This window comes from Pleurodeles waltl, chromosome 9, assembly GCF_031143425.1.
Source record: "Pleurodeles waltl isolate 20211129_DDA chromosome 9, aPleWal1.hap1.20221129, whole genome shotgun sequence".
Classification (NCBI taxonomy): Eukaryota; Metazoa; Chordata; class Amphibia; order Caudata; family Salamandridae; genus Pleurodeles; species Pleurodeles waltl.
This window is the reverse complement of record NC_090448.1, coordinates 547,414,104-547,558,282: the sequence shown is the minus strand read 5'-3', so window position 1 is coordinate 547,558,282 and position 144,179 is coordinate 547,414,104. Positions and strand designations below refer to the sequence as shown.

The following is a 144,179-nucleotide window of genomic DNA, read 5'->3' as shown; positions in this document are numbered from 1 at the left end:
CAATGGGCCACTGGATTCATGCTGGCCTGGCTGATAAAAGGTGATACCAAGAAACTGGTCCCAGGATGTTTGTTTCCAGTCCACGGAAGACCTGGCCTGGTAGTTCGGGCTGTGCTGTTTTGATAGGGAGCAGGGTCAAACTTGATTAGCATATGGATGGGTCCAAACTGGGGTAGTATGGTGAGCAAATAAGTGATGGATTAAACCCATATCTTGGTTCTGTTTTGCTTTTGTCACCGTAACTTTGATGGCGTCATCCCTACTGTGAAAACTGCTCCAACACCCCTTGTGATCTACTGACTCCAGCAGTCATGGTGGAATCCAATCTTAGTAAGTCACAAATTGAAATTAATATTGATTAGGTAATCTGGATTGTGAGCCACTATGACTTGGAACCTATTAATACATAGGTCAGTTCACAAAATGCCTTTCCAAAGGCAAAAAGTCGGTGTGCCATTTGCGACCACTTTTTATGAATGAAAATTTCAAACATCAGGCACTTTGTGGTTTTTATACAGTGCGAAATGCACGAGTCAGGATATACTGTGGGTTATACATGGTTAGTGCTTACTTTTTGCTGGTGCTCAGCATAGGCACTTATTTATAAAGCCAGCCGTTAATTGTGACAGTCCATCATATGGTCGTGCAGTCTGTCTTTTCCTAACAAGAGCAAAGTGCTTCAGTTTCTTATACTTAAAATATCATAGTGAACTAGCCCATCCTTACAGCTTGAGGTGGCCTGGAACAGACAAAAAATTCACACTTGTATGAGTGTGATGGTTAATAGGTAGCACTGGAAGTGTCATTTTGCACTCCTAGAAGTAGCAGTGGGGGGTGTGAGTCCAGTGGCCTACCAAGAAATGATTTGGACCTTGGAACTATTTTAGAAAGTGACCACTCACTCTTTCTTTCCAAGTTAACCATTGTATTCAGGTTTCCCACATGATGGTGGTTGATGGGAGGCATTGTAGCGCTTAATGGCCAAAGCTGTCAACTTTATAAGTAGGGACCAAGATCAAGGACTGTAGAAGTGGGGACCAGGTTTGAGGCCTTGCGTCGGCTCACATCCTGTGATTCTGGGCAAATCTCATTATTTCCTTATGCCTACAAAACATTTTTTAAGTCTGACCTGTTTAAAGAAATCTGGTGCTTATGTAAAGTGCTGTAATGCATTTGGCCAAGCTCACACTGACTGGAGAAATGGACAAAAATGGAGTTGGTTATAAAACCTGAGGGCTGAGCCATACCAGAAATTTGGTGAGGGTGATACCCACCGAAACAAGGTAAAACTGCAGAGGAAAAGACAGTGCTGGCAGACACTGAGGGGCATATTAATACCCCATTTGCGCCAAATTTGCATAATTTCTTTTACGCATGGGTCTAACGTCAAAATATTGGAGTTTGCACCATTTTTTTGGTTTGTGGACCTACCTTGCATTAATGAGATGCAAGGTAGGTTTCCCAGCTAAAAAATGGTGCTCACCCCATAGCCCCATATTTATCCCCCAGTGAAAAAATGACGCACGGGTGGGAGGAGGGGTGTGGAAATGGCCCTTTCTGCAGGGTTATCCAAAACATTTTGCCTTCTTCCTTCTATTTTTTCAGGTCTGGTGCTGCTGGTTTATTGTCTCTGCGCACTTTAGCACTGCTAATCAGTGCTAACGTGCAAGTGCTCCCTATAGAAATTGTACTGTTGATTGGTTTATCCATGATTGGCATATTTGATTTACTGGTAAGTCCCTAGTAAAGTGCACTAGAGGTGCCCATGGCCTGTAAATCCCTGATAGTGCCACCCACAGAAGTAGCCTTTCGGATCTGTCTCAGGCCTGCCACTGCATAGCTTGTGTGCGCAGTTTATTGTCACATCGACTTGGCATTTCAAAATACTTGCCAACGCCTAGACTCCCCTTTTCACTACACATAAATCACTCCCTAAAGTAGGCCCTAGATAGCCCTGTGGGCATGGTGCTGTATATGTAAAAGGTAGGGCAAGTACTTTTATGTTTTGCATACCTTAGTAGTGACAAATATTCTATTTTGTTCTTCACTACTGGGATGGCTGCTCCTCTCATAGGTTGGCATTGGGAATTCCTTTATATATTTTTTAAGTTGTAATTTCTGATCTGAAAGGAGTAGCATTGGCATGTTTAGTATTTTTGGAATGGTAGTGAAAGATCCTGCTTACTGATGTAGTTGGATTTTGCCGTACTATTTTAGAAATGCCACTTTTAAAAGTTGGCATTCCTCTGTGCTTATAACTCTATGTGCTTTTCTGCTTGACTCCAATCCACAACTAGGGCAGAGTGTCAGCTACACTTTGTGCATACTTTCCAGACAGCCACAACACAGAAGAGGCTAGGTGTGACAAGAGAGGCATCTGCATCCATCTGCATGCTAATAACCTTCCTGGGCTCGAAGAGGGAGAGGTCCTTCATACCTTACATGTCAGTAGGTTGTGTTCTGCCCTTACCCAAAGGGCTGATTTACCCCCTACTGATGTCTGGAGCCAGGGCTTGGTTGAAAGGGGGTTTGTGTTACACTTGAAAGGGTTCCTTTGAGGTCACCCCTTACATCAAAGACATTTTAGAGTATAAGTACAGGGGCTCTAACCCTGTGTTGTCAGAACACTTTGGAACTGGGAAGTAACCTTTCGGAAGAGGACAGGCACCCAGTGAGTGTATCTTTTCTGTCCAGCCGGAGTAAGGTGAGTGCATGGGGAGCGCTTCCCCCTTCCTCTCACTAGCGTGAGTCAGAAAGGGCTCTGGGGAAAAGAGCATTGTGTGCGTTCAAGCAGCGCTTCACACTGCCTCAGTGAAAGGGCTTCATCCACTCACCTCTCAGCAGATGTGGCCTGGGCTGCCATAGTGACGGCTGGCCTGTCCCCATTGTTGTTGGCTGAGGATCACTGCACTTCTATAAGGAGAGCCCAGAGTGAGTCACAAAATCGAGGTTCGCCAGCCCGGCTCCATTCTTCAGCTTAGCTCTGTGCGTGCAGACATACAGGATGGCGCTGGCCCCATTTGCGAGGCAGCTGATACTTTCTGGTGCCGTGGACTCCCCAAACTCAGCTCTGTTTTCTTTAATGAAGAGTGTTAGTCCGAGTGGCTCTGTTTGCTGCTGGACCCACCAGAGGTTGGGGAGTATTATTTTCTTGGCAGTCAGGAGATACACCCCTGTGGGAGAGCCCCAGAGGGTCTGCCTCTCTCACTGCCTTGTAGAAAGTATTATGCCTCCCCGTGGACGACATTTGGCACACCGCTTTGGTGCCTCCACCTGGGGAAGGTTCATCTGCCTTTTCGAGGACTACCGTATGGATCCTCAGACGACCGAATATACTCCTAGCACTAGATCTTTTTGGTGCATTTAATGTTGTAACTAGAGATGTATCTCCACTTGTGATCGTTTCTAACTTGCTTTGACCAGAATTACCATATAATACGTAGTGGGTTCACTGGTGTCCCATAGCGCTACATTTCAAGCATAAATACTCTTGTTTCTGTTGAGGTTCCCAAATCTACTGTAATACTGCTGGTAGGAGCGCTGAGGCCTGGGACCTATGTTTTGTGGTTACTTGTGGATTTCATGTGGATGCAACGGAAGAAGACAAGCATTGCCTGCAAAGTATTTATGGTTTATGGTGAAATATGGTGATTGTGTGTTTTCTCCTTCCATAACCTAACTGCTGCATTTCATGCCCTGATGTTTTCTAATGTATGTCGTTTTCATTATTGCATTGTCATGCTAACAAGTACTATCGCATTATTTGCCTTGTAGGCACTGTATGTGTTATTCAAGTTGTTTTGGTCTTGTTTCATGCATCAAATATTTTATTTATTTTTATATAATTCTGTGTGGAGTCTCTTTTGTGGTGTATTCATTGTGTTTCTGTGTGAGTGTATTGCGCAAACGCTTTACTCATTGCCTCTGACGATAAGCCTGACTGATCTGAGCCAAACTACCAGGGGGCGAGCATAGGTTATCTTTGGTGTGTTACTTATTTGCTTTGTCTAGAGTGGTGGATTCTGCCCTGCTTAGGTGCATACCCTAACCAACCAGAAACCCCATTTCGAATAGCATCCTGATGCTGGTTTTTGTTTTACCTCAAAGCCTGCCAGACAGCACAGCTCTCTGGTGGCAAAACATTTTCAGGACATGCTGAAAAATGTCCTAAGAATACATATGTCTATCGCCTACAATTCGGTTTTTATTTTGTCACGCACAGTTGCTTTCTTTCTTTTTGAAGGATGATGGACGGAGTGCTGAAACTTTTTAACCACTCACCCCAGTCACAGATCTGGGTTCAATCAATCATCTGTTGTTTTTGCATTTGTTGCCCCAAGTGGGAAGGGTATGCCCAGACGTGGTACCCGTGCTTGCTATGCCACCAGATTCAAGCTAGCCTGGCTGATGAAGGGTGATACCCTGAAACCGGCCCCAGGATGCTTGTTTCTGATCATAGCCTGGCAGTTCGGGCTGGACTGTTCCCATGAGGAACAGGGTCAAGACTGATTTGCATCTGGCTGGGTCCAAACTGTAATTGCAAGCAAACAAACTGACAGATTAAACCCAGATCTGTGACTTGGGGTGAATGTTTGTTTGTTCTGCATTCTGTCCATCATCTGTTGTTTTTGCAACTCTAAATCAGGCCATAATTTATTTGCACAGAATCACATGATGTTGAGCCAACAACTGGATTAAACCTAGTTCCCCAGTTCCAATGTTAGCACCTTGCACATGAGACCACATCTCCTCCCTACAGTGGAGTTGATCCAAATTGGGTATGAGTTAGATCCACAAGGTTTATTAGCTCCTCCTCCTGCTTACAACGCATTACTATGGAAAGTGCAGGAAATCTGCTATTTGTCATCTTGCTCTTATCAGGGAACTCAGCATCAGGAATGCAAAAAGCACAGATTTCTCACTGCATCAATAATGAACCCTATCAGAAACTGAGTTTCCGCTTTGGTTTCAGGGGCCAAGCAAATGTATGTTTTAAGGTTGCAGACTGTCTTATTCAGGTGACTGGTTGACACCTGTTCGGTATAAGTCAATAAGGATGCTCAATGAAGGACCACACGCCAATTATGAATACAATTTAGCTTTTCTAGAATTTCAGGTAAGTGTATGCATCTAGCACGTCAACAATAGTAGAATAAGAATAGGAATGAAAAGCATCTACAAAGAGCATCTATGCATATAGATATATAAGCAAAGAGTTCATTGACAGATATAAGCTTTGATTAACTGTATACCAAAATGCATCACACTACGATGTTCAGGAAGCAAAATATAAATGAGTTGAATACTTCAGATATGCTTTGATTTACTGTACACCAAAATGCAAGTTTCAATTACTGCAGTAGGCTCACATTACGATGTTCAGAAAGAAAAATATAAACGAGCTGAATACTTCAGATTAGCTTTGATTAACTGCATACCAAAATGCATGTTTCAATTACTGCAGCAGGCTCACACTACGATGTTCAGAAAGCAAAATATAAACGAGATGAATACTTCAGATTAGCTTTGATTAACTGCATACCAAAATGCATGTTTCAATTACTGCAGCAGGCTCACACTACGATATTCAGAAAGCAAAATATAACGAGCTGAATACTTCAGATTATAAACACAGTGCAAGCATAATAATCAATCATAATAATAGAGCAGAGAAACAAAGGCCTTTCCATCCCTGTGTGGAACTTAACTGAGTTCACAAAATGCTGGGAAGCCCTCTACCACCCGCTTGGACCTCTCCCCCACTCAAGCATCACGGTCTCTAAGCAGCAAACAGGGAGGCAGCACTGGGTCTGAAGATGGCAGCTTTCACAACCCCATCTGCGAGCTTCAAATCCCTCACCCGCACTTCAGTGCTTAAATAACTCGAAGCTTGGATTCTATCTCTTTCTGGCATTTTCTAGCTATGTTATCAGCACTTGTCTCTTGGCTGCTCTGCCCTTCCCCAGCCTTTGTTTTCATTCCATCTTCTCCCTGTACTCTCGTTCTCAAGGTTGAGACAGAGGCCCTCATTCAGACCTTGGCGGTCGGCGGAGAGGCGGCGGTCGGACCGCGAACAGACCGGCGGTCAGAAAAATGGCATTCTGACCGCGGCGGTCACCGCCGCGATCGCCCGCCACTTCCCCACTCCGACCGCCACGGCGGTCATGACCGCCGGGCTGGAGTTTGCGCACTCCGGCCCGGCGGTCGTCCCAAGACCGCCAACGGTATCATGACCCTGCCTACCGCCGCGGTTTCTTGCGGTCGGGAACCGCCATGCGAACCATGGCGGTAAGCACTATCGGGGCCAGGGAATTCCTTCCCTGGCACTGATAGGGGTCTCCCCCACCCCCCACTACCCACCCGAGTCCTCCCCCCACACCCTCCACCCCTCTGCCACCCCCCAGAGGTGGTACGAACCCCCTCCCCACCCCCACCCCGACATGCACATACATGCACCCCGACATGCACACACCCCCAACATGCACATATACACACCCCCTACACACACATACACAACGGGGACACATACCCGCACACATACATGCCGACATGCGCACCCGCCGAACTACACACATCGCCCATAGGCACAGCAGCACTCCCCGCCCGCATGCACGCACTCACACACCCCCTCTACACACTCACACGCACCCCCCCATGCACGCACACATCACACAACACCCCCCCACCCCCTCCCCTCACGGACGATCAACTTACCTTGTGCGTTGGTCCTCCGGGAGGCGACGGGAGCCATAGGGACGTGACCGCCAACAGAAGACCGCCACACAGAAATGTGGGTCGTAATTCTGGGGGCGGTGTTCTGCTGGCGTGGCGGTGGAGGTTGACCAGTCTCCACTTTCCCGCCGACCGCCAGTGTGGCTGCTGGCGGTATTCCAGCGGAACGCTCCCAGCGGTCGGAATACGCGCAGCGGCATACCGCCGCGGTCGGCGGTCTTTACCGCGGCGGTAACTCGGCGGTCTTGCGAAAAGACCGCCAAGGTCAGAATGAGGGCCAGAGTCTCCTACACAAACAAGCTTGAAAATAATATCATGAACTTTTCCACGTTGTTCGGGGGTTTCAGCAGGCATCACGCTCATCTACACTGCTCAAGCTAATTAACCCTTCGTGTCACAATGTCTTCCGCACCTTTCCCTATACTGATCACTCCACCCCTTAGATGAGCGCGATGCATGCAAAACAGATATCATTTACTTTTTGATATTCCGCTAGCTAGGGTGCTATGAATACTTGTCAGCGTTATTCTAAGCGCCTGCATCTTAGTATAAAGCTGTTTTGTGCATACATATAGTCTACATAGTATAATCATTAGTGTAACACAAACAATCAACAACCAAATTAGCAGATGTAACACTATATTTAGAGTCTCCATAGCTCCGAGTGGCCAGCCTAAGAAGATGTCACACCAATGATGCACAGTTATTTGCTGGATGCATGAAGCAATGTGCATTACCGGTTTAGCGTTTATGGTCATCTGTATGGCTGTATCCTTGGTGTATTTAGCTGCCATATAAAATTTAGCAAAGGTAACTTGTGCGTAGTGCCTGATTGCCTCTAATCTGGGTAGCTTAAAACAAGCGAGATGTTCCACTCTAACTGCGCTCGCATTTGCGTCTGTAATGTGGTTTTGGTGAACTTAGTCAGTCGGTACAAGATGTGAGTGCTTATGTCAATAATGCTGGTAATATTACACATACACATTACTTGCTCTCCGGTGGTTTGTATAAATCCGTTAATAAGTAAGGGTTGATTAGTGACATAACATATGCTTTCTGTCCCTATCTGATATAAGTCTGTGCCATTAATAGGCTAAGGTAACCATTCACATTCTCCTGGTATTGTGTGGAGACATGGATCTAGCACTCGTCCAGTGTGGGTACATACCCACCCCTTGGACCAATCTGCACATCTAGTGGGATCTACCATGTGATTTGTTTGATCAATCCACTTTTTGTACTTCTTGTGAGTGTGTGGGCCCCTATTGAGAAATTACTTTTATGGCCTCTCCTGTACTATATCCTGTAGAAGATAGCTTATTTCTAATGGCTTCAACATCAAAAGAATTCAGGGCCCCTACCCCGATTCCGGTGGCCCCAGCTATCAAGGACCCTAAAACTCTTCTAATGCGTAACTTTGGCAAGGGCCATAACTGTGGTGACCATGGTGCACATAATGGATCATACTTTGAGACATTCCCCTTGGCAATATTTATCTGTAACACAATACTAATAATTATGCTTGCATGCAGAGCTTGCTTGCATCCTATTCTATATTGAACTATGGAAACGTTGCCTAAGTTGCTGACCATGCGTCTTTCGGTTACATAAAAAATAAAGGCTGGTGGTTTGGAGTATCAAATTCTTTTGGTTCCATTGTTCATTGTAACAACCACCATATGTCCTGGTAAAATAATTTGTTTATCAGAGCAATCATAAGGTTTACACGGGTATGCCTGTGCTGGTGTAAAAGGTACAATGGTATCACAATATTTACATATCATGTTTAGCATATAACTCAAAGCTTGTACTGTTGCTGGCGTCCCCTGCAACTCGTTCAGTCCGTAGGCATGTCGGATTTTCTGTCCAGTTACCTTCCAGGTCACAGCTTTGGCAGCCATCCACTTGCCTCCAGGTACCTTCATGTTGCAAAGTGAAACATTTCCCTGGTCATCAGTTACGTTAGCGGCTTGAGGTGCACAAGTGACATGAAGGTCCGTAACGACATTCTCTGCTACATTCGGTTGGACCCAATGACCGCAAACAGGAACCACGTCATCGACGCAGATGTCATCATTTATGACCGTGTGGTAAGTCTCACTGCAGGTAAAAATACAGGTACATTAGAGTTCTTTAAAAGTACAATATGCGTACTACCCACCCCTTGACTAAATATCTCTCCTGCCTCTGGCTTTTTCCCTGGATGGTTCACCCATACTTTTCTTCCTGTGCTTCCAAATCCTCCCTCACCTCTCTGGGTGTTATCGGGGGGCAGATATTTCTTCAATGTGGGGGGTGTACGCTTGTTCACAAATCAATTGTTCAATTCTGTCATGTGCTGATAACTTTTTTTGCTGTTCTTTCACCAATCCGTTATATCTCCTAATCATACCTGCAGCTTGTGGATAATAACTAAGGTGCACAATCCACCAAATTCCCTGGTCCCTCCCCAGCCCTGCACTGTTTTCCCTGAAAAGTGTGTGCCCCTATCTGTTTGGATCTCATCAGGTGCCCCATAATGTTTTGTCAGGTAGTTTAGCCCTCGCAAAGTGGACTTTTGATCTGCAGACTTACAGGGCATACCCAACACAAGGCCAGAGTAGGTGTCCACCATGGTCAAATCAAATCAAATCAAATCATTAACATTTATAAAGCGCGCTACTCACCCGTGCGGGTCTCAAGGCGCTAGGGGGGAAAGGGGGGGTTATCGCTGCTCGAACAGCCAAGTCTTTAGGAGTCTCCGGAAAGCGGAGTGGTCCTGGGTGGTCCTGAGGCTGGTGGGGAGGGAGTTCCAGGTCTTGGCCGCCAGGAAGGAGAAAGATCTCCCACCCGCCGTGGAGCGGCGGGTGCGAGGGACGGCAGCAAGTGCGAGGCCAGCGGAGCGGAGGGGGCGGGTGGGGACGTAGAAGCTGAGGCGTCTGTTGAGGTATTCCGGTCCCTTGTTGTGGAGGGCTTTGTGTGCGTGGGTGAGAAGACGGAAGGTGATCCTTTTGCTGACTGGGAGCCAATGCAGGTGTCTCAGGTGTGCGGAGATGTGGCTGTTGCGGGGTACGTCGAGGTCAATACACAGCTTTTTCCTCCTTCTTTTGGAAGCGGCCCGATATAGTCCCAATGCCACACCGTAGCAGCTGCAGTTCCTCTTTTGATATGGCCGCTAGGCTTCTTTTGCAGGGGCATTTGTCTAATCTGGTTGCATGTGGGGCACTCCTTTACTGCTTGTTGCATTTGTTCTTTAGTAACTGGAATTTGTCGTTGCTGTGCCCATGCATAAGTGCTATTCTCTCCTAGATGTACGGATGTTGCATGGGCCCTGTTTGCTAAAGCAGCTTCAGCTTCCTCCTTGATGACCACTGTTCGTGTTTTGGCCATTTGATCTGCGGTGTTGTTGAATAGAGATGCAAGTGAGGTATCCGATGGGCAATGGGCATCCACATGTCCCACATAGATTTGACATTTTTGCCCTTTCTCCCACATCTCTTCCCATAGCTGCTCGCCTCCTGAAATGGGGGTGCCTTTAATTTTCCATCCATCCTCGTGCCAAGTCGGGGCCCAACTTACTAGTCCTTGGTAAGTGGCCCAACTGTCAGTGTACACAAATGTTTTCTCTCCGATGGGGGCTTGTTCGATCACTGCTGCTACCCCCTGCAGTTCTACAAGCTGGCTTGATCCATTATCCCCTCGTCGCAGCAACATCGTTTGTGTAGCAGGCTGGAATGTGACTGTTTGCCATTGTCTTTTTCCTTGATAGTACTTGGCGGTACCATCTGTGAACCATGCATTTTGCTGTTCTTCTTCAGTGAGTCGTTCAAACGGCGGGGCTGTCTTAAATGGTGAGGATTCCATTTCAGAGGGCTCTGCCCCTAGCGTATCTTCTTGTAACTTCGACACTCCTGCTGGTCCCGGTTTTGCCCTCTGCTGCAGATACCATTTCCACTTCACAATGGTAAACTCCTGCACTCTGCCTACTTTAGTGCCAACCCCTCCTTCTCTTGCCCAACCTAGTAAGGGGACCCTCTTTTTTCCCTGCCTCTGCCATAGGCTCCACATCACTACATCATCTACATCATCCTGTACTATCATTTCCAGCTCAAACGGGCCTCCTTCTGTGCTGGGACCTAACGTAAAAGTATTCTGTAATGCATCTTTTGCTCCAGTGTCCCACAATCTCACCAACCATTTAAACAAAGGCTCTGCAGGCATCTGCCTAAACATACGGGTTATCTCCAACAACTCACTCTGCGTATAATCTCTCACCAAACGAGAATTCTGTATTTGCCCACCATTCACTCCCTTTGATTTGTTTTGCACGAGTGGGCGAACCTCCATTACACTTCCTCTTCCACCTTCAACTTTACCTACACTTCCTTCTCCAATTTCAACTCCACCTAGTTCTGTTGCACATACTTCCACCTCATCCTCCCAATTCCAGTCATCATTATCTGAGACTGTTCCATCTTCTCCCTGTACTCTCGTTCTCAAGGTTGAGACGGAGTCTCTTACACAAACAAGCTTGAAAATAATATCATGAACTTTTCCACGTTGTTCGGGGGTTTCAGCAGGCATCACGCTCATCTACACTGCTCAAGCTAATTAACCCTTCGCGTCACAATGTCTTCCGCACCTTTCCCTATACTGATCACGGACACACTGTAAGGCAGAGGTTTTTTAAATCTAAGAAGGCCAAATAGGGGCAGCTTCTCTGAAGAGCTCTTGCAGAAAAATACATGGGTGTTGATTCACCAAAATGTCAGAGGTAGCGGAGTTACATCACATGATGATATCTTTGGGTTTAGGGCGCTATATAGGTCTCTTTTTCCTTTCATTCATATATGCTTTGACCTTAGTGACATCACAGGAAGTGACTTCATATGACCCATGACCCTGATTTCGTTTTTCAGGAAGGCATGTCACATGACCCTAAAATCACAACTGACATTGCAGAAATGTCATAATAACTTTATGACAGCATAACACAGATAAATGTCTGTTTCAGATCCCGCTTGTATTATGATGTAGCCTTGATCTTTGTAAGTTCTAGGACATAATACTTGCACTGAATTAAGTGAACAAGTAAAGCGCGTAACCAGACCTCTTTTAGGGGGTTTCACTTCTCTAGGAAGATTTTTAAGAATTAGGTGAAATTGTGCATTTTAAAGCCCAAAATTCATACATGAATTTGTTAAAATGCCATAGGCCCTGAAAAGACACTCATTAAATATTCTCATCCTTCCATGGTGTGTCAAGCTACAGAAACATGACCTTACCCAGGAGTTGAGCTATTTTTTCAAAATGTGTTATGGGTGTCCCCATTTGTCAAAAGTTACCTTGATTGTGCCAGGTCCAACATTTTTTATGGGTGCCCCCAGATTCCTTGCATGCACTCTTATAACAAACATGACAGTGCCAGAATGTATGCTGTCCTTATACTGTGACTCTTATTTGAAAAGTTACCTCAGTAAGTAAGGGCCAACATTTTGCCATGGTTGCCACCCTCCTATATGCCTGGTTGTTCACTTTTATGCCAAAAATTACCTCCCTTCTGCTAGGACCACCATTCTGCAACTAGTGTCCACATGCCTAGAATTTCCTCAATTATGCCAGTGTTCTCCACTGATGCCCTATGAATTACCTCTACTATGTCAGTAACTGTTTTTACCATTGGTGCCCTTTATTACCTGCAGGGCTAGTATTTTGTCACATGTGTCTGTCATGCTAAGAAGTGCTGCAGCGTTTTGCCTTGGGTATCTCTATGAGAAAATAATTACCTTCAGTGTGCCAGACTTGATGACAAACATAAGCATCACATCACATTCTCGCTCACATTCACCTTCACTCACTCACACTCATTCTATCACTCACACTCACTCATTCATTCTCAATCACTCTTAGACCACCTTATACTCTTTCTCATTTATTCTCACTCATTCACTCTTAGACTCACTCATTCTCACTCAGTCATACTTACTGAAACTGAGGCCCAAGTTTACTAACGCTTTGTGCCACAAAAGTCATCCAAACATGGTGCAGGGTGTTCTTGTGGGATTTTCTATTCAAAGCAAATCAGGATTGGCATTGGATAGCATTCTAAAGTAATGCAAAGTTGCACTATAAGCTGCTTTGTGTCATGTTGCATGAAGGAGGCATGCCATGGGTGGGGCATGGGTGTTCCTATGCAACTTCCCATGGGTTTTGACTCAAATCCCTATCTTCAAACACTGGTAGACAGGAATTTGCACTAAATCTTACATGTCCTCGAGGTAGATGTAACGAAGATAAATGTTTTCGTTTCTCCATGTTATTCCAGCTTTCCATGTGTGCTGCATTGTGTTCACACATACAAAGTTAGCAAAACAAAAAGTTGATGGGCAGAATGCTGAACATTGTTAAACATTAATCCGCCTGTCACAGATATGGGTTAAATCCATAATTTGTTTTGCTCACCATGCCACCCCAGTTTGAACACTGCCATATACAAATCAGTCTTGACCCTCCTCTCCATGGGAACAGTCCAGCCCGAACTGCCAGGCCAGGTCCACCCTGGACTTGAAAAAAGCATCCTGGGACTGTACCCGGGATATCACACCATATCAGCCAGGCTCATCATCCCAGGATGCTTGTTTATGGTCCACTAAATATATGGCCGGGCAATTCCGGCAGAACTGCTCCCATGGGGAGCAGGGTCAAGACTGATTTGCATATGGCTGGGTCCAAACTGGGGTGGCATGGTGAGCAAAAAGCAATAAATGTAACCTAGATCTGTGACTGGGGGTGAGTTTTATTAATGTTTCAGCACTCCATCCATCATCGTTTTTTGTTAGTATAGTCACCCTGAGTGGCCAGGATGTGCCCAGACGTGGGTCCCTTGCTTGCTGTGCCACTGGACTTAAGCTAACCTGGCTGATACAATGAAACCAGTACAAGGATGCTTGTTTCTGGTTCAGGGAGAATTTGGCTTAACAGCTTAGGTTGCACTGTTCTCATAGAGAGCAGGATCAAGGCTGATTAGCATATGGCTGGATCTAAAATGAGGTGGGATGGTGAGTAAAAAAAAAAATATGGATTTAACCTTGATATGTGACAAGGGATGTGCCCTGATGTGGGTCCCTTGCTTGCTGTGCCACTGGACTTAAGCTAACCTGGCTGATACAATTAAACCAGTACAAGGATGCTTGTTTCTGGTTCAGAGTAAATTTGGCTTAACAGCTTAGGTTGCACTGTTCCCATGGAGAGCAGGATCAAGGCTGATTAGCACATGGCTGGATCTAAAATGAGGTGGGATGTTGAGTAAAACAAATATGGATTTAACCTTGATATGTGACAAGGGATTAGTGTTTGAAAAGCTTCAGCACTCTGTCCATTTTTGTGTTGTCACATACAAAGCTAAGCATAGTTTGTGCAATAGAAGGGACCTTTTCCAGCACAAAACCTATGCTTCAGAGAACGCATACACTCTCGGACTATGGTACAAGTCTGTGAGCATTGTTGCACGGCTGCCAAAAGTGGCCTGCACACAGAGTGAGAAAAATGCACCATATCTTAGTAAATATGGCACAGTTTTTCAGTCTCCTTTTGACGCAAGGCAGCACAGCTTTTCTGGTGCAGAGTTCCCTTGTGTTACAGAATAGTAACCCTAGGTCTCAATCTCATTTTCTTCCTATTACTGACTCTCACTCACTTTCACACACACATATACACTCTTACACATGCACACACACACATGCTTACACATACATCCACACTTGCTAAAAGATACACACATACTCTCACTTAAACACACTATTACCTACAAGAATGCACACAACATACATTTAAAACCATTTTTTTTTAATACCGTAGCTGCAACCAAAGGTCTATTGCACCATGTTTTATTACCCTAATATTGAATAACAGAATATTATTCACTATTAGCATAATGAAAGACAGACAGAAAATAAAGAATGCTAAGCCGCTGGGCCTAGATTTTGCCACCTCTGACACCAGGGGTTGAAAAGGTAGTGTCAAGGGTCGCAAGCGGAAAGCTGAGACCCTGGGTGACCCCCTAAATTTCATCCATGGAAATATACTTTCGCTTCTTTGTACAAGGAGTAAGGTGCCCTGTGTCTCTTGGCAAGGCACCTGCACGCTACACATGCCTTCCCTTACATGGCAATGCCCCCATTCTAGCTGCTGCGTTCATTAATTTGTGCAGGAGGTTTGTGGTGCATGCACTTAGGTCTCAACAATCGTCTCCAGGTGCCAAAATGTCATTGACAAGCCTCATACGTGCCAACACACTCAATTCAGGTGGGACACTCACACTTTTTGAAGCCAAAAATGCGTTTATTTTTAACTGTCTGCCGCCTGCAACTGCCTCTGCTTCAAACGAAGTCAATGGGGTAAATACTCTACTACACTATTTTTTCTAAATCTTCCACTTCTAAAATATTGGCATATCTGCAGCCTGTAAATCTCCCTGTGCATATGGTGTCGAAAGAAGGGCTGGCTGCACCGGAGGTTAACTCTGTCCCTGAATGGCCATTGCAATCACAGTGCTCCTTCAATATCCAAAAGGTTAAGCAGTGTCAAAGCCAATAGGTCTCGCCTATGAGAGATCTATTAACTTTGTCAATGTCCTTTAGCATTGTTCTACACTAGCGTGGTTGCTGTCCACCCTGGCTGAAATCACAAAATAAAAAAACACTATGACGAGGTAAAACGCTAGCCACGTCATAATTTTTTTCTTTCAAGCATGCTCCACAGCGCACACACTGCTGTACAACATGGCTAAAAAACATTATCAAAAGCACCAGATGTCGCATAGGTGAGACCTATTAACTTTGCCAGTGTTTTCTTCTCTCACACAAACCAACTCGATTAACTCTTTGAGCATTCCTGCTGCAGGAATGCCCACTAGACACCAGGGAATTCGTGTGTGTGTGCGTGTGTGAGCAACTCCTTGGGCAAGGGTCACTCTCCTTTGGGGGGCAATGTATTTTGTGCCATTTCTGTCCCTCTTGGGGCAGATTGGCCTTATTTTTAAGCCGATCTGCCCCCTAGGAGGGCAGAAAGCCACTAGACCCCAGGGATTGTTTTTTGTTGTTAGTTTTTTGTGTTGGGGGCGGCCCCTTGGGCAAGGGTCGCCCCCAAGGGCCCAAAAGCACTATTGGGCAGTTCTGCGCCCCCCCCATGGGGGCAGATCGGCCTATTTTTTTAGCGCCAGGCATCATGTGTGTGTGTGTGCTTTGAGTGAGGGGTTGGCCCCTTGGGCCAGGGTTGCCCCCCCAAAGAGGGCAATGTAATCTATTCCATTTCTGCCCCCCTTGGAGGCAGATTGGCCTAGTTCTTGTAGGCCCTTCAGCCTCTGTGAGGGTGCGGGGGGGCAGAAACCATGAAGACGCCAGAGATTTTTGTTTTCTTTTGTTTTTTTCTTGTGTTCGGGTGGGTGCCCCCTTGGGCAAGGGTCGCCCCCAAGGGGCAAAAAAGTACTATTGGGCAGTTCTGCCCCCCTTGGGGGCAGATCGGCCTATTTTGTTAGGGGGCAGAATCCACTTAGCGCCACGGATCATGTGTGTGCTTTGTGTGGTGGGGTGGCCCCTTGGGCAAGGGTCGCCCCCCCAAAGGGGGCAATGTAATCTAGGCCATTTCTGCTCCCCTTGGGGGCAGATTGGCCTAGTTTTTGTAGGCCCTTCTGCCCCCGGGGGGCAGAAACCATGAACACGCCAGTTTTTTTTTTTCTTTTGGGTTTTTTTTGTGTTGGGGTGGGTGCCCCCTTGGGCAAGGGGCAAAAAGTACTATTGGGCAGCTCTGCCCCCCTTGGGGGCAGATCGGCCTATTTTTTTATTAGGCCTTTCTACCCCCAAGGGGAGCAGAATCCACTTAGCGCCAGGGATCATGTGTGTGTGTGTGTGTGTGTGGGGGGGGGCTGACCCCTTGGGCAAGGGTCGCCCCACAAAAGGGGCAATGTAATCTAGGCCATTTCTGTTCCCCTTGGGAGCAGATTGGCCTAGTTTTTGTAGGCCCTTCTGCCCCCAGGGGGGCAGAAACCTTGAAGATGCCAGAGTTTTTTTTTTTTTGGGCAAGGGTCGTCCCCAAGGGGCAAAAAGCACTATTGGCAGTTCTGCCCCCCTTAGGGGCAGATCGGCCTATTTATTTTTATTTTTTCAGGCCCATCTGCCCTCAAGGGAGGCAGAATCCACTTAGCGCCAGGGATCATGTGTGTGTGTGTGTGTGCGTGCGTGCTTCTTGCGGGGTGTGGCCCCTTGGGCAAGGGTGGCCCCCCAAAGGGGGCAATGTAATCTAGGCCATTTCTGCTCCCCTTGGGGGCAGATTGGCCTAGTTTTTGTAGGCCCTCCTGCCCCCGGGGGGACAGAAACCATGAAGACGCCAGGGATTTTTTTTCTTTTGTTTTTTTTGTGTTGGGGGGGCGCCCCCTTGGGCAAGGGTCACCCCCAAGGGACAAAAAGCACTATTGGGCAGTTCTGGCAGATCGGCCTATTTATTTTTATTTTTTCAGGCCCATCTGCCCTCAAGGGGGGCAGAATCCACTTAGCACCAGGGATCATGTGTGTTTTGTGTGGGGGGTGGCCCCTTGGGAAAGCGTCGCCCTCCATAGGGGGCAATATATTCTATGGCATTTCTGCTCCCCTTGGGGGCAGATTGGCCTATTTTTTTTTAGGCCCCTGTGCCTCAAGCAGAGAACACTAGACACAAAATATTGGTGGCGGGGTGTTTGTGACCTGGCGAAGTATTTGCATTTATGATAATAACAGTTTATTTCTTCTTTTTGTTCTAGTTCAAAACTGTTGCTTCCTTTGATGTGGCTTGTTGCAGTTTTGTCAGTGGTTGTCCTGCGGTATGCATAGTTGCATGTTTTAGGTAAGTAAATAAATTTACTCCAAATGAGTATTGTTGCCATGCATGAATGACATGTACTGAATGCAGGATTGTGTGTGAAATTGTCCTTAGATTTGTGCACAATGGTTATTGTGTTGTCTTATGTCTAATTTGCTTTTTTTTCTCTTTTTAGTGGGATATCCTTGGTGATTGCTTTGGCTGTGCAGAGTTGTTGCTGGTGAGTCAAGCTTTTTCAGGCAAGTGAGTAGTATAGTTTTTGACTTTATAACTCTTAGTGAGAAAGCTACACTTTGTTTGTTACTTATCTTACACAGTGCTGGTTGTTGGTAGTGCATTTGTCCAGTTAATTTTTGTAGGAAGGATTACGGCTAGCCGTAGGATGACTGCTCAGCAGATTGTTGGTGTGCTTTTTGAGTCGTCTTCCGACCATGATTATGAGACTGACTCGGCATCTGAGTCAGAGAAGGAAGTGAATTTTCTGTCAGAGAGGAATCATCTGATGATGAAGCCACTCTCAGTGCTGGTGAAGGGCCTGTTTTAGAGGGCGACACTGATGTGCCAATGGTGCAGGAGCAAGCGGCTGAAAGGCTTCTCATTGGAAGACCTGACACGTGGGTTGCACCAAACATGGAGCAGCCACAGTTGCCTGTGTTTACTGCTTTCCCAGGCTGTCGAGCTAATACGGAAAACTTTTTGTCTGTCAACTTTTTGGTGTTGTTTATAGACAATATATTTTTGGAAGAGATTGTTGAGCAGACTAATTTGTATGCAAAGCAGTATTTGAGGGACAGCGCTGCCAGACTTACGCCACACTCTCTAGCTAGCCGGTGGATTCCCACAAATCTGGAAGAGGTGAAAAGGTTCTTGGGTTTAACTTTTTTGATGGGGCTGATAGGGAAGCCATCACTGTCTTCATATAGGTCTACTAGTCCCTTGATTGCAACTGCTATATTTCCTGCCATCATGAGTCGTAACCAGTTTGATCTTCTTCTTCGGATGTTGCATTTTGTAGATAATGCTTTAGCCTTGCCACGAGATCACCCTGATTCTGACCGTCTTTTTAAGATTAGACCTGTCCTTGATCATTTGGTAGATCGTTTTTCAGAGATCTATGTTCCAGGCAAAGAAATATCTGTAGATGAGTCTTTGGTCCTGTTCGAGGGTTGTTTGGTTTTTAGGCAGTGCATTCCTAGCAAGAGGGCACGGTATGGAATTAAGATGTATATGCTGTCTGAAAGTAGTGCAGGATATGTTTATATTTTCCGGGTCTACACTGGTAGGGATTCCAATATTGACCCCCCTGGTTGTCCACCCACTTTTGGAGTTAGTGAGAAAATTGTGTGGGAACTTGGTAGAAGACTGGTTAACAAAGGTCACCATTTATATGTAGATATTTTCTACACTGGAGTTCAGTTGTTCAAGGAGTTGTTCAGAGTGGACACTGTTGCTTGTGGCACAATCCGCTCTAATCGGAAAGGCTATCCAAGAGAGCTCGTCTGTAAAAAACTTGAGAAGGGACAGTGCAGTGCCTTGTGGAATGATGAGCTGCTAGCTCTGAAATGTGTAGACAGGAGGGATGTGTACATGCTAACTACCATCCATGATGAGAGTACTTCACCTGTGGCTGTTTGGGGTCAAGTTGCTGAAATGCGCAAACCTGTGTGCATTTTAGACTATAATAAGCACATGGGTGGTGTTGATAGAGCAGATCAGAGGTTGGAACCTTACCCTGCTGCTCGTAAGTCTTATGTTTGGTATAAGAAATTAGCGGTTCACCTGTTCCACTTGGCAACTTTTAATGCTTTTGTTGTGTTCAAGGATAGTTCACAAGAGTCAAGGATGACATTTGTGAAATTTCAGGCGTCTATCATACGAGCCTTGTTATGCTGGAACAGGCAAGAGTTCCTTGAGAAGCAGTGGTGGAGGATGTGGCTAGATTGAAAGATCGTCACTTTGCTGAGCACATTCCTCCCATGGCCAAAAAAAACACTTTCCTGCTAAGAGATGTAGTGTTTGTGCTCGAAGAGGTATCAGGTAGGAGACTAGGATGTACTGCCCTGATTGTCCTTCAAAGCCTGGGCTGTGTGTGGGTGGCTGTTTCAGGAGCTACCACACACAGAAGAATTATTTGGAAATTCCGTGAGCGTAACCTGCTGTTTTATATTTTTATATGTTCAGTTTCACGGTTGGCGTTACTGTCATGTTTTCAATTAGAGCTTTTGTGTTTGTAGTTTTGTACTTATTTATAATTAGTGGTTCTTTGTTGTTTAAAAACAAAAAAAAAGTGATGGTGGTGTGCATGGGGTGGTGCTTGGCTGGCAGTGTGAGTGGGGTGGTGCTTGGCTGGCGGTGTGCGTGGGGTGGTGCTTGGCTGGCGGTGTGAGTGGGGTGGTGCTTGGCTGGGGGTGTGCGTGGGTGGCGCTTGGCTGGCGGTGTATGTGGGGTGGCGCTTGGCTGGCAGTATGCGTGGGTTGGCGCTTGGCTGGCGGTGTGAGTGGGGTGGCGCTTGGCTGGCGGTGAGCGTGGGGTGGCGCTTGGCTGCCGGTGCCAGCCAAACACCAGCCCACACACTCATCAGCTGGTGTGATTGCTGTATCAGGCTTTTGGGCGTATGAAAGTGATGGGCCCTTGAGTGGCGCTGTCTGTCGATGCAAGTGTTGTAATGTGCTGGGCCCGTAGCTGGCGGCGTGAATGGTCTTGTGCATGTCATGTATGGAAGGTGTGTGAATGGACTGTAAAGCGGTTGGTGCCTTGTCGTGGCTTTACAGCTCACGAGCTGTGAGTCATTGGTTCAGGTTTTTGGCCTTTCAGTTATTAACAGTGCATTGCATTTTTGTGAAATCTCTTGTTAATAAAATTTGATCCACTGAACCAGCACTCACCCTCGTGCCAAATCCAACCAGTATGTGTGGTAAAAATGAGAAAACCTGCTCCGCTATAATCAGGCGTTGCAGCACACCTGTGACACGCTAGGTGTGTTTCTTTTCACAATTTTTGTGTTTGGAACAACACATAAGTAGGTGGACACATCAAATTGATCAATTGGAAAACTACCTGTGTTTGCGGGGAGCGCCTATGTTTTTGGTCCCGGGTGCGGCCTTCATCTAGGGAAACCTACCACACCCAGACATGTTACAAAAATAGACACACCAAGGAGTCCAAGGAGGTGTGGCTTGCCTGGATCCCCCAACAATTTCTTAACCAGACTCCTCTGCAAACCTCAACATTTGCTTAAAAAAAGCATATTTCCCCAACCAGAGTTCCCCTCAGTCTTCCAAGTAAAAATGATACCTCACTTGTGTGGGTCCCCAAAGCAGAGTCAGCCTAAAAGTTGTATAAAAGAAAAATATGTGCTTATCAAGTCGCTCTGCTATCCCCTCAATCTCTACAGGTTTTTGGCATTTTTCTGTTGCAGGCACCTGGGCCACCCACACAGTGAGGTATCATTTTTATCGGGAGACTTGGGGGAACGCTGGATGGAAGGAAAATCGTGGCTCTTCTCGGATTCCAGAACTTTCTGTCACGAAATGAGAGGAAAAAGTGGTTTTTTTGCCAGATTTTGAGGTTTGCACTAGATTCTGGGTGACAGAACCTGGTCAGAGCCCCACAAGTCACCCCAGCTTGGATTCCCGTAGGTGCCTAGTTTTAAAAAATGTGCAGGTTTGCTAGGTTTCAGCAGGTGCCGGCTGAGCTAGAGGCCAAATTCCACAGCTAGGCACTTTGTAAAAAAACAGCTCTGTTTTCTTTGTGAAAATGTGAAGTGTCCACGTTGTGTTTTGGGGCATTTCCTTTTGTTGGCGCTAGGCCTACCCACACAAGTGAGGTACCATTTTTATCGGGAGACTTGGGGGAACGCTGGGTGGAAGGAAATTTGTGGCTCCTCTCAGATTTCAGAACTTTCTGTCACCGAAATGAGAGGAAAAAGTGTTTTTTTGGCCAAATGTAGAGGTTTGCAAAGGATTCTGGGTAACAGATCAGGTCAGAGCCCCACAAGTCACCCCATCTTGGATTCCCCTAGGTGTCTAGTTTTAAACAATGCACAGGTTTGCTAGGTTTCCCCAAGTGCCGGCTGAGCTAGAGGCCAAAATCCGCAGCTAGGCACTTTGTAAAAAACAGCTCTGTTTTCTTTGTGAAAATGTGATGTGTCCACGTTGTGTTTTGGGGCATTTCCTTTTGTTGGCGCTAGGCCTACCCACACAAGTGAGGTACCATTTTTATCAGGTGACTTGGGGGAACGCTGGATAGAAGGAAATTTGTGGCTCCTCTCAGATTCCAGAACTTTATGTCACCGAAATGAGAGGAAAAAGGGTTTTTTGGCCAAATTGTGAGGATTGCAAAGGATTCTGGGTAACAGAACCTGGTCAGATCCCCACAAGTCACCCCATCTTGGATTCCTCTAGCTGTCTAGTTTTCAAAAATGCGCAGGTTTGCTAGGTTTCCCTGGGTGTCGGCTGAGCTAGAGGCCAAAAGCTACAGCTTGGCACTTTCCAAAAAACATCAGATTTCAATGTAAAAATGTGATATGTCCATTTTGTGTTTCCTGTTGTGAGCAGTAGGCCTAACCATGCAAGTAAGGTACCATTTTTATCGGGAGACTTGGGGAAACACAGAGTAGCAAAACAAGTGTTATTGCCCCTTGTCTTTCTCTACATTTTTTCCTTCCAAATGTAAGTCTGTGTGTAAAAAAGACATCTATTTGAGAAATGCCTTGTAATTCACATGGTAGTATGGGCACCCCAGAATAAAGAGATGTGCAAATAACCACTGCTTCTCAACACCTTATCTTGTGCCCCCATTTTGGAAATACAACGGTTTTCTTGATTTTTCACTTTTTATATTTCAGCAAATTAATTGCTGTGTACCTGGTATAGAATGAAAACCCATTGCAAGGTGCAGCTCATCTATTGGCTCTGGGTACCTAGGGTTCTTGATGAACCTACAAGCCCTATATATCCCCGCAACCAAAAGAGTCCAGCAGACGTAACGGTATATTGCTTTCAAAAATCTGACCGCAGAAAAAAGTTACAGAGTAAAACGTGGAGAAAATTAGCTGTTTTTTTCACACCTCAATTTCAATATTCTTTTATTTCAGCTGATATTTTCTGTAGGAAACACTTGTAGGATCTACACAAATGACTCCTTGCTGAATTCAGAATTGTGTCTACATTTCAGAAATGTTTAGCCTTCTGGGACCCAGCATTGGTTTCTCACCCATTTCTGTCGCTAACTGGAAGAAGGCTGAAAGCACAAAAAATAGTAAAAATGGGGTATGCCCCAGTAAAATGTCTAAATTGTGTTAAAAAATTGGGTTTTCTAATTCAACTCTGCCTGTTCCTGAAAGCTGGGAAGATGGTGATTTTACTGCTGCAAACCCTTTGTTGATGCCACTTTCATGGAAAAAAACACAAGCCTTCTTTTGGCTTGCCCTTTGTCCCCATTTGTTTGAAAAAATACAACATTTTCGCTGTATTTAGGCTAATTTCTCGGTCTCCTTCAGGGCAACATACACCTGGGTACCTCTAGTATCCCTAGGATGTTGGAAAAAAAGGACGCAAATTTGGCATGGGTACCGTGGAGAAAAAGTTATGAGGGCCTAAGCGCGAACTACCCCAAATAGCCAAAAAAGTCTTGGCACACGAAGGGGAAAAGGCCTGGCAGCGAAGGGGTTAACAGCTTTAACATGCTGCCTGTTTTAAAATACCACCCACCCACTGTTTTCGGAAGCTACCATTGCCGTATTTTGGGAGGGGGGCGTTGATGCTATTGCACCAGGTAAATCAATTTTTTCCTGAAAAAACGTCAGAAACGCTATTATTTTAGGGCCTGTCGCCTGATCGACGAACACCCCTACAACCACGAGTTGTGTTGGTTACTTGTCAAACCCTCACTACTCTTCCTTTCGTGTAAGAGGATTCGCAACACTGGTGAGGTCGGAAAGGGCGTGCCTGAATATCCTGCACAGAGCATGCGCGAAAGTGTTTATACGAGCTGCTGTAGCTACTGAAAGTAGAGCGCTTTGTCCCGTCGACCTCTCGTTGGTGCTACTGTCCTGCAGCCATGCCCGTCAAAATACACATTGTCTACTGGTAAGATGGCGCTGCTCTGAGTTGAAAAGAAGCAAGTTGTGGCGTGAATGCAGCAAAATGGGGGTGAGAAGGGCGGTAAGGGTACTACTTCTGTGGAGCATGAAGCCAGCGGATAGTCGCCGTACCAGCTCGAACGCACAGGAGTCTGCGTTTGGCGCATGTAGCAGTTTTGTAGATAATTTAAGAATATTATTCACACAGGTTGCCATAGCTTGTTATTTTCATGAGACAATAGCTAATCTTAACAAGCTTGTTGTTTTGCCCTGTATATCTGAATTGTAATCAGCTGTCGTGGTCCATTGAAAAGTAAGATCACGTTGCTCATCCCTGCAAAGTGATCGGGGTGTCGGTGATCGTGGTGACAGGGGCAAATGTGTGAATAAAAAGAAAAAAAAAATCTGTTACTATTTTGATGGCATTTCATCCTCAGATAACTACATATAAACTTCAACAGGCCCCTTAAATGAACAGTAAGCACAAGTTAATCTAATAAGGGATAAATGCAATATTTTAAGTTATGTGGTCTAATATGATAACTGCAATCCGCGTGTAACCTGAGAGCCGCATAAATTATTACTGGTTGGTCCGGTGGGGGAAGTGTGACTGGTGTATTTTTAGTGTTACAAGGTTCAAGCCTGTGGTAGAAAGCACTCTGAATATGAACGTTTTTATTTTAAACTTGCATTACACAGTACAAGACAGCCTGCCACAAAATGCACAAATAGATGTAGATTTAAGAGTGGTGTAGCTTGGTCAGTGAGCTTGGGGGAGTGTGAGCATCACATTTTCCGACAATCGGGCTTATATATAATGTTCAAATACATTATATGAGAAGCAGTGTGCATGAAAGTGGCTTATGGGGCAGTGCAAGGGGAGAGACATTTGGCTTGGTAGGCGTATTAAGTGACAAAACAGAACAATTGGTAAAATAATCAATATCTTGAGGACTTTCAGAGGGAGAGAGTGTGTGCGCGTGCGTTTTTGTCTTGTGTATGTATAAAAATCGGAGTGAAATCCGCCAGACATCTCACTATTTCCGACCAAAGGACCTGTACCCATTTGTTTTTCAGAAATTGCATTTAATAGAGTGGGTGTAACACCTCAAGCAACCCCCCGAAGCTACACCCTTTAGGTTTAAGATGGAACAAACAAAATGTTTTACATGCGTCCATTCAAAGCACATCAGCTCAGCTGGTGACACCCTTACAGTGACTCAAAAAAATAAATAAATGTCTTTACAAAACTTCATGTGACTCAGTTAAAGCCCATTCTGACTTCTAAGCCTTTACATTTGCCGTGTAAGCAGTTAAACACATTTACACTTATTTCAGGCAGCAGGCACCCTGCCAAGAAGGCTTGTTTCTTGTTCGGCTTCACAGGAAACACCTTTCCTTCCATTTTAGCCGAGGTACCTCATCTGTCTGGAAACTGTTGTCTTTCAAAAAAAGTTGGGTGAACCTTTTTATTGTAATCAAAAATGTGTGGCCACATATTGCTCTACAGACCCCTCCCACTTCAGTCTGTTTTTAATTGGATAACAGGTCTAAGAATCCCAGAATTCCTATAAAATTGTTTTTGATAAGTTGGTCACACATGGCACTTAGAATATTGATAGCTCTGTTTCTCTTACTGTAGAAGAGTAGCAAATATTGTCAGGGATCCGATTTACTGTTCCTTTGTGGCAAGAGACCTTGGAAGAACACTTGGCCCAATGACTATTAAAGGGTAGTGTCTATAAAGTTGGAATTAGTTATAAGGGTGTCTAATGAGCCACCTGTTATGTTACAGGAACAAAACGTGATAAAGCGCACACTCGCTCACAGTCTTGTGGCAGTAGACCAACTTTGTAAGCAGTGTGGAGGGTGTTGAGCATCAATGACTAAAGAAGGTTAGACTGCATAGATTTCCTTACCCTCTTACAAAATTGCGCGGCATTTTGGGATGAACAATAAACAAACCTACGTATTGCATACTTTATTCACTGCTTTACATACCTTACGTAACATAGTGCTAATCATAGGTCATATAGACCTTTTTAAAACAATAGTCCTCCTGAGGTTTTTGTATATTTTTCAGAACTTATAATTTCCACTGCCATGCCCCTGATTCCACGCTTTTGATAATGCTATCACAAGTTTCCTCTGGCAGGGCAGTAGGCATTGTATAGCGTTGCGGTATTGCCAAAGAGGCCCGTATGATGGGGGCTTGGGCATGACAATATAATTTGGCGACCCAGTTACTGTCCATACATGGCTGGTTTATTGGGGGCTGGTCAGTGCCAGCATATAAATTAGAATTTAACATGTTGACCTTTTCTCAAATACTCAACATACTCTCTGGCTCGTTGATTCCGCAGGACCTTGCCCTCAGGACGAGGATGGGGTTCTTGGCCTGGAGAGTGGCCTTAAAAACACAATCAGTGGATGGCTGTACTGACCCAGTAGACTCCACTGTGGAAGGGCACTTGGCTGCAAGAGTCAGCAGCCCTGCAGGGATTTGCAAAATGGGATCAGTTGAGAATCTCACAGCTTGGCGACGTCTGGTGGAGCACGCATACGTGTTCCTTTCAAGAGCTGCAGGCAAGTTACCACCTTTCGCGCACAATTTTATAAGTATCTCCAGCTTCGCCGTGCCCTCCAGGTACATACTACTGAAACTAATCCACTGCCGGGAACATAGCCCACTGGAGGCTAGACTATTGATGGGGGTGATGGGTTAAAGGGGAGTGTGCCAACTATATAAAATGCTGATTAACAAAGCACCAGGGGATCTGGACCACGCTAGAGCGAGATTGGAACGATGGAAGGGCCTGCTGGAGGAAGAAGATTGTCAGGAAGTCTTAATGGCTCCGAGGACTGTCAATATGTCATCCTGTCCAAGACTCATACAATCATATTATTTATATGGGGTATACCTTTCCCACACCAGGCTATACCAAGCCGGGATTCTCCCAAACCCTGCCTGCCCCAATGTGAGACTGCCCGTGCAGACTTAACACATGATTTAGGCATGCCCACCTATACAGTGGTACTGGTTTGCGTTATTTCAGGAACTTACTGAGATTTTTGGCTGGGAGGTCCCATTGTCCCCATTGATGGTGCTTCTGGGAGTCATGGAAGGTATGGGGGGTGTGAGAATTGAGCTCACCTTTCTGGGTACTGCCCTCCTGATGGCCAAGAGAGACCTCGAAGGGGCCCGTTCCTCTTAGATTGGAGGAGGTGAGTGGACTGGTGTGCGCGAAAGGAGAAACCAGTTTACAGAGCAAGGGCTGCCCTTGCAAATATGCCAAGGTGTTGGGGAAATGGTTGGGCAACATATTATAAATGTCAAAAGGGTGAGTGAGACCCAGCTGCCACCACTGTTGAGTGCATATGATTCTGCTAGATGTGACTGTTGGAATCTTACTGTGATATTCCCAAATGTTGATGCTCAAAACCTGTCTTGAGTAAGGAGCCATTGTCACTCTTCTGTGTTCATTGCTCTAAAATCAATAACTGTTGTTGGAAATGGCGCTTTTTGCAAGGGTCACTCTCCAGTCTTTTTGCTTCCTTCCTCCTATTTATTCTGACATGTTTTTGTTGGCTTCAGGACTGTGGGCGTTTTACCACTGCTAACCAGTGCTAAAGTGCAAGTGTTCCAATATAAATTGTACTGTGGATTGGTTTATCCTTAATTGGCATATTTGATTTACTAATAAGTCCCTAGTAACGTGCCCTAGAGGTGCCCAGAGTCTGTGAATCAAAAGCTACTACTGGGCTTGCAGCACTGGTTGAGCCACCAACATTAGTATCCCTTTAAACATGACTCAGACCTGCCATTGCAACCTTCCCTCTGTCTACATGTAAGGCACCCCTAAGTTAGGCCCTAGGTAGCCCCATAGGCAGGGAGCAGTGTATGTTTAAGGGAGGACATATACTAGTGTGTCTTATATGTCCTGTAGGAAGTTGGAGCTGTATTTCAAAGTAAGAAATAGCATGCACAGAGTCCAAGGGTTCCCCTTAGAGGTAAGATAGTGGCAAAAAGAGATAATTCTAATGCTCTATTTTGTGGTAGTGTGGTCGAGCAGTAGGCTTATCAGAGGGCAGTGTTAAGCATTTGTTGTACACACACAGGCAATAAATTAGGAACACACACTCAAAGACAATTCCAGGCCAATAGGTTTTTATATAGAAAAATATATTTTCTTAGTTTATTTTAAGAACCACAGGTTCATGATTTACAATCAATACTTCAAATGAAAGGTACTTCACTTAGGGATCATAGGAACTTTGAATCAGCAAAATAGCATGTACAGTTTTGGCAAAAATGGCAATAAGCTATTTTAAAACTAGACAGTGCAAATTTCAACAGTTCCTGGGGGAGGTAAGTATTTGTTAGCTTTGCAGGTAATTAAACCACCTACAGGGTTCAAAGTTGGGTCCAAAGTAGCCCACCGTTGGGGGTTCAGGGCAACCCCAAAGTGACACACCAGCAGCTCAGGGCTGGTCAGGTGCAGAGGTCAAAGTGGTGCCCAAAACAAATAGACTTCAATGGAGAAGGGGGTGCCCCGGTTCCAGTCCGCCAGCAGGTAAGTACCCGTGACTTCAGAGGGCAGACCAGGGGGGTTTTGTAGGGCACCGGGGGGACACAAGTCAGCACAGAAAGTACACCCTCAGCGGCACGGGGGCGGCCGGGTGCAGAGTGCAAACAGGCGTCGGGTTTGCAATAGGTTTCAATGGGAGACCCAGAGGGCTCTTCAGCAAAGCAGGCAGGCAAGGGGGGGAAGGGAGGGGGCTCCTCGGGGTAGCCACCACCTGGGCAGGGAGAGGGCCACCTTGGTGTCGCTGCTGCACTGGAGGTCAGATCCTTCAGGTCCTGGGGGCTGCGGGTGCAGTGTCATTATCAGGTGTTGGGTTCTTGGAAGCAGGCAGTCGCGGTCAGGGGGAGCCTCTGGATTCCCTCTTCAGGCGTCGCTGTGGGGGCTCAGGTGGGTCAACTCTGGCTACTCACGGGCTCGCAGTCGCCGGGGAGTCCTCCCTGTAGTGTTTCTCCGCCGGTTGAGCCGGGGGCGTCGGGTGCAGAGTGGAAAGTCTCACGCTTCCGGCAGGAAATGTGCAGTCCTTTAAAAGTTGTTTTTGTTGCAAGTTTTGTTTTCTTTGGAACAGGGCCGCTGTCCTCGGGAGTTCTTGGTCCTTTTGGATGCAGGGTAGTCCTCTGAGGCTTCAGAGGTAGCTGGATGCTGGGGAGCGCGTCACTGTTGCAGTTTCTCTCGAAGTGGGGAGACAGGCCGGTAGGGCTGTGGCTAAAGCAGTTGGTGTATCCGTCTTCTCTGCAGGGCTTCAGGTCAGCAGTCCTTCTTCGTCTTAGGTTGCAGGAATCTAGTTTCCTAGGTTCTGGGGTGCCCCTAAATACTGAATTTAGGGGGGTGTTTAGGTCTGGGAGGGCAGTAGCCAATGGCTACTGTCCTTGAGGGTGGCTGCACCCTCTTTGTGTCACCTCCCTGAGGGGAGGGGGGGCACATCCCTATTCCTATTGGGGGAATCCTCCAAAATCAAGATGGAGGATTTCTAAAGGCAGGGGTCACGTCAGCTCAGGACACCTTAGGGGCTGTCCTGACTGGTGGGTGACTCCTCCTTGTTTTTCTCATTATCTCCCCTGGACTTGCCGCCAAAAGTGGGGGCTGTGTCCACGGGGCGGGCATCTCCACTAGCTGGAGTACCCTGGGGCATTGTAACACGAAGCCTGAGCCTTTGAGGCTCACTGCTAGGTGTTACAGTTCCTGCAGGGGGAAGGTGTGAAGCACCTCCACCCAGAGCAGGCTTTTGTTTCTGTCCTCAGAGCACAAAGGCCCTCACCACATGGGGTCAGAAACTCTGCTCTCAGCAGCAGGCTGGCACAGACCAGTCAGTCCTGCACTGAACAACTGGGTAAAATACAGGGGCATCTCTAAGATGCCCTCTGTGTACATTTTTTTTTGTTGAAATAAATCCAACGCTGGCATCAGTGTGGGTTTATTATTCTGAGAAGTTTGATACCAAACTTCCCAGTATTCAGTGTAGCCATTATGGAGCTGTGGAGTTCGTTACTGACAAACTCCCGGACCATACACTTAATATGGCCACAACTGTACTTACAATGTCTAAGAAAAGACTTAGACACTGTAGGGGCATATTGCTTATGCAGCTATGCCCTCACCTGTGGTATAGTGCACCCTGCCTTAGGGCTGTAAGCCTGCTAGAGGGGTGACTTACCTATGCCACAGGCAGTATTTTGTGTTCATGGCATCCTGAGGGGGATGCCATGTCGACTTTGCCTTTTTCTCCCCACCAAAAACACAATCTGCAATGGCAGTGTGCATGTCTTAGGTGAGGGGTCCCTTAGGGTGGCACAACATATGCTGCAGCCCTTAGGGACCTTCCCTGGTCACAGGGCCCTTAGTACCACTGGTACCTTTTACAAGGGACTTATGTGTGTGCCAGGGGAGTGCCAATTGTGGAAACAATGGTACATTTTAGGTGAAAGAACACTGGTGCTGGGGCCCGGTTAGCAGGGTCCCAGCACACTTCTCAGTCAAGTCAGTATCAGGCAAAAAGTGGGGGGTAACTGCAACAGGGATCCATTTCCTTACATGTCCTAACAGTGAAATACTGCCAAATTTGGTTTTCAATGGGCAAGGCCTATCCCTCTCATAGGTTAACACAGGGGCTGCCTTTAAATATCCTTAAAGCGCAGATTCTCTTTGAGAGCAGATAAAATGTGGAGTTTAGGGTCTCTGAGCTCACAATTTAAAAATACATCTTTTAGTGAAGTTGATTTTAGATTGTTAGTTTGAAAATGCCACTTTTAGAAAGTAGGCATTTTCTTGCATAATCCATTCTGTGACTCTGCCTGTTTGTGGATTCCTTGTCTGGGTCAGTTTGACAGTTGGGCTGTTCACACCTTTCCTCTAGACAGTGACACAAATGGGGCTGGGGTGTAGCCTGCATATCTTGATTAGCCATCTGGGCTGGAGGGGAGGAGTGGTCACACACCTGAAAGGACTGTGCCTGCCCTCATACAGTGCCGTCTCCGACCCCCCCTAGTGAGTGTCTGGGGCCTGGTCTGGACAAGGAAGGATCTTGCAAACACGTGAGACTTGGCTTTGAAGTTTGCCAATTTCAAAGGCAGAACTGGGTATAGGAAGAAGACCCAAAATCCCAGACTTTTATGATCTTTCTGGAATCCTGAGGAACCTCTGCAAGGAGAAGAGCTGAAGGAGGAGTACTGTTCCTTTGCTGTACTGCTTTGCTGGACTGGCCTGCAGTTGTTGCTTCTGCCTGAAAAGAGTGCAAAGGGTGAACTTTGCTGTGTGTCCTGCTTGAGTAAATTCTCCAAGGGCTTGGAGTAGAGCTTGCCTCCTGTTGGAAGTCTCGGACACCAGAGACTTCAGTTTCCTCAACCAGCAGCACTGGGAACTGTGTTTTTTGTGCTGTTCAAGAGGAGAAACCACTGTGACGCCGCTGGCCTGCACCGTGACCTACAGACGCCACACTGAGTCGCATTGCCCCGCTTCGCACCACGACCTGCGTCTCCCTGACACCATCATCAGGTGACTTCACAGAGCTGCTGCTCGCACCATGACCTGTGGGCTCTGCACTCTGGCATTGCCTGCTCACACCGCAGCCTGGGCTTCCCTGACGACACCCCTCCTGTGGACACTGCTCGCGAGGGTCACGAAGCACCATCCTGTGCCGCACCGCAGCCCCGGTCCACCGACGTCATTCACGCCGGTGCACCTGACTTCATCAGCCTGGAGTTCGATCCGTAATGCGTGTGACCTCAAGGGCCTGACGACGCCTGGACAGACTCCGGAACCGACATCAGCAACGCCGCTCTCTGGAGCTCACCGCAAGGATCACGACTCCCTGCAAATCCAGGGTACTGTTTGTGGGTCTTCCCGACACCGTAGCTGGCCCGCAATGCCGCGGACGGCCTGAACTGTTGGTTTTGTGGATCACGACGGCGTAATAGCCCCAGGTGGAGCTATCGACTATAAGGAACTGTATTTTTGATTAAATCTTGCAGAATTCATATTTTAATTACTGTATGTTGGATTGTTATGGTATTTGGTCTTGTTTTATATAGATAAATATTGGCTATTTTTCAAAAAATGTTGTGGTGTGCGATTGTAGTGTTTTCACTTATTACTGTGTTATATGCAGATGCTTTACACATTGCTTCTGAGATAAGCCTGGCTGCTCGTGCCAAGCTACCAAGGGTGTGAGCATGGGTTATCTGAGCGGGTATCTCCCTTATCTTGACTAGAGTGAGGGTCCCTACTGGACAGGGTGCAAACTGATTGCCAACTACAGACCCCATTTCTAACAACTATTTATATAAAAAAAAAATTATTGCTAGTCATGGTGTATTACAATAGCTACCACTGGCATGTGCTTTTGCAGTGCTTTAAAGAACTTGTGTTTGTATCCCAGCGTAATGCTACTCCTTCTATCAACCTCAAAGATATGAGAGGCTTTGAGGGGCACCCCTACCTTTTGGCCTGTGATTATCATGATAAGAGCTAAGTTTCTAAGCGACTTATGTTTTGAGTGTGATGTTTATTTCTTAAACCTTCTTCACAGTATGTTTGGATTTTTGATGAGTGGTACATAACTGATTTGCTTTTCTGTATCCGTTATTTACCAGGTTCTTGCTGGTAATTTGAAATAATGATGCCTGCTTAAGAGCAGAGAAACCGAAGACAAAAGGAGTATTTGCCAGTGTTAAGTGGCCCTGTGGCGTGTGGTCCTTCAGCCACACTTTGATGTTTAACCAGCAGCATGTTTCATCCTGGGACTTACAGAGTACACTTTAAAATTGTCAGTGTAGTATAAAACATCTTGGCAAAACACTTTGGTTTAAAAGTGAGGTCTAGGGGAATGTCCTGCTTGTTACGAGCCCCTTACATGCTAATAGCCAACAAGATTTTTACTTAAGGAAAAGCTTGCAAGTAAATCTTGGTATGTGTGCCCAGGCGAGTGATGCAATTGTATTCTACTCTTTTATGGTTGGAATGAATGGCAGTATTTGAATAGTGGAGAGGGAAACCTGCATTAAACTGGCTTGGTGAGTTTCGTCCCCTGCATATTTGTTACCATTTATTGCGGCACACATGTTACAGCACTAAGGAACCATTTTAGGACACATACTGTTACTTGTGCAATCCGCAGAAAAACATTATGTAGGAATTCCATTTGTGTAGTGGTTTCTACCCCTGACTAGAAGTTTAAGTGCTTTACGGTTCATAGCACGCTACTCTGTAGTCCAAAGTTAGTGGTTAATCGAGTGATTATTAATTATTGTTGCAGACTTGTTTGTTACTGGGCTAGTCTTAAGCTCTAAGGAAACTGAAGGATTTCCTCCATTTTTCAGGTGGTGATGTATTATGTTGATGGCCGTTGGGTGTAATTATTAGAGTGAGTTAATGCAAGTGAAAGAGGGGTGAGGAACTAGGGTGAAGGAGATAAAATATTTTGAGATGACACGGAGCGATAAACGGAATGAAACATTTTAATTTATGGTAGCCGGATGAGTAGATAGGTTAGCTAGGTTTTAGTGTTGCAGGAACGGTTATTCCGAAAGTAAGTTTATGGTTTCTAAGGAGGGTTATGGTTATTTTACAGAAATTTAGTAGAGTAATGTAGGATATGAAAATGTGGAGTACACTGGGGCACGAAGGCATGCAGAATATGGAGTGTATGGAGAGTATTGTTATAGGGAGGTAGAAGAGTATAACTGCTCCCTAAAAAATAGTTTATTTTAATGAAGGGTGTGTGTGTGTTGTTTGTTGTTTTTTTTTTTTTTTTAAATGTTGAGGTAGGATGCAGTCTGATGGAAAGAAAATCTGAAACTTGATTACCTGTAGGCAGGTGATACGTTCTCCCACCTTGGGTTTCTCCACCTAACATCCAGTGGCCTTTACACTGTTAACTTTTTCCCGAGTAGAGCAGACTGATTATCTCGATTTTTGGAAGAGTTCTTGTCCTCCACCTTGAATGAGAAGAAGCATTTTGGAAGAGGTTTTCAGGGTGTCTAACAAAGTTAAGCGTTTCTAAGTTGGATTTTATTTGCACTGTGACAGGAAGATTGTTTGTGGGTTTGAGTGGTTCCCTTTTGAATTAAAAATGAAGGTGGGTTGGGATCTTAAGTTGCCATTCTGTGAGCAGTGGACCACAGTGTTTGGTCCTTACCATGTCTTTATGTAGATTATGCTATTGCTTAAGACCCCTGAGTTCCTTATCTCTGCTGCAGCTTCCTGCTAATTTTAGGCAGGGGAGTTAGGGAGTTTGTACATTTTTGGAAGTCTTCAATATGTATTTGTCTTTTTTTCCCCATCTGCACTCCTTTTCTGCAATTCCTGTCATCCTCTTTAACTCTTATAATGTCCTGTTGAAAAAAACAAGCCTGGCAGTCAGTGCTGCTTGCCTAGCCTAGTGGTGATTGATGGGAATGTTTTTTCTTGTGCGTGGTTTGAAGTAAAGGGTGCAAATGGCATCCTGGATGGACTGTGCTGAATTACATAGATTCAGATGTCACAATGTAATAACACTTGTTTCATGTTGTTTAACAAACTGAGATGGTTATATTTAACAGGCATTGCCCCCAGAATATTGGCATAAACCACATTCTTTGGTATGTGGAATAAACCTGTTGTAATGGGTTCTAGATTAAAGACTGAGCACACACTATGCTGTCTTCGACATGTTGTAATCTACTTCTGTGGGCTTTCACCACGCCCATCACTTTCATTTGTTCGTGGCCTGTCTTTAAAAAAAAAATGTCCTTGATTACGTAGGTAAATGCTTTAAATTTGTCCTGCCTTGAGGCTGCTTTGTTACCACCCTGAAGACTGACCCTGTTACATGGATTATTGCACTATTGGCCATATACCATAGTGTGGCACACTACCTTTTTTCGTTTGCCTCTCTGCTTCGCTCTCAGTGGCCGTATGTTCCTTTCTCTTCCTTTTTTTTTTTTTTTTTGGGGCGTGCCGCTGTTTCTTTGTGCTGTCTGTGCCCAAAGGCTGCAAGCTGGAAGGGGTTTCTTATATATTATTATATAATATTATATATAATAATTATTTTTTTGGGGGGGGGAAATTTCATGTAGTCCGAACTCGATCGTAGGAGTGCTTTACAGGAGTACCACTTATGTACATAAAGGTTCATGTAGTGCAAACTCGATCAAAGGAGCACTTCTCATGAGTACTACGTAAAGTTTAGCAGTTGAAAAATATACATACTGGGTGTTTTTAAACAAAAAAAAAACCACAGAAATCCTCAGCACCGCTCTCCTGGCACAGTGAGAGCCGATACAACAATATTCACTGCACTCTGGGAAACTCGCCCCATAATGCATTGTGGACAACATTTGTGGCCCGTAAATCAGCCTGTGGTGGTCCTAGGACAATGAGACCACCACCAAACCATTTAGCATTACACCCACTTTCTGTCTAAGTCTTCTCCTGGTCCCCACATTACTTTAGGAGGACCCCAAAGTAATAACCCCTTCCACCATTCAGTGTCTTTAGATTCTGTCATGGCTGAAACTTTTGTTTTACAGCCGGGAGTAATTTGTGTTAAGGGCCTTGTTTGTAATTTTACTCTAGTAGGCGTGCTAGGCATGAATATGTAATGCATTACGTCTTCTAGGGCCTAAATATATGGTTACACAGCATTAAGTTCTGCCATTCTGTTTTCATGTGGTTATGCTCCTTAAGGGCTGACTATATGGCTACATTCTTCATACAAATGCTATTTTTTTATTGTGGTGCCCTCTAAGGGCTGTTCTGAGCATTACTATCAAGATACTACAATATTTGTTGCACTCTGAAACTTGCCCCATAATGCTTTTTAGGCATTCAATTTTTCAAAACATTTTTGCCCATAACTCACTGTGTGGTGGCCCTAGAATAATGGGACCACAATCAAAACAGTCAGCATAAAGTTCTCTTTCTGCATAGGTCATCTCTGGGTCCCCTCACTAGATTGAAGGGGGGGCAAAATAATAATATAAATAAATATAATGGCAATATTTTCACTTGTTGCTTCAGACAGAGGGTAAAGGTAAATTGGAAGTGCTTTAGTTATATGCAGGGCCACCGAAATTATGTGGCAGAGAGGGCCAAATTATGCAGCAGGGAAAAAAGTCCAGTTATGCATTTACAATGGTAGCTCTAAATCAAGGAAATACAAGACCTATTACATTGCAAATGCTTGTTATTATTTTGGTGTGGTTGTTTTATGTTCTGAGTGGAAACAAAATATATTCTAGGTGACACAGTACGGCAAAAAATGCAAACTACCAATTTGAGAGGCACAGGTTCCCTTCAAGGTTGGCGGTTCTACCAAAGGCAGGTCCCGGAAAATCCACTTGCATTGGCAAATCTTATTTGATAAGGTTGAGCTTTTTTTTTTTTTTTTTTTTTTTTTTTTTTTTTTTTTTAAATACTTGTCCCTTCTGGCCAGTTGACACTGAACAGGTGTTCTGGTCAGTTAAAAAGTGGATGGGCAATAACGGATGCCTTTAAATCTTGTGCTTATGTCACATTTGCTCCGTGCTCACAGACCGAGGTCAAAAGTCAGTTTTTCTTACAATTAATTTTCCTTCTGACTACAGAGTTCCAGGACTTTGTAAGGTGAACTGTGTGACCTGCTGCTTAGAATGTAAAATAAAAGGATATAGGGTGTCAGGTTTTTCCTAACTCATAACATTTAAATGACTAAGTCAACTGTGCAAACATTTCAAAATATATCTCAGTAGTTGTGAAAGTCCTTTTTAGGTCGAGCGTTAGCCTTCAGCCTGCTGTATATTTTTTAAGTATACTATACAGTGAGTTCCAGCGTTTATTTGTTAGTTGCAGTGTCCTTCAAAAATCCTTGCTTGCTAGTGGTCAGTTCTGCCTCTGTCCCGCCTTTTTTCACTTTGGGAGCAGCACAAAGTACTGTGTAAATGACGCTATGGCCTGTTTATCTCTTCTGTAAGGGACTTTTTTTGGGGCATTTGCCTGTTTCACCTCAACAGTGTGGGTGCTTGTTCAGTTATTCCTCCCCACCAGCTACCTCTGTAAACATAAACCAACAGCAGAGGGGGGCTTTTCCAGGTCCAGCTCACCCTCACTCTCTTCCTTTTGTTATTTTCAGTCTGTCTGGCAATAAAAGTCCAGTCAGTAATTTACAACGCTATGAGCTCTAACTCGAGCAAACACAAGACTATTGGATCCCAAATGCTTCTTCTTTTTCTACTGCCTAAAGCTGTCCATTGGGCCAATGAGTCTTTATTTATCGTGTTAGTTTCCACCCAACTTCCATCTGGAGCATTTGTGCAAGTTTTTTTGTGTGAGCCATGGAGATCATACCACCTTCTCTCTACGCTGTGCTGGTACCTTCGACGAATGCTGGAGCGACAGAACTCTTTGTAGTCGCTCGCTCTCTCGCTCGCAGTCACTCACTGTCTCTCTCATATACTCACTCAAGTACATGGCGTTTCGTCTTTAAAGGTCACCGGATCAGCAGTGGTATGGCACTTACTTTTATGCGTTGTTTCTACCATTTGCGCAGTAACTCCCAATATGTGTGCCTTTCACGGTCTGGGGATCCCTCCAGTCAAAGCGGTTTGTCAGTCTGTTTGGAGGTGAAATCTTACTCACTGGCACAGCTGAGAGCACAGATCGTGGGCGGAGACAGTCTGGGGTACTTGGGTTATGGGCTTAGGATGTGCTCCCCAGCAGTGTTCTTATATTTGTGTGTTAAACACCAACTTTAACACTTTGGTGGTTAGGCATTCGATGGCTAGCAGCCACCTGAGAGGTGGCTTCTCTTCCATGGCTCTCTTGCTCCGTCAGTGTGTAGGTCATGTGCCTTCGGCAGGTTATACATCATTATCAATAATTAGCTGTCACCCAAAACTCATGCGGCTGCATAGCAAAAGCAGCGCCGGCTAGTTTGTGACTGCTAAGCTGCTGCCTATTCTGTGTGCACAACTGCCTGTGCACAGTACAGTTAAATTGTTGGGCTCTGTGTGAAGTAGTAAGGGCCACACCAACACAAACAGAACCCTGCAGAGGGTCACCTTTAAATGCTAATTAATGTAGTAAACTGTGAATAGCACCTTTATTGGAAGCCCGCAGAACAGAAGACCGTGGCAGGAATGGCGGGGGGTGCCTGTCAGCGAGCATGGGACGACAGATGCGTAATGGGGCATGAAAGCTTGGTCAATAATACTCTGTTCCGTCATCCATGTGGGGACTAGTCATCTTGGGGGAGGAAAGCCTCGGGTCCATGCCAGTCCACCCATCTACCTGTATCGGACTGTTTAGTACTAGGATGTGCAGGGAATGGTTTATGGGTTCTTCCCCATCCTGAATTAGGTGGTGTTTTCATGAAGCAGTGGCCCAAGCTCGTATCTTGTACCTTTCTGGACGGTTGCCAGTCGCTATCCGCTGCTTCTGGTGATATACAAGTTTTTAACACAGAAAAAACATGCACAATGACTCGATCTATGACGTCGGCTCTCAAAGTGAAGTCTCTGCTTTGAGATGCCACTTTACACCTGTTAACATCGTCCATTAACACACATCTTTCTATGCAAAGTCGTTATGTTGCCATATTGCACACCCTTTCCTGTTTTTTTTGTTGTTGTGAATTTTAATACTTCAGAACACAATTTGGCGTTTAATTTCCTCTTGGCAAATGCTTGTTTTATATTTCTTTGTGATGGAAAAAATATTTTAATAGGATGAAAACAAAATCAGAATACTTTACATGTTGGTGTGCAAAGGATATGTTTTCTGAAACCCAATTTTCACAGATTGTTCATACACTATATAGTTTTAGCAGTAAAGCTGCAAGTTAGAGGAGGGGTTTTGGACATTTCTTGGAAAGTTACTGTGTAGATGACTCTTACCACATCATGGTTTAGTAATATATTTATTAAAATTAAGTGTTTAATAAAACTGAGAAACACTCCTGCCCTGATGGCAATGTTGTTAGTAAACTAAAGTCCTAGGTTATGTGGGCTATACCTCATGGGTATGTGAGCTAGATTCTTGTGATGCATGCAGCAAACTTTAGTCTACTTAATCAAACAAAAGAGGTTTTTTGTACTGCAGAAATGCTGAGGTCACATATTTGAAGGTGCAATCATATATGAGAATTAAGAAAAAGGCAACTCTGTAAACTATTTGCCTAGGATCACACAATTTGAGACCCGTTTAAGGGTCAGGTACATTGCAGTTAGGTCGAGTAGGTTATTTAAGTTACTCGACCTGCAGGTCAAGTAACATTATAATGATTTTTCGAGCCCTGAAACGTGCTGGTTTGTGGCGATAATGCCCAGTGGTTTAGGAGCTGGTGCCATGGGAGAGAGCGGATAATCAAAAAAAAATTTTTTTTGAAAAACTACTTTGATTCTATATATTTTCAACTTGTTGCTTGGCCTCCTAATTTCAATCTTTAGGAAAGAGGTATAACAATCTCTGCTCCTAGGTTCTTGGAATAAATTCCTCTACAAATGGCAGAATCGTGGGTAAATGGGCCAGTGGGAATATATCTTTATTACTGCTTTGTTCGAACCAATATGATGACTTCATGCACTCGGGTGATGGGCATTAAGTAGAGCAAACTGTGAAAGGTTTTCTTACAGGTGCTTCTTGCTGGGTGATGGTATGAAGAACAGCTGTTTTAGTTACTTTTTGAATGGCAGGGGATCTTCGGTTCCATACTAATGCTTGGAGTGGTATGTTTTGGGCCTCTAGTTATCAATTGTATTTTAGTGCAGATCAATATTAAAAGCTATATTTTGAAACGTGGCAGCTGACATACGCATTCATTTTCCCATGTGTTCGATTTAAAACTATTCTACAAGGTAGAGACGCTCCTTTCAGTCCTGCTACCTCGTGAACAACAAACCTATAAAAGAAAGTAGTCCCAAGAAAAATTCAACAGAAATATTATTGGTCATGGTAAAATCTAAAACTAGCTTTAGTTAGCCTTCCTGCTAAAGCAGCAGAGAAAGCAGTTCTTTAAAAACGGCAGGTAACATACACTGGTCTATGAGATCCCCTATATTCCAGCCCATTAGGTACTCTTATACTTAATGATAGGACGGGAAACTGCTTGTCAAAGATGTTTAATTCAGAGCATTGCTTTCCTCCACCAACCCTGCATCACATTGTACATGTGACCATGCTTCTTTCTCTCCATGTAGTTGTACATCTTAGACAGCTCCCTTCACTTGAAATTTACCTGATCAGTATGGACTTCCTAGTCGATGGGAGAGGGGTTTGTTTTTGTTACTAGGATAATCTTTATGCAGGGCTAAAAAAATCTACTCTGACCACTCACTATGGCTTTTATGAGGTGAGCTATTTTTAGATTCCACTCTACTGACCCTTCTGGCAGTGGAGAAAGAACAGGTGATCTGTTCAGTCAGAAACTGAATTAGAAATTAAGATGCCTTTAATTCTTATTCTTGTCACATTTGCTCTGTGTTCAGTCAGTTATCTTCTTGCAGTGCAAATACTTTCCTTGTAACTGCAGAGTTCCAGGATGTTGTACGGTGAACTGTCCCACCTATGTGAAATGAAAGGCTTTTGGTATCAGGTTTTTCCTAACGCACAACATTTTATATAACTAAGTCAATGTTACAAGCATTCCAAAATATATTTCAGTAGCTGTGAAGGACCATGTTTTTCTACTTCTGTGTGATGAAAAAACAAGTTTAATAGAATGAAAAAAGTCAGAACACTTTACTTGGTGATGTGCAAATGATGTTTTCTGAAACCCAATTTTCACAGATAATTGTAAATACACTATCTAGCTTTATCAGTAAAGCTGCAAGTTCGTGGGAATGTTTTTGGACATTTCTTGGAAATGTACTGTCTGTAAATGACAGTGTGCTACCACATCATGCTTTAGTAATATATTTATTGAGTGTGACTGTTTAAACAAACTCTCTTGCCCTGATGGCAAAGCTATTAGTAAACTAAGAGGCAAGTCAGGCATGGATCTTGTGTACCCTATATGTGGGCTAGATTTATTGTACATGGAGCAAACATTTAGGGTATTTAATCAAACAAAAGAGGGTTTGTTTTTTACAGCAGAAATGCTGAACTCGCATATTAGAAGGTGCACTCGTGAGAACAAACAAAATGGTGATTGTAGAATACAATATTTGCCTAGGATCACACAATTTGAGACACAGTTCTGGGTCAAGTACATTACAGTTAGGTTGAGTAGATTATTCAAGCTACTAGACCTGCAGGTCATAACATATATATATATATATATATTTTTTTTTCTTTTTTTAGGCCTGCTTTATGTGCTTACCGGAAAGACTCATTAAGCTCATACTGTCCTGCTCCTATCTATTCACTCTTTTATATTTCTACTCATAGTAGCCTTTCCAGCTGCAGAAGGAGAAAATGTGGTAATGGAGAAGATCATACCTAGTGTAACTTCACCTGGTACCTTAGCTTAGGAGGCCTGGGGGTGGGGGGAATTATGCAAGATACCGGTTGGTAAAACTTTGTTAGCAGTGCCGAATGATTAACTCTCTGTTTTTGTAGTCACAGTTGCTATCCCATTAGTTAGGCAGGTGACAATGCACTGCTGTGGAACATGGCTAAAAAACGTTGACAATCCACAATGGATCTCACATGGGCTAGATCTGTTGTCTTTGCCAATGCTTGCTTTTTCGCTTTATAAGTGCATAGTCATCAGGCGCTAGCCCACTCAGAATTCCAGTGGCAGCTACCTACGGAGACCCTCTGATGCCCCTGTGGTTTTGCACTGCCTTTGAACTAGCTGGTAAGTGTCCCATAGTGAAAACCGCAAACACACTCAAAAGAAGTCAAATTATATCTGAAACAATCGAAACACACCCATTGCAGTTTTTTTTGACGAAGGGCCTACTTTTAACTTCTGTGTATGTACACTAAAATATTACACATGTACTCGTTTATTGATTACCTCGATGGCATTTGGAAGTGTTTCTCTGCAAATCATAATCTTTGTGTGGCAAAAAACACAAAAATGAATGTGGACTTGTGTAATGTGACTGGTCGTCATGTAAAGCTCTCAAATAACTTCAGGTAAAGTTCACACTGTATAATGATGCTAAAAAAGGGGAAAATAGTACCTGAATCACAGAGCGGGCAGTGGACGGACACTTAATTAAATCAATCTGTACTTGGTCCATTTTCCACAGAAGGAAAAGTAGGTGACTACTCACATGCACTTCTAATTAAGAGGGCAGCAAAAAGTAAGATGATGCCAATGAATATTAATTAATGGGCAGTCTAAAAGCCCCTTTTCAAGGTGTTTTTTTTGTTTTTGTTTTTTTGAGAAAATTGGTCTCCAGGTGACAGGGCATGCAAGCTGCCTGCAGGCTCAACCTAAAGATGCAGTTACCCGAAACGTGGATTTCCTGGCTGCTGTCACAAATGCCATGTTTCCAGAAGACATGTCAGTTAACTCCTTTGGAAGGAAGCACAATAGCTAAGTAATTGTACGGCTGCCCCTTATTGTTCAGCAACTCCTGCTTCTATGCAAGATTGAGGCCTCCTTATGAGCTTGCTTAGAGGGGAATTAGACCAGCAGCTTGGAAGACTGCATTCTGTCAGTCCAGCATGAGAGACTTTTCTGGGGATCTTTGATGCCTGCTAATTAACGAGGTAAAATAGTTGCCAGTGTGTGGATATGCTGGCATCCCATTCCTCAATGTGCCATGGCCAGTCTATCGCAGCTCCTGTTTGTGGGGTGAGAGTAGATGTGCAATTAGGTTGTTGGGTCTCTTGTTGAGAACCCTAGTGTAAGATATCTTGGGGAGCATATCCTAGGATATGTTTGCTTCTACAGGTTCGCAGTCGACTGATTTGTGGAAAATAGTTTTTTCCTCCCATTGTGAGAACGGCTGCTCTGTTGTCATGAAATCACCAAGGGCCTGAGCACAGACAGGAAACTTGTAATGTCAGGAAGATATCCTTATCTCAAGCACATTTATAATAGAGGACAAATTGAATTTGTCCTAGATGACTGCCTCCCACCCCCACATTGTGTTTAGTGACCTCTAAGTCTGTAGCTGGCACAGTGGACAGCCTTTGCCAGAAATTGCCTTATCCCTACCATTTCAAAGTCTGAAGGAGAAATTTGTGGACTGGAATGAATTTGAGCTGGTTTTCCAACTGGTGGTTGCAGTGTTCTGTTTAAGTTGCCTGGGTCATAAGCTTCTAGGGATGCGCCAAAACCCCTTTGCATGCTGCTTGCAACTGTAAGTCTTTTTCTACCATCTGGCAATTACAGAGAGGCATTTGAGGATTAGATTTCACTTATCAGAAGACCATCATGTGTGCAAAATTGAATAGTTCAGTTGTTTCAAGCCAGCATTCTGGAGGGTACCCCAACAAGACTGTCATTCAGGCAGGTGTGGTAGTGGGCCTACTGTAGCTGAGAAATTCCAGAATTAAACTGCAGTGTGTTCAACTTGTAGCACTAGTTCCTCATGATGCTTTTGAGGATATCTCTGTAGCCTGTCCAGTTTTGGATGTGACAGTAAGCTTTGTACTGTTCCAGATCTGAACTCGATGGAGGCCACCGACCAGGTCTGAGTTGGCATTTTCAGATTTGAATGGGGGAAAATAGTTTAGATCAGGCTTTTCCAACCAGTAGCTCGTGAGCTACTGGTAGCTCTCCATCGACCTGTGAGTAGCTCGCCTGTGTGCAGCCAAGCATACCAAATGAGAAACATTTGCTTGGTTAAATTAATGTGTATACCAAAATTGAAAAGTGTGTACTTCAGGTGAAAATGTGTCTTTTCAGAAACCATAATTTCAAAAATATATTTAAAGCTTTTATTTGATCATGCAGCATTCGGAGACTTATTACTTCCATTATTCCCTTTGTGCTTGGGGCATTGTAGATATGGCTGTCATCTATTACCCTTGTAAAGGTATCCCAAACTGACTCCGTTTTTTACTACATTAATGTTGGCAATCTTGTACTAAGGTGATTACAGCTGGTAATCTTGCATAGAGAGGTTCCTAATGAACTCTTGTCTTGCGTGTACAAAACGAATAATTTTGGTAACACTGTATGATTTTTGTGGAACAAATGTAGCTTTCGTTAGTGAAAAGGTTGGTGCCTCCTAGTTTAGGTTGTAGAAATTCAAAAATCAAAGCCTGGCCTACTAATTTTATAAATGGTTGGGGAAGATGGGAGTTGAACAGTTCTCTGCATCCACCACCCTCCATTCCAGACCTTTTCCAGTACCAAATGAATGAAACAGAGGCAGCCTTAACAATGGTGGCAGCGTATGCCGTAGAACATATCTGCCACCCTTACCTTCAGGGCATTTGTTAAATGTGCCCAGTTTCGTTACCATGGATTCTTTTTCTTTGTGCTTTATGAATTTCACCAGCATACGTCTTTGTGTTTTGAAGTGATGGTGTTACCAGGATTTTTTTTTCTCATGACTGCTACAATTGGTTCTTGAAGAGGAGCTACAAGTTATGTGGGTTATGCAACACGTAGTCACGCCACTCAAGGTATGAATTTTACGCAAGGTAATAATTAGAAAGGAATGTTTTTGGCTGCTTTTTTCATTTTAGTAAAAGGCTGTGAACTTGTTTGTGTAGTCTGTTTGCTCAAGGTGACATAGTATTGTGAGGAATGCGTAATGGCAACAATGGTTGCTGCAAGTTTGGGTGTTATGCTGTTGACATCCAGTAACAATAAGTTTTGGGAAAAAAACAAAAAGTAAAAATACCTGCAACAAACATTTTCACAGTGGCTGTGCCTAGAAGGTGTTGGAACTCAAACTTCTTCACTGAGGTGTACAGGAAACCGAGTCTTGGATCATAGAGTCCTATGTTTTCTGTGAAATTACAAAGCTGTTACCTTGTCCTTAGCAGTAAAGAGTTTTTTGAATAGGCTACCTGTTTGTCACACCTGCAAATAGCTCGTGGTTAGGTACAATCTCCTGGAGTTTTACGGTCTATATCTTTGCACCGTTTGACGAATCTTCACAAAATTTCCCCCCAAAAAGTGTTGCGGTGATTCTTGTTGCACAAGTTTTGGGGTGGTCCGTCCAGCAGGGGGCCGAGAAAAGGGGGCTCAAAAAAGTTGCATTTCCCATGTTAATTCACATAGGATTCTTTAGACACAACTACAGGCCGAACCACTGGACGGAATTACACCAAATTTGGCAGAAAGCTAGCTGTCAGTATGCAGATTACCCTTTCGCTTATTTGGTGTGAATCTATTCTGTAGTTTTAGCGATATTGAAGGGAAAATAAATTTGTATATCTCTGGCCACGAATAATTAGTTAATTTTATGTGAAAAGCATGCGAAAAGAAGCTTTTCAATTGGCTGGCTGCAAAGTTGTGGCAGCCATTTTATTTCACAGAACAAGGTCCCCGGGGATGAAAATCCAAACTGAAAGTGGCATAAGGGTGAAGGTACCCTGACCCCAATGGTGGGATATAGGTGTTTTTAGGTGCAAATAGTGGAAGGTGAACATTTTTTCATCACTGTGCGCTATATTAGTGAATATGGAAAAATCTGAAAGAAAAACCAGAGACTCATTCATACACTAATTCATTCACTCATTTATGCACTCACTTGTGTCCATTCACACACTCACTCAAACACTCATGCACCTCCTCAGACCTACTTAGACTCACACAGCCACTTTGAGACCCACTCTAACACTCACTCACCCACTCACAGATCCACTGACTGATACAGGCCCTGTGGCCAACCTGCGCTGCCCATAGCCAGAGGATGTGCGTGGCATTTGGTTATTTGCTGCAAGATCTGGCTGCAGGCCAGGCCTTGTGACAAACACCTGCCGGGCATGGCAAACGTAAAAAAAAAAAAAAAAAACATAGAGATTGACTGAAAAGAAAACAAAGGTTACAGGGGCGTTCTAGTTAGGTTCTGAATTTACTCGTACAAAACCATAGAAATTTAGCAGTTATAGTTGGAAGTCTTTTAAGTAACTATAACTCACACCCTAAGGTAACTATAACTTGTGCCCTAAGGTTAGTGTAACTCGCGCCCTTGCCATGCACTAATAGCCCCAGATATTACAGTACTCATGACCTCTTTATACCATCATTGATAATGTCACTAAAATTTTTAGTAACCTTATTGATGAGAACTGTGCATGGTGGGGCGCGAGTTATAATTGCCTTAGGGCACGTGTTGGAGTTTCTTATAATAACTCTAACTAGAACAGCTAAGTTTCTGTGGTTTTGTACGTTTAAAATGTGAGCCTAACAATAACGTCCCTGTCACTATTTTTTTTTTTTCTTTTTTTCTTTTTTTTTTTTGTGTGAGTATAATATATATATATGTTCCCCACTTCCCCTCCCAATCTGTGAATAAATCATGCCAAAAATGAGTTCTTTCAGTGTTGGACTGAGCCTGCCCTTCTCCGGTCTTCACTCCATGGTGACCCCGGCCCCCCTCAACGCCAAAACCTTATTCTCACCAAATAAGCTAATTGTGTGTGTTTGCCTTTTCGTGGTGGTGTCACATTTGCAAACCAGTGTCAGAGTGGTTCAACCTGAACTTGAAGCTGTTTCCCATGTAGGAAGTCATCACTCTCCTTCATACAGAGTACTCAGTCTGACAAGCCCTTCTTCCAGGCATGCCTCAACTATTTTAATATCCACTCTGGCTTTCTCAATAAACATATTGCTGGCTAGACTTATTCACAACTAGCCAGACTGTGTCCTAACGATTGCTCGTGGGATCACATAAAACCTACCATTAAAGCACTGCTTGCCCCAGGATCAAATTCAGGACTGTGTACTGTGAAGACAGTAAAGTAGGTGAAAGACTTGACTTTTCAGCAAAAACTGGCACCTAACTCCACCTATTTTCACTGTTAGAGCCTGTCCATCGTATCAGCCAATGCATATTCCATAGGATAAAACATGGAGCAAGGTATCTGGGAATACATGGGTGTAGCAAGGGGGCTCGCCAATAAACAAGGAGTCATATTTAAAATGCGTGCAGGTGAGTTTATTGTTACAAAAGGGACCCATGCACGTAGCTGCCTCTCCGTCCTGGAATAACGGCCAACTGGATACCGAGCAGCCCGCACTCCAGAACCCAGAGGAACAACCAATGGAACAAGGATTCCATTGGGACCACGCGTGTGGAACACATACATAGAACTAAAATAGCACAATACTATATGGAAAGTAAATTACATACAGTACTAAACAGAAAGTAGATTACATATTACAACATCTCCCTCCTTTACAATAAAATAAGCAATTAAACACTAAGACAGGATAAAATCTAGAAATTTAACAGGTAAGTTAACTTGTCTCGAACTTCTAGTTGTAACACATTTAGAATGAGCCTCATCCATGTTTTTGTCACTATCAGGATTTGAACCATTATCAACAGACTGATCAGAACTAAAATTCGGAACCTCAGAATTATTCATGTGATCGGAATTTAAATTAGTAGATTTCAAAGACCCATCACATGCAAATCCTTGCAAATCCATTGACAACATTGACCCCTCATGTTTTAAATGAGACATGTGCCTGAAAATCTTGAGTTGCTCAAAATTAATAGGAATTACACAACTCCTGCTCCACCAACCTCGTCCATCTAATAATACAGAAGCTCTGGTAACTTTGAGAACTTGAGATGGAAAATGAAATTTAGATTCTCCTTTTCTTACCCTAAAAGGTTTTTTAAGTAAGACCCAATCATTGACCTTTAAATCAACTGTTTTCGTGGGAAACCTGTGATCAAAATTACATTTCTGCTTAAGTTGTTTATCAAAAACAGTACTTCTCATGGTGTTTTTAACCAACAACTGAGATTTTTTTGTCAACATCATTCAAGACATGAAACATCCATCTTGGTACAAGTTTGGTTATGGGATCCCCTCCCCTTAGTAACTTGAATGGAGAACAACCTGTAGTTGAATGAGGAGTAGAAAGGTATGCCCAAATTTTCTCTTGCAGAAATTCTGCAACATCAACATTTGATGCTAAAGCAGTCTGAATTCCTTCTTTAAGAATCCAATTGACCCTTTCTACTAATCCATTCGCCGATGGATTGTGTAGTGCCACTACGAGGTGTTTGATGTCAAGAAATCTGAAAATTGTTTAGACAAAACATGTGAACCATTATCAGTAACAATTGTGTTGGCAGGCCCTTCTGATCTAAATAATTTGCTCAGAAAACTGATAACCACATCAGAATCTGTTTCAGAAGTGAAGGAATAATAAACCCATTTTGAAAAATAATCCACTGCCACCACAAGAAATTTCATGTGCCTTGGTAACAAATGAAATGGCCCTGAAAAATCCAATGCAACTTTATCCCAAGGTTTCTCCGGCAAAGGAACAGGATATAAAGGCTTAGGGACAGTCCTCTAATGTTTATCTGAAACAATACACTCGGGGCACCTGTTGATAAAAGAAACTACTTGCTTATCTAAACTAGGCCACCAATATGACATTTTAAGTTTTCTGGATGTAGCTGAAATACCCAAGGGACCTTCGTGGGCTAGTTTAATAATTTTGTCCATGATGTTGGTAGGAGGAACAATGATATTACCCCTCAGGCAAATACCATTCTCACATGTGAGCTCACTTGACACATGATAATAAGCTCTAAGCTCCCCTGACAAACTTCTCTGAGCAGGCCATTTGGTCTTCAAAAATTCTACTACTTTAGACAATGTCGAGTCTGAGGACATAGCAGACACCCATTCTTGCTCTGAAACATGATTGTTAAATACAGCCAAAATGTCCAACAGGGCTACAACACTCCTTTTCAGCATCAATCTCTACTGAGGCCTCATAGGGTAAAGGCAAACGAGACAAACAATCTGCACGAAAATTCATGCCTCCTTGCACATACTTCAGCACCAGATTGTATTCTTGCAACTTGGATAGAATGCGAACTAACCGTGCCGATGCTTTACCTAGACCATTTCCATTCAACAAATGAACCAAAGGTTTGTGATCAGTGAACACCTCACACCTGTTGCCCCAAATATAAGTTCCAAACTTCTGAACTGCCCATACACAAGCTAAGGCCTCTCTTTCGATGGTGCGATAATGTTTCTCTGCCTCGAATAACATCCTAGACGCAAAAGCAACCGTGTTTTCACCACCATTCACCCACTGACCAAAAACAGCCCCACTTCCAAATAAACTGGCATCTACCATGAAAAAAGGAATACCTGCAGGGTCAAAGGGTTGTAATTCAGGAGCCTTGATAACTAAATCTTTAACTCTATCAAATGTAGAGTTGAAATTCTTTGTACATTCAAATTTAGTTCCTTTTTTAAGTAATGATCTAAGAAGTTGTACTTCCATGGCATACCCCGGGACAAATCTAGCATAGTATTCACAAAGTCCTAGAAAGGATTTTAATGCATCTTTATCAGAAGGTGGACATGCCCTACTAACAGCATCCACATTGCAAAATTTAGGTCTGATTCCATCACCAGATATGACATGACCAAGATATTCCACCTCGTTGATGAACAGTTTACACTTGCCAGGTTTTACTGTCATACCCTTCTCCCTTAGGATACTCAAAACCCTTTTTTAAACTTTTAAATGTTCTTTCTCAGTTACTGTGTGTATCAAAATGTCATCTTGGAAAGCCAACACCTGAGGCAAGTCAGAAAATAAATCATCCATCAATTTTTGAAAAACGCTTGCTGCTGAAGCAAGGCCAAAAAGTAAGCGTAGATACTTCAATACCTCAAATGGAGTTACAAAAGTGGTTACATCTTGAAAAGATTCGCTCAATGGAATTTGGTGGTACGCAGAATGAAGATCTATGGTATCAAACACCTTGGAGTTACTCAGACTCTTAATCATTTCTTGTATACGTGGAAGAGGATGACTATCGATGACAATGTTTTGGTTAACAGACCTCAAGTCCACACAGTCTCAATTCGCCATTTTGATTCTTGGTAATTACAATGGGCGCTAGCCATTCTGAGGCATCTGCAGGAGCAATTATCCCTTGAGATTGAAGTTTATGTAATAAGGACTTCAAATCTACTCTTACACTCAGGGGTATGGGTCTTACTTTATGTACAACAGGAGTTGCACCCTTTTTGAGTTTTATGCAATGCTAATATCCTTGCACTTTCCTGATTTTGTCATGAAAGACGTCTGGAAACAAATCAATTATGCTTTGCGTGGTGTCTTTAGATATGCACACACTGGCTACCGAATCTGATAGAAATAAATTAGGTAATTCACCTAGAACCACTAACATCATGGCCAGGGCGCAGTATTATTCCCAAACTTGCTAAATCCTTCCAACCCTCAATATTACGCCCTTAGACAGCTACATACATTTTTGTTACAATAGTTCTGCCCAGACATTGAAGATCTGATACAAAATAACCCAAGAGGTTAATGTCTTGTTCCCCAAACGCCTTGGGAGCAACATCAGGATATTGTAATTCAATGGAACCCTTCCACAACTTAAAGAACGTGTGATCTGCTAAGATAGTGATGGGGGCTCCTGAATTGGCTAGAAAAGGAATGGTTTGAGAACAAATCACTACGTCACACACAGCCCCTTTAATAACTTTCTCAGTTTTCCCGCTCTGACCATCCGAAAAGTAAATGGTTAATAACATATTCGAAAATTGGTTAGACGTCTGTGAGATTTCGTCATCAACGTCAACACTGTTGATCTTGACTCTACTATAAGAGCCTCTGTTTGAGGGTTGTGACTGGTGCACTGCTTGAAAATGCCCCACTTTACGACAATTGTTACATTTTTTACCATGTGCCGGACAGGAAGTGTCATTACCAATATGACATTTTGAGCCACAACGGAAACACTGTTTTGAATATTTAGCCCCTTTTATCTTTGGCTGTTTGCTCAGTTTGTTATGAATGGCACAAACAGCTTCATTCTCACTAATAAGATCAACAGTGCTGTTCTGATTAGCTAAAACTTTGGAAGTATTTCCATAACTTCTTCCAAAGTTGGGTTACAACATGACAGAAGTCTTTCTTGAATCTATTTGCGAAAGCAATGAAACACACTGATCCCGAATATAAACATCAGTATTTGAACCAAATTCACGTTTAGCTGCTAAAACTCTTAAGTTGCTATATACTCCTCAATTGACTCATCACTCATTTGTTTGCACATAGCAAAATTAAATCTTTCAAGTAATAGATCCGAGTCCCCAGAATAATGCTTTGCCATACGTTCCTTCGCTTCAATATAGCAGTTCCACAGTACGTCGCCTCCACCAGGAGATTAAATAGCTGGTAAGTTGTTTAATATCCTTTGAGCTGCAATCCCTAGATGGTTAAATAATAAAGCTTTCTTCCTATTAGGGGAAAATTCCATAGCATCAATGGCTGCCAGATAGTTTTCGAAAATGCAAATCCATTCAGCCCATTTAATGTCCGGTTTACCTGCTTTCTGTAGGAAAACTGGTGGTTGTACAATATTATGATTGGATGCCATAATAAATTTGGGAAAATACACAAATATATTCTTCTTTGAATGAAGCAGGAATTGACACAACAGTACAGGTGAATTTCAATGTTTTAATAAGTGCGTTGGAAGGAAGCAACGCGACACAATGAAAAATAAATAAGCAACAGTAACCAGGGCAACGTCTGGAGAGTGACGTAGAAAGTGCACACAAAAAACGAAGAATCCTTCTTCAATTGACACTAGCAGGACAAGCGTAATCCAGGCAACGTCATAGAGGGAACATGTGCGGAGCACGAGATCCGTTGCTAAGGCAACCTTAGAAGCGCTGCCACGTAGTGTATGAAGAGCGTGAGGAATCAGTCACCAAGGCAACTTAAACGTTGCTGCGTAGTGCGTGAAGAGTCCAAGGAATCAGTCTCCTTGGCAACTACAGGCCTAACTGAAGCGTAGCGTATAAGGCCTGTCCAATCAAGGCAAATAAGAAATATGCCCCTCCTACTCACACCTTCCCGCGCAGCCAATCACCTTCTAAATATCTTCTTTCCAAGAAGCGGAACAACGCTGGAGCTGAGCACACCAACAGGGAGCAGCTCAGCGATGCCTCCCTTCTTTGAGGAAGCTCCTTGAACCCCACTCCTGGTACCAAATATGTAGCAAGGGGGCTCACCAATAAACAAGGAGTCGTATTTAAAGATGCGTGCAGGTGAGTTTATAGTTACAAAAGGGACCCATGCATGTAGCTGCCTCTCCGTCCTGGAATAATGGCCAACTGGATACCGAGCCGTCGCACTCCAGAACCCAGAGGGAACAACCAATGGAACAAGGATTTCATTGGGACCACGCGCGTGGAACACATACAAAGAACTAAAACAGCACAATACTATATGGAAAGTAAATTACATACAATACTAAACAGAAAGTAGATTACATATTACAATGGGCCAAGGATCTAGCTCCCTTAACCGGCACCTAAGTTCCAAGCTTAACCAAATGTGGTTGATCAAACCTTTTCAGGCTGTCCTTTAACTGAATTCACCACTGAAGGGGTTCTAGACAAAGGAAACGTCTTTACTGGAAATATTGGTGCTGTTCGAATTCCAGTCTCAATACTTGTTTTTTAAACTTTTTTGCATCCAGCAATAATCATCCTTGGTACTGTTGAGCCCTCTTTATTGTACTGATATCTGAGCCACTTACCATCCGGACTGATGTCTGGCAAATTTCAGATACTGTTTTGGTGATCTCCATTATTGTATTATATTTTAAGTACAGTTGGCAGAAGGGAGGGGGTGGGATGAATAAAGTACTGCTGGATCAGAACGACCTCTGGATTCCCCTGATGTTGCGAATTCTTTTGCTGATTTACTTATTCATGATTAGTGCAGTGTTCCTACACTAGGAGCAGGGCATGTGGTTCTGTAAAATGTAAATATTAATACAACATTGGCAGCGTCGCATGCAAGCTTCGCCGGGACCATACAACACTATCGTTACACAGGTACAATATGTCCATATATTCACACCTGCCTCAAACCCATTGTGGTCTCCAGTATATGTGGCCAATGGATTATGGAGCAAACAGTCCCATCACTGGTCAAAGGATGTGATAGTCTTTCCCAGAGCCCCATATTTTACCTTACTTATGCGGACAACCTCTGGATTTATAAACCAAATCCTACTCTGCAGCCATTTCCGAAAGGAGGTTGGGCGGGGGCGTCTTGGACTGCCAGTGACTGGGTATGTCCTGCTTAGCCAGCACACAAGTATATAATGCAGTCTCCCCAAAGCCCATCCCAACCCAGGAATACTCCCAAAAGAACCATCTTTGGATCTGCCCAAGTGCAACCTTATCACTTCTCCAATGTTGAAAGGATTCTGTTCCAATAAGAGGAAATGACTGGGCACTCCCATACCATGTGACTCCAGGTGCCTTCTACGTCCCGGTATCTGAGGCACTCCAGCCCCAAGGTCCTCCGAATTCTTCATAGCCTATCTGGTATTTAGTGTACTCTGTGAAAATGTTTTTAAATTGCACCAGTTGCAATCTGTCGGCATTACCAACTGTCTTGCTGCCATTTTCACCTCTTCATAGTCTTCCTCATACAGCTCTCCTACGTCTGCTTCCCAGGTTCCTGCAGGATACTCCTAGGGTCTGGCTCATTGATGACTAGAGCTCTATACAACTGGGCAATACCATTCCAGCCATTCCCCCTCATGGTAATCTTTGCTTCCAGCAGGTTATGATTGGTAAGCAGGGCAGGATCTTTCCCAAGGAATTCTGAAGCATGTCGTAGCTGTAAATAGAGGAACAGTTGAGCCCTGTGTAACTCATACTCCAGGCTGAGTTGTGCAAAGGATAGCATGTTTATGGGTCCAAACATCCCTACGTTTGGAGATGCCTAGATTGCCCCACCTCTGGAACATCTGCAGCAGTGCGAATGACTTTAAGCACATGCTCAGCCACAGCAAGTGTTTCCTTGGTGGGCATTCTGCCCCACCCCATCTATTTCAGTGCCTTAGCCAGCATCCTGGCCTCAATATTCAGCAAGGAAATCTGCCTGTAAGAGCAACAGTCGATACAAGATTTGGTAAGGACCACCACCATGGCCACATTAATGTCCGTGGAGAGTGACTCAGTGTAGCGGGCTTTCCTGAACCTAGCCCGCATCATGGGGACTGTGGCAACAGAGAATTTCTTAAACTGTGGCAGGTATCCATTAGGACCCTGATCCATCCCTGGTGGCAAAACCTGCAAGTCTAATCTTAATTTCTCTTCATCGATCTGTGAATCTAGGGTTATCTGATCCTCGAGGGCGAGTCGGGCCATGATCAAATCCTGTGCAGCTGGGCAGCAAGTCTCCATTTGCGGGAGTGCGCAGATGCGTGTTCTATACAGTGTCTTGTAGTGAATTGCAATAGTGTCTGCAATTCCATGAGCATCATGTACCACTCTTCCACTGGCATCTCTTAGCATCTGCACAAATCTAGACCCATCTGCCGATTGGCCACCTAGTAGATAAGCTTCCTTGGTTTGTTGCCAAATTCATAGATCAGGTATTGCATTGCAGATAGCGCTGCTTTTGCGCCATCACGCAAGAGGTGCCCAAGACCCTGCCTAATGCCCTCCAGTTAGTGCGGACCCTCAACAGTATTTCCTTTATTTAACCATAGGTGCACAACCTACCAGTTCACATTACTTTTGCTGGACTTCTGTTTTGGTAATGTCCATGCATGACTGCAGGGCGCTACAGTCCTCACAAATCGGATGACCAACATGACTGCATGCTTCTTTCCATTTGACTGCAGCTTCTTGGATTTTTCCCAACTCCTTCGTGCCACATGCGGTGAACGGAAAGTGGTTCTGGATATGGAGTTGATGGCCCTTCCTCGCATGCTCCTGAAGTACTCATTGGACCTCAGACTGGCCTTGCTCTGCGACGGGCACTGTGATTAGTGCTGCGTCTGTGCCAGTTTCATGTGCTGCACTAAATGCCATTAAAAAAAAAAAACAAAAAAAAACACTATGCTGTCTCGAAAGGCAGACCTAGACACAATAAAATCGTCCATCTATGCTTCGCTGATTGCTCGTTCAATCGTACAATGGCCCAAGAATGCAGCCTTACTTGAAGGCGGCTCTAAGCATGGAGTGTGGCTTACATATCCTGCAAGCACAACTTATGGTTCTTCCAGTAAATGAGCTGAGAGCCAACTGGAAATCAGCAGTTGTGATAACTAGATGCAGATTTTGTGACTAAGAAAGAATCAATGCTGCACCTACTATGCTGCCGTCCAGAATTGTTACTAGCACGTCGCACTTTATTGAAACCAGCGTTGGAAATCTAATTTGCAATGAAGCTCTGATTTTGGTTTGTGGATTGCTACCCTCATTGAACTAGCCCGGTTTGGCGAAGTTTATGAATAAAATATTTATCGCAATCAATTCAAGTGTGCAGCCTCGACTCGCAACCGCTAAACTATCAATTAACATCGATCGCACTTCAGCAACTCAACGGCTGACCGAGGTTTAATTGTAATTTTAATATTTACTCTTAACTTTCCTTATGAATTTTGCTTGGTGGTACTGTATTAGCAGTTTTACGTAATTGATTAACTAAATTAATTAATGGTGCTGTGTCTCAGCACGGCTTCTTACATGATGATTGTGTGCTGCAGCCCCACAAAAACCAGCTCCTGGGAGCGTTTGCTGAGATGTCATTCTTTAAAGTATTGTGGAAGACTGATGGTCAGAATTGGGTTAGGTGTGGACTGTGTACCACTGCATCATCTATTCCCATGTCATTGAGCTGGCACCATGAGATCAGCAGGCAGCTCTGCAGGAGCTTTGGGCTAGCACTCACAGGTTGAGTTGTTCAGCCAAGAGTGCATGATACATTTGCAACTTAAAACCAATACTGCAGTGCTCGACCATGCACAGACGATAACTGACGGACCTCAGGCTGTCTGCCTGAGCCAGTGGTAAGTGCTGCTGGTTTTCGTTAGTCCGAGGGCTGGGTGGACTGATGTTGAGTATAGATAGGTTGGTGCGAAGTGGGCACTGCGGGGAGGGATTGACTGGACTGAACGTTAGAACCCTCTAACCTTGCTTTCATCGTGTTTTGGCCATTATTTAGAAACGCACATTGCTTTATTCAGTTAGTGAGCTTTGCTACTGCATGAGGCAGTTACTGCAGGTTTTTTGTGGGGCCACTGAAACTTAAGATTTAGACAGTTGCTTAATGGTCTCGCTGGGGCCAATGATGCATGTTATTGCTCTCGGGGAACAATGATATATATTGATGTGTTGGACAAATCAAGGGTTCCAGTTACTGCTTAGACAGTAGACTGCATGTTTTGTGCTTTTATTGTGGCCTGTGGTAAATTGGCCCAAGAAACGTATGATTTGTGTGTTTTGCATATCCTGCTCCTATTGCATTTTCTGGTAGAGACTACAGTTGAGATCTGGTTAGATGAGAATAACTAAGTTAATCTTTCCCAACACCTGCACTCTACACAAACGGGCTTATAAAGACTAAGGGCCATATGTACGAACACATTTTCCCATTGACACAGAATGGGAAAAACCCTTTGCTACATCTGGCCCTCAGTCGCTAATAGAAATATCCGCCCATATTTCCAAATCTCTATTAACTTTGTCTAAATCCAACCCTCTTATTAGGAGAGTAGCGCTATAACATAACAAATGATTGCTACAGAGAACCAAAAATATATTCTACAAACCGAAGTTTCCCCTTCTCTTAGTTCATTAAAGCTGTTCCCGAACAGCACTTTGGTTTGCTGCTCACCATTCTGAAAACATCCGCCACCATGTACGTAAGAAATTCCCAGATTCCAAACTTTAGGCGAGAGGAATGAATTGTATTTAATTTCTCAATATAGAATAACAAATCTACTGAATTTGATTCCCAGATGTTTGCAGTATAACTTCTAAAATGTGTGATTTCATTGGAGTACTCTTTGCCTCAATAGTATCTGACATTGTAAGAAGTTGATTAATAAAAAATTAAGCATTAATGTATATGTGGAAAAGGATGTTGCTTTGTGACCCTCAATTGTGTAGCGTCTGTCTGGAGTAGGATTAAATGTTATGGTTGGTCTGCTGTGAATTTATTCCCAGTATCTCTGGTGAAAGTCTCTTTTTTGTTGTTGTTGTTGAACCGACTAAAACAATAGATGTGTAAGAAATCAAGTGAATGTCCCTTAAGACCATTATTTCTTGTAATGCTACAGGGTGATCTTTGCCTGTTGGATGGATATGTTTCACTTTTTATGTATTGTATATTTGGTGACCATTTTGGTAATGTGTTTTATTGAGGTAGGACTTTTGTCACTCTGACACTGGAGACAAAGGCCTGTACTGTCCTGGCCTAAGCCGCAATCGGTGAAGGAGGCTGACATGGGCTGCCTTTAAAATGTATAGCCATGCGCGGTTACTTTTCATGAACCTGGACAGGCAGAACCTCCACGCTTTAATGAGGTTTTTAGTGACTGCTCTCAAATCCAGCAGCATCACAGCCCTGCATAAATTGTAGGCATCATGTCAAAGTGCAGTCCAACGGCCTTGGGTTTTGTTAGTTTTATAATAATTCTGCTTTTCACGCTCACCATGAAGCAATTATCCCGCTTTGATTTTTATCGGCCTGGGTTGCTGCCCAAGACTAGAGCAGCGATTTGACAGAATTGTAACTATTGTGTATCCATTTGCTCGTGGTGAAACACTAAATCGAGGAATTTGTCTTCAGTAATGGTTTGACTGCCAAGGCCATATGCTGAATTCAGCAATTTTGGATGGAAGAACAATGCTTCAGATTGATTGACCCGTCTACCGTCAGTGAAATTTGGGCCGATTCTGGATTTTAGCAGTTGATGGATTTTAAATAATTCACTGGCAGTTTGTTACAACCCCACTCAATCTAAATAATTCATGAATAAAGTAAAACTGAATGGAAAATGTAGGCTGATCTCTTCTTTGTATCACCTGTCCTCGCAGCGTAGGTGAATTGACTCGCCTCTGGGGTGTATCTTTCGTTGGTGCAGAAGGCGCGGTGGCTATCTGGCCCAAAACCCTGAGGGGTGCATTGAACCCTGATAATTGCTGTATTGTAGTACCCCAACAGCAGGCAGCACGGTGATTTTCTGTGCTTGCCCAGGGGCATGTAGCATCCTTGCTGCACTACTTAGCCAGTGCAGGTTTTCTTTTTATAACTGCAAACAAACCGTCGTTTTTAACTTGGTTATTAATTGTGTGTCCTTCCACGTTGGCAACTATATTAAACAATACTGGGGGTAGAATGAGTTTCAATATGAAGACTTAAGCTTAAGTTTCAACTGCATAAGACTGTATTTTGCTTTTGGTCTCTCTCTATTTTGCTGTTTTGTTTATCTTACATAACTATAACTTGTGTCCCCACCATGCAGTGTTTCATAAATTGTCATTTCAAATGTTGCAGTGATGTCATAGAACATGCAATGAGTGATATGATATGGGAGATAATTAGCAGTCCCTGGCAAGGGGAAAAAAGGTAGTTACTTTAGGACATTAGTTATGTGAGATAACTAAAACTGCTCAAACCCAGGACCCCTACTTTGTAATAGCCATCCATTATTTTAAAGTGGGTGCCCTGGAGCACCAACTACATGCTAAATATTTGAGGCTGCTGTGGTAGCCCCAAGAACCCGAAGCCCTGATGCTGGCTCCCAGGCCAGCACCATCTTTCTTTCTCTTTAAAAATCTTTTTACTGTGCAAAGCTCAGTGTCTGCAAGTCCTAAAATAGCTGTCACTGCACATAATCAGATCCTATGTTTTGATGTGTTAGATTGTGAATCCTCCACATAAAATTTGAACCTCCATTTCTAAATAATTACTGAATGCCAGGTCACAGGAAGCATGTTATCTGGGTAAAGTTCTAGCCTTTTGCCAAATTTGGTCTAATTCCGTTCAGCTGTAGGAGTATATTTTTCCAATGGAAAAATGCATAGTGAAAATGTGTTTTGGGATCTCCCATTACCCCTACCCTCCTTACTTGACACATGCTCTGCAGCTTTGTGGCGCCCATTTTGTGCCCCTTGTGTTACCATTTCATATTCCCTCAATCCCTCCCTTCTTAAGGGTATTTTCCACACTTCAGGGGTGTTCAACACCCCCCCACCCCTATTTCTCCATGAATTGAGCCCCGTTTGCCCCTTGTTATTTCTACAAAATTGCAATAACAAACTAGTACATTTTGTACCTACCAAACATATTTTAGGAGATTGCAAACCAGATTTGTGTTCATAAACACCACTGTACATGACGACAAAATCGCTGTCTGGATCAGTGTGGTTCATTTCATGTATTCACTTGTAGCTTGTGAACTTAGCAGTAAAGGCTTGCAAAAGATTAAGCTTGTGAACCATATGACTCCATTACCTCACACTATTAAAGTGTCTATTGTGAGTAAAGTTTGCTGTAAATATGTACAGAAGTTCTAGTTTAAAAATTCCTATGGCACATGACTCTTTTAGATCTCACACTAGCAGTTGACCCATTACCAAGCTGTAGGAAATTGATATATAACAGGTAACCATGCTAAGATGCTGTCATGTAGGGTACTAGTTAGTTAAATGTGAACAGAGTTATTGACAATTAAAAAAAGGCATTTCCTATGGACGGTGGCCTCGACCATTAGTGAAGAATTGCTGCCCAAGACTTATTGCACCAACTGTAGGAATGTACCAGGCGGGTGCCTCATGAGCATCTCTACCACAGTATTTATCTTTTTACGTGGCTAATCTGTGTCGGCATTGCAACCTAAGGAGAATCTACCTTTTGGGAACACACTATCGCCTATACAAGATAGTCATGACTGATTCTTCCCACTACACTCCTCTATTTGTGTGAAGTGAAAACGGACCCTTGCATTATGATCTAGCCTGTTCTGTTTCCCTAATGTGTTATTACAAGTTTTGCCTTGAGCTGCACCCTCGGGCAGCACTTTCTTCCATTAAAAATCACTACTTTTCAACACTTCCTAAAATAGTTTAGGAACTTATAACTGTCTCCAAATATTCTAGGACTGGAGTTGGAGAAGTGAATTTGACCTTCCAGTGCCCACCACGACCACTCTGGCCCTAAGGGTATAGTTCAGGGCAAGTAACACAAAAGAGACTAATTTGGGGTGATGATGGGCGTGCACATACACAGTATATTACTTTAATGATGGTTAACCCCTTCTGTGCCGCGGACATAATGGTTACGTCTCGTGGCACAATGCTCCTGTGCCTAGGACGTAACCATTACGTCCTGGCACTGGAGCATGGGGGAGCGCTAACGCTCCCCGTGGGCCGCCCTAGGGCAGGGTTTGAGGGGGGAATAAACCACCCTCCCCCCCGAGACGTCAGACGTGCATGATTGAGCACTGACCTCATCAGAGGTCGCCCCCATCGCGCTGGTAGCGCAGCTTCCAGCGTGAAGCGATCAGGCTGCAAAAATGCCTTCTAGACACCAGGGAGTCCTGGGGGGCATTTATAAACTAGGCCTTTTCTGCCAACCCTGGGGAAGAACCCACTAGACACCATGGATAATTATTATTATTATTTTTTTTTAAGTTTTTTTTACATGTGGGGGAGTGACCCCTTAGGCAAGGGTCGCTCCCCTTGGGGGCAGATTGGCCTATTGCGCTCCTCATGGAGGCACATTACTGTTGTCCATTTCTGCCCCCTTGGGGGCAGATCGGCCTATTTTCAGCAGAGTCCATAGTAGCATAGTCCAGCAGAGACCAGGGAAAAATTCTTTTTTTTTAGAAAAAGGTGGGTTATGGCCATACCCCCACCCCGTATAAATGGGGACAAAGTTGACCTGCCCACCGGTGGGCAGATGGGGCAATTACCCCCGATCCACTCTGGGTGGGGCAGAAAGCCTACTAAATGCCAGGGAATTTTAAAAACAAATGGCGGGGTGGTGGCTACCAACCAACCCACCCCAACTGAAGGGGGTAACTAGTCTTTCTGCTCTTCTCCCCCCCTCCTCCCCCCCACACACTTAAAGATCTTATCCCAACAGCAAGCAAGAGGACATTTGATTATTTTGGGTTTTGGTTTTACATTTGGGCCATGAGAACTTGTCTAACTCTCAGAATCGTCCCACTTGGAATGATAAGGGGCTGCACTTTTTGGACTTTGGGACACTGCCATGCAGAAACATCTACAAGACCTAGACACATAATGAAACTAAACATCTGGGTGAGTCCAGGGTGGTGTGCTTCACATGCACCCCATACCATTTTCTTACCCACAATGCCCTGCAAACCTCCAACTGTCCTTGAAATCACACATTTCTCCACATTTTTGTGATGGTACCTTCTGCAATCTGCAGGAATCCACAAAATTCCTACCACCCAGCATTGTCTCATCTATACCGATAAAACTTCTGCCCCACTTGTCAGCCTAAAAACAACTTTTTTTTCCAAACTGCCTTTTTGGACCCGCTTTGGTTCCCCCTCAATTTTGACATGTTTTTGGGTTTTCCCTGTCACAGGCACTTGGCCCACCTACACAAGTGAGGTATCATTTTAATTGGGCGTCTGAGGGGAATGTTGGCTAGTAGGAAATTTGTGCCAGTGCGGTGATCCCTCACAAAAATGTGGGGGAAATGAGAATTTTTTATGCTATATTTGAGGTTTGCTGAGATTCTGGGTATGAAAACACTGGGGAATCCATACAAGTCACACCTCCTTGGACTCCCTTGGGTGTCTGGTTTTCAGAATTGTCTTGGTTTGTTAGGTTTCCCTAGATGGCTGCTGAGCCTTGGACCAAAAACACAGGTGTCCCCCCACCCCGCAAAAACAGGTAGTTGTATTTGATCATTTTGATGTGTCAACGTAGTGTTTTGGGGCATTTCCTGTTGCGGGAGACATGGGGGAATGCTCGGTAGAAGGAAGTTTGTGGCTCCCCTCAGATTCCAGAACTTTGCAGCACCGAAATGTGAGGAAAAAGTGTGTTTTTTGCCACATTTTGAGGTTTGCATAGGATTCTGGGTAACAGGACCTTGTGAGTCACCCCATCCTTGATTTCCCCCTAGGTGCCTAGTTTTGAAAAATGTACAGGTTTGGTAGGTTTCCATAGGTGCCGGCTGAGCTAGAGGTCAAAATCCACAACTAGGCACTTTCCAACAACATATCAGATTTCAATGTAAAAATGTTGTGTCCATGTTGTGTTTCCTGTCGCGGGCATTAGGCCTACCCACACAAGTGAGGTACCTCTTTTATAGGGAGACTTGGGGTAACACAGAATAGCAGAACAAGTGTTATTGCCCCTAGTCTTTCTCTACATTTTTTCCTTCCAAATATAAGACAGTGTGTAAAAAAAAAAAAAAAAAGATGTCTATTGGAGAAATGCCCTGTAATTCACATGCTAGTATGTGGACCTTTGAATTCAGAGGTGTGCAAATAACTACTACTTCTCAACATCTTATCTTGTGCCGATTTTGGAAATACAAAGGTTTCCTTGATACCTAATTTTTTTCACTTTTTATATTCCACCAAATGAATTGCTGTATACAATGAAAACCCGTTGCAACTCCTTTATTGGCTCTGGGTGCCTATCTATCCCCGCAACCAGAAGAGTCCAGCAGACGTAATGATATGATGCTTTCAAAAATCTGCAATAACTGGAAAAAGTTATAGAAGAAAACGTGGACCGAAATGGCTCTTTATTTTTTATTTTTTTCACCTTCATTTCAATATATTTTTTTTATTTTAGCTGTTACTTTCTGTAGGAAACCTTGAAGGATCTACACAAGTTACCCTTTGTTGAATTTTGTCTACTTGTTAGAACCTTTTAACTGTACGGGATCCAGCATTGGTTTCATACCCATTTCTGTCACTAACTGGAAGGAGGCCGAAAGAACAAAAAATAGTAAAAATGGGGTATGACACAGTAAAATGTCAAAATTGTATTGAAAAATGTGTTTTTCTGGTTTGTCTGCCTGTTCCTGAAGATGGGAAGAGGGTGATTTCAGCACCACAATCCCTTCGTTGATGCCATTTTCAGGGGGAAAACAAGCTTTCTTCTGCAGCCCTTTTTTTTCCATTTCTTTTGGAGAAAAAAAAAAACCTGAAGTTTTAGAGGTATTTTTGCTACTTTCTTGGTCTCCTCCAGGAGAACCCACAAACTCTGGGTACCTCTAGCATGTTGGGGGGAAAAAAAGGAATGCAAATTGTCGTGGGTAGCTTATGTGGACAAAAGCTATGAAGGCCTAAGCGTGGACTAACCCAAATAGCCAAAAAAAAAGGCTTTGCACAGGAGAGGGAAAAGGCCTGGCAGCAAAGGGGTTAAGGTCTCCTGTCCTTCCTTTTTTTCTCCTGTACCCTATACTGCCCCCTCCCCCTGTGAAGCCTGGAAGCATTAAAATTTAGGCAGAGTTTTAGGCTGGCTCTGCTGGGAAAACCCCTTTTGGGGAAGAAAAAAAAAGTTGGACGTTTTCTCAGGAAATTCTCTGCGATCTGGAACTATATTGCCAGCATAAGGGGGGGGGGTGTATTTTTAAAGGTTGAAGAGCTGTGAGGATTACAATCCATCCAGTTCGGGTTGCTTTAGACTACTTTAAGAAGCTATTCTGCCCCTAACAATTTGACTGCTTTATACATTTAGTTTGCACAAGTTGCCTTTTGTCATGCTTTCCTATTTGTTCCGTTTACAGTTATGATTACAGATTTTTAATGCTGATGTGGTTGAGGTGTTTTGATACTATACTTTGTTGGTAGAGTACCTCCCCCTGGGTAAAGCACTCCGATAGGTTGCCTGTTGTGGTTTTTGCTATTAACACCTGTAAGTAAAGCTAAACATTCGTATAAACTGTTTAGAAATGCGGGCTATAACTGTTGAAAGAGGATCGTAGTGGCTTGAGACCTGGAGGTGTTGTCGGTTTAATTGTTTTGTCTCCAAAGAGACATGCATAAAAGACGTGCAGTATTTTATGTTAGTTTTCCACGATACTTTCTATAAATATAATCGCACACCAGCTTTGTAACTTCCAGTCTTTATTTAACAGGTTTCCTCTGACATCTTTCTGGATAACCATTTCTGATAGTCACATTCATGTCTTCTGATGGTGTTGTAAATTTCCTTAATTATTCGACCTTTGACACATTGTAATAGACTCTTGCTCTTACAACCTCTTGAAATAGGAAATAAACTGAGCCATATCTGTAGAATGATGAAGGTTGCATCAGTGCGGTTTTAATTTGTTTAGGTTGACTTGAAATCTGAGATCTAATGTAAGATTAGGAAACCGGTTTCATTTTATGCCCTTTGGCTTACTTTGATCATTACAGTGTTTCTTAAAACAAAAAAAAACCAAATCAGTGGTGGTCCTTATTCATTGTTTTGTTTCTTTTTTCTTTTTCCCTTTTGATGTTCCTTCAGTGGAGCCTGAGGGTACCGTCCCAAGGTAAGTGTACATAATTTGCTTCCCCACAATACATCTTCCTTTCTGTAACCCCTACCGCTTAATCATTATGACCACATGAGAAAAGTGACTAATTATGACACTTTTTTTTTTTTTTTGCATAAAAAAAAAAAAATGTAGCCTGAAGTAGAAATAATCACTTTTCAGCTCAATATGAGGAAAACCCACTTCAGACATGAATGCTTTAGAGCAGTGATTGGTACGGGGACCCCTTGTCCACTATGCCTACTCGTGGGGAGGAGGTGGGGAGCCGGCTGTTAGAAAATTAAATGAGGTGATTAATAAAGAAAACATATGGTGGGGGAAAAAGCACGTTAAAAATTATGAAATGCTCGGAGATGTGAAGAAATTTTAAATTGGGTGCTAAAATTTAATTTGGTATATCTATCTTGATTTGTGGGAGCAGCGCAAGTACAGCAAACAAAATCTAGTGTAGACACCTGGTGACCTCAAATGAAGCACTGGTTTGCACCCTCAAAAAGAGAATGCATTGGCGCAAAAAAGGACACAAATGATATAATAGCTAACCGCATATTGTCCGTCGTTTAGAAATTTAACTACATTTCTTTAAACCTCCCACCCTTCAGAATCAAATTTCCATTTTTGCATATGTTTTTATTTCTGAATTAAACAGTATTTCATAATGTGTATATTTGTTCTGTGTACAGTTTGTTTTTGTGTATTGCTTTGAGATTCAAATCATAAAAATTGTTTGGGTGGGGTCCCTGGCTCCCTGCAGTGATTCATCGGGGGTCCACAGAAGACAAAAGGTTGCGATCCACTGCTTTAGAGCACTCTCCTCAGCGTTGTAGTAAGTGGTATTGGAAATACTTCAAATACTGTGTAAGAAACCCACCATCGAATCTGCCGACTTCTCTTGATCTCCCCACCACCCTTCACATTATGTTACATGCCTTATCTTCAACCTTAATGATTTTTGCAGTCTAGTAAAAAGCAGCACATCTGAGCATAGACGGTCTAGAGATGAAAATACTTGAGCAGGTGTGGATATTTTTACAACTCTCCTTGCTAAGAGGCTCGCCACAATGGTCTGGATTACCGTGAACATTTGAGGACGGCACAATGTAAATGCAGTTTGTTTTGATGGGGAGAAGGTGGCTTAAAATATTGCAAACGTACCTTCATTGATGCAGTGCTCTGAAGAGCAGAGATAAATTACCCTAAGAAGCTGGCTCAAATACCCTCTGAAATTCACCATTTATTGTTACCAGATGCAGCTTTGATTCTATAGAAAAGAATACATATTTTCCTCCATCTAGTTAGCTCCTGTTGCTCTGGAAGATTTCCATAGCTGCCCCTTAAAATATAACTGACAAATGCATTTACAAGGTTAAAATAACAAATGCAGTCACAGGGGTGAAACAGCCTGACATTCCTCACAAATTCTAAGTGCTAACAAACTGGCCTCTGGGCTGCCATGATAGTCGGGCACTTTGACTTTCAGGATCAACTGCCATACCCTCTTCCATAGAGACTTAAATGTTGTATAGGGATTTCGGCTGTACAGGTATGATTTGGGTGGTGTTCTAACAAAAGTGAATGGCATAATTCTACTTGACATTCCCATTTTGGGATTGTTAGTTATTTATTTACAAAATGTGAATATATTAAAATGTAGGCTGTCCTGCAACTGGAATGTACAGTAACGCTTATCTAAATGAATGTTGTGTAGCTTCAGTAGCTGCTTACTGTGTTTCCTTCATGGAGACAAACGTTTGGATTGTCACCAAATGCTGCCCTAATTCTTGTGAGATAAATGAGCCACCTTCTGCAAAATGAACCCATAGGAAAGCTACAGGTCTCTTTCCCAGTATAACTGAGATGTCTTTCAGGTGCTCAGTGATCTTGAGGAGTAGCATCTCCTCAATTTTGCATATAATATGTTTTGCTATAATGTCATTTTTTTCCCCTCAAATTCATAAACCATATTATCCCTAAAAGTCTCAAATCAAAACACGTTTCTTAGCAGCCTGCTTTTTATTCAAACACTAATTTATAAAAGAAAATCTGGTTGTAGGTAGTAAAATTATCTGGTGACTTGCTTTATTGGTTGCAGATGTTCAGCGTATCTTCATGCTGAAAGAATTGATTGTTCTCTCTTTTTCTAAGCTGTTGAGGCGATATCCTTTCCTACAGTCATACTACCAGGGCATTTAGTGCCTTAGATGTTGAAAGTACTGTCTGTGGAAACTTGATGGACACTGAAGGCCTCAATCTCAACAAAGATCGATGGAGAATAGTGTCCTTGTTTAACAGAACTCCTCCCAAACCCTAGACATTCAATAGTGTGATTTTGGGCCTCAAAATTGAGCAGCAGCATTTACATTTAGATTTATCTGAGAAACGGTGGGTGGTGGAGAGTGCTGTGTGGGTGTTTGACCTTGCTTCCTTAAAGTCCTTGCTCCCTTAAAGTCTGACATAAAGCAAGTCTGCTCCATTGCCCTGCAAGAACAGAGAATCCCAGTAGGAGGCTCTTCTTGGGACCTACCAAACTACACTGTTTTAGCTCAGAAGGTGGACCCTACTTTCTATTCCTTATCCTTGTCTAAGACCATTTGCAAATGATTTTACAGTTCCCGGAAGTGGGAGAATATTTAAGGCATATGACAGATGTCATGGTTATCCGGACAGATTTCTTCCTGCAGCAAGGTGGAATTCAGTCAAAGAAAGCAGTCATAATGTATTAAGGCGAGGGAGTGAAACGTATCAAGAGAAATGGGGCGAGGGAAGACTTTTTAAAATGTCTTGGATCTTCAAAGGGTTGAAGATCAAAACAGGAAAATAAGCCTCTAGTCAAAATTAAACCTATTTGGAAGCTGTATGTTAGTGGGATCCTCACTTGGAAAGCATTAAATTGTCTGAGGGATCCTTCTGTCCATTTCACATCTTTGAATTATTAATGTGACAGTATCGGTTTTCCTACTCGTTCAAAGCTAAACTTATAAGTGCCTATGTCATCTTTTTTTATTTTTAAACTCATTTCTGGATTTGTTTTAAGTCAAATGTAGTGTATTCTGACTGATTTGTTTAGTTATTTTGCTTGATTTTAAATTGGAACACCGGTTTCATCCTGTGAGGAAATGGGGTCTATTATATGGTGTGTTTTTGTGAGATTACCATGTAATACACTTACTAACCCCTTTACGACCCTTAGGTTTCGTTTGTCAAACCTGCAGCTCAACCCTGGGTAGCTGTGGATCTTAGCAGCAAGGCATACACAAAGGAACAACTATAAAGCATTTAAACAGCACCAAAACATTAAAGAAGAAATCGACAAGACACCAAAGAAATCTGAAACCAATTAATAACAATAGGCTGTTTGTATTAATTTTTGGACACCAAAACGAAGAAGATCCACAAAGGGCTCTGGAGATGAAATTTTTTACAAACTATAGTAAATCAAAACATTTCACTCGGTCACTAACAAGCATTGGCAAAGTCAAATTTGACACGAGAAATTTGCACTAAAGTTTGGGCTAGTTGTAATGCGGTCACTTGGAGTCACTTTAGGTGACTAACTCCAGTAGGGATCTAGGTCCCCAGAAATGGTTACCTCAGCTGGTGAAGCAGTCGTCAGTAAGTTCCACACACTTTTTTTATGCTTTGCAGGGCTTTCCTTTGTAAGTGGCCGTAATGCAAGGGATGAAGGATGCTGAAGATGTTCAAAGGAAGCTGTGGATGCCCAAAGGATGCTGTGGATGCAATGCAGTTAACAGGAGTCTTGCTGCAAAAATTTCTCGGCCTCTGAAGGTGGTGAGGGGGTCCTGGCCTTGGGGTCAATGTCCCACAAAGTCCTCCTGGTGTTGGCAGAAGTCTAGTTGCCTCTGGACTACCAGTCATCTAGTATCACATTCACAGGCTAATGCTTCGTGGGTCCATCACTTGTCATCTGAGGGTTCAAGCTGCACCATGACACTCCCAGAGTCGGTGAACTCTTGTGCAACTTTATGCGTCTGACCGTGGTGCTGCATGTTGGTGGTGGCTGAAGACTTTGGGCCACCAGTGTGTCCCAGCAGGTTTCTTCAGCTGTTGCCGCTGTACTGCAAATAGCAAGTTAGCTGGCCCTTGTGATTTCTTGCCTCTGGCTGGGCTTTACAGAAGAAATCTACTTCAGTGGGACACAGCAGGCACAGTCCCTCTCCTTTGCTAACCACCAGACACAACATATTCAGTCCACAGCAGTGCAGTGCAGCTCCTCTGCCAGTTCCACTGTGCAGCAGGGCGGTCCGTCCTTCAATAAGCCTGCCCCAGGGTTGGCTTACACAAATACCCAGGGGGAAGTCTGGCATTGCCATTACTTTAAATGGCAAGGTCTGGCCAGCCAGCAGCTCAGACTGCTCTTCCATCCTGAAGTGGCGGACTGGGAGATTTGTTTTACTCATGTCACACCCAAGGTGGCACAACTAGTGCTGCAAGCCCTTGGAAGACACACTAACTTATCTGCCCTGGATACCATTTACTAGGGTTAAAAAAAAAAAGGGGATAGGGAGGAATTATGGTCCAGTGTATATCCTCCCAGTGGAAATGTCAAAAATATAAGATACACTGTTCCAAATGGAGAGCGAGGAAACTGTGGCAGGGGTCCTAAAATTTTGGAGCAAGAAACCTCACACATCCACGAGGATGTCATGCTTCATCATCGGAGTTGCTCCTCGTCAGACCGGCACTGCAATGTCTGACGGGCACCACCCCAGGTGGGGGGGCTCTTTGCCGGAGATCTTTTTCAACGATGGTGCCGTGACCCCAGGAGTGAATAAGTAACAGAGGAGATCAAAGACAAAGTGGTTAAAATTGGCTCTCAAAACATCCAACGGGTAAACGATTTATTAGACCAGGTGGAAGGTAGGGACCAAGGTTAAAAAATGTAGTCATGAGAGTGAAACAGAGATAATGGTCAATCACTCTATATCAAAGGCAAAAAGTGGGGGGGTTGGAGAATTTCCAAACCAGCCCTATCACGGGTCAACATGTTTCGCATCCTGGTGGTCCCTACGGATCCAGTGATGCTTCGTCAGGACATAGATGACTATGTGTATCTCCTAATCGTAAGGGCCAAGTGTGTCTCCTTAATCACAAGGGTGTGCGGATTACTATTAACCAGAGATTTTCAGGAAAAAGTAACCAGTCACTTACATCAGTATGGAACCAATAATTCCTAACTGTCGCCCTGCAAATGAAATTACACAGGTCAATCAAAGGCAAGGGCGAATCAAACCAAGTTACTATAGGTGGAAAAAATATATAGTGGGAAAAAAGGCAACCGTGCTACACAGTGTTAGTGTCAACTAGTGAAAAGATGCATGCACTTATATATCGTCTTGGCTTACCGTCCCAATTTAAAGAACGCGCTTCCTAGGAACACATAGACCAATGGTCAGGCGCAAATTAAGTCTAAGGGAGAGGTGCAGTAAGGTTAAAAGAGAAAAGAACAACAATTAGTTGTCAAGGTAAATCCCGTTTACGCTAGTCACAGGTGCAGCGTGTGCATTCCTCAATGGAGCAGCCTTTTTGAGCAGCAGGGTAGTCCTCCTTCGGTCCTCCTTCCAAGTCCGTTGAGATCTGAATTCTGGGTCACCAGGGTTGCCCTAATTATCTTCAGAAAATGCCCTCCGTAAAAATTACAATTGTTTTTACTTTGGGGCATGTAAATGTACATGTTCCACTTCATAAAACTCAGCACCCTGTCTTGGTGCACATTAGGCCCACCTTAGGGGGTTCCTCGCATATATTAACAAGCATTGGCAAAGCCATTTTTTTGTCTTAAGTGGCAAAGTCGAGATATCAGTTAAAAACTGCCCATGTAGTCTGCAGTGTTGGACTGGGAGCCATATTTTACCATATCCTACTCTGGGTGGGACAGGTGTTGCAGTAACCTGATGGAAACTCTGACTTACAGGCCCTGTGTAACCCTGGTACCACATGCTAGAGACTTACTTGTAAGTTATCTAATGTCTTTTACTCAGTTCTGCTGCAGTGTCTTGCTACCATAACCCCACCCTTGTGATATTTAGAAAGCTACTACCAGTGTTGGCTAGGCACATTGAATACACCTTGGGCTACTCAAGCTCGTGGGTCAACAACTCTGCTTAAAAACCATAGATATGTGACAAATGTCAACGGGGCCTAGATTTCTATATGATTTTTCGGTTGTCAGGCTAGTAAATTTTGTGATTTGGAGGTACGAGTTCCTTCTTTAGGAAAATGTAGAAGAAATAAACATGTTTTCTATCAAATATTCAAATGCATAAAAACGCTTTCTCCAGAGTAAGTTCCTGAATGGTAAATCCATGTTGAGCACTGTTCATATAACTTGCTTTCGAACCATGTAGAGGTGTCATAGAGACCTGTCTGTTTTCACAAAATACTGTATTGGACCACATTGTGTTCCAGTTCTAACCCATGTCTCACTCTGACTGCCCCTTCCAATAGGCAGTGATAATACAGGGGTGTGGAATTTATTAAAATATCTACTTGTCCAGGGGACAGGTTGCTTCTCAAATCTACTTGTCCTGTAAAAAGATCTACTTGTCCCTTTGGTGCCATGTAGTGTGGCGACAAATTATGGCAGCAATCTCATTATGTAAGAGCTCTGATAATAGCCTCTCTGATTATGCCAGGGCTACTACCATAGTAGGGCTTGCAGTTTCAATCCCTACTGTAGCAATTTCCTTATTTTGCCACCTTTCTGCAGATCTGCATACTGAGGCTGGAGGAAGCAGTAAGCAATAGTTCCAGGGCTGGAATGCCTTTGAGTCTGCAAACCTACTAACCTGCATGTTTTAAAGATTTTCACCAGCTTCTCTCTAATATTTTCCCATAATAAGAAAGGTTGGACATTTACTCCTGACAATGGCAGAATTAGAACTTCTTCCAGGGTTGGGAAGAAAGTGGCTGGAGGGAAAATGAACTTGCAAATGCTCAATAGATTTTCACATGAGCAAATCTACACATCGTATTTACCCATGCTAAAATACAGTTCACAAATAATTTATAGGGGTACGACATATACCATGGGCGCACTTTTGTGACTTTCTTTAAGAATTTGGAGCCACATGTAGGTAGGTTCAGGTTTGCCACCCGCAAATTACGAGTAAGAGCGACTCGCAATTTGCGAGTCGCAAATCCGAATGTAGGATGGTGTCCCTGACACCATCTGTGATTCGCAAGGGCTTCGCAAATGCCCACCTCATGAATAATCATGAGGTGGGTCGCAATTTGCGACCCCCTTGCGAATCGCGGCCCTCACAGGGATGGTGGCCTGCTGGAGACAGCAGACCACCATGTCTGTGACTGCTTTTCAATAAAGCATTATTATTATTTTTTTTGTAATGCAGCCCGTTTTCCTTAAAGGAAAACGAGATGCATTACAAAAACGAAAAATGAAACGTTTTCGTTTCATTTTTTCAGAGCCCACTGCCTGCTGAAAAAATGTGTTCGATGACATCTGTCGCTGTAGATACACATGTTGTGCATAGCCCGCCATCTGGTGTTGGGTCGGAGTGTTACAAGTTGTTTTTCTTCGAAGAAGTCTTTCGAGTCACGGGACCGAGGGACGACTCCTCTTTGTCTCCATTGCGCATGGGCGTCGACTCCATCTTCGATTGTTTTCTTTCCGCCATCGGGTTCGGACGTGTTCCTTTCGCTCCGTGTTTCGGAACGGAAAGTTAGCTAAATATCGGAAAAATTACGTCGGTATTGTTGCGTTCGGGATCGGCTAGTTAGAATCGACACCGAATCGGAGAGTGAAGAGCTCCGGTACCCTTCGGGGTAGTTTTCGATCCCCCTTCGGGGCCTGGTCGGCCCGACCGCGTGTAAAACAACGCTGATGGAACGGACCCCGTTCCGTTTCTGTCCTAAATGCCACAACAAATACCCGTATACAGACCAACATTTGGGCTGTAACCTGTGCCTGTCGCCTGAGCACAGTGAAGAGACTTGCGAGGCCTGTCGTGCGTTCCGGTCCCGAAAAACACTCCGTGACCGTCGAGCCAGAAGTCTGCAGATGGCGTCCACGCCGACAGCTCACCGAGAGTTCGAGGAACACGAGGAAGAAGAACCCTTCTCGATCAATGATTCGGACTCTGAGGAATTCGACGATCAACAAACTGTGAGTAAGACGTCAAAGCCAGCACACAAGAAAAGTGACAAGGCCCAGGGGACGCCACTGCCACCAGGCCATGGCTCGACCCATAAATTCGGTGACCGACCGTCGGCACCGAAAAAGGCCGAAATGGTGCCGAGATCGTCCGACTCCGGTCGAGACACCGGCACGCAGCCTTCTCGGGACCGAGAAAGTGCTGCCGAAAAACATCGACGCCGAGATAGCGGAGCCGAAACTGCTCGACGCAGAGACAGCGGCACCGAGGAAGATCGACGCCGAGAGGGATCGACTCCGAAAAAGAGGAAGGTCACCTCGGAGCCGAAAAAGAGTACAGACAGGGTTTCGGTGCCGAAACAACCCGCAACCGACCCAACTACCGGCTCCTATTCAGAGGAGCAATCACTGTCCTCTCAGATGCGAAAGCATAGATTTGAGGAAGAGTTGCAATCCACCGAAGTGGACCACACTCAGAAACGTATTTTCATACAGGAAGGAACAGGGAAAATAAGCACCCTTCCCCCTATTAGGAGAAAAAGGAGACTGGAGTTTCAATCAGACCAAGCACCACAAACAAAAATGGTGACAAAGGTAACTCCGCCACCCTCTCCTCCACCTGTAACTACCATTTCACCGGCACAAACTCCATCACATTCCCCGGCTCACACCACCATGAGCCAAGGTGATCAGGACCAAGACGCTTGGGACTTATACGACGCCCCAGTGTCGGACAACAGTCCAGAGGCGTATCCTACAAAGCCCTCACCTCCAGAAGACAGCACAGCATACTCACAAGTGGTGGCTAGAGCAGCAGAGTTCCACAACTTGTCCCTACACTCGGAACCAGTCGAGGATGACTTCTTATTCAACACCCTCTCCTCCACCCATAGCTCCTACCAAAGCCTGCCTATTCTCCCAGGAATGCTGCGGCACGCAAAGGAAATCTTCAAGGAGCCGGTCAAGAGTAGAGCTATAACACCAAGAGTGGAAAAGAAGTATAAAGCACCTCCCACAGATCCTGTTTTCATCACCTCGCAGCTGCCACCAGATTCTGTCGTAGTAGGAGCAGCTCGCAAGAGAGCCAACTCCCACGCATCTAGGGATGCACCGCCCCCAGATAAAGAGAGCCGCAAGTTCGATGCAGCCGGAAAGAGAGTCGCAGTACAAGCTGCAAACCAGTGGCACATCGCTAACTCTCAAGCACTACTTGCGCGCTATGACAGAGCCCATTGGGACGAGATGCGACACCTCATTGAGCATCTACCCAAAGAGCTACAAAAAAGGGCGAAACAGGTGGTTGAGGAAGGACAGAACATATCTAATAATCAGATACGCTCCTCTATGGATGCAGCGGACACAGCTGCAAGGACAATTAACACATCTGTCACTATAAGAAGGCACGCATTGCTATGAACGTCTGGTTTTAAACCAGAGATACAGCAGGCAGTGCTCAATATGCCATTCAATGAGAAACAACTTTTCGGACCAGAAGTGGACACGGCGATTGAGAAACTCAAAAAAGACACTGACACTGCTAAAGCCATGGGCGCACTCTACTCCCCGCAGAGCAGAGGCACTTACAGCACCTTCCGCAAAACAAACTTTAGAGGGGGGTTTCGGGGTCAAGCCACACAAGCCAGCACCTCACAGGCAACACCGTCCAGCTACCAGGGACAGTACCAAAGGGGAGGCTTTCGGGGCCAATACAGAGGACAATTCCCTAGGAATAGGGGAAAATTTCAAAGCCCCAAAACCCCTACAACCAAACAGTGACTCACATGTCACTCATCCCCTCCACACAACACCAGTGGGGGGAAGAATAGGTCAGTATTACCAAGCATGGGAGGAAATAACTACAGACACTTGGGTCTTAGCAATTATCCAACATGGTTATTGCATAGAATTTCTACAAATCCCTCCAAACATACCACCAAAAGCACAGAAATTATCAAAACAACATTCAGACCTTCTGGAAATAGAAGTTCAAGCATTATTGCAAAAGAACGCAATAGAACTAGTACCAAAGACACAAATAAACACAGGAGTTTATTCACTGTACTTCCTAATACCAAAAAAGGACAAAACACTGAGACCAATCCTAGACCTCCGAACACTAAACACCTACATCAAATCAGAACACTTTCACATGGTCACGCTACAAGAAGTGTTACCATTGCTAAAGCAACAGGACTACATGACTACCTTAGATCTCAAAGACACGTATTTCCACATACCAATACATTACCAATTCAAAGTATTGCCCTTCGGTTTAACAACTGCACCAAGAGTCTTCACAAAGTGCCTAGCAGTAGTGGCTGCACACATCAGAAGGCAGCAAATACACGTATTCATGTATCTAGACGACTGGCTAATCAAGACCGACTCACTGACAAAGTGAAAGCACCACACAGATCAGGTCATGCAAACCCTCTACAAACTCGGTTTCACCATCAACTATGCAAAATCACACATTCTGCCGTGCAAGGTACAACAATACCTTGGAGCCACAATAGATGCAACAAAGGGAATAGCCACTCCAAGTCCACAAAGGGTTCAAAATTTCCAAAAGATTATACAACGCATGTATCCAACACAAAAAATACAGGCGAAGATGATATTACAACTACTAGGCATGATGTCCTCATGCATAGCCATTGTCCCACACGCAAGGTTGCACATGCGGCCCTTACAACAGTGCCTAGCATCACAATGGTCTCAAGCACAGGGTCAGCTTCTAGATCTGGTGTTGATAGACCGCCTAACATACCTCTCGCTTCTATGGTGGAACAACATAAATTTAAACAAGGGGCGGCCTTTCCAAGACCCAGTGCCACAATACGTAATAACGACAGATGCTTCCATGACAGGGTGGGGAGCACACCTCAATCACCACAGCATACAAGGACAATGGGACGTACATCAAAGAAAGCTGCATATAAATCACCTCGAACTACTAGCAGTTTTCCAAGCATTTCAACCCATCATAACTCACAAATACATTCTTGTCAAAACAGACAACATGACAACAATGTATTATCTAAACAAACAGGGGGGACACACTCGACACAGCTGTGCCTGCTGGCACAAAAAATATGGCAATGGGCAATTCACAGCCATATTCGCCTAATAGCACAGTTTATTCCAGGGATCCAGAATCAACTTGCAGACAATCTCTCTCGAGATCACCAACAGGTCCACGAGTGGGAAATTCACCCCCAAATTCTAAACACTTACTTCAAACGTTGGGGAACACCTCAAATAGACTTATTTGCAACGAAGGAGAACGCAAAATGCCAAAACTTCGCATCCAGATACCCACACAGGCAGTCTCAAGGCAATGCCCTATGGATGAACTGCTCAGGGATATTTGCGTACGCTTTTCCCCCTCTCCCTCTCCTTCCATATCTAGTAAACAAATTGAGTCAAAACAAACTCAAACTCATACTGATAGCACCAACGTGGGCAAGACAACCATGGTACACAACACTGCTAGACCTATCAGTAGTACCCCACGTCAAGTTGCCCAACAGGCCAGATCTGTTAACGCAACACAATCAACAAATCAGGCATCCAAACCCAGCATCGCTGAATCTAGCAATCTGGCTCCTGAAATCCTAGAATTCGGACACTTAGACCTCACACAAGAATGTATGGAAGTCATAAAGCAAGCCAGAAGACCATCCACTAGACACTGCTATGCAAGCAAATGGAAAAGATTTGTTTGCTATTGCCATCATAATCAACTTCAACCATTACACGCATCTCCAAAAGATGTAGTGGGTTACTTACTACACTTACAAAAATCGAACCTGGCCTTCTCTTTGTAGGAGGATGGACTGGCTTGTAGTGAGTACCAAGGGGTACTTGTACCTTGCACCAGGTCCAGTTATCCCTTATTAGTGTATAGGGTGTCTAGCAGCTTAGGCTGATAGATAATGGTAGCTTAGCAGAGCAGCTTAGGCTGAACTAGGAGACGTGTGAAGCTACTACAGTACCACTTAGTGTCATATGCACAATATCATAAGAAAACACAATACACAGTTATACTAAAAATAAAGGTACTTTATTTTTATGACAATATGCCAAAGTATCTTAGAGTGTACCCTCAGTGAGAGGATAGGAAATATACACAAGATATATATACACAATAGCAAAAATATGCAGTATAGTCTTAGAAAACAGTGCAAACAATGTATAGTTACAATAGGATGCAATGGGGAAACATAGGGATAGGGGCAACACAAACCATATACTCCAAAAGTGGAATGCGAACCACGAATGGACCCCAAACCTATGTGACCTTGTAGAGGGTCGCTGGGACTATTAGAAAATAGTGAGAGTTAGAAAAATAACCCTCCCCAAGACCCTGAAAAGTGAGTGCAAAGTGCACTAAAGTTCCCCCAAGGACAAAGAAGTCGTGTTAGAGGAATAATGCAGGAAAGACACAAACCAACAATGCAACAACTGTGGATTTCCAATCTAGGGTACCTGTGGAACAAGGGGACCAAGTCCAAAAGTCACAAGCAAGTCAGAGATGGGCAAATGCCCAGGAAATGCCAGCTGCGGGTGCAAAGAAGCTTCTACTGGACAGAAGAAGCTGAGGTTTCTGCAGGAACGAAAAGGGCTAGAGACTTCCCCTTTGGTGGACGGATCCCTCTCGCCGTGGAGAGTCGTGCAGACGAGTTTTCCAGCCGAAAGAACGCCAACAAGCCTTGCTAGCTGCAAATCGTGCGGTTAGCGTTTTTGGACGCTGCTGAGGCCCAGGAGGTCGCAAATTGGACCAGCAGAGAGAGGGGACGTCGAGCAAGACAAGGAGCCCTCTCTGAGGCAGGTAGCACCCGGAGAAGTGCCAGAAACAGGCACTACGAGGATGCGTGAAACGGTGGTCGCCGAAGTTGCACAAAGGAGTCCCACGTCGCCGGAGACCAACTTAGAAAGTTGTGCAATGCAGGTTAGAGTGCCGTGGACCCAGGCTTGGCTGTGCACAAAGGATTTCCGCCGGAAGTGCACAGGGGCCGGAGTAGCTGCAAAAGTCGCGGTTCCCAGCAATGCAGCCCAGCGAGGTGAGGCAAGGACGTACCTCCACCAAACTTGGACTGAAGAGTCACTGGACTGTGGGGGTCACTTGGACAGAGTCGCTGGATTCGAGGGACCTCGCTCGTCGTGCTGAGAGGAGACCCAAGGGACCGGTAATGCAGCTTTTTGGTGCCTGCGGTTGCAGGGGGAAGATTCCGTCGACCCACGGGAGATTTCTTCGGAGCTTCTGGTGCAGAGAGGAGGCAGACTACCCCCACAGCATGCACAAGCAGGAAAACAGTCGAGAAGGCGGCAGGATCAGCGTTACAGAGTTGCAGTAGTCGTCTTTGCTACTATGTTGCAGGTTTGCAGGCTTCCAGCGCGGTCAGCGGTCGATTCCTTGGCAGAAGGTGAAGAGAGAGATGCAGAGGAACTCGGATGAGCTCTTGCATTCGTTATCTAAAGTTTCCCCAGAGACAGAGACCCTAAATAGCCAGAAAAGAGGGTTTGGCTACCAAGGAGAGAGGGTAGGCTACTAACACCTGAAGGAGCCTATCAGAAGGAGTCTCTGACGTCACCTGGTTGCACTGGCCACTCGGAGCAGTCCAGTGTGCCAGCAGCACCTCTGTTTCCAAGATGGCAGAGGTCTGGAGCACACTGGAGGAGCTCTGGACACCTCCCAGGGGAGGTGCAGGTCAGGGGAGTGGTCACTCCCCTTTCCTTTGTCCAGTTTCGCGCCAGAGCAGGGCTAAGGGGTCCCCTGAACCGGTGTAGACTGGCTTATGCAGAATTGGGCACCTCTGTGCCCAAGAAAGCATTTCCAGAGGCTGGGGGAGGCTACTCCTCCCCTGCCTTCACACCATTTTCCAAAGGGAGAGGGTGTCACACCCTCTCTCAGAGGAAGTTCTTTGTTCTGCCATCCTGGGCCAGGCCTGGCTGGACCCCAGGAGGGCAGATGCCTGTCTGAGGGGTTGGCAGCAGCAGCAGCTGCAGTGAAACCCCAGGAAGGGCAGTTTGGCAGTACCAGGGTCTGTGCTACAGACCACTGGGATCATGGGATTGTGCCAACTATGCCAGGATGGCATAGAGGGGGCAATTTCATGATCATAGACATGTTACATGGCCATATTCGGAGTTACCATTGTGAAGCTACATATAGGTAGTGACCTATATGTAGTGCACGCGTGTAATGGTGTCCCCGCACTCACAAAGTTCAGGGAATTGGCTCTGAACAATGTGGGGGCACCTTGGCTAGTGCCAGGGTGCCCTCACACTAAGTAACTTTGCACCTAACCTTTACCAGGTAAAGGTTAGACATATAGGTGACTTATAAGTTACTTAAGTGCAGTGTAAAATGGCTGTGAAATAACGTGGACGTTATTTCACTCAGGCTGCAGTGGCAGGCCTGTGTAAGAATTGTCAGAGCTCCCTATGGGTGGCAAAAGAAATGCTGCAGCCCATAGGGATCTCCTGGAACCCCAATACCCTGGGTACCTCAGTACCATATACTAGGGAATTATAAGGGTGTTCCAGTAAGCCAATGTAAATTGGTAAAAATGGTCACTAGCCTGTTAGTGACAATTTGGAAAGAAATGAGAGAGCATAACCACTGAGGTTCTGATTAGCAGAGCCTCAGTGAGACAGTTAGTCACTACACAGGTAACACATTCAGGCACACTTATGAGCACTGGGGCCCTGGGTTACCAGGGTCCCAGTGACACATACAACTAAAACAACATATATACAGTGAAAAATGGGGGTAACATGCCAGGCAAGATGGTACTTTCCTACACTCTTCCATTAAGATACACCTAGCAGCAATATCTGCATACCTGCAGATTACCCATTCAACTTTACTATTTAGGATACCTGTCATTAAAGCATTTATGGAAGGCCTCAAAAGAATTATACCACCAAGGACACCACCCGTTCCTTCATGGAACCTCAACATCGTCTTAACAAGACTCATGGGCCCACCCTTTGAACCCATGCACTCTTGCGAAATACAATTCCTAACATGGAAAGTTGCATTTATCATCGCCATCACATCTCTAAGAAGAGTAAGTGAAATTCAGGCGTTTACAATACAGGAACCTTTTATCCACCTACACAAAAATAAAGTAGTCCTAAGGACCAATCCTAAACTTTTGCCAAAGGTTATTTCACCGTTCCACCTAAATCAAACGGTAGAGCTACCAGTGTTCTTCCCACAGCCAGATTCCATAGCTAAAAGGGCACTACATACATTAGACGTCAAAAGAGCACTAATGTACTACATCGACAGAACTAAAAACATCAGAAAAACCAAACAACTGTTTATTGCATTTCAAAAACCTCACACAGGAAACCCAATATCGAAACAGGGTATAGCCAGATGGATAGTTAAGTGCATCCAAATCTGCTACCTTAAAGCAAAAAGACAACTGCCCATTACACCAAGGGCACACTCAACCAGAAAGAAAGGCGCTACCATGGCCTTCCTAGGGAATATTCCAATGCACGAAGTATGTAAGGCAGCCACATGGTCTACGCCTCACACATTTACCAAGCACTACTGTGTAGACGTGCTATCAGCACAACAAGCCACAGTAGGCCAAGCCGTACTAAGAACCTTATTTCAGACTACTTCCACTCCTACAGGCTGAGCCACCGCTTTTGGGGAGATAACTGCTTACTAGTCTATGCACAACATGTGTATCTACAGCGACAGATGCCATCGAACTGAAAATGTCACTTACCCAGTGTACATCTGTTCGTGGCATCAGTCGCTGAAGATTCACATGTGCCCACCCACCTCCCCGGGAGCCTGTAGCCGTTTGGAAGTGAGCTTCAACTTTGTACATTTGTAAATATATTAAATCTTAGATAGGTACATACTTATTCACTCCATTGCATGGGCACTATTACTAACAAACAACTCCTACCTCACCCTCTGCGGGGAAAACAATCGAAGATGGAGTCGACGCCCATGCGCAATGGAGACAAAGAGGAGGAGTCCCTCGGTCCCGTGACTCGAAAGACTTCTTCGAAGAAAAACAACTTGTAACACTCCGACCCAACACCAGATGGCGGGCTATGCACAACATGTGAATCTTCAGCGACTGATGCCACGAACAGATGTACACTGGGTAAGTGACATTTTCATTACAGTGACATTCACAATGGTTTTGCGAAAGTGTTAGCACCCATTTGAAATGGGTGCAAACTGCGATTGGTTTGCGCCCGCGTTCACGGTCACAAAACAATCCTACATTGCACTGCGAGTCGCTATTAGGAAGGGAACACCCCTTCCTAATTGCGAGTCGCAAACCTGTTTTGCGATTCAGTAACCAGGTTACCAAATCGCAAAACTGGGTTTGTGCATCGCAATGTGCTTTTTGCACGTCGCAAACAGCTAAAGTCACAGTTTGCAACATGCAAAAAGCTACCTACATGTGGGTCTTGGTCCCTAATTAGGTCTAGTGTTAACAAAGACATTTTGTTTTTATTAAACTTCTATTTTTCTCTCTTTCGGCTGGCTTTACTGTGAGTGATCGCATTCTGCTCTTCCACACGGTGCATATTGGCACACAAAGTAGTTTTGTTCAGTGTCAGGAACTACAGTGGCAATCAGTGACGTAACGAAACTGGAGGGTGCCCCTTTGCAAAGAACATGGAGGAGCCCCCTCTCCAGACTCACTCAGGGCAGGTGCTGTGCTGAAGGGGCCCCCTGGAGGGCGGCTGCGGGGCCTTTGTTATGCCACTGGTGGCAACGTGTGCTTTTAGAGTTAAAAAACTTTTTGGGGTGTTTTTGCCAGTGTTTGTTACAATGTTGAGGGCCTGGTAGCTCCCACAACGATAGTGTTACAAAAGCCATGTCAAAACAAGACACGCATTGATGAAACTAAAAGACTTATAAAAATATGTCAGATCAGTTGGCTTTGTCAGTGTTTGTTTATTTTCATGCTTCCCATAATCGTGTTGAAAATGGTTACACTGATTTTCCATTAGAAATATTTTTGGGAAATACTAGCATGCATCAACACATTTTACTAAATGACACTTCATTTGCATCTAATCAGAGCATTCTGGGAGCATTATACTTAGCCTCATAGCCTAAACTTTTCAAAAATGTGTATACACGTTTGTTTTTTTTGTACAGGAACCAACGTCAGTAGTGAAGTGTGACCTTAAAACATTTATTTACAGCACTTACCCTAATAATGAAGGCTTTCAAATAATGAACCATAAATACAAGTTCGAACAGCATTGTCTTTTGGAAACACATTACCTCAACTGCAGAGAGTTTCACTCTCTGTAAACAGGCAGCCAAAGGGTTTGTGCTGCAGAGGGTTGGGCCTACTTGTCCCAAGGACAAAGTAAACATAAAAACTTGTTGCCCTTGACCCCAAACAGGATGTCCCGGGCGTCGGGCGATAGGAATTCCACATCCCTGTAATATTTCTTCTAAATAAGCCTACATTGCCAAATATCTGGGTCCAAGATGGCACCATTCAAAAACTATGTATGTTAAATTTGTTAGCTTAATCAGTGTCGTGTTTTTCTGAGCATCATTGATTAAGCTGATATGAATCAGCCTTGATATACATGCAACGGCATGGTCCTCCTTATTGAATGATACTGTACTAGTGTTTACAAATGGCATCTTTCCGTATTCTTGGCTTCAGCATTAACCACGAACATTGCTTTCTGACATTACAATGTAATTACTTATGCTTTCCTGTTTTAATTCAGAGTTTATCTCTCATTTTGCTTAAACAAGGGAACGGAGATTCTTGACTTGTTTTTGACTGCTCCCACTCATTAACCGTGCTTTTGGTATCAAACCTACATGTTTATTACAGCATTCTTACTTGATTGCCACCAAGTAGTTGTAGTTTGGTCCGCTTTTCCATAGAAAGATTTTTTTGTTTTGTTTGCTAATCATTTTAGCCCCGTTTGATGAATCTTCCAAAACTTTACAAAAAAAACGATCTATCTCAGCTCTTTTCTGCAAAGTTTGGGGTGATTCATGCAGAGAGGTGGGTGGGGGGCTCAAAATTCCCATAATTTCATTAGGCTTCTTTAAGAGGGGCTACAGCAAAAACTGCTGAACGGAGTTACGCCAAATTTGGCAGACAGCTAGAACTTAGGCCACAGATTGTGCATTTTAGGTTGAGTCTCAACTGCACTTCGAGACCTCTTGTATATACTCTGTGAGCTTACGTCCTTCCACTGCTTTTTATTTGTTACTTGGATTGTCCTTCCAAAATGTTTGCTTGTTAGTGGTGAATCCTTCCCTTTTGTCTCTTTTGTAGGTTTTACATGCACAGCACTTGCGTTGTCTTCCGTTACTAAAAAAAAAAAAAAAAAAATCTTTAAAGGGACTTGGAACCTGCTCCCACTTCGTCCCTTACTTACCTGAAATTCCCGTTTTGTTTATTCAAACGTCGCTTGAACTTACTTGCTTTTATTGGCTGCCAGGTCACTTCCTCCTCTTCTATTCTGCTTTTGCACGGAGCATAGACGAGGTGCACCATCCGGTTTTTGGTGATTGGTTACTTGTTAGTGTTTGTACGCGAAAAGATGAATTGAATGCAAGTCGTTTTGCGTTGAAATGTGTGTAAACATGTCTGCCGTGTTGCAGTAGAGTATAGAGTGCAGATGTAAAGCAAGCAGCGAGTAGGCTCATTATGTTGTGTTTTTCATAACTTAATTAAATTTTTAATGAATAACAGTTGTAAATATTACAATTATTTGAGTGTTTGTTTCTTAAATTGCCACTCACTCATTTAAGAAAGTCATTTGTGTAATTGGACAACGTTTTAATTTGAATTATTAATCTCTCAGTGACTTATTAACAGGCATTCACAATTGCTGTTATCTTGCAGACACTTCCATCATGCAGTGGCACCAGGGCCAGAAGTTGTCCGAACTCCTCTAAACACCAGCTATTGCTATATTTTACTACTAAACAGGCAGTCACAAATACTTGCAAGCATTAGGGTTATGACTTGAATAATGCAGCAAGTGCAGTGCCACTGATCCCAAAAGCTCTAGGAAACCTACTAAACACAAAGTATTACTAAATTTTACTTCTAAGCACAATTGCGGTTCAAAAGGACATGATTTGAATGGTGCAGCAGGTGTAGTGGCATTTAACTTACTACATATTACTATACTCTAATACAATGGCATATTAAATTAGGTACAAGTTTGGAACCCTGCAATATTAATTCAACAAATATCACAAAATAAACAACTATTAATGGTTTACCAAAATTTAAAACAACCATTATTATAACCCTTTTCTAATATTTATAATCCAATCAGTACGGTAGGTTTAGAAAAGCAAAGGCGAAACCTATTAGCTTTGCCAGTGCTTGTTGTCTTTTTCATGCTCCCAAGGAGCACTACCCAAGTACTGTATCTTTACGCTTTGGTTCTTTGTATTAGTTTTGTGGGTCTATATTTTTTTTTCTTGCTTATGTTACTGTTTGCCTGTCTTTGGTAGCCCATAGCCACTTGCATTTTATTGCAGCATTCGTCCCTTCCCTGTCACTGCATGCCCACCCCCACTATTGCCCTCTGCTGTTGTCTAAATTACTTGAGCAGCCTTTTACTAATAGTAGTTGCAGATATTCCTACTGTTTGTTTGCATTGCCCTTTCAGGGTAGAACAGTTAGTATGTCCAGCCCTCCTCCATCCAGCTGCCTAACCTACGCTTGTCATTGCTGTGTTTACAACGGCGGAGGGTGCAGCGGTGTAAGTGAAAAAGCAACATCCAGAGCAGCGGCTGGGTTGACTCCTGCAGGCACTCCTTTGTACTTTTTGGTGCTCCTCTTTCCCTGGAGCCCCCAGGCACGAGGGACTCCCTCAGCCAGTACCAGCACCTCACAAGGCAATGCATGTGAAGCTAGCCTTCATGCCCCTTTCCCAGGGAAGGAGTGCCAGGGTAGCAGCTGCTGTGTGCTATAGCCCCCTGCTAGCGGACGGCCCATTTCCCGAAATGGGGTCTCAATGTGGGCTCTAAATTGTTCCATAACAGTCAGTTCACCATAGGTGGCTCTGTTCGATTCTTACCAGATAGGTAGGGGTGCTTAGACAGTATAATATTGAAGTGGAGTTTCTTTTTACAGTGACACTGCTAACCCTTGCAGTGATTTAAAATGCTTTTGATTCTGGATTGGAGGTGTGCTGGGTAAACTGGTTCAGTTTCAACTGGTATCTAGCTGATCATAATGCCTTGTATGTGTGTATTATTACACATACTATAAGAATGGTTTTAACACCAAGTAGTATTCATTAAAATATTAATATTGTTTCACTCTTACTTTTACTGGTTGCACAGAAAATTGAAGTGATTTTTAAAGTTTACTTTGTAATGTTTGCACGGCTTAGTTGCTCATGGACGTATAAACTTGACACAGTAAAATGTAATCTTAATATAACTTTACTATGCCTTGCAACATGATAAAAGTGCTGCAATCTAATATTAGTGGTGCAGTGACATCTGTGTGGTGCACATAGTATGTTTTAAGTGCACACTAGGAAGCGTTAAAGTGCAGCCAGCCCTTGGCAGAGGAATGCTGCACACATGCCCTCCCTCCATTTTACCCTCCTCCTCCCGGGAGGGGGTCATAGGGCCAACCTTAAATGTGCTTTCTAGTCACTCCAAGGCGATCCTGCTTCTTCCTCCGCAGATGTTGGCACTGTAGGCATGCATGGCTTTGCTTCTTGGCAGCAGAGAGGGGGTTTACCCTGCACTGACAGTGCCCTTCATCCTTCATTTAACCACGCCCCGTGGGGTGGGGGGAGTGTCTATGTAGCAGGGCCTTGTCGTGTGGACACGGACTGAAGAGCTGTCAACTCGCCCACATTCACAGGTGTGCACCTGCTAGCGTGCCTGGTCCTTAATAAGTAAACGTACAAGGGGACGCGTATAGGCCAATGAACCTTTTGGATCGCATGGAGTATCCTAGTCATGTAGTGAACAATGTCACCAATATTCAATATAACCAATCAATAACTTCTAAGAGAAGCATTAATCATTAGACAATTATACCAACATTTCATGAATAACCTCAACTCAATATACATTTTAACAATTTTTATTTCCCTATTAGTTACAATTCTAATGCATCGGGTTAATTCAAACTTTATTCAATGAACTCAGTTAATTCATTAGTGACTACCAATAACCTAATCTAATAAGAACTTGAGAAAACAGAGGCTCTAATGCTTCAGTATAAGCTGACAAAGATGAATTCAGCAACATCAATAGCAGAGTTCAGCAATCAGTTCGTCAATCATTTGTCAGTGTCAACCGTCGTCAAGGAACCTTACCTAACCCGGATAAGCATTTAGCATGTGGAACTTCATGCGAAAACAATTTAGAACATGAATTTGGAAAAGCACCTAGCTAGGAGAAAAACTATAAAAACAGCGCAGTTGGTAACTAGGAAGAAAGGCACAAAGTCACATTGTCATAGCTACCTATCAACAGATTGAATCAGCAACAAAGTCAGCCTTCGTCTTCAGGTCATCAGTCGATCAGCAACGCATCAGGCTCTCAGAGCATGAGCCCAATGACAGGATCTCGAATCGCCTACTGGTATCTGCATTTAACCCCTCACATCTGTCAATTCTCTCCTCTCATCTCTCTCCTCACATCTGAAGTTTTTGCCCCTTGTCATTACTTTTTTATTAAGGTTACCCAGTCCATCCCCCCCTAATTCCTAATTGGTCAATTAGTCTCCAGATATGACTACCCAATAATATTAATTTTGCAAATCTATGAATTCTAATATTACGCCGTTCTCAGTTCATTGATTGGTTCTCTGTACGATGTCCTCATCATCCGGCTCATCAGGTATTGAAAATGTTGCATTTTCTTCTTCAGTCAGTGTCTCTATTGTTCGAGTCCTGGGAAAGTACATTGAGCCTGTCTTACACCAAATTCGTTACATGTCTAGTTCCATCATCTCCTGTCCTTTGGTACATTGCAGAAAATTCTAGCTAAGCAGACTTTATTAACATTCGCGGTTCAGTTCAATGTATTAGGTTCTCTACAGTGCACTAGAAATTCAGCTTCTGCATGAGGCCTGGCAACTAGGCCACAACTTCGACTAAGTTAATGCTACAATATAATGCAGAACATACGTTTATACATCTCAATATGTCATATTACTACATTATTATTACGCATTTTCATTACTTCACACATTTTTTGTACGATTTTGTGAACGATGCAGCCACTCTTCGTGGGCACATTTTCCAGCGTGCATATTAATTTCTCTACATTTAATTTTCTATCATTTCCTTGTTAATCAAAACACAAACATTCATTAAAAATTTCTACTTAGCATATCTGCTTCAACACACCCCTGATTGTAACTCAGCACTGCAGTAAAAATAGATGGACAGATTGGCACTATAGTTATTCTTGCAGTTAGCAAGGCCTCTGTTCATTAGTTTGTGAGAAATAGTCTAAAGTAATTGTATATTTTGCCAGTTGGGCTCACAACAGTTTCGGAAGTGCCCATATCCCTGTGGTTGGTCAAGAGGCCTGTTTTTCATGTGAGCCTTCATGCTCTCACAGGAGCGCTACACTCCCGCAAGTCGCGGGGAAGGGCTCCGATTGGCTGGCTGTAGCAATTTTAAAAATAAATGGCTGCAATTACAGTTTACTGTGAAAATTTGGAGGTGTTGTGGAAATGAAGTAAAGCTATAAGGGGGCAGCAGAAAGGCATGCTGTCACCCAGATTTAGAGAGGAGGTGTCTAAGGGATAATTACTGTGATAAAAATAAGTGTATACTGTCTTTAATTTTTACAATCTCACAAGACTGTTACAGGATTGTGAATAGTAAAAAGCAGTAGAGGAGTTCTCAATACAGTCTACTACTCGGAATGCATATTGTGGCCCTTGTTTTAGACAGAAAGGCCGATATTTATACTTTTTTAGCACCGCATTTGCGTCACATTTTAAAGCAAAAACGGCACAAACTGACAAAATATAAAAGTGACACAAATGCGGCGCTAAAGTATAAATGTGTGTAAGAGATAAGTACAGAGATGATTAAAAACACAAATTAACCAGTTATGTTTAGCAGTGCTAACTATAACTTGTGCCCCCGTCATACAGTGCTTAAGACCTTGCATATTACATCACTCATGACGCGTTTTATGATGTCGCTGATAACACCATTGCTATATGACTAATACATTACTTTTGCATTGCACGAAGCATAGTTCACGTTAACAATCAACCAAAGAGATATGGGAAAACCCTCATTGAGTATGAAATGAAGTTTGTATACAACTGTTCAGAGAAAGCCAAAATAGGGAATGCTAATTCTAAAGCAAGTTCCCTACTATGGGCACCTTTTATCTGTATCAAACCCCTGCCTCACACCAAACCTACATTAAGAAATGAAGTTGATATTGATAGATAACCGAGTACTGTAAACAGTTAATTCTATTACACACTGTTTGCAAACTGCAAAACTATCATGAGACATACACCAGAGTATTAAAAAGAATCAATCATGATTTATAGAGCGTTACTACTCACCTGTAAGGGAAAGAACAGTATACATTCGATACAACAGCTGTCAAGGCCCTATTTACTGAAGGGTAACCATGATCTGAAGGTGTTAAAGATAATACTACCTGCACCCTTCATACTCTGGTGAAACCTTTACAGATAGCCCATCTCCTGAAGCAAAGCACACATAGGCTAGTACCTGGTGTGCACACAATGTTGTATGTTAAGTATAAGTTATCATGTTGACACGCTCTCTAATAGGTGTCCCGGATTTGCAGGGACAGTCCCGGTTTTTCACCAGCTGTCTCTGGAGACTTCAGAAAATTTAGCTCATGTCCCATTCCAAACAGTGGAAGTGCTTTTATTTTGTTTGCCAAAGCAGAGATACTTAGCAGATGTTATCAGAAAGTGATTTCGTTGAACGGCAATACACTGAGTTTAAAAAATGTGTTTTATTTATGTAGTTAGTCCCTCTTTTGTAACTATATGCCGCTGAGTGCTATCATTCTGTGCCCTTGGTTGAGTTAAGATTACAGTCCTTCTATAATTGTGAAATGTCCCATTTTTTGGCTTCAAAATTCTGGTCACCCTATCTCTAACAACTCAAGGCTGCTTACAAATGTTAGCATCTATGACATAGTCTTTCTCCTGTTAACTTTTTCTGCAGAACCAACAAGTTGTGTGGAGCATAATGAATACAAGTCAACTGTCACTTGCACACAGTTGCTCCTGAATCCAAACATAACAAGTTCAGTACCTCTACAAAGCTATAGGAGCTCATGGTTTTTGTAAACACTTACTCATTAGCTGGACCCATTCTGTACAATATTACGTAGAAAAGTGATATGGTACTTACCCGCCACTGAAAAACAAACTAGCACTAATTGGCTGATGTCATCAGTGATGTCATAGAACATGTCATGAGTGTTGCATGTGAGGTCATAAGGAGTGCATGGCAGGGGTGCAAGTTATAGTTATCGCTCCTAACTGGTCAATTTCAGTTTTGTGTTTTTGTTTTGGGGTTCTACTTGTTTTTGTCTCCCAAAGGCCCATGATCTAACCATTAATGTAGTCACTGACAAATTCACCTAAAAGTAACGTTATTTGAACTTATGTATTTTTCAGTGAAAAAGTGTGTGTGTTTGGAACTGGGGAGCCAGGATAGAATCCTTGCATGGCCCAACATTCTGTAACTCTGGGCGAATCACTGAATCTCCCTGTGCCTACAAAAACAAAAGCGTAATGTAACGTGCTCAAACAATAATGCGCTCAAATTCCTTGGGGTTCACTTTGTGTTATATAAAACTAAAAAAAAAGTCTGCAACTGTTCGCCTTATCTTAAAAAACAAACAAAAAAAAATGGATTTATAATCTTCTGGTATCCTAAGAGTGTTATACTAATTCTACAGTGGTGGCTGCAATGTGTATATATGCTGAGCGATTAATGTCTAAGTGACAGAGGTACTGAAAAGATACAAAGCTCCCAAACAAGTTTAAAAGAACATACTTTAGTTACGTTTTTTAGTGAATAAGCCCAACTGAATATTTAACTAATTGTTGAAGACCCTTCCACCTCAGTTTCAAGAGTTTGGGGATGGGGGGTGGGGGTCAGCTCTTCCTCTGGATAGTTTAGCAGAAAACTGCTGTTACCGCCGCCTATCTAATCCTTTGACAAGGATTAGTAAAACAGCCAAAAGAAGCTATGGAGCTATACTTTCAGCAGTAGAACAGATCCAATCAGTAGGAGAATCCTAGTCTCCCATCAGTAGTGTGAAAGATCCAGGTAATGCAAGGTACAAAGAAATTACGAACTTGGGAGGTTAGGGGTTGCAGTATACAGGGCCTCTTCGGAGGTCGTCAAAGCTAAGAAAAATATCAACACATATGGAAAAGGCAGAATAAAGAACATGATTAGGAAGTAGAGTTAAATCCACCACTTCTATGGGTTTGTCCCTTTATGGTGCTACAATCTGGCACCCTTACTTACTTTTCACAGCGGTCTGTTTTGTTCTCATACATTACTAAGGGAATGTCTCAGTTGCTCAACTGGAGCTCTGCTGCGTTAAGCTTGTTATTTGCTTTTTTTTTTTCTCAGTATCAACAGCTCAAGGCGGAACTGGAAAATATGTTCCCCGGCAAGCTGGCGATAGTAAGTATCCTTTTCTGGTCATGCATCCCTTCAATGCAAGATTGTGTAGTCCTGTTCATCAGATTAACTGAAAGACATCCTCTTTTTGTATGAAAGTGAATTGGTTTGATGTGAGGGGCAATACATAGATAGCCTTGGATGGATGATATCTAATATGTGAACATTTTTTTTAGGCATATTTAAATAGATTTAGAACTGATCGTTTTATATTATTTAAGATTCAGGTGAATGCATTTACTAGTGAAAAATATAAGGTAATATATGTTGGACTATTTTAAAAGTATGCTTTCTACAGAATTCTGCAGTTTCCAGTTCTGGTGTAAATTCTAGGTGCTCTTTTTATTTAATATGCCACATTATAATTTCAGGGATTGTGTTCAGGTTTGTGTTCAACTGCGGATGCTTTACTGCATAAACTGAGCACCACAACAGGATATTTTGAGGATGGTGTGTAATGTTTGGAGGGAAGGTACATGCTGGAGGAGGACTAATAAGTACTCAAGAAAAAATAGGTTGCGCTGTATCCATCAGCCCATGTAGTCGTATGTAATTCCATAGGTAAAACCAAGCTCTACGCTGCCTCATGTCTTCAAAATGCATTCATTTCAAATGCACATACCTCGATGCTTTGTTAGACACACGCTTAATAGTCTATCACCAAAGTGGTGGTTGATTCGTCTTTAAAGTTATCTTTGTTTTTCAGTCTGATGCCAAACATTTCACATAGCTGAATGACCCCCCCCTCCCCCCCCCCCCCCTAAAAACACTCTATCACAGGAAAGAATCTGCCAATTTTCCAACAAAAATTAGAAAGTCCAAAATCTGGTTTGTTTGGGGGATGCAGATTCTGTAGCTTAGCAATGTGCCGTGGACACACCAAGTGAATATTCTTGATATGTATGTAAATATATTTTTTTAAGATGAGCCTACTATATATATATTCATGCTTAACATATGTTTAGCAAATTGGTTTATTTGAAATAACCAGAACGAAGGTTAGGTTTTACCTAATCAGTTTGCCCTTTACAAGATCGCTTTTGTTTCAGATGAATATACACTTGTCTTTTGTATCACATGTATGCTGTTATCCACGTATATTTCGATATATAGGGATGTAAATGGAAGCTATGTTCAAATGCTTAATGAACATTGTTCTTTTGCTCAGACTGGAGAGGGCACTCCAACAACAACAGGGTGGTTAGAGGTCACGGTGGAAGGCAAACTAGTACATTCAAAAAAGGTAAGCTTGGCCTGCTGTACACTATTAAGACATGGCATGCTTTGTTTTTTTCTCAGTATAATATTTTCATTGGGAATGTGCAGAATGAACTCCACCAGTGTAAGATACAGTGTCACATGCTTGAATAAAACTTACCTTCTGATTGGAAGGCGGTCAGTAGTGAAAATTGAAACTAAAATTGTTTGTCTGCAAATGCAAGGCCTGCTGACAGCCTTCCTTTGAAAATCACTTGCTTACAATAAGTGAACATGGTGGCAACATAGCTTGCTTCATAACATATTCCTTTGATGTACTACAAATAACCATTTTAGTGTACTGATAACTCGATTAAGAAACTTGTGGTAGCGTCACCCCGCCCCCAACATCCGTATACAGACAATAGCAAACTAACAGGACAGAGTTATCTAGGCCAAACCAAATAATACTCCCCTCAGTATATTTTGCAAAAACCTTCTTTAGTTTAAAAACCACAATTGAACATAAACTCAGTCGCACACGTATGCAAAGTAGATTTCCCCAACATAAAAGGATAGCAGAAATGAATGCCAAAATGCTAGCAAAATATATACTTTTAATCCAATAAAAATGTAATAAATGGCAATGATCAAAAGCTAGTACATACAACCATGAAGGAACATAAACTGTACAACACAAAATGGAAGAATTCTATCAGACAGAATAATGGGTCTTTTTTGATGCAGACAGTTTTACTTTGTCATTGGGCATTTATGAAGCTTATTTTTCAGAAGAATGACTCGTGCCCATAGATAATTTCAGTGTTGTGTTTGCGCCTTTCTGTGGAGAAAGTATACGGGGTCCACCTACTGCAGGACTAAAGTAAATACTCGGCCTTACAGTTAGAAAACAGATCATAACAGCAACAAAACAAACAAAAAAACAAGTAGTATATCACGGTTAACAACACAAACAACTACCAGATACATCCACTAACGTAGAGTTTTTTTTTTTTTTTTTTTTTATCGCAGCCCTACAATGGGCATATACGTCGTTATGTAGATTATTACTGTGTGCATTTTCTGTACAATAATTTTTTTTACATTTTTATAGGATAAAATAGTCACTTATCTGGCATCAGTTAAGCAGTACCTCACCAAAACTCAGAAAGCAAAGGTGATTTCTGGCAGCCTTACGCATGGACTCTAGCTAAGACCTGTCAGGGAAGTCGTGGTGGAACGGAAGTTACCCTTTTCTCTCGGTAGAAACAAGTCTCGGAACACAAGAGATGCAGGAGAGTTCAATATATTTATTGAAAAGACTGCAATCTACGATAAAATGCATGTGCTGCAATGATTAGGATAATGAACAGTAAAAGAAGCAGATTTGTGAAGATGGGTTGTGAATATACACCCCCCCCCCCCCAAATCATCTTACAATAAACATGAAATATAAAATTCCTAGCAAAGAGAACCTAATCTCTACCCAAAAGAGAGCTAGGTGTGATAAACCTAATCTGCCAGTACTGTGTCCATGAGAAGCGCTCCAGACAACCCTTGTTACCTTGGAGTGAGGTCTCTAGGTTAGACTCCATGGTGACACAGAGGCTGAGTTCTGCAGCTAAGTGGCGTACAGCATAGATGGAATCTGGAAGGACCCCCTCTGATGACCTTGCCAGTGTGAGATGTATTTATACAGATAATGTAGGATCCCGGACACAGATATGTTCCTAAACAACTGATAAGTAGGCAGACTTGTGGCGGAAATTATATGAACAATCTCCAACAGGTGTACATTATGGTCCTATCGCCCGTAAGTGAGAAAGGGACATGAAAACCATACCTATGTACATCACTGGTCATGATGCTGATGATGATGCCCTTTCGGATTGGCACTGATGATGCAAATCAAAACATCTTTATAAACAATGGCAGCCATCTTACAAGAAATAATAAAATAAATGAAATAAAGCAGAGCAAACTAAGTAGGTTAAAAGTCACTAGGTGATTTTTTTTTGGGGGGGGTGGGGGGAGTCACAGGCCTGGAAGTCAAAGGCTAAGATAAACTGAGTCCCAATGAGAGCTAAAATGGATTCACCACAGTCCAGTCCCTGCTCCCAGGTCATCCAGGTGAAGCTACGCCTGACCTGCATCCATTCCATTGCCAGAGTAACCTATCGACCCAACTTAGGTTTATGAACCCATGAGCCTCCTTGTTGGGTGGCCTGATAACTCTGAAGCACATCTGGGCCCCATGGGATCAGAAGGGACTCTGACTGGGCTCTGCCTGAGGTGCATCAGTCGGGCACTCTGGATCTATTGGTAGATCCGGATGAGCTGCAACTTTGTGAACTCCTTTGGGTACTGTTCCAGTGGTGCCATTGGTGGCACTAGCAGACCCATGCCATTGATTCCAGACCTCAGATATAGAGCCTTGGATACAGAGCCGGACCAGCGTCTCACAATGTCTGTTCTAGCGCTGACCAGGCCCACCTGGCCTACAGTGGAAAAGGAGCCCTGTTTCCCTGGAGGGCTCTCAAACGAACACAAATGGAGGGGATTGAGAATCCCTCCAGCAGAGTCCATGGCTGATGAAGCCTGACATGCAGTCTTTGCTATTGCCAGTGGTCTGGATAATTCACCAGATGGTGGCCTCCTCGCACCCCACAGTGGCTACAGAGGAAGGGCCACTCAGGTCCTGGACCTTCTGCTGTCCACATTTGAGGTCAAGACCAGTGTCTTGACAGAAGTGCTTCAACCAGTGGTATAGCCCTTACTCCCCTTCATTGAAGCCCTCATGGTTGTCCTGCTCAGGGCTTGGGCCAAGCCCTGCGCAGTCACATCTCCTGCTACCTTTACCCCGCTCCCGGGACCCAGCCTTTCTCACCAAGCACTACAGTTGCGGTGGAATTGAAGTGATTTATTAATTCTGCATTACTCATGTAACACTGAATTATTAATTAATTCTGCCATTGGAATGGCGCAATTAAATCTGCACTTTAATGGTTTAAACAGGACTAGAAGAGGGAGCCTTCTCTCTAGGTTTAAAACCCACTGCAGATTAAACTTTAATGTGCAGTGATTTTTTTTAAATGAGAACTGCTCCCTCTTCTAGCCCATTTTAAACCATTGGAATGTGTATCCCTCAGCAACATTCCATTAGTATGTAAGGGCGCTGAGTAGTATGCACTGGAGTGGATACACCTTGGTGTATTTACATACTTCTGTAAGGCCACAGAAGAGTATGTACTGCACATTGTGGTGCCCACTCTGCCCCTTCGCAGAATTCCACAGAACTTTAATGTAATTCCACAGAATGAAACTCTGCCATTTCCTCCCACCCCTGCCCAGCAACTCACCCCATAAAATCTGGTGGTCCAGACTTCTTCCAAAATCAGTCACGGGGTGTTCCCTACCACACCACCGGGTAGGGAATCCAAGAGGCTGGCTACCTTAGGAAAGAGGACGTTTTTTCCTTCCACCAACCTTGCACTGCGGTCTGTGTATACAGCGTCCTTATTGGGCTGAGAATCCTATACTGTATGTAACATGTTGCGCATGTGCTGTCTGTTCTCGGAGGAGGCCCAAGCCATACTCTCAAGCTATTGCTGGCAGGAGGGATGCAGAAAAGTTCGCAATCTGGTGTGGAGTGGATACAACTGACTCCCTGGGCAGAGCCATTGCTCCCACAGTAGCAGTTGAAGGCCACTGTCTCCGTTCCATCAACCTGCCAAATTCACACCTGACTCGCTGTCAGACGCTGCCTTTAATCAGAGCTGTTCTGGATGCATTGCTGTTTTAGGTCTAGCATCCAGAATAGCAAACCCATGATATTTAGGCTATGATTCTGATGTTTCAGCCTCTATCCTGGATTTTGTGGGGGACTGAATTTTTGCTGGGTCTCTTGGCCTCCTGCATCATGCTGGTGAAGCATGCCTGTTTGCATATGCGGGCTCTGCAGTGGGATATGAAGTTTCAGTTGGGCACAATCCGGGGAATCTCTCCAACCTGGTCCAGCTATCATAGAGAACTTCAAAGGACCTGCAGTGGTCACTCTCCAACTGCTGTTTGGTCACCAGCAGCCCCCTCTCCCTTCACCACTTAGTGCTCACAGTAGTGACAGATGCGTGACTTCTGGGTACGGTGGTCATCGGAGGGCTCTAATGTAGAGCAGAGATTCTTCCAGAGACCAATCTGTGTGAGCTGAAAGTGAATTGCTTGGTATTGAAAGCCTTTCTTCCTTCCTTCAAGAGAAGACTGATTCAGTGGTTCATGGACTACACCGCCAGGTAGTACTGCAACGAGCAGGGTGGGGTCATGGATCCTGTGTCAAGTGGCCCTGTGTCTTTGGACATGACTGGAATGCCAGGGCAAATTCCTGGTGGTTTAGCATCTGAGGGGCTTTCTGAACACCTGAGCAGACTAATTCAGCTGTCAGTGCCCCACGAATGGCATTTCCATCCAGAAATAGTACAAGGCCCCTTTAGAGATTGCAGAGAGCCTTAGTTAGATGTATTCGTCACAGCCTAGAATATGCAGCATCAGTGCTTCTGTACATTAGTTTCCAAGGCAGCTCCCGCTCGGAGACGCATGTCGTTTTGTGTAGTTTTCAGGCCCTGAGTATGCCTTTCTGCCGACACCATTCTTGCCTACAGTTCTCTAGAAGATCAGGAGCAGCCAGGCCCAAGTCATTTTGTGGCTTAGGAATGAGCAAGGAGAGTCTGTTATCCTGCACTCCTAGGCAGGATGATCTGTTCTTTGATAAGGCTGTCTCTTCAGGAGAATCTTGTGTCACAACAACTGGGCAGGGTTCTGCATCTGAACCTGCGCACTCTTCATCTACTTGCATGCAGATTGAGTGACACTTTTTTTTTTTTTATCTCCCTCCGGAAGCGTGGTGTTTTTTTTGGGCAGCAAAAAAAAACTGTCTACTGATTAGAGAAATCTCTGGTGTGCTGCCTAATACGTTGATCCTGTCTTCACACTTGTCTGAAATCCTTTGCCCTACCCTTTTCCTGCAAGGCCCTGCTCTGGGCACAGTTAAATATCTTTCCCCGCTTTCTTGAGGTTGGTGGATCAACCCTCCCTGTTAAAGTCATCCATTGTGACTCCTTTCTTGAAAGGTTTGAGTATGTTTCCCCTCCTTTCATTATGTCCTGATGAGGTATTTATTTAGTTATCACATTTTAAATGTGTTCACCATATGAGCACCCATGCACAGCTGTCCCTGGGGCTATAATGTTTGTGGTGGGTTAGTGAATTGCAGGTGCTTTCTCTTAACCTACCGCCCTCCCCCCCCCCCCCCCACCCACCCCAGTACGCATACGTTTTTCCAGATAAGCTGGTCCTTAGGATCCATGACTCCAAGGTTGTGGCACGTTTCACGCAGAGCATTACACTGCCTACTTCTTTTGCCCACGCCTCATCCTACCAAGCAAGAGGAGCGACTCCACCACCTGCATTCAAAGAGCTTTGCCAGACTACAAAGATTGTACAAAGACTTCCGGGTGGACTATCAACTCTGTTGGATTTGTAGTGGGAAGAAAGGAAAGGCAGAGAACCCTTTCTGAGTAGATTGTCTTCTATAAAAATCTGCTTGCAAGGGCCAAGCATCCTCGCCCTTAGAGCTTGCACGCTCATTCTACTAGAGCCAAAGCTGCGACCACTGCATTAGCTCTGAGACACAGTCCTGGACATCTGCCAGGCAGCTACTTGGGCATCAAAGCACAAATTTGCCACGCATTACTACCTGGAATGTCTGGTTTGATGAGATGGTTATTGTGCCTGCTCAGTCCTTCAGGACTTTTTGGTTGAACAGATTTGCAGACCCACCCCTGGGGAGGAATTGCTTTGGTATCTATTATAAGGGAAAGAATATGCAACTAGAAATCTCTATCAGATGAACACGTTACTTACCTTTGGTAACTCCTGATCTGATAGACTGTATCTAGCTGGTGGTTCCTTACTGATGCGGATTTCTGCCCCAAACACCCTTCCATCCCTAATCCTACCTGTTCTGCGAACTGTACATCGGACTTCAGAGATCCTACAGTACCTCATATTGGCACACAGGCAATCCACCTCAGTAAGGCTTTGCGCTTTTTGGAGCAGAAAAGTAATCAAGACCTGAGGCCCGGACACTTGGGTGGCACCATATAGGCACCGCACACATCGCTTTTGGCGCAGATGACACCACACGGAGCTGAACGATGCCACCTAGGGGCATGTAAGGGGACTGCTTAAAATCTTTGGGATCCTGTCTGATGCCTACGGAATGTTCTGGGGTAAGGAATCTGTGGCTAGATAATCTCTACCAGATGAGGCATTACCGAAGATAAATAACTTGTTCTTCTACCATTTTGGCATTCATTTGAGTCTTGGTCTACTTTGGATGTGTGTGACTGAGTTTCAGTGTATGTGTTTTTTTTTTCAAATGGAAAATTACCTGCCTGATTCTGTCAGTTGGTGCCTGTTGGGCGACTGTTTGAAAAGTGAGGGCCCCATTCAATGTATCCATCCTACACACCACTAGGCAGGAGCAAGATGACACCGACACCAGTTTATCTGCTTGGCTTGTGCCCGGTTTGTGACACTGATAGGAATAGGACATTAATGGACTGCGTTATGCTACATGCAAATGGGAGACCAAATCTAGGCTTTACATTTTGCGCTCTGTAGAGCGTTAAAAGGAGATCTTATAACAGGCACAATTCCAGATATCAACAGTTTTGTAGTATATATGGATAGGTGTCACAGCTCTGGACAACATGCCTTTACAGCAAGCCTTTCTCACTGTGCAGCAATTCTCAAAACAACTCTGGAGGTAGAGGCCTGTGAGAGGTATTCAGCATTCTTGGTGCCTGTTCATGAGCATTCAATGCTGCTTTTCAGCTTCCTGGACCTGGCCAAAAAGATGATGTGGACTTTTCCTTTCAGATATATTTTTTTTTTTTTCTTCCTCCACACATCCAGGAAGTGAGTCCTTTTTTCCACACCTTCTTTACTAATACTTCCAGCATGTGTACCCCAGTAATTTCTCATGAGGTTGTTACCACTTCAGAAGAGGAAAATACAGTAAGCCGATCCCCTCTTGGCTATCATACAAAGCGTGGTTTGCCCAACATCCTTCTATTGTTCCAAGCTTAACAAAGACCAAGGAATCGAACGGATGCGTGGGAAGCTAGGAATAAGAGTAATTAAGATACCTGGTAAGAAATTCTAGACATTACCTCTACGTGCCCCTGCCGCTGTCATTACTTATGAGGAATATGTAAGCAGTCTTAGGCCTTAGTTCTGTCAGGAATTTCCATTAAGGCATTAACATTACAAGACCCCGAACTGCTGCTACACATTGTTCTAATGAAATTATTGAATAATATTACAACAAAACAGATTTCTAGACATCAATCCAAAACTATTTTCTTCATGCACATCCCTACAGTCTGTAATGCTGAACATACGTATTCGCACTCAGGTTATTGTCCTGTGTACTTCTGCTTGTGGATGCCACTAGCCTCAGCCCATGACTCTGCCAAACATCTTGTTGATCTCCCTTTTTTTTAAGAGGATGATAAGCAGTAGAACATACCAAAGGAATAGTGGATCTAATTCATCTGCTGATGGTTAAAAGATCCGTGTTTCCCCTCTTGGCTGAGGTTCCAGAAGTTACACAATCTGTTTTTCTAATTGCAGAAGACCTGTTCGTACACACAGACAATACTCTACACCCCACGAGTGCAATGTATCTTCTACAGGAGAATGATGGGAAGAATTTGGGTAGTTCCACATTTTTTTAAGGGAAGTAAACTAAAAGCTATAAAACGGTTATTTATACTTGCAAATAGGGGGAAAAAAACTAGTTCCTGCATGAGTGTCTATTACTAGGCTATCCTGGGCAGCAGTATTTTGTTCACTGACAGCCACCACTTGTGACACTTTCCACAATAAATCTCCATATATTGGTAAGCTGGGATGGTGTCAGGTTGGCGCTGCAGCACTTGAGGTGGAACAGTGCCCAACCTTCTGCTGTTCAAATTACTATATAAATCAGCATAGCATTTCATTTATAAAAGTAAATATTGACTGAAGGATAATTTGTGCTTTGCATAATTCTGCACCAAACACACAAGCCCCCTTAGTTGAACCGAGCAACTCCTACGCATAGCTCTGTACAGAACCCTTTGTGGATAGCCGAACTCATGTAGGCAATAAACCAAACACGGATGGGCAAGCTCCTGTGGGACACTGTCTTCACCTGATGAACTCTTCATGTGAAATCCACTCATTCCTAACACCGCATTCCCTACTAAGCACAGCCTTTGCGCTGTACGGTATACTTTACGGATAGCAGACCTCTCGTGGACAAACACATGGGTAGGAAAGTATGTACTGCGAATAGTCTTTGCCATGGGAAGAACCCCCTCCATGGAGATTCCACTCCTTTAAGACACACAAGGTGTCCCTACACCTTTAGGTGGTGTAGGTCCCCCTACACAGAAATTTCACCGTGTACCGAACACTTTGCAGCTAGCCAACCAAACTGCGCTAGAGGTAAAACTATGCTTCTTGCGTCAGTCAGTGTAATTCTGCATAATTTTGTGGTGATTACACCTAATTATGCTTGAGAGAATTATGCAAGTTACACCCACTCTTTCCTTGCTTATACTTCCCTGGTACCATCCAAAAGTATCCACAAGCTTCTCCATATTTGAAACTGCAGTTATCAATGCTGTCAATCTGGGTGGTTTCAGTAAAGCTTGATGAATGCTTGAGGTAGGTGTTGAGTGATTGGTTTACAGTGGCACCTTCAAATAGTACTTTCCTATTGTACGTATATAATATAGCGGTCATACGGTGCAAGAAAATGGGAAGGTAGGCTGGAGCAGAGGGTAATATCGTAAAAAGATGGGGTGTTTACAGGTGGATATTTAGGACGGAGGTGAATGCCTCAAGTCAGGAGGAAAGGAGGTCAGAAAAGTGCTGTAATAAGCTGAGTCAGATAGGTAATTTTAGGCTAAGAAAACTGTTTATACTGGGAGACTGTGGTTAGGAGTGTACTTGGGCAATGTTTGGTGATGGAAGTTTTTGGGGCTGTGTTGTGGCTGATCTTAAATATGGAGATTAAAGAGGGTAGAGGGCTTGGTGCTTCATCCAATTAAAGATACTTCTATGCTCTTAGTGAAAGATGGCTGTATGTGTTGAAAGGATGAAGTATGTGCAAGTGGCAATGGTGATAATCTTGCTGCAGGTGATCTAGCATAGCACTGATTTACCGAAAGGCTGTTTTTAGTCTCACCTGCTCCTTACCACACTATTAATGTTTTAGGCTGTGTAGAAAGGAAAATGCCAGGGAATTTTGCAAAGAGTTGGTACTTAAACTGGAAGCGGTGGCCCATGTAAATGAATGAAGCTGTACACTAGACATGCAGTGCAAAGTTTCTAGCTGTGGGTGGAAAAGGTGAGGCGAGGACAATCCAAGTTGATGCAGGGGAAATATGTCTATTTTTGGGAGTGCAGCATGTACGCTCTTCACCCCATCCAGTGACCGTTTGCTGTTGTAGATTCAGAATCTCTAACGATGAGCTATGTGGATTAAGATCGAAAGAGAAGGCAGTTTTAGGAGCGTAAAATTATGAAAAAAACAAAGAAAATTGCCCCAAGACTTAGCTTTGAGAGGCTCCTACAAGCAGAGCTGGAAGCCAGGAAAGCTTTAATTACTAAGACTGAAGTATCACTCCGATGTAAACAGTATTTTCCACATGTTTTTCCACGCAGTTACCTTAACCACGTATGCCTTTACAGTGAAATGGTATTGGGTGGTAAAGTTTATTTTTAGCTTTTAAGAGTGGTTAGGTTAGAAACAAGGGAGACTTGTTTGGGGGTCGCATGGCAAAGGCATGTCATAAACCCTGCTCAGAGGTACCCAGAAAACAAAGTGTGGATACACAATATTGTAGGATTCTTTTAGGATTCCCACTATTTGCCAAAAATGTCTGTTACATCTAGCAATAAAATGTCAGTTTTTTTTTTCTTTCTTGAAGGCGGTGGGGTGTTGTGAATTCTTTAAGTGGAAGATAATATGGTTACCACAGCAGTGGGATTCTTAAAATCTACAGATGCTTCAAGATGCTGCCATTATACTGCAGCTGCAATCTCTGAACCCCTTCCCCCCTTCCCCCCCCGGCAATTGATAGCGCAAAATCAGATCAATAAGGGGTATGCCAGTTTCATCGTGTTGAAAGGGAGCAGAGGCACTTTACCTCTTTTTAGCAGGGGGTAAAGTGCACAGCGTTTTACAGTCAACAAAACAGTCAAGGTCACGCTAAAGATGATCATTTCCAACATGAGGTTTCACTAAAAACACTTAGGGGGGAGGGGGAAGTACAAAACACTCCAGCTTCAGTACTATTGGCTGGCTGCCCCCAGCCCCAGTATCGGAAGAGAAAGGCAAAGCATTTCTCTCCGATCACGCTGGAAGCCATGCTTCCAACGCGGTGGGGGCAGCCTCTAAGGTCAGTGCGCAATCGCACTTTGACGTCATTAGACGTCACTGGGGGAGGGAGGGGAGGTGGAAGGGGAAGCGATTTCCCCTTCCATCCATGATTGGGGGAGGGGGTGGGAGGCCCCCGGGGGGAGGGCTCGCACCCCCATAATGGGCCGGGAGCAGGAGGAGCGTGTCTCGTTCCTCAGCACACGGTGGCAGAGGGCGAGACCAGCTCGTCCAAGGCACCCAGGGGGTTCAAGAAGTACTGTTGAATTTTGCCTTAACACACCCACGAGTGAAGTACATTTGTCGTAATTTCTTCTGGGATTATACTTAGAGTAAAAGTCTCTAAAATACAATTTTCAGTTTAAGAAGTTTTGCCACTGTTTTAATTTTAGTGTGATTCAAATAAAAAGGAATACTCTCACCGGATTATAAAAGAATATTTGTTCCCACCAAAGAAGTAGTCCACACATAGGAGATTTTCTGATTACTTAAAGATACCTCAAGAACTAAGATTGCAAGTAAGTCATTTTGCAGTATTTGTTTGAAGAAACTGGCTGTAAACAGACTTTCACATGTTCAGCTACTTACCTAACTTTGAGTTGGTGTAAAGTCACTTGCAAGATTCCAATGTATTTTTACTATCTAGCTGTTTAGAATTGTTTAAATCTCTCCCTCGTCACAAGTTTTCTAGGAAATTTGAAAAGGCGTTGGCAGTGAACTTGTTGAAAGAGATGCTTTGAAGGGCGTACATTCCATATTACAGCAAGACAAAAGAAAGTTGTTAATGTGCTTATTAATCAAATTTGTTATTCAAGTTACAGGTAGCAATTATTGCCCTGCTAGGATAATTTTTATACTAGGGACCTGGCTGTAACGATGAACTGAATGTCTGTTTCCATGAATAACTTTGACAGCTTTTTTTAAAAATTTGAGAAATGGAAATTTTGTAACTGCAAGGTGTGTTTTTGTGCCCTTTGGCTGCTGTTATGACAATTTGTGGCCATCTCTTCTGTCCTTGGGTAGAATGGCGATGGGTATGTCGATAGGGAATCAAAGATGCAGAAGATCATAGCAGCTGTTGAACAAGCCCTGAAGATGTAACGTCTGGCAATGGGAGGACTGACATTTAAGCAAAGGTAAGTGGGACATTCTTGCACGGAGTGTTGGTTAGAATATGTGGTTGGTTGGTTGGTGAGGTCAGGTCAGTGTGAAAATACTGCATCAGTGTCAGTTGGGAGTCTGTTTCCGAAGTGCTGTTGAAAGTGGAATTCCATGCTTTTGGTGGGGGTCTCCCGTCTAATTTTTAAACGAAATTTAACGTTTAAGTAGCAGGAACTACAGCTACCTGTTTACACCCAGAAGTCTCTCTACAACGTATTTCAAAAACAGCATTAAAAAAAGGGTGAAAATGACTCCCTACAAGATTACAAAATATGAAACTGAACTGGAGGTAAGACACACCACTAATGCCAATTACAACTTGTAATGAAACCCCTGTACTAATTTATAGTAATTCAGCAGGAGTAATCTAGACTAAGATGAACATTAGAAAAACCAAAGAAAGTTATATTGTGCATCCTACTGCCTGTAATGAATTGGCCTAAACTCTACCTGTCTCTTGCATCTATTAAATTATCAGCTCCATGGTTATTGCATTGGCTGAATGATTAGTATTATCTCAAACTTCCTTATGCCAAACAATTATTGTCCCCAAATACTTAGAGCTTGGAAGACTGAAACTGGAAGGCGAGGGTGAAGTGAGTGGGTCAAAGGATGAGTTTTGATAATGCCTGCTATGTCAGGACATTAGGCGCAAGCCGTAGTTAAAATATACCCTTTGACTAAAATACTGATTTCTTGATCAAAACTTGAAATAGAAGATTGAGGTTTCCCCATCTGCAGTACATGTGGCTGTTTTAAAGTAGTCCTTATTTGAGTGTGCTCTTCTCTCTGTTCAGAACTCCTCCTCTTCCCCCCCCCCCCCCCCCCACCTCGTAAGTGCATCAGTCTTTCTCAAGACCAAACTAGACTTGCTCCCTGTATGAGTCATGATGCTGCCACAACAAAATAATGAGCATCACTCATGCCACCTTCCGACTGGCTTCTGGAAGCGTGAAGTGTATTACATTTATTAAGAAGCCACCGCAGAGCGTGCTATAGAATGTGAACACAAAGATAATTCCTGCAATTGTGTTATTCTTTTTAAGAATATTAATACAGCACCACTAATTGCTAATACCATTTACCTAACCAGTAAACCCTATAATAAGCTTGTCATGTACTGGATATTCAACTCCCAGTTGGCTGTTTTTTGCATGGACCAGTGTAACATTGTCCTAATGAAGCTGATAGTGTCAGCCCGAACCACATAAACACATTCCTTTGAGGAGTTAATTTAGGACGATTTAACTTGATGTGCTGGATTGATTTATCAAATAAGACTGGCTTTTAAATAAGTGTGGGCCTTGTGTATTGAACAACCTCACAGATTATTTTTGGCTTCTTGAAAAACATGCAGACACCTGTGCGAATTGTTACAATGGACCTTGTTATATGAAATTATGGAATTGTTGTACTTAATGCACCTGCACTTTTTGAGTAAACTAGGATTATGTGTTCTTGACAGTAACTCTTATTGTAGTTTTTGCATTAAATACAGTTATTTGTTTAGAAACATTGTTGTCAACAGTATATCCAGCTCTGATGCCAACTGATTGTTTGACAAAGCACATTTTGTCTGAGTACATGTGAAAATGTTATAAACTGAGTTTGCAAAAGATCATCAGAAACATGTCAACAATGACATTGTTTATTATACTAAACTGCCTGCAGACTAAATCAGTCCAGAAAGTACCAAGCTTCTCTTGCGTGCTACATTGACATCCTATAATAAACTTGCAGGTAACCAAGCTCATGCTGACAATAAGCCACACATAGATGGGTAACCCCTGCGGCACATGGCGTTCACTCTGTATCAACTGTTATGAGAGAACCAACTTCCTGACACTCGAACCTTGTTACATAACTAATGCCCTGCTCCCAGTCTGATCACAAACTCCTGCAGTTTGTGGCATATAGCTATCCCAGAATGCACTTTTATGCCCACTCCCAAGATGGCTGCACTCTTCGCTTGGTATGTAGAGCTTACTAGCTCACCATAGAGCAGTGTTTTTCCATTTTTTTTGTTTTTTTTTTTAAGGCCGCGCCCCCCCCCCCTAGTGAAAAATCAGTAATCATCGGGCCCCCATCGAAATGCTTCACAATTATCATATTAATTTGGCAATGTTAAATTATGCCTAGACGTATTTAAACATTGCAGTTAAGTTCTGTTACCTTTTCAAAAATTGTAATAGTTGTTTCTGCTTAAAACAAAACCCTGTCATCTGTATAATGCTTCTTTTGGCCAGAGCCTTGTGACCCCCACCCCCCTAATTTGAAGACCCTTGGGATAGAGGGATGGCTAACTGAGGGCTACACACCCACTAAAAAAAACAGTATGGCAACTGATCTCCTCCCCACACCTATTCCCAACACTAACCCATCTCCCCGAACAAAAGAGCAGCATCTATTGCGTGTCCACAATTTGCCCATCGAAGATGGCTTTCCCTTTAAAGCTCACACAGAGTGGCTTCTGGATGGATCAAGGTAAAGCCTTGGGGTACTCTGGAACGATACGATATTAAGGAGTGATATAAGATGATTGTCGATCAAAATAATGTGTTAATAATTGATTCCCTGCCACCTTTATGACTTGGCAATGATAGCCCCAAATGTGCTTGCCGTGTTTATGCAATTTTGAATCAGTGGAATATTGATTGTGTACTGTGGTAGAGTTTTTGCACACACAAATATTAGATGAGTTAGGCATAATATATGATCACTTTAATGTTTTTGCTTTATTTTCTTGAGTCTTTTTTTCACTTTAAATTCTTGTGCATGTGACGTAACAATGTTTTAAATGGAGTCTTCATGGTTACTGATCATGTGATCAAGACCATTCGGGCCGAAACGCGGTGTTTTTTCCCTTGCCTGAATAAAGAGAACTTATGAAGCACCACTGTTTGGAGTGGCTTGTCTTTTCAGTTGAGGAAGGTGATTGTATTTTACAAAAATTTGGCAGTGGTAATGTCGTCTGCAGACTAGCCCCTACTCGTTGGGAGGGCTTACTTACACTGCATGACTTCTGAAAGATGTATATGTTTTGGCTAGCCATAGGTTTAAATGGCAAAGTCGAGTTTGCAGACTGGCAGAGCAGCTTAAAAACTGCTATGGCAGGCTGGGAGGTGTTAGCACGTTGTCCTGTCCTGGGTGTCACAATAAGGGCTGCAGCTTTTGGTGGGACACTTTCACTTCTCATTCCCAAGTATGATACTAGGGGTTCCCAGAACCTGTAATTAAGTCAACTTATATGAATGGGTATAATCCAATTAAACATACTTCTACAGGCAAGAGCGCTGGCACTGAGGTTTGTTTAGCAGGCCTTGGTGCACTATCACAGTTGTAAAACCAGCAGCTTCACTCCAATAACAATTCAAATGCTCAGGCTATACATGTTCGTTTGGAATAAGGCAGTACAGGTGTCGTGTAGGCTCTCATTATTCTAATGAGACTACTGGATTTCGAGCAGCAGAATCGCCTATGGTGTGGAAGACTGAGTCTGACCCACTACAGGTGACATCTGTCACCCTAATCCAGGTTTTGCTCCGGCTAACTAGCAGTGCCTCATCTCTACCCAAGGGCAGGGATGATTGGGCAGCTGAGCGCAAGACATAACTGGTTTCTCAGTGAAGCCGTGGTCACTCAGCTCTCATCCGTTTCTCTCAGTTACATTAGTCTCATATACACAATGACAAACCGGGGTAGTATACGTTTCAATAATGTTTTTAATGAAACGACTGCACTTAGATAGCAAAGCGTGGTCTGCAGCAACCAGGACGATACAGCATAACAAGATTAAAATTGTGAAAAGGAGAGCAAAGCATAGAAATAACGCTGCCATATTGTCATGGCAGTCAATAGACTAATTTCTACCTAGGTTTATAATAGAGCACTGCGTGTTAAGCTCGAATTCTGCCCTTCAGGTTCCCCTGGGAAGACATCATCCCGCATACCTGAGCAAAGGCCTGAAGTTGCAAAGGCAGCTGTAGCAAAGCATTCAGGAATCAGCATACAGTTGTGGTTCAATGGCTGGAATCTCCTCTAACGTGTAAGGGACAGGGAAGTGTTTTTATAATCAAACAGCTGATGTTCTGAGAAACTGTCCCTATGTAAGGATGTGTATTTTCTATGAATGTCAGAGACTAAAATTATACCACGTTCACCGGCAACCTATCCTGCTGCAACCTTGGAAGAAGCACAGAGTGAGCAAGAATATCTTGTTTGAGAACAGAGGGCTGGCCTAGGCAAAAAACAGTTAGAGAGAAATAAAACAAGACCGTAAAAGTGGCTATTGTAACAATAATAAAGTGAAGCTGAATAAAATATATCTAGGTTAAAGTGCACAGCGGCAGGCCAAGTATGTTAAAATAACGTGCATGAAGCTGTAACTAAAATGGCTACACAACACAGGTTCATAAAACTATACTTCGGAAATCCGAAGACTAGGGTCGGGCTGGATTTTCCAACATAGATCGTTACTGGCTGGTGACACAACTCTACCTGTCCCTGGATTGGCGTATAACCTGCCCCCTTAACACCACCCTCATTAAGTCAGTGGGCCAAGAGCATTCAACTTCTCTTCAATACATACTGTGGCTACCATACATAAATCTACCACAACCTGCTACTCAAGTAGCTACTAGTGTTCTTTTAGGTCTCTGTTAGTCACTTAGATGGAATGATGCAGTAATACTTCCATCTCCTATGACACTTATAGTTTTTTTATCTCCTACTTCAAGCAAGCTCTGGCTGATAGTGACTTCAGAAAATTGAACAATAACAATCCACCCAGAATGGGGAAATTGTTTAAGTGGGTGAACTACTCGTATGGAACAATGCATAGACAAATAGCACCTTACACCAGGAGTCTTCAAACTGGGGAGTGGGGTCCCCTAGTTTGAGCGGGGGGGGGGGGGAGACACAAGTGATTCCAGATGGGGGCATCGGGCTCTGGCCAAATGGAGCATTATGCTGATAAGAGGGCTTTGTTTTAAGCGGGAGGAGAATAATGAGCGGCAGTAAACCACTCTGTAATGGGCCATCACTAACATGTTTTATCATTTATATCCTAGCTGGGAGTTTTGTATTTATAGCCTGGCTGGAAGTATGTGTCAAAGGGGACGCATCTCCAAATATTCTTCACACGCATTTCTAGTAATCACGCAGTGGATACTTTTATACATTAGTAAAGCCTGCATCACCAGAATAGTATGTTTAGCAAACATGTATTTGATTGCATTTTTTAAAAGATAGCTGAACTTAACTGCAATGTTTTAAATAAGCCTAGACACATTTAAACATTGCCAACTTGATTGTAATTGTAAACAAATTCTGGAGGGTGATAATCTGTTCTTTATTATCCCACCAGTTGGGGGTGGGGTAGATTGAGGGGGAGGCGCATCAACAAGTTTAGAAACTACTGGCTTACACTGAGCGCTTAAGATGGATCACATGGGTTGGGGGGGTAGATCTAAAAGATAAGGAAGAGAAAGATGACCCTGATAGAACAAACGTTTTATAATGGAAGAAGTGGGCATTCAAGTTTATATAATTGAATCAACGACTCCTTACTAAATAGGAAAAACACATACATAGAAGCATGGGAAAGAGATTAAGGCAGTGAAATCTCGGGAGGTATGACGAAACATACGGGTCAGTTGCAACTTTTCAATTTGTCCCCAACATAAGGAGACTGGATACAACATTTCGACCAGGTGGGGCTTCACACCAGTGAAACTGAAACTGTGTTTGGCAGTTAAGACCCATGTTGGCAGGGCTCCGAACAGGTGGGATCGATGAACCATATATGGCGGTCATGCACTCTGATGTGATTCAAGTTGATTGGAAAGCGGGATTAGCCAGAATTAAAGATAACTGGAGAAGAGCTGCCGTTCGATCCTATCATCATGAGCTCCAGGTGAGGAACATAATTACCCAACGACGACATTGTTAGCGGAACTGATATCTCGTTTATTATTGGGTAATCAGGAGCTGCCTCCCGTGGGTCAAAAAGGGCTAAAAATAGGGAATATATATCTATGTCATGTCATGGAGAGCCTGCCAGTACGGGTGCCCAACCGACTAAAAACGTTTGGAAGAACATGGCAGCCGTTTAAGACTTGGGCTAAATGGGAGGAAGCCCTTGTAAAGGGCCTACATTTCATGGCGAAAGTGGTATGTTTCTGACGTGTGATGCATCTTTGGCAGTGTAGTGACATTCATAGGAGGAAAGACTTGAGATCAGGTTGAAACATTTATTTCTGTAGGACGTGAATATTTGCTCCTTACGGTTATGCTTCGGAAGTAAAGATGCGAGTTGTCATGCTTCTTTGTGTCGTGCATCAAATTAAAACGACACCAGTATGTATGGCAAAAACAAAGTTGTTAAAAATCACAAAGGTTGTTATGTCACCACTAAACGTGTGTCTTGAAGCATGCGAGGTCACACATGCAACAACTGCTTTTGTGAAATGACAAATCTCGGTGGACGCTGCTCATGCGCTATTTTTCTCTCTCTCCACAGTTCAGTTCGTATTCGCTTCCTTCACCTTGGCCGAGCACTTCATGACGGGGACGGCTGAAATGTCCTGCGGGGCACTGCAGTCTCCCGAAGCATCTTGCAGCATGCCACTTTGAACGATGCCACACACGTTTTGATCTTTGCTTGGAAAGTCGGCACCCTTGTAGCAATCCTTCCACAAGACAATTACTTAATAGAAGAATGTCTAAAACTCATTTGGCCCAATATATTGTTTTTGTTGCTTCTGTATGACATGAACCGTCTGAGACCTTCCCCCTATTGCATTGTGGTACTTTTAGGTGAGAACAACTGCACTGTTGGTTCTTCGCCATGTTTAAGACACCTTACTGTACAGAGGCTTGGGATGGTTTATTTTTTGCAGGTTTATGGAGTCTGTTTAATAAGTACTGTTCAAATATCCAAAAGTTAAATGTTTTAAGAGGCTATATTATTTTAACCCTTTATTACAGTAGACTGTGCTGTTACCACTTCGCACAAGAAAACAATCCACAGACTGGTTTGTTTCCAATCTGAGTATCATGTTTTTCGTCTTAAAAACTACAGGCTTGATGCCACGTGAGACGAAAAGCGCAGAAGAATATTTTGAGTTTTGCTGGTAGATTTCGGGGTGGAGGATGGGGCTGTTAAAGTGTACTACAATAACACAATGGCAATTGTTTCTCTTTTCTTCAGAGGCACCAAGAATTGGATTGGACGTTTGCATGTGGTGGAAATAAAAATAAGATGACTTAACTTCTCTGGTCGGGGTCCAATCTTTGAAGTTCAGTATCTGCCCTATTGAATCTCATTCCGTCACCTCAAGTCGGATGGCTTGTGTGGAACTGCCATTACAGGGTTGAGGTTTTGTCCGTAACATGAGATTAGGAATTTTCTGTCACCAATTCTATAAACGTTATGTTCAACAGTGTACCAAGGTGTCTTGATTATTGAGTCTTGGTTACAACCCGCACTAAGAGCTACATCAGATCACTGGTGTACTTAAAAGGACTTGAAAATAAAGTGAGATAAATAACTTCAGATCGCCTACTTAATTGAGATGATCTGAAAAGGGCTGCATTCTTTTCTTACTTCAGACTTTTGCATAGTTCATGCTCCTAGTCAAGTAGATGGAAGTACTTTTGCACAGGATAATACATTAATTTAAAAGCCTCCTCCAATAAATAGCCCGTTCAGCAGGGTTGCTTCCCTTCTCCCAGCTTGAAGGGGCATGATGGCCTTCAATCACCTTTTATTTGGCTCGGTTGTGTTTTTGCAAAACAGACTTATTGGGTTTATGCTGCATGTCACACGGCTTCTCGGGGTGCTAGAACTGCAACCTGGCAGTAGTAATGACCTGTTGGAATTAGTGGTGGACTCTAGTTTTGCATTAGAATCAAAGCAGTAATTGTACCAATCACCATGTATCAGCCTGAGATTTCACCAGTGGGAATGTAACCAAGGATGGCTGATGTGCCAGTTTTGCCACTAGCTGAATGGCCTCTTTATTGGCAACATTTATAAGGCAAAAGATTGACATTTCCAGAAGTGATTCAAGTTTCAGCAGTCCGTATTTGCTATATATTGACTTGATCAGGAAAATTTGCAGTGGGTTTCAAGAAAACGCAAGCATGCATCGCTGCACCAATAAGTCTGAATTATTCTTGAAAGTGCCGTTTGTTACTGATTGGTTTAGGCACTAAGCCATTGTCCGATCTCAACTCTTTGCACTCGTGCCCCAATTTATTCTTCCACTGACTCATTATTGCATCAGCCCACCAACATAACCTCAATAAAACAGAAAAACTGCACATGCACGATAAAATAGGAGTACAAGTAGAAAAAAAGAAAACGTCCTGCTTTTTACACACAGCAGCTGTACTAAACCGCTAAACATTGCAGCAACTGTCTTGCCCGCAATAGTATAGCACATAGTATATTGTTGTTTTATAGTTGCAGAATTCCACATGTTGGACATTTTGGAATGGTAAAACGGTGACAGTATGGAAACAACTTTCTAAAATGATCGCCTTGTTTAGAGGAAGTGTTCACATGGCAAGGAGCACACTGAAGTTGAAATGGCCTGCAAGCAAGTGTACCGCACTTTTAAGAAAATGCAAAATAAAAAGGCTTTGAAAAAAATAAAAGGGGAAATATACAAAAAAATCAAACATGGCAACTAATAGACTGGCACTGAAGTGCACTCTTTTTCATGTGGATGTCCACATAGGATGAGACCGTGCCATCATTCACCATGCAAGACTGATGTGGATTGAACTACTACCCCATGCAGTATGGTGTCCTGGATGGAAGCAGAGTGTAAATGGTTCTAAAGTAGACTTGCAGAGGCCTTCTATAAGTTAAATAGATCAATAAAGATTGAAGTGTGGTATGGTGGGTTGGTGGGTGGGGGGTGCCATGGCGGCAATGGAGTCGGACACATAGCAGGGACGCATCTGGCCTGCTGGTGCGAGTATCCTGAGCCATCTCCCCCACCCCTGTGCAGTTGATTGGGGTCCGTGGACTGTCCCTGAGGATCTGTGGAGCCAGAGACAGGCTTAGAAGCCATTATCCAGGAGGCGCCTGCAGGCGTGTGTCTCTGCGATGTAGTGACTTGCTTGCAGTGGAGCTCTCCCTGCAGCCGCTGATTGCTGACTGCCTGGAGGGGACTGTTTTGGAGCACTGTGACCTCTGCAGTCCATGTGTGCCCCAGGCCGGGAGGCGCAGTGATCCAGGGGCCCCAGCAGCTGTGATGGACCAACAACTTAAGGTGGTAGAGAGCAGATCGGTGTAAACAATTAGACTGGGGCTCCTCCCATAGAATCCTCTCTTGGAATATGAATGGGCTTGGGAACAAGCTGAACCGGCGGGGGGGCGTGATATTGTGGTACTTAACACAGCAAGCACTGGATTTGATTCTGTTGCAGGGAACACACCTGCGCTATTCGCATTGTGACATCCTGGGGAAGGGCAAGTATACATCTCTAATGTATGTGGGTTACTCTGCTGAAGTCAGGGGGTATAGAATCCTAATCTGCAGATCCATGACAGCCAAAATAACAAACATGTGTATTTAGCTGTTTAAATGCTTGGCGTCAGTAGGTGTTGTGTGGAATAGGGGGCATCTGATAATGGCCTCATGGTACCTCCTACCTACCCAGCCAGCGGGGACCTAGGGGAAATGGATCGCTCACGGCCTAGATGCCTTGTTAATGATGGGAGGGTTGGAGGACCTCAACCTGATCTGCACAGAGGGGTAGACCGAATGGTACAGATGAGGGGATAGGGTGAAGGGAGAGATATGGACACCCACGGCTTTGCTCCCTCTGGGGTGCCCTGGGTTTGGAGGACCTGGAGCAGTCCTCTCACCTGGGGGATAGACAGTTTTCTTATACAGCCAATGCCTCCCGCTAGTTGGCACGTCTCAACTGCTTTCTGGTACCAAGAAACCAATGCTTTGAATACAGAAATGCTGCCTACCTAATGAGTGTTACTTCAGACCATTCCTTGATTGTCAGAGTTTTGGTTGTATGGACCCCGTGCCTTCTTCAGCTGGCGCCTGGACCCTTGGGAGCTGACTGACTGGAATAATTGAGGCTGCATCTTGAAGGTTTCTGGCCAGTATTTCCAGGAGAATAAGGAGTCTGTATCCTGCAGTGCAGCACTTTGGGAGGCATATCACTGGTATGGGGCAAGCTAATATTGCATGTGGTGGAGAAGAATATGGAGAGACACCAAAAAGTGATGGATCTGGAAAGTGAATTGTTAGAAAAGGAAGCTGGGTATGGGGTGTGGCCAGAACAGGCACGGAGTCTGGATCAGCTCAGGGAGAAATATAGATGTCTGGCTCATCAGGGGGCGAGGACACTTTATAGAGCACAGCAGAGTCGAATCTATGAGACTGGGAAGATGCTGGCCTGGTATGCCCGGAAGGAGGAGGGCCAATGTTGGATGTTGGCCAAATGCATGCCATAGGGAGGGAGAAAGTGTGGAAACGTCCATAGCAATATCTCAGACATTTGTGAGCTACCTTGGTGCTCTTTATACCTCCTGCTTCTCAGGAGGCGGAAGAGGACATGCATGGATTCGTGTGTGATCTCCCAGTGCCCAGACTGAGAAGGGGTGCTAGGGATTCACTTGAAGCTGTAATCACCGAGGGTGAAATCGCTTAAGCCCTTAGTCAAATCAGAAGTGCAAAGGTCCTGGGTTCAAATTGCTTCCCCCGGAGTTTTTTTTTTTTTTTAAATCTGTTAAGAGCAAGGTGATCAAGTCGTTGCATGCTCTGTACTGGGAGGTTCAGGGTGGGAAGAGCTTTTCAGGGATATTAGATAAGCGCTGGTAGTGTTGATTTAAAAACCCAGGAAGCCACAGTGGGACAATGCCTTGTATAAGTTGATTTCTCTTTTAAACATGGAAACTCGGTGCTATTTTGCTGCTGTATTTCACACTGCTTAGCAATAGCCAGGCCCTGTTACAGAGGCTGCAAGAAAGATATGAGGAAGACCTGGGCAGAATGGAGGACAGAGGGGGTGGGGGGGGGAGGTTCAGAGTTCAGCCTTTTAATACCCTGGGAGGTCCCAATCCATGCAGGGTTTCAGGTCATTCATTTAAATCTGCTGCATGGGCATACTTTACACACACAAGGCTCCGCTCTATGGGGGATATGTGACTTGGACGGCTTCCTGAGGGGCTGTGGAAAGCGGGTAACACTGCTCTGTACACATTGGTGGTGCCCAAGAGTGAGGGCCTTCTGTGATGGTGTTCAATGCAAGCACTCAGGGGTCCTGAGGGAGGACCTGGTGCTCACTCATTGAGTTATCTGCCTGGCCATCTGCGGCGAGGTGACCCTAGATAGGTATACACTTTCGCTCTGCAGTGTTCACTGGCGGAGGCAAGGAGGGATGTGATAAGATATTGGGGCTATGCATAGATTCTGCCACTGACAGACCAGCAAATCCAATATGAAGTGGTCCAAGCAGGCAGAGGAGCAGCGCCTGGTTTTGCCCCAGATGTTCGTGAAGATATGGTACTATTGGTCTGAGGCAGACTGGGCGTGATAGTAATAGGGGAGGAGAGTCCATGAAATGAAGATTTTCAATAAAAAAAAAAAAGAAAATAACTAAAGGGATGTTGGTATGAAAGTAAGGTTGTACAATATCATCTCAAATGGCTTAATTGATGACATCACTGATGACATCCAATTAATGTAATAGTTTGTTATACACTTATCAGAGCGATCTGTATACATCAAGGTACATTTACACTTAATTTTATATATCCTCTTGACTGCTAATGAGTGTAAACTTTTCGAACATGCTTGTCCTCCTAATGGGTCGTGGGTATGTTGAGGGAGTGACCTCTTCATGAGTTGTGTACAGAACTAACACTCTGTGCTGGTGACATTCGTGACTTGTGTCTCATATAGTGCCTTCAAGATGTTTTTTGTAAAAGCTTTCCAACAGGATGAAGAGTATATGTAGTAGGTGCCTACTCTTGTAAGGGGCCGTGCATGTCTTGAGAGAGTGATCTTTGCATGCAAATGTCTGTTTAGGAGTAAAGACCGTACACACCAGGTACTTGATCACCCATGTATACCCGATTCCCCACAGAAGGATGGCTATTTGCAAAGTGTTTAACAGGAGGTGAAGGCTGTGGGTAGTAAGGCCATCACCACCTTAGAGGCCTTGGGTGTTTGGAGTGAGTAGGCTCTCTGTGGAGGGATTTTGCACAGGGTAAACACTGTTAACTTGAGCTACTCTTCTACCTATTTGTGGTTAGTTATGTAGTGGGAGGTCTGCTATCTGTGAAGTGCTTGGTACGGGGCAAAGGCTGTCTAGTTGGAGCTTGGTCATCTGCTTGGGCTTGAGTGTCTGGAAAGATTAACATTGAGTTGTGTACGAGGTGAATACTGACTGTAGCAGGGGCGTGTTAACTAATCGGAGTGTGGTCATTGCCCACATAAGGTTGCCTATCCATAAAGTGTTTGGTACAGTACAGAGGTTGTGCATAACAGAAGCTTGGTTCACTTATTGGGGTGTTGTGTGAATTCTTATGTTCGATGGCATGTGTAGCTGCAGATACACATGCTATGCACAGGTCCTGCCAACTAGTGTTGGGCATCGGAGTATTACAAGTTGTTTTTCTTCGAAGAAGTCTTTTCGAGTCACTGGATTGAGTGACTCCTCCTTTTTGGCTTTATTGTGCATGGGCATGAACTCCATCTTAGATTGTTTTCTTTCCGACGTCGGGTTCGGACGTGTTTCTTTTCACTCCAGTTGTGCGAGTTGGAAAAGTACTACAATCTCTCGAAATTCGTCTGTATTATTTTTGATTGCGTACCATCTATCATCGACACTTCGGTACCGGCGGACACAGATCTCTACTTGCCCTTCGGGGCACCCGTGCCCAACTCGGGCCTGGTCAGCCCGACCAAAGTCTCGTCGAAGACTCATGGACCGGACCCCGTTTCGATTCAGCCCTCTGTGCCACGCCAAGTTCCCCCTATACGGACCAACATCTAGTCTGTGTCTATCTCCAGACCACCGCGAGGATACTTGCGAGGCCTTCAGATCATTCCACTCGAAAGACTACGAGACCGAAGAGTGTGAAGGTTGGAAATTGCCTCGAGAAGCACTGAACGCCTCGACGCAGAAGAGAAGGAGATGATCCACACCGCAGTCTCTGTTCAGGGGTCCGTCTCCGAGCACGAGTCCGACAATGACAGACCAATAACAGTGGGCCAGCACCTGAGTGCGCCTGCCCCTACCCAATCCAAGCCCAAACACAAGGCCTTGGGGACACCACTGCCGGAAGGCCATGGCTCCACTCGTAAAAAGACTGCCGGTGACCAAGCAACAACTTCGGCACCGAGAAATGCCACGCCACCAAAGCCTTCGGACTCAAGCCGAAGCACAGGCTCTGAAATACTCAAGCACCGACCCATCAAGTCGAAGCCCCGAAAATCCCTCTCGGAGCCGAGGCCAACATCTACTCCAGGCCTTTTGATCCCGAGGAAACCGGCTTCGGAGCCGAAAAGACCCATATCTACTGAGGAGCATGGACTTTCCAAACAATTGAAAGAAAGCCATAGATTTGCGGAAGAACTTACGTAAATGTAGGAATTAGATGAAAAACAGGCCAGAATCCAAATTCATAAAGACACTGGCAAGATCCTCACTGCACCTCCTCTAAATACAATGAGGAAGCTGGCCTTTCAAGGACATTTGGACACTGACCAGCCACCGGCTAAAATCCAACACTGAGACAAAAATCTCCACCTCCTCAGTTCTCACCTCACCAGTCTCCTCCTCATTTTCCTCAACTAACTGTGTCTCCACCTATTACCCCCCACTGCACAGTCTCTAGTACACTCTGCAGAGTCACACCAGGATGAGGTCGACCCATGGGACCTTTATGATGATCCCATTTCTGACAGTAGTCCAGAGTGCTATCCGTCAAAGCCATCACCCCCCAGAGGATAGCACCTCATACACTCGGGTTCTAGCTAGGGCAGCGTCAGACCATATCTTAGCCATGCACACAGAACCTCTTGAGGATGATTTTTTTTTATTGAATACGTTGTCCTCAACTCACGCCACCTACCAGAGTCTACCCATGCTTCCTGGCATGTTAAAACATGCACATCAAATCTTTCAGAAACCAGTTAAGGCAAGAGCAATCACTTCTAGGGTAGAAAAGAAGTATAAGCCGCCTCCTTCTGACCCAGCTTTTATTACCCAACAGCTTCCCCCAGATTCCGTAGTGGTCAGCGCAGCAAGGAAAAGGGATAACTCCCAGTCGTCTGGTGACGCACTGCCACCAGATAAAGAAAGCAAAAAATTAGATGCTGCTGGTAAGAGTAGCTTCACAAGCGGCTAATCAATGGCGTATAGCCAGTTCCCAAGCGCTATTGGCTAGATACGACAAGGCCCACTGGGACAAGATGAAAGACATCATCCAGCATCTCCCCAAGGATCAACAAAAAAGAGCCCAGCAAATAGTCGAGGGGCAGGCCATTACCAATAATCAAATCAGGTCAGCGTTGGACTCAGCTGTATTAATAGTTCTTGCGGCTGTATCTGCAGTCACCATTAGACGGCACGGATGGCTTCGGTCGTCAGGCTTTAAACTTGAAATCCAGGAAGCTGTTCTTAACATGCCATTTAATGAAAACCAGCTGTTTGGCACACAGGTTGATACAGCCATTGAGAAAACGAAAAAGGACGCCGACACTGCTAAAGCTATGGGGGCGCTTTACTCAACACAATACAGAGGCTCATTTTGAAAGCGTCAATATAGGGGTGGCTTTAGAGCCCAAACATCTGAGGCATCTACCTCGCAATCCAAACCCTCTTCCCAGCCACAATACCAAAGAGGGGGGGTTTTGAGTAACCTACAAGAGAACTATTTCCCAGAAGTAGGGGAAAATATCAGCCCTCAAAGCAAACCACACACACACACACCAAGCAGTGACTTGCTCTACATCTTCCCTCACCACACTTTCCCTGTGGGAGGAAGACTGCAAAAGTTCCACACACACACTGGTTACCCATCACAACAGACAATTGGGTCTTATCCATTATCCAACATGGTTACTGCATAGAGTTCGCACAAATTCCTCCAGATATACCTCCAAAACCACACAAACTCTCCTCCCAACACATTTCAATGTTGCAAGCAGAGGTACAATCATTATTACTCAAACAAGCCATAGAGCTTGTACCACATCGTCAAAAAGGAACAGGGGTTTACTCCCTATATTTCCTCATTCCCAAAAAAAGATGGAACATTGAGACCAATACTAGATCTCCGAACTCTGTCTTTACATCCTATCAGAACACTTTCACATGGTAACACTACAGGATGTAGTCCCACTGTTACAACAACTAGATTTTATGGCAACACTGGATCTAAAAGATGCGTATTTCCACATATCCATCCATCCAGCGCACAGAAAATATCTCAGGTTTGTAATTCAAGGAAAACATTACCAGTTCAAAGTGTTACTTTTCGGGATAACAGCAGCTCCCAGGGTATTTACAAAATGCTTTGCCGTAGTCGCAGCCTACATAAGAAGACAACATATCCATGTCTTTCCATATCTCGACGACTGGCTAATAAAAGCCAACAGTCAAACACCGTGCCAATACCATACACGTTATGTAATAAAGACCCTACACACACAAGGGTTCTCAATAAACTACCAAAAATCTCACTTACAACCAGCGCAGGTTCAACAGTATTTAGGAGCCACATTAAACACCCAAACAACACTTGCAAGTCCAAGTCCACAAAGGGTACAATCATTCCACAACATATTACCACGAATCCAGCCAAACCAACAGTACACAGTCATAAAGTGTCTTAAGTCTTTTAAAAGCAAACAAAGTCTCTTTTTAGCACAAAGTACCTGGTTCGCGTGAAAAATCTCAGCAAAAGGCCGCAGAACAAGAGAAGCAGGGAAACAAAGGGGGTGTGCGTCGATTTCTCAGGCCGCACACAGTGATGTTTCGTTTCCTTCGCAGGGATGGCTGTGCGCCGATTTCCGGCGCTCGTTGTGGATCCTCTTCAGGTTGCAGGGTTTTCAAGCGCCCCGGGGTCTGAGCGTGGAATCCTGGCCTTGTGGAGCGGAGTCACAAGCGCTGCGTCGTTCTGGTGGGCGTTGCGTGGATGTTTCTTTTGCACAGCAGGCGCTGCGTCGATTTCCCCTCTGGAAGTCGAGCCGCGTCGTCCCAGGTCGGCTGTGTCGATCCGGTGGGCCATGTCAAAGTTCCGGTCGCAATGCAGGCGCCACGTCGATCTTCTCCTTGGGAAGTCGGGCTGCGTCGTGCCGGTTCAGCATGCAGTGAATTTCTCACTGCGGGGCAGGCTGTGCGTCGTTTTTTAGTAACCTGTGTGTTCAATTTTCGCCGCACAAAGAGTCCTTTTGCAAGAGAGAAGTCTTTTTGGTCCTGAGACTTCAGGGAACAGGAGGCAAGCTCTATGCAAGCCCTTGGAGAGCACTTCTTCACCACAGCCAGGGAGCAGCAAGGCAGCAGTCCTTCACAGAAAGCAGTCAGGTGAGTCCTTTGGGCAGCGAGACAGTTCTTCTTGGCAGGATGCAGGTTCTGGTTACAAGTTTCTTCTCCAGGAAGTGTCTCTGAGTTGGAAGGGGCAGAGGCCCGGTTTATATACCCAAATGTGCCTTTGAAGTGGGGGAGACTTCAAAGAGTGGCTTAGAAGTGCTTCAGGTCCCCTTTCAGTTCAATCCTGTCTGCCAGGGTCCCAGTAGGGGGTGTGGCAGTCCTTTGTGGGAGAGAAGGCCCTCCACCCTCCCAGCCCAGGAGGACCCATTCAAAATGCAGATGTATGCAAGTGAGGCTGAGTATCCTGTGTTTGGGGTGTGTCTGAGTGAATGCACAAGGAGCTGTCAACTAAACCCAGCCAGACGTGGATTGCAAGGCACAGAAAGATTTAAGTGCAGAGAAATGCTCAGTTTCTAAAAGTGATATTTCTAAAATAGTAATATTAAATCCAACTTCACCAGTCAGCAGGATTTTATATCACCATTCTGGCCATACTAAATATGACCTTCCTACTCCTTTCAGATCAGTAGCTATCACTCAAACAATATATGAGGACAGCCCCAATGTTAGCCTATGAAGGGAGCAGGCCTCTCAGCAGTGTAAAAACAAATTTGGGAGTTTTACACTACCAGGACATGGAAACTACATAGGTACATGTCCTGCCTTTTGCCTACACAGCACCCTGTCCTATGGGTTACCTAGGGCAAACCTTAGGGGTGTATTATATGTAGAAAAAGGGGAGTTTTGGGGCTTGGCAAGTACGTTTTATATGCCTAGTCGAATTGGCAGTGAAACTGCACACACAGGCCTTGCAATGGCATGCCTGAGACAATGTTAAGGGGCCACTTAAGTGGGTGGCACAACCAGTGCTACAGGCCCTGGGCACATATAGTGCACAGTACTAGGGACTTATAAGTAAATTAAATAGTCCAATTGGGTATGATACAATTTTACCATGTTTAAAGGGAGAGAGCATATGCACTTTAGCACTGGTTAGCAGTGGTAAAAACCAGCAAAAAACAGCATCCAAAAAGTGGAGGGTAGCAGGCAAAAAGTTAGGGGTGACCACACTAAGGCTGTCAGGTCTAACATGTGTCTCCCAGCTGAAAGTGGGGAGAGCTATCCAACCTCCTGGGAGCTCTCATCGCGAAGGCAGAAGTATCTGGAGAGACCATCAGCGTAGGCGTGGTCAATCCCTGGGCGATGCTCCACCGTAAAGTCCATCCCCTGAAGGGAAATGGACCACCTCAAGAGTTTTGGATTCTCACCCCTCATCTGCATGAGCCATCTGAGAGGCCTGTGGTCAGTCTGAACCCGGAAGTGAGTCCCAAACAGGTAGGGTCTTAACTTCTTCAGTGCCCAGACCACAGCAAATGCTTCTCTTTCAATAGCACTCCACCTCTGTTCCCGTGGTAATAGCCTTCTGCTAATAAAGGCTACTGGTTGGTCTGAGCCCTCCTCATTTAGCTGTGCTAGAACAGCCCCTATGCCATTCTCTGAAGCGTCTGTCTGCACAATAATTTCCTGGGAGTAGTCCGGGGCCTTGAGCACGGGGGGCATGCATATGGCTTCCTTCAGAGAATCAAAGGCTTTCTGACAAGCCTCTGTCCAATTCACCAACCCAGGTTGTTTCTTGGAAGTGAGTTCTGTCAAGGGTGACACAATGGTACCATAGCCCTTGACGAATCTGCGGTAGTATCCAGTGAGGCCTAAAAAGGCTCTCACTTCAGTCTGTGTTCTAGGTGGTTGCCAGGCCTTGATAGTCTCACTCTTGGCCTTGAGTGGCTGCACCTTGCCACCACCTACTAGGTGTCCCAAGTACACCACGGAACCCTTCACTATCTGGCACTTACTAGCCTTGATGGTCAGGCCTGCCTGTTGCAGAGCCTGAAGCACCTCCTTGAGGTGGAGCAGGTGTTCCTCCCAGCTGGAACTGTAGACAGCTATGTCGTCCAAGTAGGCTGCACAGTAGGCATGTTTGCCAGCTAGGACCCCGTTAACCAACCGTTGGAAGGTAGCGGGGCATTTTTCAACCCAAATGGCATCATCCGGAACTGGTAATGGCCATCAGGTGTAGAAAATGCTGATCTCTCCTTGGCCCCCACAGTCAGGGCTATCTGCCAGTACCCTGAAGTAAGATCAAACGTGCTCAGGAACTTGGCAGCGCCTAGTCTGTCAATGAGCTCATCAGCTCGGGGCATGGGGTGAGCATCAGTCGGTGTGACTGAGTTGAGACCCCGGTAGTCCACATAGAACCTGAGTTCTGGCTTCGCACTGGTGGCAGCAGTCTTGGGAACCAGCACCACTGGGCTGGCCCAGGGACTACTGGATTTCTCAATAGCCCCTAAAGTCACCATCATGGAGACCTCCTCCTTGATGCTGGCCTTCACCTTATTCGACAACCTGTAAATGTTGTTTTTCACAGGGGGACTGTCACCTGTGTCAATGTCATGAACACATAGGTGGGTTAGTCCAGGAGTAAGGGAGGAGGATTGCTCTAACAGCTCATGTGTCAGGGAGACCAGATCCTCGGGGTCTGCGCATGTTCCCAACATGTCCACCACAAGATAGCTCCAAAACTCTGATAGAAATATCACAGAGCCTAAGGGAGTCCAAGTGGGGAAAAGGGGATTACGAGGGGAACAGCTGGGAAGGAGACCTGTAGGAACCAAAAGGTTGAACAACACAATATCAATATATAATCTCATTGAGGTTCATAAAAACTCTGTTGAATCTAGGGTTCATTGATACTCAGAACATGAAATAACACTGCTGAATCTAGGGTTCCATTATACTCAGAACATGAAATAACACTCTGCTGAATCTAGGGTTCAATTGTACTCGGAACATGAAATAACACTGTTGAATCAAGAGTCCAATGATACTTGGAACATGAAATAACACTTAGACTGAAGAAACATGAATAGCCTAGAACTAGACTCCAACTAGGCCTGAAGAAATCTAGGTACCTGGAATAAATCAAGAATGGGTTAATCCAATGTTTCATATGAGCTTTTTATGAAATATCACATATTGTCTAGGAATATAAGAACCTTCTAGAATTATGTTTTCAGAACAAACATTGCCTCTTTACATGAGGACAAAAGGTAATCTGAACATTCCCTGGAAAACAATAGGAATTGTACTAAGGACTTAATATGCACATAGAATGTAACATCTTGAATTTAACACCTTTGCAGAAAATTCAAAAGCCCTGGATAATTGTGTGCACTTCAGGAAACGCTACACATCAAAGTTTTAATTGCCATGAAATGATCGTGCACACTGTAAGCGATCTGAACACCTAGGTTTATGTGCGGGAAATAAATTGTGCACACTGCCGATTCCAACAAGTATATGCAAATGCCATGAAATGATCGCGCACACTGTAAGCGATCTGAACATAAAGGTTTAAATGCGGGAATGAATCGCTCGTCTTGCCGATTCGAATGCCACCATGCAAATGCCAAGAAATGGGCGCGCAGAATGAGTATCAAGAGTTTAATGCCAGGAAGGAATTGCACGTCTTGCTGATTCGAAAGCCAATATGCAAATGTCAAGAAATGGTCGAGCACACTGTTGCCGACCCGAATCTCAAAAGTCAAATTCCAGGAATGAATTGTGCGTCTTGCCGATTCGAATACCATCATGTAAATGCCAGAAACCACGAGCACATTCATACGCACAAGGAAAATCTTTCAACATAAAAGCTAGGCCCAAAAACTCGAATGCCTTTGAAAATGGGGTCGGGGCCCCAGCCCGACCTCCGTCTTACCGCCCTGTTCAAGGATCACCAATACAATGAAGGGCAAGGCCTGGAAGGTCAAAGTAGGCCTCCGGAACAGGAGCTCAGGAAGTTTCTGCTGCTCTGCACCGGGACCTCTGAATAGTGAGCACTTGGAGCTGGGCTGGCTCCCTTATATCGAGTCTGGCCCAGCCCACAAACCACACCCAATCATGCTGCAGGGAAAGCTTCTAGAAGGTCCTAGAAAGGGACCTCACCCTGATACACTCTGTAAGCCTGCAGCAATACCTTGCAAATTAACATTATTTGCAAACGTCATTAATAGTGGTTTCAAGGTAAAACTCTGCAATGCAAAAGGGTAACAAACTGCATATAAACACAGTGCATGAATTATGCTCTTGCATAAAGACTGGGGTTTTGCATTTTAGTCGCCCGTAGAGTGCGCACTGTCCTGATGTTGACATCATAGAAGTCTCCTCTCTGGTTTAGAGTCAGGGAGTCAGAGAGAATGACACCCTCCACTGACCCATCACCTTCTTTGGCAGAGAGGAGGTCGGGGAGAGGTTCACTCTCCTCTTCCATGCCCTCATCTGTGACCAGGAGCATACTGATCTCAGACCTCTCAAAGTGAGGTTTGAGCCTACTGTGATGGAGGACCCTTAGGGGGTGACTAGGGGTCTTGAGGTCCACTAGGTAAGTGGCCTCCACTTTACACTCCTTTATCTCAAAGGGGCCAGTCCAGTGGTCCTGGAGAGCCCTGGGCTCTACTGGCTCCATCACCCAAACCTTGTCTCCAAGTGAGAACTCAACCAGAGTGGTGTTCCGGTCATACCACTCCTTCATCACCTCTTGACTGGCCTTGAGGTTACTCTTGGCCTGCTTCCAGAAGCGTTGGGTTTGGTTGCGGAGGGCCAGCATGTAGCTGCCCACATCCTGGGGAGGTGTCTTGGGAGCTTTCTCCCAGCCCTCTTTAACAATGCTTAGAGGTCCCCTGTCAGGGTGAGCTTAGAGAAGCTCAAAGGGGCTGAACCCCACCCCTTTCTGGGGCACCTCTCTGTAAGCAAACAACAGGCATGGTAAGAGGACGTCCCACTTACGCCTCATGGCTTCAGTCAGGCCATTAATCATGCCCTTCAGGGTCTTGTTGAATCTCTCAACAAGCCCATTGGATTGAGGATGATAAGGGGAGGTAAACCGGTAGGTCACGCCACACTCATCCCACATGGACTTCATGTACGCAGACATGAAGTTTGTGCCCCTGTCAGACACAACCTCCTTAGGGAATCCAACACGGGTAAATATTCCCAACAGGGCCCTGGTCACCACCGGTGCAGTCACTGTTCTAAGAGGAATTGCCTCTGGATAGTGGGTGGCATGGTCCACCAAAACCAGGATAAACCTGTTGTCCAAGGCAGTTTTTGGGTTCAAGGGACCAACAATGTTGATGCCCACCCTTTCAAAGGGGTTTCCAACGACTGGGAGTGGGAGCAGGGGAGCCTTAAGCTTTTTCTCTGTCTTCCCACTAGACTCGCAGGTGGGGCAAGCTCTGCAGAAATTATCTGAGGCTAACCTCATTCTGGGCCAATGGAAGTGGGTGACAAGCCTCTTAAAGGTCTTGTCTTGGCCCAGGTGTCCTGCCAGGGGGAATGTCGTGAGCCAGACCCAGTAGGAAGGCCCAGTAACACTGGGGGACCACCAGCACACGTGCTGCCCCAGGACCTGGAACCTTAGGCTCATTGTAAAGGAGATCATTCTCCCAGTAAATATGGTGGGTGCCAGAAGTGTCACCTGCTGCTTGGGCTGTGGGCTGTTGCCTCAGACCCTCAAGGGTGGGGCATTCCTTCTGCGCTTTGCAGAATTCTGCCCTGGTGGGCCCACCCTCTACTTGCCATCCAGCAAGTTCAGGTAGGTTATCTAGGTCAGCTAGGACCTCCCCAGTTGGCTCAGGGGCCTCCTCCTCCTCAGGGGCTCCGTCCACCACCGTGGGAACATCTGAGGTGGGTTTCCCGCACCTCTGGCCCTTCCTCTTTGCAGCTGTCTGGGCCATTGTTCCAGGCCCCATACACCCTTGACTCCCTTCCCGGGCAGCGATGGACCGTGTGGTCATGCAGACCCACTCAAGCAAACCTAACATCTCCACGTGGGATCTGAGCTCTACATCTTTCCAGGCCTTATGCTCAAGATCATTGCCTAACAGACAATCTACAGGCATGGTAGGACTCACAGCTACTTTCAGAGTACCAGAGAGCCCCCCCCCCCCCCCTCCCCCGACTCAAAGGGAACCAGAGCCACCGGTAGGTGACTCTCATGATTGTCAGCGACTATGACCTGGGGGAATGTATTTGGGAATATCTGCTCTGATGACACCAGCTGACTCTTGACAATAGTCATACTGGCTCCTGTATCACGCAGAGCTTCCACCCTTTGCCCATCAATGGTGACCCACTGCCTATACTTTGAAGTATTTTCTTGCATGTAGGCTTTAGGCACCATCTCTCTTTCTCCCAGGGACACTAGGGAAACCTCTGCCTGCTCCTCGAAGCTAACTGGGACTGTCTTCCCCCCCGAGCGCTACACTAGCCAACCCAGGTGACTGTCCAGTGGTGGGCTGTGCTCTCTTGAGGCACTGGGAGTCGCCCTTAGAGTGTCCATGCTGGTAGCACTCTAAGCATTTGGGGATGAATTTCCATAATGTTTTATCAAAATACCCTGGCTGCTTTGCAAACCTAGAAGAGGAATGGTATTCCCCCACCCCTCCACCAGGAGTTCTTTTGGGGCCTTTTGAGAACTCCTTTTATTTAAGTTTTACTCCCCCCTCTTTCTTCTGTTGGGAACCCTGACCACCTTTTAGGAGTCTCTCCTAGATGCCTTTTTGGACACTCTGGTGCTAACCCAGAGGTCCGCCTCCTCAGCAAGCTTCCTGGGGTCAGTCAGCTTACTATCTACCAAGTGCTGGCGCAACTCTGTAAATGAAATATTGAGTATATGCTCTCTCAGAATTAAGTCACATAACCCTTTAAAATCATCTACTTTGCTGCCCCGCACCCATCCATTCAGTGCCTTACTGGAAAAGTCAAAGAAATCTACCCATGTTTGTGTGGACTGTTTGGTGCTGTCCCTGAACCTCTGACGGTATTTCTCAGGGGTCAGCCCAAACTTGGCAAGTAAAATGGCTTTCTGAAGTAGGTATGAGTTTTGATCCTTTGGGTCCAGTGTGAGAAGTGTGTCCCTCCCCAGTGCTGATACATAACCCCACATAGCTGTACCCCATTGCCCTTCGGGAACCTCATGAGCCCTTAGTGCAGCTTCATAAGCAGCTAACCATTTATCTATGTCATCTCAAACCACAAAACTGGACACCACATTTTTGGGTATACAAACCTTCTTTTCTCCAGCAGGTCCTGCCTGAAGGCTGCCAACATTACTGATGGACTCAGACTGTCTCACATTGATCTCCAGCTCCTTGAGACTCAGTTCATGAGACAACAATGTTTTTTTTTTCTCAACCAAGGCTCTCTCAGCTGCAGCTTCAGCTCTTTCAGCTTCAATTTGTTTGGCCACTCTTTCAGCCTCAGCTTGCGTGGCTTCTCTCTCTGCCCTCCTTTCCTCCTGTTGAGCCTCAATTTTTAACCTTGCCATTTGCAACTGAAACTCTCTCTCCTTTACTCTGCGGTCAGGCTTTGATCAGAGACACTGCTCCCTGGTTTGGCAGGGGGCACAGTTGCAGTGGTAACATCCACTGATGGCAAAAAATCCTCGGGGGCAATCTTTTTCTGGCATCTCCTCCTCGGCATCCTCCTCTGAATGGGCTTCTGCCCAGGCCCTCAGCGCCTTTTGAAATTCCTCCTTTCTGGAGGCACCTTGGGTGGGTACTCCCATATCCCTGCAGAACCCTTTCAGCTGTTTGACAGTGTATGTCTCCAACAGGGCTAGGTCAAAATCTCCTGCTTGAGATCCAGCCTGTGACATGATGGGTGAGGATTTTGGTAAAAGGAATTGACAGGGAAAACAAAATTGCAGGGAAAAAAAAATCAAGTTGACCTTCAACTGTGGGTAGGTAGTGAAATAATTAGCTACTGTATGTCACTGCAATAATACAAGTCCTATCCTCACCGCTGATCACCAATGTTAGAAATGGGGACTTTGGTTGGCAGTCAGGTTACCCCCTGTCAAAGCAAGAACCCTCACTCTAGTTAGGGTAAATCGCACACAATCCAAATTATCCTGTGCCCACCCTCTGGTAGCTTGGCAGTGAGCAGTCGGGCTTAACTTTAGAAGGTAATGTGTAAAGTATTTGTGCAATAAATCATAAAATAACACAAAATAGCACCACAAAAAATACATCACACAGTTTCTAGAAAAATATATAATATTTATCTGGATATTTGAGGTCAAAACTATCAAAGATGCAATAAGTAAATGTAGAGAACTGAAAAGTTATATAAAGTGTCTTAAGTCTTTTAAAAGCAAACAACGTCTCTTTTGAGCACAAAGTACCTCTGCAGTGGGCCGCAGAGGAGGAGAAGCGGGAAACAAAGGGGGTGTGCATCGATTTCATGGGCTGCACATCGATTTCTTGGGCTGTGCACGGTGATGCGTCGTTTAGTTTCCACGCAAGGACGGCTGTGCGTCGATTTCCGGCGCTCAGTCGTGGATCCTCTTCGGGTTGCAGGGTTTTCAGAAGCCCCGGGGTCTGTGCGTGGAATCCTAGGCTTGTGGAGCGGAGTCACAAGCGCTGTGTCATTCCGGTGGGCGTTGCGTGGAAATTTCTTCCGCACAGCAGGCGGTGTGTCGATTTCCCCTCTGGAAGTCAGGCCGTATCATCCCAGGTCGGCTGTGCGTCGAAGTTCCGGTCGCAATGCAGGCGCCGCGTCGATCTTTTCCTTGCGAAGTCGGGCTGCTTCATTCTGGTTCGGCGTGCGGTGAATTTCTCACCGTGGGGCAGGCTGTGCGTCGTTTTTAGCAACCTGTGCGTTTAATTTTCCCGCACTAGGAGTCCAGTTGCAAGAGAGAAGTCTTTTTGGTCCTGAGACTTCAGGGAACAGGAGGCAAGCTCTATCCAGCCCTTGGAGAGCACTTCTTCACCACAGCCAGGGAGCAGCAAGGCAGCAGTCCTTCACAGAAAGCAGTCAGGTGAGTTCTTCTTGGCAGGATGCAGGTTCTGGTCACCAGTTTCTTCTCCAGGAAGTGTCTGAGTTGGAAGGGGCAGAGGCCCTGTTTTATATACCCAAATGTGCCTTTGAAGTGGGGGAGACTTCAAAGAGTGGCTTAGAAGTGCATCAGGTCCCCTTTCAGTTCAATCCTGTCTGCCAGGGTCCCAGTAGGGGGTGTGGCAATCCTTTGTGGGAGAGCAGGCCCTCCACCCTTCCAGCCCAGGAGGACCCATTCAAAATGCAGATGTATGCAAGTGAGGCTGAGTATACTGTGTTTGGGGTGTGTCTGAGTGAATGCACAAGGAGTTGTCAACTAAACCCATACAGACGTGGATTGTAAGGCACAGAAAGATTTACATGCAGAGAAATGCTCACTTTCTAAAAGTTATATTTCTAAAATAGTAATATTAAATCTAACTTCACCAGTCATCAGGATTTTATATCACCATTCAGGCCATACTAAAAATGGCCTTCCTACTCCTTTCAGATCAGCAACTATCACTCAAACAATATATGAGGACAGCCCAATGTTAGCCTATGAAGGGAGCAGGCCTCACAGCAGTGTAAAAACGAATTTGGGAGTTTTACACTATCAGGACATGTAAACTACATAGGTACATATCCTGCCTTTTGCCTACACAGCACCCTGCCCTATGGGTTACCTAGGGCATACCTTAGGGGTGTCTTATATGTAGAAAAAGGGGAGTTTTGGGGGCTTGGCAAGTACTTTTAAATGCCTAGTCGAATTGGCAGTGAAACTGCACACACAGGCCTTGCAATGGCAGGCCTGAGACAAGTTTAAGGGGCTACTTAGGTGGGTGGCACAACCAGTGCTGTAAGCCCACTAGTAGCGTTTAATCCAATTAAACATAATTATAAAGTTCAGAGCATCGGCAATGTGATCTGGTTAGCAGGCCTTAGTGCACTATAACAGTTGTAAAACCAGCAGCATTACTCCAAAACGTTGGGGGTGATCATGCAAAGAAAAAGAAGTTTCCTTCTATATCGCTTCTGGTATTAATAGAGGAATTCCATCTCTTGTGTTAAGGTGTTGAGGGTTTTAAATTAATTCTAATATAGCACAAGGAATGAAAATAGCTGAGCCCAACTCAGTGAAAACTCACTGTTACAGAAGAGGTTTGAATGGACGATGGGCCCAATTAAACATCGAGCAGTCTTTATCACAAAGATCTCTTATCAATACAATGTATCACAGATTCTAGATATTCTACACACGGATTTGAATAGATGGGTCATACAAGAAATCTTGCACCTTGGCAAGCTCAGTAGTATGAAAAGTAAGAAGTTATATATAACTCAGGCTCTGACAATGAAATTCCTCACAATGACAAAAAGTCAAATACTTTAACTATACACCTTTGTTTGGAATAAGGCATTACAGGTTCATAAAACTTCACTTAAGAAATCTGGAAACTGGGGGTCGGGGGAGATTTCCCAAGATAGATTTTTATTGGCTGGAGGCGCGTCTCTGCCCATCCCTGGATTTGCATATTAGTCACCTACTAACCCCACCCTCCTCAAGTCAGTGAGCCAAGGTGGACCAGGAGTATTCAGCTACTCCTCTTCAATAAATACTGTGGTTACCATACAGAAATCTGCCACAACTTGCTGCTCAAACAGCAACTAGGGTACTTTTAAATCTCTGCCAGTCACTTAGAGTTAATGATACAGTAACATGTCCAATTTCAATCTACCTCTGGCTGATAGCGGCTTCAGAAAATGGAATAATAACAATCCACCTAAAATGGGGGAAATTGTTAGAGTGGGAGAACTACTCCATAATAAACAATGCATAGACAGAACGGCTTACACTGTGCACTTTAGATGGATCACATGGGCTGGGAACTAGAGACGCCCAAGAGATAACAAAGAGAAAGCTGACCCTGATAGAACAAACGTTTTATAATAAGGGAAGAAGGGGGCATCTACGTTTATATAATTGAATCAACCACTACTTACCAAATAGGAAAAACACATACATAGAAGCATAGGAAAGAGATTAAGGCAGTGAAATCTCGGAGGTATGACGAAACATACGGGTCAGCTGCAACTTTTCAATTTGTACCCAACCTAAGGAGAGTGGATACAACATTTCGACCAGGTGGGGCTTCACGCCAATGAAACTGAAGCGGTGTTTGGCAGTTGAGACATATGTTGGCAGGGCTCGGAAGAGGTGGGATCGATGAAACATATATGGCGGTCTTGCACTCTGATCTGATTCAAGTTGATTGTAAAGAGGGATTAGCCAGAAGTAGAGATAACTGGAGTAGAGTTACTGTTCGATCCTATCATAATACTGTTATGAGCTCCAGGTGAGGAACATAATTACCCAACGAAGACATTGTTAGCGGAACTGATATCTCGTTTATTATTGGATAATCAGGAGCTGCCTCCCGTGGGTCAAAGAGGGGTAAGAAAATAGGGAATATTTATATATGCCATGGAGAGCCTGCCAGCACGGGTACCCAACAGACTGAACAAATTTGGAAGAACATGGCAGCCGTTCAAGACTTGCACTAAACGGGAGGGAGCCCTTGTAAAGGGCCTACATTTCATGGCGAAATTGGTATGTTTCTGACGTGTGATGCATCTTTGGCAGTGTAGTGACATTCATAGGAGGAAAAGACTTGAGATCAGGGTGAAACATTTATTTCTGTAGGACGTGAATATGTGCTCCTTACGGTTATGCTTCGGAAGTGAAGATGCGAGTTGTCGGGCTTCTTTGTGTCCTACATCAAAATGAAACGACACCAGTATGTACGGCAACAACAAAGTTGTTAAAAATCACAAAGGTTGTTATGTCACCACTAAAGGTGTGTCTTGAAGCATGCGATGTCACACCTGCAACAACTGCTTTTGTGAAATGACAATCTCGGTGGACGCTGCTCATGCGCTGATTATTTCTCTCTCCACAGTTCAGTTCGTATTCGCTTCCTTCACCTTGGCCGAGCACTTCATGACGGGGACGGCTGAAATGTCCTGCGGGGCACTGCAGTCTCCCGAAGCATCTTGCAGCATGCCACTTTGAACGATGCCACACACGTTTTGATCTTTGCTTGGAATGGAAAGTCAGCACCCTTATAGCAATCGTAATTAATAGAAGAATGTCAAACTCATTTGGCCCAAAATATTGTTTTTGTTGCTTCTGTATGACATGAACAGTCTGAGACCTCCCACCCTATTGCATTGTGGTACATTTAGGTGAGAACAACTGCACTGTTGGTTCTTCGCCATGTTTAAGACACCTTACTGTTAAGGGGCAGGGATGGTTTATTTTTTGCAGGCTTATGGAGTCTGTTTAATAAGTACTGTGCAAATATCCAAAAGTTAAATGTTTTAAGAGGCTATATTATTTTAACCCTTTATTACAGTAGACTGTGCTGTTGCCACGTCGCACAAGATAACACAAAAATGGGAAGGTCTCGGTCTTCCTCCACAGACTGGTTTGTTTCCAATCTGAGTATCATGTTTTTCGTTTTAAGAACTACAGGCTTGATGTCACGTGGGACGAAAAGCACAGAAGAATATTTTGAGTTTTGCTGGTAGATTTCGGGGTGGAGGATGGGGCTATTAAAGTGTACTACAATAACACAATGGCAATTGTTTCTCTTTTCTTCAGAGGCACCAATAATTGGATTGGACGTTTGCATGTGGTGGAAATAAAAATAAGATGATTTAATTTCTCTGGTCGGGGTCTCAATCTTTGAAGTTCAGTATCTACTCTATTGAATCTCATTCCGTCGCTTCAAGTCGGAAGGCTTGTGTGGAACTGCCATTACAGGGAGGAGTTGAGGTTTTTTCCGTAACAGGAGATTAGGCATTTTCTGTCGCCAATTCTATAAACGTTATGTGCAACTGTGTGCCAAGGTGTCTTGATTATTGTATCTTAGATTACAATCCGCGCTAAAAGCTAAAACGACTAGAAAATAAAGTGAGATAACTTCAGATCGCCTACTTAATTGAGATGATCTGAAAAGGGCTGCATTCTTTTCTTACTTCAGACTTTTACATAGTTCATGCTCCTAGTCAAGTAGATGTAAGTACTTTTGCACAGGATAATACATTAATTTACAAGCCTCCTCCAATAAATAGCGCATTCAGAATCTAATCCTAGCCTTTCAGTCGGACTTCCGGGTTGCTTCACTTCTCCCAGGGACATGAGCTTTTATTTGGCTCGGTTGTGCTTTTGCAAAACAGATTTATTGGGTTCATGCTGCATGTCACACGGCTTCTCGGGGTGCTAGAACTGCAACCTGGCAGTAGTAATGACCTGTTGGAATTAGGGGTGGACTCTGGTTTTGCATTAGAATCAAAGCAGTAATTGTACTCATCACCATGTATCAGCCTGAGATTTCACCAGTGGGAATGTAACCAAGGATGGCTGATGTGCCAGTTTTGCCACTAGCTGAATGGACTGTTTATTGGCAACATTTATAAGGCAAAAGATTGACATTTCCATAACTGATTCATGTTTCAGCAGCCCGTATTTGCTATACATTGACTTGATCAGGAAAATTTGCAGTTGGTTTCAAGAAAACGCAAGCATGCATCGCAGCACCAATAGATCTGAATTATTCTTGAAAGTGCCGTTTGTTACTGATTGGTTTAGACACGAAGTCATTATCTGATCTCTCCTCTTTGCACTCGTGCCCCAATTTATTCTTCCACTGACTCATTATTGCATCAACCCACCAACATACCCTCAATAAAACACAAAAACTGCACATGCACGATAAGATAGGAGTACAAGTAGAAAAAAAGAAAACTTCCTGCTTTTTACACACAGCAGCTGTACTAAACCGCTAAACATTGCAGCAACTGTCTTGCCCGCAATAGTATAGCACATAGTGTATTGTTGTTTTATAGTTGCAGCATTCCACATGTTGGACATTTTGGAATGGTAAAACGGTGACAGTATGGAAACAACTTTCTAAAATGATCGCCTTGTTTAGAGGAAGTGTTCACATGGCAAGGTGCACATTGAAGTTGAAATGGCCTGCAAGCAAGTGTACCATACTTTTAAGAAAATGTAAAATAAAAAGGCTTTGAAAAAATAAAAGGGGAAATATAAAAAAAAAAATCAAACATGGCAACTAATAGACTGGCACTGAAGTGCACTCTTCATGTGGATGTCCACATAGGATGAGACAGTGCCATCATTCACCACGCAAGACTGATGTGGATTGAACTAATACCCCATGCAGTATGGTGTCCTGGATGGAAGCAGAGTGTAAATGGCACTAAGATAGAGTTGCAGAGGACTGAACCAATGGCCTTCTATAAGTCAAATAGATCAATAAAGATTGAAGTGTGGTATGGTGGGTTGGTGGGTAGGGGGTGCCATGGCGGCAATGGAGTCAGACACATAGCCGGGAAGCGTCTGGCCTGCTGGTGCGAGTATCCTGAGCCATCTGCCCCAGTCCTGTGCAGCTGATTGGGGTCCGTGGAGTGTCCATGAGGATCTGTGGAGCCAGAGACCGGCTTAGAAGGTGATTTCCAGGAGGCGCCTGCAGGCGTGTGTCTCTGCGATGTAGTGACTTGCTTGCAGTGGAGCTCTCCCTGCAGCCGCTGATTGCTGACTGCCTGGATGGGACTGTTTTGGAGCACTGTGACCTCTGCAGTCCATTTGTGCCCCAGGCCGGGAGGTGCAGTGATCCAGGGGCCCCAGCAGCTGTGATGGACCAACAACTTAAGGTGCTAGAGAGCAGATGGGTTGTCAACAATTAGGCTGGGGCACCTCCCATAGAATCCTCTCTTGGAATATGAATGGGCTTGGGAACAAGCTGAACGGGGGAGGGGTTGATATTGTGGTACTTAACACAGCAAGCACTGGATTCGATTTTGTTGCAGGGAACACACCTGCGCTATTCCCATTGTGACATTCTGGGGAAGGGCAAGTATACATCTCTAATATATGTGGGTTACTCTGCTGAAGCCAGGGGGATTAGAATCCTAATCTGCAGAGCCATGGCAGCCTAAATAACAAACTTGTGGACTTAGCTGTTTAAATGATTGGCGTCAGTAGGTGTTGTGTGGAATGGGTAGCATCTGATAATGGCCTCATGGTACCTCCTACCCAGCCAGCAGGGACCTGGGGGAAATGGATCACTCACTGCCTAAAGGCCTTGTTAATGGGGGGGGGGGGGGGGGAGTGGAGGACCTCAACCTGAAATGCACATAGGGGGTGAAGGGAGGGATATGGGCACCCACGGCTTTGCTCCCTTTGGGGTGGCCTGGGTTTGGAGGACCTGGAGCAGTCTTCTCACCTGGGGTATAGACAGTTTTCTTATGAGGCCAATGCCTCCCGCTAGTTGGCACGTCTCAACTACTTTCTGGTACCAGGAAACCAACGCTTTGAATACAGAAATGCTGTCTACCTGATGAGTGTTACTTCAGACCATTCCTTGATTGTCAGAGTTTTGATTGTATGGGCCCGTTCCTTCTTCAGCTGGCGCCTGGACCCGTGGGAGCTGACTGACTGGGATACTTGAGGCTACATCTTGAAGGTTTCTGGCCAGTATTTCCAGGAGAATAAGGAGTCGGTATCCTGCAGTGCAGTACTTTGGGAGGCTTATCACTGGTATGGAGCAAGCTAATATTGTATGTGGTGGAGAAGAATAGGGAGATACACCAAAAAGTGATTGAGCTGGAAAGTGAATTGTTGGAAAAGGAAGCTGGGTATGGGGAGTGGCCAGAACAGGTACGGAGTCTGGATCAGCTCAGGGAGAAATTTAGATGGCTGGCTCATTAGGGGGCGAGGACTCTTTATAGAGCACAGCAGAGTCGAATCTATGAGACCGGGAAGATGCTGGCCTGGAATGCCCGGAAGGAGGAGGGCCAATGTTGGATGTTGGCCAAATGCATGACATAGGGAGGGAGAAAGTGTGGAAACGTCCATAGCAATATCTCAGACATTTGTGAGCTACCTTGGTGCTCTTTATACCTCATGCTTCTCAGGAGGCGGAAGAGGACATGCATGGATTCGTGTGTGATCTCCTTGTGCCCAGACTGAGAAGGGGTGCTAGGGATTCACTTGGAGCTGTAATCACTGAGGGTGAAATCGCTTAAGCCCTTAGTCAAATCAGAAGTGCAAAAGCCCTGGGTTCAAATTGCTTTCCCCAGTGTTTTTTTAAAATCTGTTAAGAACAAGGTGATCAAGTCGTTGCATGCTCTGTACTGGGAGGTTCAGGGTGGGAAGAGCTTTTCAGGGATATTAGATAAGCGCTGGTAGTGTTGATTCAAAAACCCAGGAAGCCACAGTGGGACAATGCCTTTTATAAGTTGATTTCTCTTTTAAACATGGAAACTCAGTGCTATTTTGCTGCTGTATTCCACACTGCTTAGCAATAGCCAGGCCCTGTTACAGAGTCTGCAAGAAAGATATGAGGAAGACCTGGGCAGAATGGAGGACAGAGGGAGTGGTGGGGGGGGGGGGCGGGGGGCGGGGGTGCAGAGTTCAGCCTTCAGCCTTTTAATACCCTGGGAGGTCCCAATCCATGCAGGGTTTCAGGTCATTCATTTAAATCTGCTGCATGGGCATACTTTACACACACAAGGCTCTGCTCTATGGGGGATATGTGACTTGGACTGCTTCCTGAGGGGCTGTGGACAGCGGGTAACACTGCTCTGTACACATTGGTGGTGCCCAAGAGCGAGGGCCTTCTGTGATGGTCTTCAATGAAAGCACTCAGGGGTCCTGAGGGAGGACCTGGTGCTCACTCATTGAGTTATTCCCCTGGCCATCTGCGGAGAGGTGACCCTAGATAGGTATACGCCTTCGCTCTGCAGTGTTCACTGGCGGTGGCAAGGAGGGATGTGATAAGATATTGGGGCTATGCATAGATTCTGCCACTGACAGACAAGCAAATCCAATATGAAGTGGTCCTAGCAGGCAGAGGAGCAGCGCCTGGTTTGGCCCCAGATGTTCGTGAAGATATGGTACTATTGGTCTGAGGCAGACTGGGCTTGATGGTGGTAGGGGAGGAGAGTCCATGAAATGAAGATTTTCAATAAAAAAAAAAAAAAAGAAAATAACTAAAGGGATGTTGGTATGAAAGTAAGGTTGTACACTATCATCTCAAATGGCTTAATTGATGACATCACTGATGACATCCAATTAATGTAATAGTTTGTTATACACTTAGAGCGATGTGAATACATCAAGGTACATTTACACTTAATTTTATATATCCTCTTGACTGCTAATGAGTGTAAACTTTTTGAACATGCTTGTCCTCCTAATGGGTCGTGGGTATGTTGAGGGAGTGACCTCTTCATGAGTTGTGTACAGAACTAACACTGTGTGCTGGTGACATTCGTGACTTGTGTCTCATATAGTGCCTTCAAGATGTTTGTTTGTAAAAGCTTTCCAACAGGATGAAGAGTATATGTAGTAGGTGCCTACTCTTGTAAGGGGCCGTGCATGTCTTGAGAGAGTGATCTTTGCATGCAAATGTCTGTTTAGGAGTAAAGACAGTACACACCAGGTACTTGATCACCCATGTATACCCGATTCCCCGCAGAAGGATGGCTATTTGCAAAGTGTTTAACAGAAGGTGAAGGCTGTGGGTAGTAAGGCCATCACCACCTAAGAGGCCTTGGGTGTTTGGAGTGAGTAGGCTCTCTGTGGAGGGATTTTGCACAGGGTAAACACTGTTAACTTGAGCTACTTTTCTACCTATTTGTGGTTAGTTATGTAGTGGGAGGTCTGCTATCTGTGACGTGCTTGGTACGGGGCAAAGGCTGTCTAGTTGGAGCTTGGTCATCTGCTTGGGCTTGAGTGTCTGGAAAGATTAACATTGAGTTGTGTACGAGGTGAATACTGACTGTAGCAGGGGCGTGTTAACTAATCGGAGTGTGGTCATTGCCCACATAAGGTTGCCTATCCATAAAGTGTTCTGTACAATACAGAGGTTGTGCATAACAGAAGCTTGGTTCACTTATTGGGGTGTTGTGTGAATTCTTATGTTCGATGGCATGTGTATCTGCAGATACACATGCTATGCACAGGTCCTGCCAACTAGTGTTGGGCTCGGTATATTACAAGTTGTTTTTCTTCGAAGAAGTCTTTTCGAGTCACTGGATTGAGTGACTCCTCCTTTTTGGCTTTAGTGCGCATGGGCATCAACTCCATCTTAGATTGTTTTCTTTCCGAAATCGGGTTCGGACGTGTTTCTTTCCACTCCAGTTGTTCGAGTCGGAAAAGTACTACAAACTCTCGAAATTCGTCTGTATTATTTTCGATTGCGTACCATCTATCATCGACACTTCGGTACCGGCGGATACAGATCTCTACTTGCCCTTTGGGGCAACCTTGCCCAACTGTGGCCCGGTCAGCCCGACCAAAGTCTTGTTGAAGCCTCATGGACCAGACCCCGTTTCGATTCAGCCCTCTGTGCCACGCCAAGTTCCCCTATACGGACCAACATCTAGTCTGTGTCTATCTCCAGACCACCGCGAGGATACTTGCGAGGCCTCCAGATCATTCCGCTCGAAAAAGACTCTACGAGACCGAAGAGTGCGAAGGTTGGAAATTGCGTTGAGAAGCACTGAATGCCTCGACGCAGAGGAGGAGGAGATGATCCACACCGCAGTCTCTGTTTAGGGGTCCGTCTCCGAGCACGAGTCCGACAACAACAGACCAATAACAGTGGGCCAGCACGTGAGTCCGCCTGCCCCTGCCCTTACCCAGTCCAAGCCCAAACACAAGGCCTTGGGGACACCACTGCCGGAAGGCCATGGCTCCACTTGTAAAACGACTGCCAGTGACGAAGCAACAACTTAGGCACCGAGAAAGGCCACGCCACCAAAGCCTTCGGACTCGAGCCGAAGCACAGGCTCTGAAATACTCAAGCATCGACCCATCAAGTCGAAGCCCCGAAAATCCCTCTCGGAGCCGAGGCCAACGTCTACTCCAGGCCTTTTGATCCCGAGGAAACCGGCTTTGGAGCCGAAAAGACCCATATATACTGAGGAGCATGGACTTTCCAAACAATTGAAAGAAAGCCATAGATTTGCGGAAGAACTTACGTAAATGGAGGAATTTGATGAAAAACAGGCCAGAATCCAAATTCATAAAGACACTGGCAAGATCCTCACTGCACCTCCTCTAAATACAATGAGGAAGCTGGCCTTTCAAGGACATTTGGACACTCACCAGCCACCGGCTAAAGTGCCAAAACTGACATAAAAATCTCCACCTCCTCAGTTCTCACCTCACCAGTCTCCTCCTCATTTTTCTCAACTAACTGTGTCTCCACCTATTACCCCCACTGCACAGTCTCTAGTACACTCTGCAGAGTCACACCAGGATGAGGTCGACCCATGGAACCTTTATGATGATACCATTTCTGACAGTAGTCCAGAGTGCTATCCGTCAAAGCCTTCACCCCCAGAGGATAGCACCTCATATACTCAGGTTCTAGCTAGGGCAGCGTCAGACCATAGCGTAGCCATGCACACAGAACCTCTTGAGGATGATTTTTTTTTATTGAATACGTTGTCCTCAACTCACGCCACCTACCAGAGTCTACCCATGCTTCCTGGCATGTTAAAACATGCACATCAAATCTTTCAGGAACCAGTTAAGGCAAGAGCAATCACTTCTAGGGTAGAAAAGAAATATAAGCCGCCTCTTTCTGACCCAACTTTTATTACCCAACAGCTGCCCCCAGATTCCGTAGTGGTCAGCGCAGCAAGGATAAGGGCTAACGCCCAGTCGTCTGGTGACGCACTGCCACCAGATAAAAAAAGCAAAAAATTAGATGCTGGTAAGAGTAGCATCACAAGCGGCTAATCAATGGCGTATAGCCAGTTCCCAAGCGCTAATGGCTAGATACGACAGGGCCCACTGGGACAAGATGAAAGACATCATCCAGCATCTCCCCAAGGATCAACAGAAAAGAGCCCAGCAAAAAGTCGAGGGGCAGGCCATTACCAATAATCAAATCAGGTCAGCGTTAGACTCAGCTGTATTAATAGTTCTTGCGGCTGTATCTGCAGTCACCATTAGACGGCATGGATGGCTTCGGTCGTCAGGCTTTAAACTTGAAATCCAGCAAGCTGTTCTTAACATGCCATTCAATGAAAACCAGCTGTTTGGCACACAGGTTGATACAGCCATTGAGAAAATGAAAAAGGACGCCGACACTGCTAAAGCTATGGGGGCGCTTTACTCAACACAATACAGAGGCTCATTTTGAAAGCGTCAATATAGGGGTGCCTTTAGAGCCCAAACATCTGAGGCATCTACCTCACAATCCAAACCCTCTTCCCAGCCACAATACCAAAGAGGGGGGTTTTGAGTAACCTACAAGAGGACAATTTCCCAGAAGTAGGGGAAAATATCAGCCCTCAAAGCAAACCACACACACACACACCAAGCAGTGACTTGCTCTACATCTTCCCTCACCACACTTTCCCTGTGGGAGGAAGACTGCAAAAGTTCCATACACACTGGTTACCCATCACAACAGACAATTGGGTCTTATCCATTATCCAACATGGTTACTGCATAGAGTTCGCACAAATTCCTCCAGATATACCTCCAAAACCACACAAACTCTCCTCCCAACACATTTCAATGTTGCAAGCAGAGGTACAACCATTATTACTCAAACAAGCCATAGAGCTTGTACCACATCGTCAAAAAGGAACAAGGGTTTACTCCCTATATTTCCTCATTCCCAAAAAAAGATGGAACATTGAGACCAATACTAGATCTCGGAACTCAGTCTTTACATCCTATCAGAACACTTTCACATGGTAACACTACAGGATGTAGTCCCACTGTTACAACAACTAGATTTTATGGCAACACTGGATCTAAAAGATGCGTATTTTCACATATCCATCCATCCAGCGCACAGAAAATATCTCAGGTTTGTAATACAAGGAAAACCTTACCAGTTCAAAGTGTTACTTTTCGGGATAACAACAGCTACCAGGGTATCTACAAAATGCTTTGCCGTAGTCGCAGCCTACATAAGAAGACAACATATCCATGTCTTTCCATATATCGACGACTGGCTAATAAAAGCCAACAGTCAAACACAGTGCCAATACCATACACGTTATGTAATAAAGATCCTACACACACTAGGGTTCTCAATAAACTACCAAAAATCTCACTTACAACCAGCGCAGGTTCAACAGTATTTAGGAGCCACATTAAACACCCAAACAGCACTTGCAAGCCCAAGTCCACAAAGGGTACAATCATTCCACAACATATTACCACGAATCCAGCCAAACCAACAGTACACAGTCACAAAGTGTCTTAAGTCTTTTAAAAGCAAACAAAGTCTCTTTTTAGCACAAACTACCTGGTTCGCGTGAAAAATCTCAGCAAAGGGCCGCAGAACAAGAGAAGCAGGGAAACAAAGGGGGTGTGCGTCGATTTCTCAGGCCGCACACAGTGATGTTTCGTTTCCTTCGCAGGGATGGCTGTGCGCCGATTTCCAGCGCTCGGTTGTGGATCCTCTTCAAGTTGCAGGGTTTTCAGACGCCCCGGGGTCTGTGCGTGGAATCCTGGCCTTGTGGAACAGAGTCACAAGCGCTGCGTCGTTCCGGTGGGCGTTGCGTGGAAATTTCTTTTGCACAGCAGGTGCTGCGTCGATTTCCCCTCTGGAAGTCGAGCCGTGTCGTCCCAGGTCGGCTGTGTCGATCCAGTGGGCTATGTCGAAGTTCCGGTCGCAATGCAGGCGCCGCGTCGATCTTCTCCTTGGGAAGTCGGGCTGCATCGTGCCGGTTCGGCGTGCAGTGAATTTCTCACTGCGGGGCAGGCTGTGCGTTGTTTTTTAGCAACCTATGTGTCGAATTTTCGCCGCACAAGGAGTCCTGTTGCAAGAGAGAAGTCTTTTTGGTCCTGAGACTTCAGGGAACAGGAGGCAAGGTCTATCCAAGCCCTTGGAGAGCACTTCTTCACCACAGCCAGGGAGCAGCAAGGCAGCAGTCCTTCACAGAAAGCAGTCAGGTGAGTCCTTTGGGCAGCCAGACAGTTCTTCTTGGCAGGATGCAGGTTCTGGTCACCAGTTTCTTCTCCAGAAAGTGTCTGAGTTGGAAGGGGCAGAGGCCCTGTTCATATACCCGAATGTGTCTTCTACAGGCATGGTAGGACTCACAGCTACTTTCAGAGTACCAGAGAGCATCCCCCCCCCCCACTCAAAGGGAACCAGAGCCACCGGAAGGTGACTCTCATGATTGTCAGCGACTATGACCTGGTGGAATGTATTTGGGACTATCTGCTCTATCTTTTTCTGGCATCTCCTCCTCAGCATCCTCCTCTGAATGGGCTTCTGCCCAGGCCCTCAGCGCCTTTTGAAATTCCTCCTTTCTGGAGGCACCTTGGGTGGGTACTCCCATATCCCTCCAGAACCCTTTCAGCTGTTTGACAGTGTATGTCTCCAACAGGGCTAGGTCAAAATCTACTGCTTGAGATCCAGCCTGTGACATGATGGGTGAGGATTTTGGGAAAAGGAATTGACAGGAAAAACAAAATTGCAGGAAAAAAAAATCAAGTTGACCTTCAACTGTGGGTAGGTAGTGAAATAATTAGCTACTGTATGTCCCTGCAAAAATACAAGTCCTACCCTCACCGCTGATCACCAATGTTAGAAATGGGGACTTTGGTTGGCAGTCAGGTTACCCCCTGTCAAAGCAAGAACCCTCACTCTAGTTAGGGTAAGTCACACACAATCCAAATTATCCTGTGCCCACCCTCTGGTAGCTTAGAAGTGAGCAGTCAGGCTTAACTTTAGAAGGCAATGTGTAAAGTATTTGTGCAATAAATCATACAATCACACAAAATAGCACCACAAAAAATACATCACACAGTGTCTAGAAAAATATATAATATTTATCTGGATATTTGCAGGTCAAAACTATCAAAGATGCAATAAGTAAATGTAGAGATACCACTGAAAAGTGATATAAAGTGTGTTAAGTCTTTTAAAAGCAAACAAAGTCTCTTTTTAGCACAAAGTACCTCTGCAGTGGGCCGCAGAGGAGGAGAAGCAGGAAACAAAGGGGGTGTGCATCGATTTCTTGGGCTGCGCACGGTGATGCGTTGTTTAGTTTCCTCGCAAGGACAGCTGTGCGTCGATTTCCGGCGCTCAGTCGTGGATCCTCTTCGGGTTGCAGGGTTTTCAGACGCCCCGAGGTCTGTGCGTGGAATCCTAGGCTTGTGGAGCAGAGTCACAAGCGCTGTGTCATTGCGTGGAAATTTCTTCCGCACGGCAGGCGCTGTGTCGATTACCTCTCTGGAAGTCGGGCCGCGTCATCCCAGGTCGGCTGTGCGTCGAAGTTCCGGTCGCAATGCAGGCCCTGCGTCGATCTTCTCCTTGCGAAGTCGTGCTGCGTCATTCTGGTTAAGCGTGCAGTGAATTTCTCACCGTGGGGCAGGCTGTGCGTCGTTTTTAGCAGCCTGTGCGTTTAATTTTCCCGCACAAGGAGTCCAGTTGCAAGAGAGAAGTCTTTTTGGTCCTGAGACTTCAGGGAACAGGAGGCAAGCTCTATCCAGCCCTTGGAGAGCACTTCTTCACCACAGCCAGGGAGCAGCAAGGCAGCAGTCCTTCACAGAAAGCAGTCAGGTGAGTTCTTCTTGGCAGGATGCAGGTTCTGGTCACCAGTTTCTTCTCCAGAAAGTGTCTGAGTTGGAAGGGGCAGAGGCCCTGTTCATATACCCGAATGTGTCTTTGAAGTGGGGGAGACTTCAAAGAGTGGCTTACAAGTGCATCAGGTCCCCTTTCAGTTCAATCCTGTCTGCCAGGGTCCCAGTAGGGGGTGTGGCAGTCCTTTGTGGGAGAGCAGGCCCTCCACCCTCCCAGCCCAGGAGGACCCATTCAAAATGCAGATGTATGCAAGTGAGGCTGAGTATACTGTGTTTGGGGTGTGTCTGAGTGAATGCATAAGGAGTTGTCAACTAAACCCATACAGACGTGGATTGTAAGGCACAGAAAGATTTACGTGCAGAGAAATGCTCACTTTCAAAAAGTTGTATTTCTAAAATAGTAATATTAAATCTAACTTCACCATTCATCAGAATTTTATATCACCATTCTGGCCATACTAAAAATGACCTTCTTACTCCTTTCAGATCAGCAGCTATCACTCAAACAATATATGAGGACAGCCCCAATGTTAGCCTATGAAGGGAGCAGGCCTCACAGCAGTGTAAAAACAAATTTGGGAGTTTTACACTATCAGGACATGTAAACTACATAGGTACATGTCCTGCCTTTTGCCTACACAGCACCCTGCCCTATGGGTTACCTAGGGCATACCTTAGGGGTGTCTTATATGTAGAATAAGGGGATTTTGGGGGCTTGGCAAGTACTTTTAAATGCCTAGTCGAATTGGCAGTGAAACTGCACACACAGGCCTTGCAATGGCAGGCCTGAGACAAGGTTAAGGGGCTACTTAGGTGGGTGGCACAACAGTGCTGTAAGCCCACTAGTAGCGTTTACTCCAATTAAACATAATTATAAAGTTCAGAGCACTGGCACTGTGATCTGGTTAGCAGGCCTTAGTGCACTATGACAGTTGTAAAACCAGCAGCGTCACTCCAAAACGTTGGGGGTGATCATGCAAAGAAAAAGAAGTTTCCTTATATATCGCTTCTGGTATTAATAGAGGAATTCCATCTCTTGTGTTAAGGTGAGGAGGGTTTTAAATTAATTCTAATATAGCACAAGGAATGAAAATAGCTGAGCCCAACTCAGTGAAAACTCACTGTTACAGAAGGGGTTTGAATGGACGATGGGCCTAATTAAACATCGAGCAGTCTTTATCACAAAGATCTCTTATCAATACAATGTACCACAGATTCTAGATATTCTACACACGGATTTGAATAGATGGGTCATGCAAGAAATCTTGCACCTTGGCAAGCTCAGTAGTATGAAAAGTAAGAAGTTATATATAACTCA

General features: G+C 44.4%; 1 long non-coding RNA gene across 1 annotated transcript; it reads left to right on the top strand.

The window, feature by feature from the left end:
* The first annotated feature begins 23,513 nt into the window (after positions 1-23,513).
* On the top strand, positions 23,514-110,026 carry LOC138259623 (uncharacterized). The gene is made up of 6 exons (XR_011198758.1): positions 23,514-23,651; positions 64,060-64,084; positions 89,859-89,912; positions 91,078-91,152; positions 102,619-102,731; positions 109,277-110,026. It is a non-coding gene; the product is annotated as an uncharacterized lncRNA (long non-coding RNA).
* Positions 110,027-144,179: the final 34,153 nt, after the last annotated feature.